The 142,577-nt window shown below is 40.5% G+C and overlaps 9 protein-coding genes, 1 long non-coding RNA gene and 1 other non-coding gene across 15 annotated transcripts; 7 read left to right on the forward strand and 4 right to left on the reverse strand.

Annotated features, from left to right (window-relative positions):
• Window positions 1-14,747: 14,747 nt before the first annotated feature.
• grk5l (G protein-coupled receptor kinase 5 like) lies at window positions 14,748-45,011 on the reverse strand. The gene is made up of 16 exons (XM_026187262.2): window positions 44,469-45,011; window positions 27,592-27,687; window positions 27,352-27,464; window positions 21,608-21,685; window positions 21,225-21,322; window positions 20,984-21,076; window positions 19,286-19,349; window positions 19,052-19,192; window positions 18,785-18,975; window positions 18,589-18,626; window positions 18,308-18,397; window positions 18,017-18,225; window positions 17,794-17,931; window positions 17,384-17,521; window positions 17,148-17,279; window positions 14,748-17,060 (listed from the first exon to the last, which is right to left on the reverse strand). The coding sequence occupies exons 1-16, from the start codon at window positions 44,518-44,520 to the stop codon at window positions 16,977-16,979; spliced, it is 1,755 nt and encodes a 584-aa protein (XP_026043047.1). The 5' UTR covers window positions 44,521-45,011; the 3' UTR covers window positions 14,748-16,976.
• A 1,629-nt stretch (window positions 45,012-46,640) lies between these two features.
• On the reverse strand, window positions 46,641-49,436 carry lsm1 (LSM1, U6 small nuclear RNA associated). The gene is made up of 4 exons (XM_026187597.2): window positions 49,049-49,436; window positions 48,830-48,898; window positions 48,570-48,685; window positions 46,641-47,180 (listed from the first exon to the last, which is right to left on the reverse strand). The coding sequence occupies exons 1-4, from the start codon at window positions 49,092-49,094 to the stop codon at window positions 47,010-47,012; spliced, it is 402 nt and encodes a 133-aa protein (XP_026043382.1). The 5' UTR covers window positions 49,095-49,436; the 3' UTR covers window positions 46,641-47,009.
• Window positions 49,437-49,725: 289 nt separating this feature from the next.
• Window positions 49,726-53,450, forward strand: bag4 (BCL2 associated athanogene 4). The gene is made up of 5 exons (XM_026188236.2): window positions 49,726-50,011; window positions 50,522-50,641; window positions 50,814-51,044; window positions 51,233-51,502; window positions 51,788-53,450. The coding sequence occupies exons 1-5, from the start codon at window positions 49,934-49,936 to the stop codon at window positions 52,241-52,243; spliced, it is 1,155 nt and encodes a 384-aa protein (XP_026044021.1). The 5' UTR covers window positions 49,726-49,933; the 3' UTR covers window positions 52,244-53,450.
• On the reverse strand, window positions 52,842-55,279 carry LOC145432290 (uncharacterized). The gene is made up of 2 exons (XR_013912573.1): window positions 55,189-55,279; window positions 52,842-55,023 (listed from the first exon to the last, which is right to left on the reverse strand). It is a non-coding gene; the product is annotated as an uncharacterized LOC145432290 (long non-coding RNA).
• Window positions 54,101-55,572, forward strand: LOC113033988 (dual specificity protein phosphatase 26-like). Its single transcript, XM_026188240.2, has 3 exons — window positions 54,101-54,326; window positions 54,825-55,036; window positions 55,127-55,572. The coding sequence occupies exons 1-3, from the start codon at window positions 54,130-54,132 to the stop codon at window positions 55,321-55,323; spliced, it is 606 nt and encodes a 201-aa protein (XP_026044025.2). The 5' UTR covers window positions 54,101-54,129; the 3' UTR covers window positions 55,324-55,572.
• A 1,332-nt stretch (window positions 55,573-56,904) lies between these two features.
• On the forward strand, window positions 56,905-61,002 carry LOC113033893 (serine protease inhibitor A3K-like). Its single transcript, XM_026188066.2, has 6 exons — window positions 56,905-57,206; window positions 57,652-58,267; window positions 58,359-58,426; window positions 58,523-58,716; window positions 59,914-60,061; window positions 60,141-61,002. The coding sequence occupies exons 2-6, from the start codon at window positions 57,658-57,660 to the stop codon at window positions 60,333-60,335; spliced, it is 1,215 nt and encodes a 404-aa protein (XP_026043851.2). The 5' UTR covers window positions 56,905-57,206; window positions 57,652-57,657; the 3' UTR covers window positions 60,336-61,002.
• On the forward strand, window positions 60,732-65,698 carry carnmt1 (carnosine N-methyltransferase 1). 2 transcript variants are annotated; one of them, XM_026188065.2, is made up of 9 exons: window positions 60,732-60,873; window positions 61,153-61,294; window positions 61,642-61,837; window positions 63,175-63,344; window positions 63,526-63,666; window positions 63,779-63,957; window positions 64,313-64,426; window positions 64,813-64,916; window positions 65,009-65,698. In XM_026188065.2, the coding sequence occupies exons 2-9, from the start codon at window positions 61,155-61,157 to the stop codon at window positions 65,204-65,206; spliced, it is 1,242 nt and encodes a 413-aa protein (XP_026043850.1). In that variant the 5' UTR covers window positions 60,732-60,873; window positions 61,153-61,154; the 3' UTR covers window positions 65,207-65,698. The 2 variants fall into 2 exon arrangements, with proteins under 2 accessions (XP_026043850.1, XP_026043849.1); XM_026188064.2 differs by having other exon boundaries at window positions 63,178-63,344.
• A 1,126-nt stretch (window positions 65,699-66,824) lies between these two features.
• wu:fa19b12 (uncharacterized) lies at window positions 66,825-68,367 on the forward strand. Its single transcript, XM_026187793.2, has 2 exons — window positions 66,825-67,332; window positions 67,580-68,367. The coding sequence occupies exons 1-2, from the start codon at window positions 66,964-66,966 to the stop codon at window positions 67,739-67,741; spliced, it is 531 nt and encodes a 176-aa protein (XP_026043578.2). The 5' UTR covers window positions 66,825-66,963; the 3' UTR covers window positions 67,742-68,367.
• A 1,456-nt stretch (window positions 68,368-69,823) lies between these two features.
• trpm6 (transient receptor potential cation channel, subfamily M, member 6) lies at window positions 69,824-92,089 on the forward strand. 2 transcript variants are annotated; one of them, XM_026186492.2, is made up of 40 exons: window positions 69,913-70,152; window positions 70,916-70,995; window positions 71,186-71,224; window positions 71,849-72,038; window positions 72,344-72,557; window positions 72,814-72,938; window positions 73,071-73,242; window positions 73,338-73,512; window positions 74,856-74,979; window positions 75,061-75,133; window positions 75,272-75,372; window positions 77,614-77,748; window positions 78,394-78,447; window positions 78,757-78,891; window positions 79,011-79,136; window positions 79,285-79,553; window positions 80,545-80,773; window positions 81,947-82,099; window positions 82,200-82,355; window positions 82,482-82,610; window positions 82,711-82,962; window positions 83,081-83,255; window positions 84,115-84,229; window positions 84,308-84,504; window positions 84,605-84,737; window positions 85,928-86,366; window positions 86,679-87,336; window positions 87,643-87,734; window positions 87,905-88,007; window positions 88,254-88,300; window positions 88,418-88,482; window positions 88,579-88,604; window positions 88,721-88,771; window positions 88,914-88,979; window positions 89,087-89,385; window positions 89,508-89,590; window positions 89,667-89,872; window positions 89,967-90,018; window positions 90,137-90,249; window positions 90,929-92,089. In XM_026186492.2, exons 1-40 carry the CDS (start codon window positions 70,135-70,137, stop codon window positions 91,021-91,023), a joined length of 5,964 nt encoding a protein of 1,987 aa, XP_026042277.1. In that variant the 5' UTR covers window positions 69,913-70,134; the 3' UTR covers window positions 91,024-92,089. The 2 variants fall into 2 exon arrangements, with proteins under 2 accessions (XP_080165153.1, XP_026042277.1); XM_080309027.1 differs by lacking the exons at window positions 89,967-90,018; window positions 90,137-90,249; window positions 90,929-92,089 and having other exon boundaries at window positions 69,824-70,152; window positions 89,087-89,426; window positions 89,667-89,804.
• Window positions 81,406-81,488, forward strand: trnal-cag (transfer RNA leucine (anticodon CAG)). Its single transcript has one exon. It is a non-coding gene; the product is annotated as a tRNA-Leu (tRNA).
• rorb (RAR-related orphan receptor B) lies at window positions 91,398-113,957 on the reverse strand. 3 transcript variants are annotated; one of them, XM_026186497.2, is made up of 10 exons: window positions 113,564-113,957; window positions 99,172-99,257; window positions 98,920-99,061; window positions 98,295-98,726; window positions 97,717-97,838; window positions 97,202-97,334; window positions 96,946-97,053; window positions 96,703-96,813; window positions 96,343-96,455; window positions 91,398-96,099 (listed from the first exon to the last, which is right to left on the reverse strand). In XM_026186497.2, exons 1-10 carry the CDS (start codon window positions 113,568-113,570, stop codon window positions 95,935-95,937), a joined length of 1,419 nt encoding a protein of 472 aa, XP_026042282.1. In that variant the 5' UTR covers window positions 113,571-113,957; the 3' UTR covers window positions 91,398-95,934. The 3 variants fall into 3 exon arrangements, with proteins under 3 accessions (XP_026042282.1, XP_026042281.1, XP_026042280.1); XM_026186496.2 differs by lacking the exon at window positions 113,564-113,957 and adding an exon at window positions 99,843-100,108; XM_026186495.2 differs by lacking the exon at window positions 113,564-113,957 and having other exon boundaries at window positions 99,172-99,294.
• Window positions 113,958-142,577: the final 28,620 nt, after the last annotated feature.

The following is a 142,577-nucleotide window of genomic DNA, read 5'->3' on the forward strand; positions in this document are numbered from 1 at the left end:
TCCGATTACAAGATGAACTGCCAACTGCCATGATCGCCCCAGTGCTCTAGCTTTTGATCCTGGAACAGGGAGTCATTACTAACTGATGAGATGTAATGCAGTTTTAACATTTCGGCTTAATATCCTCAACATTTGTTTGACTTGACACTAGGACAATTTTTTTCTTCCTTTTCTTTAACTTTCATATCATATGGATTGAATACTTCTGCATAAATAAAGGTATATGAGATACATAAAAGGCTATGCGAAAAGATGTTGTGCTCATTACTCAACCTCCAGCATTAAATTTCTGTTCTTGTGAATTCACAATACTGAATAAAATCAGGACCAAAGTGGTGAATAACGTAAATATGTGACATGTACTGGATGTACAGTTATTCCCCTAATAGTCTTGGAAAAAATAAAGTTTTCATAGAACATTGTTTATCATTTTTACTTGTTTTTATTTAGTTTAATCTCTTTATGCTATTTTAACTTGAATTTTGTTCTTCAAAAGTGTCGTATAAATAGGGTTGCCAACTCCCTGAAAAATAAATAAGGGACACCTCGTGGCCAGGGCCGGGCAACCCAGTTCACCCTTCCCAGTGTGGTGAATTTTGTAGCTCTTTTTTTTGTGTGTGAAATTATTTTTTAACCATTTGACTTGAATTTGATTTAAGCAGATGCATATTCTTTGTGATATGACCATATGGGAAACAAATGATCATTTAGCCATTTATTTTTAGCTCAAAATGACAACATTAACACAGTAAAACAGGTCTCTTTCTTAAACAGAAGCCTGTCATGCTTAACTTTTGAGAATATAAGTAAATCTTTCTTTAAAAGAACTCTGTCCTGCTTAACTTAAAATTATATAAATTAATAGAAAGCAATAGAACGAAAAATATTCTTGTAACAGTGCACATATAGTGCATTTAGTACAATTGGCTTCAGTTGAGGTATTATTTCAGCTTTTCTAACGCTAATCAGCTGCTCCTGTTTGTAAACCCGCTTGTTCCCATGATTACGCATCATAACTCATCATCATTATTCATCTATGTATTACTTTTATGTATTAGTCATCTATTTGTTGTAATCATCTATCCTTGCAGTTGTTTATTACACAAAATAAATTATATTATCACACTTCTGGCCACATAGCGCTGATATTCACTGCACATGCCCATATTAACCTTAACCAGAGGGTTTAAAAAAACAAACCAGTGTTTACATACCATATCTGCTTCTGCCGTGGCCTGGTGGACAAAAAATTGGTTAAGGGTTCCCCGAGCTTTCACGCCCCTCGTGTTCTTCATGCGCCCACCACTAGAAGCATGCCTATGGAAAAAGTGCGCCGGCACACAGTGCAGTGCGCTTTAAATGTGTTATCATGCATTTTCCCAGCCAGGTGTTTTCCTTTTCCCATTCCTCCTTATACTTTTGCAGCCTTTTTTTTTCTTCCTTTCTCTGAAGGGAACAAACATTGCTGCTCTAATGCTGGGCTTACACTGAGACGATTTTTGAGTCGTGCGACCGATTTGGTGATCGGACCGATTTTGGCCCTCATCGTGCGTCGTGTAGTATACGTGGGGTAACGAGAAGCGATTAACACCTCACGACCAGCTCCCGATCATCAATCGCTCGTGGGGGTGTCACCACAGCCGCTCACACTGCTCAGCGCAAACACTAAACGCCGTGAAAAAGATGGAGCAGCACAGCTGTGCAGCGTGTGATCTGGACACAAGCGATGGAGGCACAACTTGTAGAACTTTGGAAAGCTCATCCGAGCCTTTTCGATGTGGCATCACAAAATTATCACGACCACAACAACCTGAAAATAGTTGGATTTACACTGCTGCTCAATCACAGCTGCCTGATCAATGTTTTTCATTAGCAATTTAGCAAAGTTGATGGTGGTGGTGTGTCTGTGTGAGTGAAAGACAGAGAGAGAGAGCGACAGATTTTCTGTTATAACCTTCATTTTATGGAGGCACAGTGTGAGCACTCAGGTCGCATCAGAGCATCGGGCGGTATAGTGTGAGACCCTGCATCGTGACCTACCAACTTCTAACCCCTGCGAGTCAATCGTGCAGTTTGAGCAGGAGCTGAATAACGTGACTGAAAAAATCGCACAGTGTCTGCCCAGCTTTAGGTGTACTGTCATCCGAGACTTGCACCGCAGTGTCGGCGTTTGTTCCCCTGTTGGCCATGCTTCTTGTTGTGGTCATCTGTTGTCTTCCGGTATTTTCTCCGCAAGCGACCTTTCCTCGACCAATGAGATGAGCGGTAATCTGAATTGTCATACTCGAATTGTCATAAGTGTGCTGTCAACTCATTGGTCACAAAGCAGGAGAGGGGCTGGGAATTATGTTTTCAAACAAAGCGTTAATTCCATAAACATTTATAGACTACTTTTGATTCTCACTGTATTACGGGACAAAGTGCGTCCCTTATTAGCTCAACACGGGACGTGTACTTTTGTTTCTAAATACAGGACGATTCCGTTTTTTAAGGGACGGTTGGCAACTAGGGTTGCCAACTCCCTGAAAAATAAATAAGGGACACCTCGTGGCCAGGGCCGGGCGACCCAGTTGTCTTCACCCTTCCCAGTGTGGTGAATTTTCTAGCTCTTTTTTTGTGTGTGAAATTATTTTTTTTAACCCTTTGACTTGAATTTGATTTAAGTAGATGTGTATTCTTTGTGATATGAACACATGTGAAACAAATGATCATTTAGCCATTTATTTTTAGCTCAAAATGACAACATTAACACAGTAAAACAGGTCTCTTTCTTAAACAGAAGCCTGTCATGCTTAACTTTTGAGAATATAAGTAAATCTTTCTTTAAAAGAACTCTGTCCTGCTTAACTTAAAATAATAGAAAACAATAGAAAGAAAAATATTCTTGTAACAGTGCACATTTAGTGCATTTAGTACAATTGGCTTCAGCTGAGGTATTATTTCAGCTTTTCTAATGCTAATCAGCTGCTCCCGTTTGTAAACCCGCTTGTTCCCATGATTATGCATCTTAACTCATCATCATTATTCATCTATGTATTACTTTTATGTATTAGTCATCTATTTGTTGTAATCATCTATCCTTGCAGTCGTTTATTACACAAAATAAATTATATTATCACACTTCTGGCCATATAGCGCTGATATTCACTGCACATGCCCATATTAACTTTTTCCAGCCAGGTGTTTTCCTTTTCCCATTCTTCCCTTTCTCTGAGGGGAACAAACATTGCTGCTCTAACGCTGGGCTCACACTGTGCGGTTTTAGGCCCATTTTGAGCCGATTTTTGAGAGATCGGACCGATTTTGGCCTTCATCGTGCGTCGTGTAGTATACGTGGGGTAACGAGAAGTGATTAACACCTCACGACCAGCTCCCGATCATCAATCGCTCGTGAGCCGCTCACACTGCTCGCGCGCAAACACGTAAACGCCGTGAAAAAGACGGAGCAGCACGGCTGTGCAGCGTGTGATCTGGACACAAGCGATGGAGGCACAACTTGTAGAACTTTGGAAAGCTCATCCGAGCCTTTTCGATGTGGCCTCACAAAATTATCACGACCACAACAACCGTGAAAATAGTTGGATCTACATCGCTGCTAAATCACAGCTGCCTGATCAATGTTTTTCATTAGCAATTTAACAAAGTTGATGGTAGTGGTGTGTCTGACTTGTGTCAAGCCAGCCTCCAGTTGATTTTACGTTCCCTGTGTATTCAAAGTATTACGGGAATGGATGTGGAAACCGGATTTCAAAATAAAAGCCAACTTCGAGTGAATTAACAGATATGTTAAGAACATAATAACATATAATTTAGGCTTTTTTTTTATTTTTTTAGAAACTCTAATGTTACATCTACATGACACAGCCTTGTACCCTAATTGTGCCCTGTCACTATCAAGGCCATCTTATTTTGGATTTCAAAGTAAAAGCCCTGTGAATCTTCATTTTTGAACTACTCTTTCAATGAATTCATAATGCTCTTAAAAGCAAAAGTCGTATTTCCAAATACTATTTGAACTTTGTATCAACACTTTCCAACCGCAGTCTTTTTCACAGTAATACCATATCAAATAAATTCTTTCTGATTTTGCTTTTCATAGTAATGGCCCTTTGAAATTGCCGATATTTGACTTAATCTTCTAACGATTCAAAATGCTCTAAAATGAAAAATTCTTGTTTCCACTGGGTAATTCCACTTTAGATCAACAGTATACAACCCCGCAGTGATACCATATCAATATCAAGTCATTCTGATTTTGCTTTCAAAAATAAAAGCCTTTTCAAATTGTCCATAATTGACCTAACTTTCAGTGATTTCAAAATGCTCTTAAATAGAATTTTGCTGTTTCCACAGGGTAATTCCACTTTAGATCAACAGTATACAACCCCACAGTGATACCATATCAATATCAAGTCATTCTGATTTTGCTTTCAAAAATAAAAGCCTTTTCAAATTGTCCATAATTGACCTAACTTTCAGTTATTTCAAAATGCTCTAAAATGAAAAATTCTTGTTTCCACAGGGTAATTCCACCTTAGATCAACAGTATACAACCCCACAGTGACACCATATCAATATCAAGTCATTCTGATTATGCCTTCCAAAATAAAAGACTTTTCAAATTGTCCATAGTTGACCTACCTTTCAGTGATTTCAAAATGCTCTAAAATGGAAAATTCCTGTTTCCACAGGGTAATTCCACTTTAGATCAACAGTATACAACCCCACGGTGATACCATATCAATATCAAGTCATTCTGATTTTGCTTTCAAAAATAAAAGCCTTTTCAAATTGTCCATAATTGACCTAACTTTCAGTGATTTCAAAATGCTCTTAAATAGAATTTTGCTGTTTCCACAGGGTAATTCCACTTTAGATCAACAGTATACAACCCCACGGTGATACCATATCAATATCAAGTCATTCTGATTTTGCTTTTCATAGTAATGGCCCTTTGAAATTGCCGATATTTGACTTAATCTTCTAACGATTCAAAATGCTCTAAAATGAAAAATTCTTGTTTCCACAGGGTAATTCCACCTTAGATCAACAGTATACAACCCCACAGTGATACCATATCAATATCAAGTCATTCTGATTTTGTTTTCAAAAATAAAAGCCTTTTCAAATTGTCCACAATTGACCTAACTTTCAGTGATTTCAAAATGCTCTAAAATGGAAAATTCCTGTTTCCACAGGATAATTCCACTCTGTATTTACAGTATACAGCCCCACAGTGATACCATATCAATATCAAGTCATTCTGATTTCGCTTTCAAAAATAAAAGCCTTTTCAAATTGTCCATAATTGACCTAACTTTCAGTTATTTCAAAATGCTCTAAAATGAAAAATTCTTGTTTCCACAGGGTAATTCCACCTTAGATCAACAGTATACAACCCCACAGTGACACCATATCAATATCAAGTCATTCTAATTATGCCTTCCAAAATAAAAGACTTTTCAAATTGTCCATAATTGACCTAACTTTCAGTGATTTCAAAATGCTCTAAAATGAAAAATTCTTGTTTCCACAGGGTAATTCCACTTTAGATCAATAGTATACAACCTCACAGTGATACCATATCAATATCAAGTCATTCTGATTTTGCTTTCAAAAATAAAAGCCCTTTCAAATTGTCCACAATTGACCTAACTTTCAGTGATTTCAAAATGCTCTAAAATAGAATTTTGCTGTTTCCACAGGGTAATTCCACTTTAGATCAACAGTATACAACCTCACAGTGATACCATATCAATATCAAGTCATTCTGATTTTGCTTTTCATAGTAATGGCCCTTTGAAATTGCCGATATTTGACTTAATCTCCTAACGATTCAAAATGCTCTAAAATGAAAAATTCTTGTTTCCACAGGGTAATTCCACTTTAGATCAACAGTATACAACCCCGCAGTGATACCATATCAATATCAAGTCATTCTGATTTTGCTTTCAAAAATAAAAGCCTTTTCAAATTGTCCATAATTGACCTACCTTTCAGTGATTTCAAAATGCTCTAAAATGAAAAATTCTTGTTTCCACAGGGTAATTCCACCTTAGATCAACAGTATACAACCCCACAGTGACACCATATCAATATCAAGTCATTCTGATTATGCCTTCCAAAATAAAAGACTTTTCAAATTGTCCATAGTTGACCTACCTTTCAGTGATTTCAAAATGCTCTAAAATGGAAAATTCCTGTTTCCACAGGGTAATTCCACTTTAGATCAACAGTATACAACCCCACGGTGATACCATATCAATATCAAGTCATTCTGATTTTGCTTTCAAAAATAAAAGCCTTTTCAAATTGTCCATAATTGACCTAACTTTCAGTGATTTCAAAATGCTCTTAAATAGAATTTTGCTGTTTCCACAGGGTAATTCCACTTTAGATCAACAGTATACAACCCCACGGTGATACCATATCAATATCAAGTCATTCTGATTTTGCTTTTCATAGTAATGGCCCTTTGAAATTGCCAATATTTGACTTAATCTTCTAACGATTCAAAATGCTCTAAAATGAAAAATTCTTGTTTCCACAGGGTAATTCCACCTTAGATCAACAGTATACAACCCCACGGTGATACCATATCAATATCAAGTCATTCTGATTTTGTTTTCAAAAATAAAAGCCCTTTCAAATTGTCCACAATTGACCTAACTTTCAGTGATTTCAAAATGCTCTAAAATGGAAAATTCCTGTTTCCACAGGATAATTCCACTCTGTATTTACAGTATACAGCCCCACAGTGATACCATATCAATATCAAGTCATTCTGATTTTGTTTTCAAAAATAAAAGCCCTTTCAAATTGTCCACAATTGACCTAACTTTCAGTGATTTCAAAATGCTCTAAAATGGAAAATTCCTGTTTCCACAGGATAATTCCACTCTGTATTTACAGTATACAGCCCCACAGTGTTACCATATCAATATCAAGACATTCTGATTTTGCTTTCAAAAATAAAAGCCCTTTCAAATTGTCCATAATTGACCTAACTTTCAGTGATTTCAAAATGCTCTAAAATGAAAAATTCCTGTTTCCACAGGGTAATTCCACTTTAGATCAACAGTATACAACCCCGCAGTGATACCATATCAATATCAAGTCATTCTGATTTTGCTTTCAAAAATAAAAGCCTTTTCAAATTGTCCATAATTGACCTACCTTTCAGTGATTTCAAAATGCTCTAAAATGGAAAATTCCTGTTTCCACAGGATAATTTCACTTTAGGTCAACAGTATACAACCTCACGATGTTACCATATCAATTTCAAGTAATTCTGATTATGCCTTCCAAAATAATGGCCTGTTGAAAATGCCCATAATTTACCTAACTTTCAGTGATTTCGGAATGCTCTAAAAAGGAAATTTTCTGTTTCCACAGAATAATTTCACTTTAAATCAACAGTATACAACCTCACGATGTTACCATGTCAATTTCAAGTCAGTCTGATTTTGCTTTTCAAAATAAAAGCTTTTCAATTTGCCCATATATGACTTACTCTTGGAGCGAATTCAAAATGCTCTAAGATGGAAAATTGCTGTTTCCACAGCATAATTCCACTTTAGATCAATAGTATCCAACCCCACAGTGATACCATATCAATATCAAATCAGTCTGATGTTGCCTTCCAAAATAAAAGACTTTTCAAATTGCCGATATACGACCTACTCTTTTAAAGAATTCAGAACGCTCTAAAAATGAAACTTGCTCTTTCCACAGGATGAATCCATGTTAGATCAAAAGTGTACATCCACACCATGGTACTACTTCAATTTCAAGTCATTCTGATTTTGCCTTCCAAAATAATGGCCTGTTGAAAATGCCAATAACTTACCTAACTTTCAGTGATTTCGGAATGCTCTAAAAAGGAAATTTTCTGTTTCCACAGAATAATTTCACTTTAAATCAACAGTATACAACCCCACAGAGATACGATGTTAAGATCAAGTCACTCTGATTTTGCCTTCCAAAATAAAAGTATTTTCAAATTGCCCATAGACGACCTACTCGTTTAACGATTTCAAAATGCTCTTAAATTGAAAGATGCTGTTTCCACAGGATAATTCCACTTTAGATCAACAGTATCCAACCCGACAGTAAAACCATGTAAATTTTATGTTGGTCTGATTTCGCCTTTCAAATTAATGGCCCGTCGAATTTGTCCATATGTGATATACTCTTTCAATTATTTCAGAATGTTTTAAAAATGAAAATTGCTGTTTCAACACATATTGGGTTTTCATTTTGAAAAGCAAAATCAGACTCAATTGATTATGACAGAATTGAATCATAAAGATGATGTAAAAGGAAGCTGAAATTGCCACTAGGTTGTAATTGATAGTACGTTTATATTTTAAGTCTGTGGAAAGATGTCATGGTTGGTTTGCAAGCTGTTTTGTAATTTCTTTATTTAGAATGACATCTTTCCACAGACTTAAAATATAAACGTACTATCAATTACAACCTAGTGGCAATTTCAGCTTCCTTTTACATCATCTTTATGATTCAATTCTGTCATAATCAATTGAGTCTGATTTTGCTTTTCAAAATGAAAACCCAATATGTGTTGAAACAGCAATTTTCATTTTTAAAACATTCTGAAATAATTGAAAGAGTATATCACATATGGACAAATTCGACGGGCCATTAATTTGAAAGGCGAAATCAGACCAACATAAAATTTACATGGTTTTACTGTCGGGTTGGATACTGTTGATCTAAAGTGGAATTATCCTGTGGAAACAGCATCTTTCAATTTAAGAGCATTTTGAAATCGTTAAACGAGTAGGTCGTCTATGGGCAATTTGAAAATACTTTTATTTTGGAAGGCAAAATCAGAGTGACTTGATCTTAACATCGTATCTCTGTGGGGTTGTATACTGTTGATTTAAAGTGAAATTATTCTGTGGAAACAGAAAATTTCCTTTTTAGAGCATTCCGAAATCACTGAAAGTTAGGTAAGTTATTGGCATTTTCAACAGGCCATTATTTTGGAAGGCAAAATCAGAATGACTTGAAATTGAAGTAGTACCATGGTGTGGATGTACACTTTTGATCTAACATGGATTCATCCTGTGGAAAGAGCAAGTTTCATTTTTAGAGCGTTCTGAATTCTTTAAAAGAGTAGGTCGTATATCGGCAATTTGAAAAGTCTTTTATTTTGGAAGGCAACATCAGACTGATTTGATATTGATATGGTATCACTGTGGGGTTGGATACTATTGATCTAAAGTGGAATTATGCTGTGGAAACAGCAATTTTCCATCTTAGAGCATTTTGAATTCGCTCCAAGAGTAAGTCATATATGGGCAAATTGAAAAGCTTTTATTTTGAAAAGCAAAATCAGACTGACTTGAAATTGACATGGTAACATCGTGAGGTTGTATACTGTTGATTTAAAGTGAAATTATTCTGTGGAAACAGAAAATTTCCTTTTTAGAGCATTCCGAAATCACTGAAAGTTAGGTAAATTATGGGCATTTTCAACAGGCCATTATTTTGGAAGGCATAATCAGAATTACTTGAAATTGATATGGTAACATCGTGAGGTTGTATACTGTTGACCTAAAGTGAAATTATCCTGTGGAAACAGGAATTTTCCATTTTAGAGCATTTTGAAATCACTGAAAGTTAGGTCAATTGTGGACAATTTGAAAGGGCTTTTATTTTTGAAAACAAAATCAGAATGACTTGATATTGATATGGTATCACTGTGGGGCTGTATACTGTTGATCTAAGGTGGAATTACCCTGTGGAAACAGGAATTTTCCATTTTAGAGCATTTTGAAATTGTTCCAGGATCAAGTCAGATATGGGCATTTTGAAAAGTCTTTTATTTTTGAAAGCAAAATCAGAATGACTTGATATTGATGTGGTAACATCGTCCGGTTGTATACTGTTGACCTAAAGTGAAATTATCCTGTGGAAACAGCAATTTTCACTTTTAGAGCATTTTGAAATCTTTAAAAGAGTAGGTCGTATCTTGGCAATTTGAAAAGTCTTTTATTTTGGAAGGCATAATCAGAATGACTTGATATTGATATGGTAACATCGTGAGGTTGTATACTGTTGACCTAAAGTGAAATTATCCTGTGGAAACAGCAAAATTCTTTTTAAGAACATTTTGAAATCGTTAAAAAAGTAGGTCGTATATATGCTCAATTTGAAAGGGCTTTTATTTTGGAAGGCATAATCAGAATGACTTGATATTGATATGGTGTCACTGTGGGGTTGTATACTGTTGATCTAAAGTGGAATTACCCTGTGGAAACAGGAATTTTCCATTTTAGAGCATTTTGAAATCACTGAAAGTTAGGTCAACTATGGACAATTTGAAAAGGCTTTTATTTTTGAAAGCAAAATCAGAATGACTTGAAATTGATATGGTATCACTGTGGGGTTGTATACTGTTGATCTAAGGTGGAATTACCCTGTGGAAACAGGAATTTTTCATTTTAGAGCATTTTGAAATCACTGAAAGTTAGGTCAATTATGGACAATTTGAAAGGGCTTTTATTTTTGAAAGCAAAATCAGAATGTCTTGATATTGATATGGTAACATCGTGAGGTTGTATACTGTTGATCTAAAGTGGAATTACCCTGTGGAAACAGGAATTTTCCATTTTAGAGCATTTTGAAATCACTGAAAGGTAGGTCAATTATGGACAATTTGAAAAGGCTTTTATTTTTGAAAGCAAAATCAGAATGACTTGATATTGATATGGTATCACTGCGGGGTTGTATACTGTTGATCTAAAGTGGAATTACCCTGTGGAAACAAGAATTTTTCATTTTAGAGCATTTTGAATCGTTAGGAGATTAAGTCAAATATCGGCAATTTCAAAGGGCCATTACTATGAAAAGCAAAATCAGAATGACTTGATATTGATATGGTATCACTGTGGGGTTGTATACTGTTGATCTAAAGTGGAATTACCCTGTGGAAACAGCAAAATTCTATTTTAGAGCATTTTGAAATCACTGAAAGTTAGGTCAATTATGGACAATTTGAAAAGGCTTTTATTTTTGAAAGCAAAATCAGAATGACTTGATATTGATATGGTATCACTGTGGGGCTGTATACTGTAAATACAGAGTGGAATTATCCTGTGGAAACAGGAATTTTCCATTTTAGAGCATTTTGAAATCACTGAAAGTTAGGTCAATTGTGGACAATTTGAAAGGGCTTTTATTTTTGAAAACAAAATCAGAATGACTTGATATTGATATGGTATCACTGTGGGGTTGTATACTGTTGATCTAAGGTGGAATTACCCTGTGGAAACAAGAATTTTTCATTTTAGAGCATTTTGAATCGTTAGAAGATTAAGTCAAATATCGGCAATTTCAAAGGGCCATTACTATGAAAAGCAAAATCAGAATGACTTGATATTGATATGGTATCACCGTGGGGTTGTATACTGTTGATCTAAAGTGGAATTACCCTGTGGAAACAGGAATTTTCCATTTTAGAGCATTTTGAAATCACTGAAAGGTAGGTCAACTATGGACAATTTGAAAAGTCTTTTATTTTGGAAGGCATAATCAGAATGACTTGATATTGATATGGTGTCACTGTGGGGTTGTATACTGTTGATCTAAGGTGGAATTACCCTGTGGAAACAAGAATTTTTCATTTTAGAGCATTTTGAAATAACTGAAAGTTAGGTCAATTATGGACAATTTGAAAAGGCTTTTATTTTTGAAAGCAAAATCAGAATGACTTGATATTGATATGGTATCACTGTGGGGTTGTATACTGTTGATCTAAAGTGGAATTATCCTGTGGAAACAGGAATTTTCCATTTTAGAGCATTTTGAAATCACTGAAAGTTAGGTCAATTGTGGACAATTTGAAAGGGCTTTTATTTTTGAAAACAAAATCAGAATGACTTGATATTGATATGGTATCACTGTGGGGTTGTATACTGTTGATCTAAAGTGGAATTACCCTGTGGAAACAGCAAAATTCTATTTAAGAGCATTTTGAAATCACTGAAAGTTAGGTCAATTATGGACAATTTGAAAAGGCTTTTATTTTTGAAAGCAAAATCAGAATGACTTGATATTGATATGGTATCACTGTGAGGTTGTATACTGTTGATCTAAAGTGGAATTACCCTGTGGAAACAGCAAAATTCTATTTAAGAGCATTTTGAAATCACTGAAAGTTAGGTCAATTATGGACAATTTGAAAAGGCTTTTATTTTTGAAAGCAAAATCAGAATGACTTGATATTGATATGGTATCACCGTGGGGTTGTATACTGTTGATCTAAAGTGGAATTATCCTGTGGAAACAGGAATTTTCCATTTTAGAGCATTTTGAAATCACTGAAAGGTAGGTCAACTATGGACAATTTGAAAAGTCTTTTATTTTGGAAGGCATAATCAGAATGACTTGATATTGATATGGTGTCACTGCGGGGTTGTATACTGTTGATCTAAGGTGGAATTACCCTGTGGAAACAGGAATTTTTCATTTTAGAGCATTTTGAAATCACTGAAAGTTAGGTCAATTATGGACAATTTGAAAGGGCTTTTATTTTTGAAAGCAAAATCAGAATGACTTGATATTGATATGGTATCACTGCGGGGTTGTATACTGTTGATCTAAAGTGGAATTACCATGTGGAAACAAGAATTTTTCATTTTAGAGCATTTTGAATCGTTAGAAGATTAAGTCAAATATCGGCAATTTCAAAGGGCCATTACTATGAAAAGCAAAATCAGAAAGAATTTATTTGATATGGTATTACTGTGAAAAAGACTGCGGTTGGAAAGTGTTGATACAAAGTTCAAATAGTATTTGGAAATACGACTTTTGCTTTTAAGAGCATTATGAATTCATTGAAAGAGTAGTTCAAAAATGAAGATTCACAGGGCTTTTACTTTGAAATCCAAAATAAGATGGCCTTGATAGTGACAGGGCACAATTAGGGTACAAGGCTGTGTCATGTAGATGTAACATTAGAGTTTCTAAAAAATAAAAAACAAAAGCCTAAATTATATGTTATTATGTTCTTAACATATCTGTTAATTCACTCGAAGTTGGCTTTTATTTTGAAATCCGGTTTCCACATCCATTCCCGTAATACTTTGAATACACAGGGAACGTAAAATCAACTGGAGGCTGGCTTGACTGCAAGTCTCGAATTGGAGGCTGGCTTGACACCAGTTGTGTCTGTGTGAGTGAAAGACAGAGAGAGCGAGCGACAGATTTTCTGTTATAACCTTCATGTTATGGAGGCACAGTGTGAGCACTCAGGTCGCATCAGAGCATCGGGCGGTATAGTGTGAGAGTACATCGTGACATACGAACTTCTAACCCCTGCGAGTCAATCGTGCAGTTTGAGCAGGAGCTGAATAACGTGACTGAAAAAAATCGCACAGTGTCTGCCCAGCTTTAGGTGTACTGTCGTCCGAGACTTGCACCGCAGAGTCGGCGTTTGTTCCCCTGTTGGCCATGCTTCTTGTTGTGGTCATCTGTTGTCTTCCGGTATTTTCTCCGCAAGCGACCTTTCCTCGACCAATGAGATGAGCGGTAATCTGAATTGTCATACTCGAATTGTCATAAGTGTGCTGTCAGCTCATTGGTCACAAAGCAGGAGAGGGGCTGGGAATTATGTTTTCAAACAAAGTGTTAATTCCATAAACATTTATAGACTACTTTTGATTCTCACTGTATTACGGGACAAAGTGCGTCCCTTATTAGCTCAACACGGGACGTGTACTTTTGTTTCGAAATACAGGACGATTCCGTTTTTTAAGGGACGGTTGGCAACCCTACCGTAGTGTGTAGGGACGGCACCTTGCTCAGGGTTACCTCAGGGTAGCCGTTCAGTGGATTCAAACCCGCGACCACTCTACCTACTGAGATCTCAAGAGAGCTGTGCATAAACAGTTGCCTGCAAACCTCAATGAACTGAAGCAATGCTTTAAAGATTGAGCCAAAATGCCTCCACAGTGGAAAATGGAGGCATCCACAAGGAAATGAAGCTATGATAGAGTGATATTAACACAATGTACGCACCTAAAAACACAAACTCTGGCTATGGATGAGGCCTCATAATGGTTTACAAAATATATTTTTTACACATTTTGCCCCTTCATTTTGTACTCACATTTAAACATCTACATGGCCTATGAGAACTTAGTTACTGCACAATGATTCTCTGCATTTATTTGCCTGTAAAATATTACACTATGGGAATGCAATATTGCTGATCATCTGTTTGTAAAGGAAACATTAAAAACAAACCTCAATCAGGGTTGTCAAGCTCATACAGCTGCTTTTATCTTAAGGGGAGCCAGACCATTGAAACTACACGATGAAAGCATAAAATTACAGTCTTTATTATATTTAATATAAACAGTTTTTGTTAATTTACTGTAGACTCACAAATAGTGGAAGAAAAAACAAGAACTTTCCCAGTATTTGATTGTTTACCTGTTAGTTAATTACTGCACTGGGCAGTCTTAATCAATAACGCACTAAAGCTATAAAAGTTAAAAATCTATGCACTACTTTCCAGAAGTGTCCAGTTGACCAGGTTTGGAGTCTTCGCCTGGCTGATTCTGACCCCTGGCCTTATATTTGACACTGGTGCCCTAAATGACAACATTCTTACAGCATAGTAAAGTTGTACGAATGCAGTATATATCACAAAAAGAAAAAGTCTTTGCAACCAGCACAGAGCAGGCAGGGAAATAAATAGACAAACTGTAGAGTACTCAAACTATAATACAGAGTTTATTGGGACTTGAAGGACACAGTGGGTTTGGCTTTCACATGCACTCAGCACTTTGCTGTATATCACATTTAAGAAGGAAAATTCCCTCATTGATTCACTCCTCTCCATCCTTTTGCTCCTCCTTCCCTTCACTTCCAACAAACCATGTGAGTTTGTGTGTATTGGTGTTGACACGTTCCCCCAGCGAAGCAAACAGAGCATGACAGTCAGAGAATAAACAAAGTGCTGATATTTGTGTGGGCATTGTCTGAGAGCTCATGCTAACAAGGAGGCACTTCAGTCTGATTCAGATTTTTTTTTCATATCAAGTACGCAGAGGGAAAAAAAAAGGCTTGTGTGAGATTGGTAAGGACGATTAAAAAGTATTGCATGGACCAGCTTTCACTACCTCAAACAGGGAAAATACTACATTCTTAAATTAACAAGAGCCTGAACTCTTCCTCCCTTTTAACTGGCGGTGCTGCTGCGAGAAGGCCACTTCTATGCGCGGAGATCCTCTGGTGTCTCCCTCTCCTCCTCCTGGCTCTAGCATGACTGAACTGGACTCCTTAAGGGAAAAAAAAATCAAAAGGCAAACCTTTCACATAGCTGTGTGTCCAACTGTAATCGAAGACACAGGGTATCAAGAGGAAGACCCTTTAGATTTGTGAGGCATTTTTGAAGAGCGAGTTGAGGGTAGGTGTAAGAGGGCTAAAACATAACATAACCTGAACAGCAAATGTCTATGCAGCAGTATCTTTTTACATGGACAAACAAAAAGGCATAGGGAGAACAAGAACACTTTAGTTTTGGATGTAGAAAAACAAACGTCATGTGACAATATCACGACAATAATGTGCCTTAATGATCAGAGGTAAAACATTTTCATTTGGTAACAAAACAGCATGACATTATTTGAAATTGTGCAACTTGGTCAGGCTGAGTGCATGTGTTCCTCTCCACTCTGTGGGGACTGTGCAGAAAATCTGAGCAAAACCGAACAAAACAAAAACAACAAAAAGAAAAAAAAAAGAAAAAGAAAAGAAGTAGAGTTCTGTTTCTGTACAGCATGTTAATTAGTTTGTCAAACTCCACATAATCTCAAATATAAAGTGACACTGTAAACTGAGGGAGGGGGGGACGTCTGCGTGTATATGATGGTAACATCAGTGGAATGAGGTATGCAAAAGCGAAAGGGATACAGCTGTCCATACTTACACTTGTCCATGCAATGAAAACACAACACGAGTCTCACAATTCTGAGGGTGCGCGTCGATCTGATTGTGTATGTACTGTATGCATGTATGTGTGCTTTAAGCGGTATGATATGTCTGCAGGCTCATATTTAGAGAAAGAAAAGTGTCGAAAAGGGATCACGCATTGTGATCCTCCTGTTGTTCCAAACAACGGCTAAAAAAAGCCTAAACAAAAAACCTTCAATAAAACCCCAAAATTCAACAATGACAACAGTATCACAAAACTAAACCGTAATCTTTGGCCTGAGTGTACGGCAAGGCAATGTACATTTATGTGTTGAGGTTGTTGAGGTGATGTGTTCTGAATGTTTAGGAGTGATCTGAGGTATGGCAGGTGAAAAAACATGTTAAAGTTGTGCAGATGGCGACACCTGGGGAGGCGGGGGCGGGTGCTGTCGATAGATGGAGAGATATCGGTACGAGATACAGGCCAGAAAGAAAGTACACGACTGAAAGTGACTGGAAAAAAAGATAATCTTTTCTTCTCTTTTTTGTCTCGAAAAACAAATAAACAAATAAAAAAAAAAAAAAAAAAAAAATTCACCAAGACCCCATCTTCGATTCCCTGTGGTGGTCTTTATTATACAGTGGATCCCCTGAATATTAGCTTGTTTTCTATCCTTTTTTTTTGTATAATTTCATCACTATCAGTGGCTCTGTTCTACAGTCCAACAATCCTGAGGGTAGGTAAGGTTTGTCTAAACATTTCCAAAAGTCTCTGCAACACTGACCATCCTACTTCAAATGCCCAGGACATTAGGGCATGGTCATCCCCCCTCCCCATCCCACCCCTCCCTCCCACCCAATGGACTGGCCATCAAGGCTTTTTAGACCGGCTGTTGCTCAGGCCCCAGCAGTGGACCAGTCAGCAGGAGGGAAGCCCTCGGTAGCTCCTTCCCTTTGCACGGTATATGTGTGTGTGTGTATGTGTTCTGTGTTTGTGTATGTGGGGCGCCCACACAGACACGATGCCACTAGGGGGCAGAGTTGGACATGGAGTCCACAGAGTTTACGCTGGAAGACTGCACACGGCTGTTGGAAATGGACACCTCTGGGTGCTGGAGCAGAAAAAGAGAGATAGATTTGCGTGGGTTAATCGAAATTGGCTTTGCCTGCTTTCCAAATGCGCCTGTCCGTTCACTTACATGCCTCCTGAAGATCCTGTCCAGCAGGCTGCGTCGAGGTGGCTCTGGCGGCTGGTTCCAGTCCAAATCTGGAGATCTCATTCCATGTGGCCCAAACACATTCAAATCTCTGAAACACTCGGTTTCTATCATCTGGATAAGATGAGAATAAGAAGCAGAAAGAGGAAAATGTGTGAGCTTTCCCAGCAAGTTGCGAGAAGCGCACTGAGCGTTTAAAATGCCATGAACGCGCTTACCTCATTCTGCCACGGGATGGAAACGCTGCCTGTAGAGAATTTGGAGTAGAAGTCATTGTCTGTTTGGTCCAAATTGACTCCCTTGACTGTGGAGAACTGCTCTATGTCCAAAACATCCTTACAGTACACTGCCCGAGGCTGAGAGAGGGCAATGACCATGAAAAAGATTGGGTTGAAGGGAAAAACAGAAAACAAGTTTATCTTAATAGATAATTTATCATCATGGAATTTTGGTTGCCGTTTCTGATTTTTTATTTTATTTTTTATGCTGGCTATTTTTGAATATTTCCACTGATATAACAAACTTAAAAAAAATGTCCTTACTGACGCAGGGAGTGTCAGTAAGGATACTTGGTTTTAGCAGTGAGTTTGATTTAAACCTCCAGTGCAGAATAATATCAACAACTCACATCAGGCACAAAGGGAGGCTCCACCATTCCAGCCTCCATCCTCTTGAAGTTGATGTTTTTGAAGAACGAGTGGGCCTTGACGCCTGCTGCTCCATCCGCCTTGCACCCCAGCCTCTGCTTAGGGTCTTTGGTGAGCAGCTGGGTGAAGTAGAAGCAGAGATGAATCACTCAATTGTTCATCATTCATCTCTCGCTATACAAACATCTCTCCATCAAGCCTCACCATTCTACAGATGGCCTTGGTGTCCTCTGTAAACTTGTCGTTGTACTCCTCCTCTTCGTCCTGCACCCTCCTCTCCACTTCCTCCCGTTTCACTCGCTCTTTGCGGGCGCGGAAGGGCGATCGCCCGGCGGTCATCTCGTAAATGAGGCAGCCCAGTCCCCACCAATCAGGACTCATGGCGTACTTTTCGTTATTTATCACCTCCGGAGCTGTAGACCCAAGGGAGAAACTTAATGAAACTTGCACATTTTACCCTTCTCCTTTAAAAATGTTGACTACAGTGCTTCTTACCCATGTAGCCTACTGTCCCCACTCTGCCTCTAATGAGTTCTCCATCAGGCACTTTGATAGCCAGCCCCAAGTCAGAAATGCGAATGTGTCCTGCAACACAGAGTGTTAGTGAGGTGAGGTGAGGTAAGGTAGAACTGCTGATGTTATCCACATGTACCTGACAGGATCTTTGTGCACAACTAGCTGGCTGTAATTTATCATAAGATAAATGTGCAATTTAACATGCAAAATGCTGCATCGCAATATTTACGAATAAGAACTGCTGAAACTTCAAGACTCACCGTTGTCATCTAATAGGATATTCTCAGGTTTCAAATCCCTAAAGATGACACAGCATGCAAGTGTGTTAAAGCATAAAGTATCAGTTCACAACACACATTATTAAACAAAATGTTTTAAAAAACATTAACATTCAAAGGCTTTTCTCTTCTGACTGAATTACACCTTAAAATGCATTTAAGACTGTGTGAGATTTACCTGTAGACGATCGATTCCCTGTGCAAATGCTCGAGACCGCAGCAGATTTGAGCAGCGTAAAACTGGACCCTGTCTTTGTCGAAGCCAGGCGTGCCCATGTTGTAGATGTGAAACTTCAGGTCGCCGCCGTTCATGATGGTCAGCACCAGACACAGGGCGTCTTTGGTCTCATACGCGTACGCTAAGCTCACCTGGTTGAAGACAACAGTCATGCAGAAGCCGCAAGGCATCAACGCTGCACTTTATTCCTCTTAATTTTCTACTTACGACAAATCTACTGTTGACTTTCTCTAAAATCTGCTTCTCGTTGAGAGCCATGGACTCTCCTTTCCTCTTCTTTATCCTCTTCTTCTCAAGCTTCTTGCAGGCGTACATCTTCCCCGTTGCTCGAACCTGGCAGGCACATACCTGTGGATTAAAGACACCGTGTTATCTCACATTTCACTGTGAAATGGCAATACTTTTAATGTCAACATCAAAATTTATCTCCGGGTCTCTCACCTCTCCAAATCCCCCCTTTCCCAGCACTCGGTACTGTCTGAACGTGTCCTTAGTGATTGGTTGCCTGGAAAAACACAGGCACAGCAAAACCCATTAACAGATGTTCATAGTATTGATTAAGACAGGCATTATGTGCAGAACTCAATACCATCCTGAGTCTGTTTCCTGTATAGATGATGGAACCTCTTGTACATAATTTCACTTTCCAGACACGGATACAATCAAGGCTGCTCTGAAAGCCTGCTGTTTACTCCCAACTGCTGTTTATTTACATGCTATCTGCATAAAATATTATACTGTTTAGAATGAGGTGTAATTCTATCCAAGTCATTTCTTATCTGGAAAATTTACCTTCTTAACTTTTTAAATTATGGTTGCTGGGGCTGTCATGACATCTGACTTTCATTTCATGATTATCACAGAAAGTTCTAGATACAATATTATTGCAATATCATTGTATTCAATTCATGTCTCATTTTATTCATTGTGAAATGACTTTAAAGAAAAAAAATAACAACCCCAAAACCCAAAAGGTTGGGATTGTGTGCAAAATGTAAATAAAAACAGAATGCCACCACTTGGAATTTGGATAAAGCCATATTTTATTCACAACAGAACACAGAAAACCTATTTGATGGTTAAAATGGAGAAAAAAATGGAGCTCGTTTTCAATTTTACTGCAGCAACACGTCATTTTGCAACTAATTAGGTGATGTGGCAACAGGCCAGTAATATGATTGGGTATAAAAAGAGCATCAGTTTCTCAGTAAGTATATATAGGCAGAGGTTTGTTTTTTTTGACGATGCTGTTCCCTCATCAGACAATATTCCTCTCTAAAAAGTCCAGCAGCTGCTCTCCTCAACTCCTGAACGTTACAGGCTGTTGTTAAAAGAAGAGGGGGTGCTACACAGTGGTGAACACGGCCCTGTGCCAACTACATCAACATCAAAAGGAGCCAATAATTTTTCAGTTACATTCAGTTAGAGTTTTTCATTATTTGATATAATTTCTGTGTTCTATTGTCAATAAATTATGGATGGGATTTGCTAATAATTTAGTTTTATTTAGATTTTACACAGGATCCCAACTTTTTCCGAATGGTTGCTGCAAAAATACAAAGTCCATGAGGGGTGATGACACAGTTATTTCCCAGACTATCAAATGTCCATTACTAACATAATAGTGATATTTCGTTTGCAAATATCACAGTTATAGTCAATACAGACTTTGCATAATGCGGACTTTACTTATGTTGGGTTTTTCCTTATTTACCTGTCGCTGGAGTCTATGTTTGTCTCTTTTTAGGTTGTTTCTTTGACTCACTGAATCTTTACCACAACGTGATCTGGAGAACAGACAGCGGCTAATTTTTGTTTTAAAACTGTCAAACTCCACGCCAAAAATAATCAGACAAAAGAAGCACTGAATGAATGTGAGCTTATTTACCGTTATACACATCAACTTTTATCTCGACTTTAATTTTAACCTTGCTGTATTTATAGGGCAGTGATCTTTACTAGTCATTTTACAAATAAATGATATGTAATCCATATTATCTTGATTACTGATTATTCCCCACATTCACATCCCTGACTACAACTACTAAATTACATTTTATAAATGTCTGCATTCAGAATTTCAATGTGGTTTTTTTTCACAGATAAGAAATGGATATAAGCAAACAAAACCCAGCCAACCTCTCCAGCATCTTCCACTGTAGAAAGCGGTCAAAGTACATGCTGTTCTGGTAGTCTGCAAACGGAGCTCCACTCAGGTAGTCATGGACAGCCCTGGTGCAGCGCAAAAAAAAAAAAAACAAAACAAAAAAAAAAATCAGTTACCAAAACGCACGTTGTGGGATGAAAATGCAGAGACAAGGCAGAGACAAATTAGAGAGAGTCCTGCAAACAGGTGAGTGTGAATGAATGAGGAACTCACTTGCGGCAGTTGCTGAAGATCTCCTTACATGGACTCAGCTCGAGGTTCTCTCTGCACTGGTCTGCAAAAACCTCCGCTATGTCTACACGCTGAGGTGACTACATCAACACATGTAAACAGTAGCACACATACAGGAATGCGTCACTCTTTATTACACACACTACAAATTAAAGAGATAACATAAACGCCTGATCTAATTGACGATGAAGTAACAATACATTGACTTTTTAATGCGTACACTTGATTACTAAACCCATGCGGGCATCTTGGCGAACTTTAATTCTGCCGTCTGCTTGTCTGCTTACAAAGTTTTCTTTTGAAGCAAAGTGTGAAAAAAAAGAAGGCTCGAAAATTTTTAAAATGCATCAAATGAGGAAACTTACATTTTCTGATAGAAAGGCCTTGATGATCTGGCACCCTCTGCTTTTTCTTTTTTCATCAGGTGTTACCTCGTAGTCTTCCTAAACAAGAGAACAACTCAGTGTTGTTAACAAAACTCCTGTTATAGATTTGTGTTACATACTTTTATAGATGTGACAAAAGTATTAACGTGCACTTGATCGTCTGCAGTCAAGTAGTTATTTATCAGTGCCAATTTCAAACAAGGCAACTTATGTAATGAATATTTTCTAGACTATAAACAGTGGCATTTACATCACTTGATCAATTATTGGCTAATTTCAAAGTTCAGATGTAAAAGATGATGTTTAGTTTGTTGTGAAATTGTGAAACATTTCTTTAGACTTCTATAGATCTCAAATCTACAACAACAGACAGTATTTAGTAATGCAATGATTTATTGGATGGGGTGTTGTGAAACTGTCTTTCAATCTGACCTTTTATTAATTACTTCACTGACATTTGTAACAGCTTGATTGTTGACTTTCTGTAGCAGCAAACCATGACTACATGTTTTATTAACCACAAAGTCCCAGTGGACTTGGAAGACACCCACTATTCTTTTGCAGTTGTTGAATAACAGAATTTATTGGAATGAAAATAATAACTTCTCCCTTCCAGTCAAGCCAAGTCAAACCGGTTTTTTATCTCAAGCATCCCAAATCCCCAATTTACATCGACGAGATCTATAATCTGCGCAGGAGATTTGTTTAAAACAAGGAAATAAATTTCCCCTCAAACAAGTGCAGGAGGAAATGATGATAATAGAAAAACTAAACACAACTAAAGTGTTTTATAATCGTTCAACCAGAGAAAGTCAGCTGTGATAAATGACATGTTACTAAAATCCTTTTAAATTACACTGACGATGATTTAGAACTCGGACTAGAAGGCATTCAAACTGGATGCATAACTCCAATAGTGGAAAAAAAAAAAGCCCCCCCAAAAAACCAAATGTCTCTCGAATTTTTCCTGCTTTTTTCCTTTGAAAGACGAAACAGCTGCTGTGCGGTTACAGAAACACACACCTCTCACTCTCTGTATATCTGTGTTTCCCTGTCACTCTCACATAAACATATGCTGCTCTTGGCTCCGTGTTTGCACACATGCAGCTGATGACACTAACAGGTTGGGTCGTTACGCGGCGGACACACTGGACTTCTCGCAGGGGCAGTGACATGAAAAGCTCGCTGACGCATTTGGAAGCCGGCACTTTTAACCTCTCAAAAGCGGGAGGGGGAGGGCAACATGGCATCCATGCGGCATGCTGGCATGGCTGTTTCTATTAGTGGGCTTTTTCCAACATGGCCCTGTGTTGCCTGGCAACCACACAGTAAACACGGTGGGATTCCTTGAGGTCCTGCAGTGTCACAGTGTGTCACACCAGCGTCACCAGCTTTCCACTACAACACACATCAACGTATATATGATATGCACCGCGGAAGCACACATGAGCTCGAAGCTTAAGGAAAAAACTGGCTTTAAAAAACCACAGCATCACAGACACTACAGAATGAAACACGAAGAAGCCAACACTGTACGTAAACATGTAAGATTATGACTAAAAGTCACAGAGAACGAGAGAGAGCGCTGTGACTGCTGCCAAGTGTTGATTAACTGAGGCTTTGTTATCAGAGGTTTCAGAGAAACACACACACAGTAAATGAGCTGTCTGACTCCCACCGCTTGCTGGAGGAGCAGGAAAAGGGGGGAGGGGGGTTCAGCCAAAGGGGAAAGAAGACGCCTCCTTAGCCTTTTGGAAGCAGAGTAGATCCAACACATACAAACACCTTCTCATGATGTAAGAGGAACCATTGGAACCACTTAAGTTGCACACACCGAAAAAACACATGCACAAACACTCCCTCCTCCTTTTGAACCGCTGTGCTCATACTTTCACACGCCTTACACGTTTAAAAAAAACCATACATAAAAGAACAACAATTACTGTAAATTGTAGATTACACTAATTACTGCACACTAGATTACACAATAACACTGTCTAGTAAACCTCATACCAGCAATGGACTGCAATGTTGTTTAATCACTTGTAATACAACCACCTGCCTGGTTGTAAACACCCTCAGACCTGAGTAATTGTCAAATGGGGTTCATAAAGCTGAGTTTGTCACATGGACTGTAGAATTAGCTCCAACACGTGTTTGGCTTGAGTGTAAGTGCTTTCCCCCTACACAGAGTGGGGGTGGCATGGAGGGGGTGATGGTCACTTTTAGGGCTGGGCGGTTAAAAGTGGGCAGAAAAGTGGAGAGACGGGGGTGCGCCGGGACTGGAAGGGGCTGGCGAGGGAAACAATGCGTCCTTTCTGCCCGTCACATGTCCGCTAAGATATTCTGGGCATAGATAGATAAAGACTTAAATGTGTCATGTGGGAGGTATTTTGTCTAGACGTGGACATGGGGTGGTAGGAGGCAAAAAGCTGGATAGATTGGGGATCTGGATGGTTGAATAATCACTACTCCATTTAATTGTGTCCTCTTGCTGTGTGACCCAGCAACACCGGCGTTTTTGCAGCCTGCCCTCTAATCAGAGTGAGTACACTAAAAAAGTTGATGAGTGTGTTTCCAGGACTGCATTTATCCAGCAATAAACACAATTTTTTTTCCTCCAGATACTCGCATCTGAGAACATGCTATCCATTACATAATTGATCACACGCAGGTTACAATAAAAGGGAACTGTACAACTTAACATTTTTAGTCTTTTATTTTAGATGAGCCTTTAATTCCATGCAAAAGAATTAAATAAAGGGTGGCGACCAGAAATAACCATTGATTTTTTGGGCTGAAAGATGAATTCAAAATTATAGGTGATTATTTACTTGTAATGACGATTTGTAAGCACAAATCGTCATTACAAGATGATATAAAGTCGAAGTGCAAACTACTTCTCTCAAAACGTCACCTATAAAGTAGATGTAATATAATGCCTTTGAAATCCTTTCATGTTTAATAGAGATCTTCTAGGAAGAGAGTGGAATCTGACATTTTCCAGCATTCCTGACCATGTCCGGTGATACACAGCATGTGGACAGGGTTGCAGGCAAATAGTCAGGTACACACTGTTAGCCGCATGTCGTTAGCGTGAAAGCTCCACTTCCTGTGAGCGGTTATAAAGAGTTTGCCAAAGTAAACTGCAGGAGGACCACAACAAAATTCTAACAAACCTAAACAGAAACTTACCCAGCTGAGCTTGGACATTTTAAAGAAGCTAACAAAATAAAAATGGCTATCCAGCAATCCAGAGCTCAAAGCTAGCCACAAGCTAGCAGCCTCAGCATGAGCAAAAGATTAAAGAAGTTACTGGGAAGATTATAGAGACAAGTGAAAAAGGGAAAAAGGTCATTCTCCTGTTATTTGGTGAAGTTAAAAACACACAGAATTATATGAGCAACTGACATTGGTTTTGTTGCACCTGCTTTTGTTTGGTAAGGTAAAATATATCAGGTAAAGGTGGATGTACAATAGGGGTGGGGGGAAAAATTGATACTGTGTAGTATCGTGATATTTTGTTTGCTAATAATGTATCGATACAGGGACAGCAGAAATCGATATTTTGTTACAAAAAAAGTTTTTGTGGACTGGAACATGCTCTGACTTCAGAGCATGTTGATCCTTTTTCTGAGCAAGAATCCTGACACTGTCCAAATGTGTTTAACTTTTTTTTTGGCAGCAATAAACATGACAGTTTACTTATTTTAATTTAAGACAAGTTTTATTTTAATTAAGTTTAAAACTTTTTTATTTAATGTAAAATTATATTTTGTTTTAATTTACTTTCAAATTCTTCAGTTGCTGAAGGGGCTGCATAGTTTTCATAAATTGCATAGTTCAGAATAGCTATAATTGTACCAGATGGTTGCATTCAGTTAAGTTGGACTAGACTGTAATACAAACCGTTCAGTTTGTCAACAATAAAACTGAATGAAATGAGAGAAAGACTGAGTGTGAGACTTTGATATTAGATAAAATGAATATTGATAAGGTTTACCTTTATGTACAGAATCTGAATATCGCAACATTTTTTAAAAAATTGCAATAATATCATATCGTGCGTTAAGTATTGTGATAATATCGTATCGTGGGATGTATGGTGATTCCCACCTCTAATGTACAACATCTGATTTTTGTTTATTTGTACATCTGTCCAGTAGCAGAGCACTTTACTTTCAGTTGTTTCAGTTTAAGATGATGCTGCAGCTTACCGTGGATTGGGTTATATTGTAAAGTTCAATGATTTCTTCACACTTTCTTCACAATATTGCAATCCGTGCATTTGTAGTTTATGTTTCTGAAAACTTTGTTTTACCTTTACCCATGAAAAGGATGTGACTGATTAGTTTGTCAAATCTAAAATGATCTGAAATGCAGAGACACTTTTCTTATTCTACTCTAATATGAGCTTCCACAAGACTGACTTTTAAGGGCCGGAGTGGATTATTCAAATGTAATTTCATGAAATAACGTAGCACACTAACATTTCACATTATGCTGTTTATTCAGTTCTGTGCAAATTCACACTTTTGAAAAGTTTAAAACTTGCTGTTTGAGAATCCCTCTAGTAAGCACTCCACTCCTAGAAAACTCAAACACCAAAATCATTATTAACATCCTCTGTAGGTGTCATGATGCGTGCTTCTGCCTGGGAAAAAAACAACCAAACAAAACTTGGATTTAACTAGGCAAATAAGTAAGAGCCCTCCATTGGACAACTACAGTTGCCAATGTGTTTCAGCTGGCTACAGGCTGTTTAACCCTAACTGCTGTAGTGGGTAGCTTCTCATTCCTTAAACAGCCTTGTTGGAAGACATGGTATTCCATGGTCATGGTAAAGACGTTACACTGTCTCAGAAGGGCTAAATTATTGGTCTGCATCTAGCAAAAAAAAAAACAACTAACAACTGTAACTATTAAAACTGTTTTAATAAGTTTCATTAAAACTTGGTGAACCATCATCTCATAGAAAGAAATGTGGTCAAAAAAAAAAAAAAATCATGACAATTTTGGTGAAATAAAATGACAACAAATCAAAAGCAAAAATCACAGCTATTTCTGACTGTAAAAGTAAAAGTATTTCCACTGAACTAAACAACTGTGTAGCCTAAAGAAAACCACTTATGAGTGAGGCTAAACAGACAGAAAGATCGGAGTAACGGAAAAAGGTCACACGGTCTGATGAATGATTCAATGTGATGGGCAAATCACGATGAGATGAACCCATAATGCCTAGTGCCTACCATACTACCCTGTAGGGAGCAGTGTTATGATCTGGGGAAGCACTGCTGCTACACGAGCAAGGTGCTTGTGGGTTCAAACCTGCCAACTAGCTGGAGCCTTTCTGTGTGGAGTTTATCAGTATTAATGCTTAACATTTTAAAAAAGGGTATAAAAAAATATTTCTAGGTGGGATCCTAGTGTTGGAATTCAACTGTATCAATGCAATGACACTGGATGTGTAAGTCAAAGCTTTAAATTGTGTTTCAAAGACACTCTGTGCAGCGGTAAGATGACAAAAACAACAAAAATACACGTCAGACTAAAATCCTGTTGCGATAAGGTTCAGTTACAATCACTGGTTGAAGGTTGGTGTGATCTGTCACAAGGAGTTGATGGTTGACTTTTCTATTCCTTAGTTTAAAAAAAATATATGATATTTTTAATGCAAATATAAAAAAGGGGTCGATGTAAGTCGTGTGTGCGTGCATGTTTACCATCGCATCCAGCAGCTGGATGCATCGCTGGAGTTTCGGTCTGGTCTCGCAGAAAAGACGGAAGAGAAGTCGTCCGATAGGCTGTTTCTCACAGATGCTGAAATATTCCCTGTCTGCAAAAGAAAAACAAACAAACAAACAAAAAAAAAACATAAAATGAACACAGACTTTAAATCGCAGCCTTTCCAACAAACAGTCAAACACACTCTCTTTAGATGAAGGAAGTGCACAAACACGTACCGATGCTGTTTCCCAGTTCAGTACACTGGCTTATATGGGGAAAACGAAGGATCTCCTTCCATTTTTTGCTCCTTCCTTTCCTTTTCCCTCCTCCACCTGTGGTGACAGGTAAAACAAGAGGTAAAAATGTTCAACTGAAAGAAATTAATAAAGTTGTCCACATTTATTTTCGTCAGTGAGGAGAAAATGAAGGCCCAATGGCTAAAAGAGAGGGGGGTTGTGTGTGGGCTCTCCCCTGAATGAAATCATAGTCTCAGTGTGTATATATAATTCATAGATTACGTCTCACTTCCTCCGTAACGCTCTCCTCTCTCCACTGACTTTCTTGCTCACTTTTCATGTGAGTGGCTTCACTGGAAGTGGAACAGTGTGTGTGTGTGTTTAATATGAGTGTGTGTGTTTTTGTGTCCACACAGACAGAAAGCCCATTCTGACCGGCTCAGTTCCCATCAGAACCCAGACTGGATTCCACTGCACTGAATAATCATGCATCAGCTTCCTGCAGCTACGTAACACCATCACGAACAAAAACCACTTAGATCTACATCGCCTACTTAGATTTCTGAAGAAATTTTACTGTGCAGTCATCGACGGAGCTGATTATTTTGCCTCTTAACTTTGACCGCTTTCCCATTATTCATCAAAGCCATGTCTAAATCACCTTTGGCGTTTTCTCACAGTATCCACCAGATGCGATTAAACGCAACTTTTAACCTCGTACTTCTACCACAGCCTGCTTTGCCCTTACACCATGTTCGTCTCAAAGTTATTTTTTTTTATATGTTACGACTGCTCTAATGAAATGACAGGGATTTCCTTTAACCGCTCTGTGCAGTGGAAATTTGCTGCAAGCAGCTCACCCAATGTGAGAGGCATTGAGAGCAATGACAAGCAGACATCTTTAAGTAATAACCCAGGAATGCGAGAGGCCCTACGTCATTGTGGAGGCTCTGAGTGAAAGCTTTTAGCAGTTTTCCCATCAATCCTGCTGCATTACTGTCTCATCCTTTCCTCCTGCTCTGCAGTCTGTTTTGCGTCTCACTGTTGCCTTTGTAATATTATATAATTTACTTGCCAAGAAAATTAAATTGCACTCAACAAGGGGAAGATTAGTCTCAAATTAGCATGTTTTGGTGTGATATTAGACCATAGCTGGGAAACTTTCTTCCCCAGAAAGCCATAAACTGACTAAGATAAAGTAAGCCAACGGTCAAACAAGTGAACCATAGCAGACTTAGTGCTGACTGCTGAATTACGTTACACATGAATGTTGGTATAGACAGAACATGCATACATACATACATCACTGACTAAGGAAATGTTTACTCTATATTTACTATATGTAATATTTAATCTAACAGCAAATACATTATCTTATACATGAATACATTCATTCATGTTTTTGTCACTCTCTCTGCAAGATCATAAAAGTGTGCTACAATGTCTGATACTGAAATATCGTGCACCCAGAATGGATGTTCTGCTCTATATTAGTGCGCAAAAGTCTTAATCCACGCCTCAGTTCTTTTCCATTTTGCTGGGAAAACAGGAAATAGATGCAGTCATCTGCTGAAACATTTGCAAATATATATGGAAACACAGCATATAATTACTGTACCATTCTTCTTTCCCTTAAGATGGATCAACTGAGGGACAACATACATCTCTTGGGTCCTGTATGAGGTCTACTCAAATTTTTCACATGACTTTCAGATACTCTCCACGTAGGCCTGCTACTTTTTCCCCCTCCGCTTGTCTGGTTTCCTCAGGTTTTTAAGGACACTCTGCACAACATGCTGAGATATGAAGTTTTGAGCTCATAGGTTTTTGGGAACCACTTTGTTGGTGGAAAAATTTATGCCTGTCAGACTGTGTAACCTTTCATAACTTTTAACTATTTTTTGTTGTGAAGCTCTTTGTGACATTTATCTTAAAATGTGCTCTATGAATATTTAAAAAACAAAACAAAAACGTATTTACTTAATTTACTTACTTTTCACATATTGAACTAAAGAAATGGGAACAAATTATATGTTTTTGTGACAGGCTGCTGATAACAAAGAGTCTAAAGACTCAATTCCAGATTTGTTCTTTGCTAAATTGTCTGTTGTGTGTATGGACAACAGGTACAATTTTACAGCATGAATGATTCATAGGTCAGTGTTAAGTGGCTTAAGAAAAACGATCAGGCTCAAAGACTGGACTAAAAATGATTAACAAAGCAGCCCATGTTGAAAGAAACACTTTGAAAGACCTTCAGAAAGCCTGGAGAACTATTGCTTAAGACCAGTTTCCAGTTTTTAAAAAATGACAACAAAATATGAAGAAATGAGGGGTGGCTCAAGACTTTTGCATGGTACGGGTTATTTTGCCCACATAGTACAAAAGCCTCATTTTACACACTTATGCTTATTATTCACTTACCAAGTATGACCCTCGTGTGTCATACTTTCAGGATTACATTGCAACAGCCAGCCATAACCATACATTATACAGGCACAAAGGGATTTAATTAGAGATCATTTCCATCATTACAAGCTGACATAACATTTTTGAACAGATGATTTCACAGCAAAGTATACAAAAGTATTTCAATCCACTTCTTACATATTTGAGTCATAAAAAGTTTTACAGGGTTGTACTGACTCTTATTAGAACTGCAGTATTTTTCTTTTTAGGAGGAGGGGTGTTAAAGATAAGGGACCCTACGTCAGCAAAGCTCACATACGGTATTCAGAATGATACTCGTATCACCAAAGACAAACACGAAGCATGAATGTATTAATAACCCGAATAAAAATATCCCCAAAGACAATCATTAACTTCGAGCACCTGCGCCTCATTAACATTACTGTAGACGAAACTATGCTATAAACAGGCGCACTTCCTTATTTGATCGCTTCTGTAAACAGCTCATATGTAAACTTATGCTCCCCACACAAAAATACAGTGTGTTGCTGTGTGCTCCAGTTTTTGAATCTCCTTTAATGAAAACATGACATCTGCCAAAAAGGCAAAAGAATACAGCGAATGAAGAAGGTCATTCCCCATGGGAGGGACGCCATGCTAAAAATGTATGCACTTGTGCTAGTGTGAGGCATTTGTGGATACAAGCGTCCAGCCAAATGGCATAAATTTCCTGTGAAGGGTCAACGCCATGTCAAATAATTGTACCAAACATGGGTGCTCCACCCAGGCATTCAACTTCTACACAATGCTGAGACAACCACAAATAATGCAGTTCCTTCTTTTTCTTTCTGTGTCCTGTTTTCTTTGCCTCTCATTGCTCTCCAAGCCTATTTATTTTTCATTCTTTCTCCCTCCCCGCCTCCCCCCTTTCCTGCTTTTTGGAACTCCTGGCATCATCTTCTGCTCTTCTGCTGTTTCCCTGTGACCCAGTATCTTTTTCCCTTTTCTTCTGACACACTGCTGAAGATTTCCTGTCATCACCACATCACTGTCACCAAGTTTGCTGCCAGCCAATCACTGACCTCATTTGCTGTTTCAAGTCTATCAACCCCCTTTTGTTTTAGGACTTTTTTTTAAGGACGTCTACAGCTCCTTGGCCATAAAAATAGAACAGTGCTATAGATTAGTGGTTTGCCTCCTTTTTGGGCTTTTCTACGTGTGGTCTCTTGTCACGCTGTTCATGTTATTTTTATAACCCCTCGATTTCTCTCATTCATCACTGCAAATAAAGCTGCTCGAAAGCATATTTATAATTCGTCCCACTGTAACATTCGAGGCCCATGTGGTGCAAAGACCAGAACACAGAGCACACCCAAACACTCCCACAAACATGCAAATACAACGAATCAATTATTCCTCATCTGAATGTAACAACAAATAAAGTTCTGTTTAGCCTTAGTGCCCTTTGGCTTCTTTTGTCTGTGGGCTCAAGAAAGCACAGCCTAACAGAGGTTAAAAAAATTGTCTGACACGTTGCTGTTACACGGCTTTACGAAATGTTCTGGCAGGATTTGAGGAAAGTTTACAACAGTATTAGATATACAAAGATGAAAGCAAGTGCTAACTTTTTGAAATCATGTTTTGAAGAAGAGAAAAACATTCACATGTTTCGTTTTACGTCCAGATTTGTAACTCTAGGTTCCTGTTTAACAAAACTTGGCTCTTAAAAGTATGAATATCCTCGTAAATATCCTCCATAAACCATCTTGTTCACGGCTGTCTGTTTATTTCTTTCGCTATTAAAGCGTTCTCACTCTTATGTGGTCTGTCAGTTACACACGAGCTGAAATATGTGCTGTGGCATGGATTTGCTGCACACAGGAACTTGTCCGTCTAATTTGTTCCATGTGGGCAGTGTGGTCGCCACCCTTTATTTATGCTCATGTTTAGGAGCTCTGACATCATCAAGGCATGTCAAGTAAAGCAAAAAGAAGGTCAGAGACAAAACGTCAACCGTCTGGCGTAACACCAGGGGGTTACCCGAACCCCAAACATCTGTGTGTGTGTGTGTGTGTGTCTGTGTGTGTGTGTGTGTGTGTGTGTGTGTGTGTGTGTGTGCACGCACAATGTCACTACTGTGACCTCTCTCTAGTGTTGTCCTCATGCTCAATTTAATCAACTCGTGGCAATCCTGCAGGCCCCATCCATCCACACCTTCGAAAACAACCCTGCTTAGATTTGAGGTTATACGCACAAAGTGCTGACACTCAAAAGAACCCAAGTCATTAACATCTAGTGCCTGACACACACACACACACACGTGCACACACATAATCTCCGAGGTCTCGAACACCTCCACTTACAATCTCACTCCAAACATGAAGCTAGATGTGCTGTGGACAACCAGCTGAAACCACATCCTGACTGTCACACTGTGCATCTGGCATATATGCAATAACATCTGCAACAGAATGTGATGTTAAGAGCACGAGCGTGAGCAGAGCCGAGCGTTCTGAATATGTGCTATTTTCTACACCTACACTGTGTAAAAAAGTGTGCAAGATTTGAGTAGGTTTCAGTGACTCTTCACTCTCATCTCCTGGCTGCACTGACCCTCTTTGTTCACAAACAACTCACTATCCCTTTCTGATTATCTAACTCTCGCTTATTCCCACATCACCTCCTTTGTCTGATCTGTTAAATGTCGGCCTCGCGGTTGAGTCATACTGTGGTGGTCAGCGAGTTACAAATACATTGTGGCCGACCAGCACCAGACTATGATGCAAATGCCTTTGTTCCCCTCGGTCCATCCCTCCCGGCACATCCAACCGTTCGGTGATCGGGATTTATTTGCATGAGAGCTCCAGGTAAGGGCCAATGGTCTTGTGCATGCAAAACACAAGTGGTAAACACCCAGCAAGCATATTATTGAAGGAAGACGGGAGCTTTGCATTTGCAAAACATCCTCTTTGTGCTTCTTCGGGCGCTGTAAAGTGATTCGTAGCAATATATGGGTTTGCTTTATCACGGGAAATGTGATTAAATCGTACTAGATATCTATCTGCTGCAAAGACAGAAGAGGAGCAAAGAGAACAAAAAACATACCTTGGCACACTGCTTTTGTGTGAATGTTGCTCCTATATATGCAGTATAAACAGGAATGTAGACGTAAATAAAGGTTTAAGGTACTACACTGCATACCAGTTTATTAAAAATATAAGCATATATGCATGCGCATGCCTATCAGGTCAAGCCAGCAGCACTGAAAGCAAACCAAAACAAGATGTGAAAGACTCATTATTGAAGCTTTAATCCACATATTAAAAGTGTGTGTGTGTGTGTGTGTGTGTGTGTGTGTGTGTGTGTGTATGCCACAGGAAGGCAGGGGAAACACTGCCCAGACCTGAGCAGCAGGGGTGGACTATAGCAGGAAGACGGTCTTTGTTGGTCTGTTCCACCATGATGTCATGTCGGTACCTCTGTTCTTATTACCATCCTAAATGAGCTCCCGTGTCCACATATATCACAATAATAACAACTGGATGGTCCGCCTGTAACATCTGCTGAAATGCTCGAAGCAAACATTGATGACGTGCACCTTTTTACCTGGCAACACACTCGGCTTCTTTTGGCTGCTGTGAGGGTCACATGTTGAACCGCTTAATGAGGGGTCATAAACTCAAAATCAGTCATAGACAATAAAACAGAGATCTTATCAGCAACAGTATTGGCGTTCTATTCAGCTGTGTCCCAACAACCTAGCGAGCTGTGTGCTGAAAACAACAACCAAATCTAGCTTGACCTAAGGAAGTAGCTGCATTCGACACGCGTTTAAGATTGAGACATAAATTCCAGGTTTAACCTTTTGCCAACAGCTACTTTTGCACAAAGAGTTGAGGGGGAAAAAAACACACACAACACTGCCCATTTCCCCGTCTTTATGTCCTTGTAAACATTACTGCTATTAATAGAGACCAGCCCAAGGGCAGCAGCAATGTGTTAATACAAACTGAGGTGGTCAAACCAGTCCATGACCTCAGAGCTAGGGCGCTGTGGCAGTTGTCACTAGAGAAGCGGCGCCTGTTAAAGTTCATGTGTTCACGAGCAAAACAGCCACGGTGTAGGAAGACACTCAGTGTCAAAACTTGCATGCAAGGACAGAAATCTGACAAGCGCAGCAGAAGGCAGGGTACATATCCTGTCTGGGAACAGTCAGGTGCCACAAGTTTCCTGTTCTATAAATATATAAAGTATGGAATGTGACGGGGGGGAGCACGAAAAAACCCTGAAATTATATAACCCACCGTGCTGTCCGATCAAAGGACCACACACAGCGCAGGGCACGCTGGGTAATACTTGCTGTTTGCTCATCCATAAAGATCCAAGAGGACAGAGCATAGTCCACATGAAGCTAGCCGTAACAGGATGCTCCTGTGCTCTGACGAGGTATTATAGCATCTGTTTACCTCGATAAATGTTTTGGTAGTGTGAACAGTGTCGCGATACAGTCCTACATCTCTACGAGGAATGATTTTTAGTTTATTCAGAGTGAAAATCAGCAGTTAAGTGAGCAAACACTGAGGAAAGTGCTTGAAAGGCACAGAGCCGACTCATCAGTGAGATAGAACTCATGGGGCACCGTGGACTGACATTACTGGGTGGGTGCTTTCTTTCCTTCTGCATGAAACACACAGTCTCTTCATAAAGATATTTGTTCCTTGTCCTGCTCCTGTGATGTCCTGCCACGAAAACATGCCTCGATTGAAAAAAAAAAAAAGAGTCTTTAAAATCTGCTTTGGCCTTAAATGAGCCAAACTCCTTAATGAACTCTTTCAACCTCATTTATAACTCTCTGGAGCTTTACTCAAGATTTATGTTTTTACAAATATACAAATAAATTAGCTGATTTTACTCTAATGCACTCTAAAGAATCCCCGTGTCATAGGTTCCTATAAATAACAATATGTTATGTATAAATACAAAGCCACACCTCATTTCTTAATATTTTGCTGCCATGCAGCCAGATTGTTTTGTATTGTTTTTTAAAGTGGTCTTGAGCAATAGTTCTCCAGGCTTTCATTGGACACTGGATGCCTTTTCACTCCAGTCCTTCTACCTGACCATTTTTGTTTGTTTGTTAAGCCACTGACCTATGAATCATTCAAGCATAATAAAGGCAACTAACTCAAGGGACGAACCAGTGTTGTGTCCTTGTGTCCACACATAACAGACAACTTTGCAAAGAACCAGTTTTAAATTGCAGTCACTTTCTTACTAGCAGCCTATACACACATCATTTGCTCCCATGTCTTTAATTTAATCTGGGAAAAATGCCAAAATACTATTTTGACACCAACAAACTGATTCCTAAAAGGCTACTAGTGGGAAACCTGGCATGGTGTGCCGTGTGTCCTTAAAAATTATAAAGAAACTGGACAAGTCAAGAAAGAAGTGTTAGCACAGATCCATCTGCTGTTCAGAGACATTGATCAGTGAGTCTCTGCAGCCATCCGTAAAACACAGTGGAGGCTCTGTCATGGTTTGGAGTTGCATTTGGAGATTTTGTCAAAATTGATTAGATTACGAATGTAGAACAGTACTGTTAGATTTTGATCTATCATGCACTCCCATCTGGAAAGCATCTGATTGGCAACAGCTTCAGCATGTCAATAATTTCAAACATGCTGCCAATGCAGTAAAAACATGGATCAGTCATGATCGGCCTCCACAGAGCCCGGACCTCAACATCCTCACCGACATCCAAAAACATGTTTTAATAAATCCCTGTGCCTTTTTTTCCCCAATTTTGTTTGGATCCGAAGGCTGGATCAGCACTTTTTTACAGTTGTGTATTTCCTCAAACATAAAAGATCCCTCATTTCTTCTTTATGTTTAGTTGTCCTGACATTAAAGGAAATAAACAGCCTCATTTAACATCATGTAGGTTCTGAGTGTGTTTGCATTGACGTATACAGTCTGGCATTTAGCTCTTCATCCAGCAGGAGATATCAGAGAGAAAGGTTCAGAAGTTACTGTATAGATTATTGGATTAATGCACATCAAAAATTCATCAGCTGTTCCATTAAAGCAATATGGCAGCAGTGCAGAGCGCAGGAAGCACATGGAGACATGATGAAACAGTACTTAAGTAATCACCTGTGTGTCTGAGAGGCTTCTGACTGCATTCCTGGAGTACTTTAATGACAAGCGCTTAAAATTCACATTTTTTCCTCCATCCACTTTCACTCGGCTTACCGAGTCTACTTTTACTTTAGAAAATCATCTCCGGTATTTCCCAGAATTCCACTCGACAACCCCTGGAGAACAGGCGTGAACTTGTTGCATCCAGCTGAGTTACGTATACTGTATGTGTGGGTAGAGGCAGCAATAACAATAGAGATAGTAGGAGCCAGAGAGCTGAATTTTTTTCTACTCAAGAAAAAATGAGTCACACTCCTACTCAAAACACAGCGAGCCTTGTGGCGTGTTGTCGGTGGAGATATGGGTATCTCTGCTTCGTCTTTGCTTTATAATCTCAGTGCAAAACTGCTGTTAGAGAATGAAGAGCCAATAAAGGAACCCCTATCCTTGAATTTACAAAAAACAAACTTAAACAGCAAAAACGTTCCAATAATATTAATTGAAATGGCGTGAACTGTACATGCAGGGTCATATATAATACCCCAAATGTAAATGAAGACATGCCATGCAAGCAGCTCTGCCAGGCTAACAGCGATCTAACTGTGGGTATGTCTGGGAATTTACAGACAAATGAAAATGAAAAAAACAAATGAAAAATTCCTCCTTTAAAATACCTAATGTATCATATTTGACACATGAGGTTTTGTGAGTTGTTGTGACTACATCATCAGTGTGATTTTCACCCCTTGGAAAAACCTGGATAAACTGAGCAATGCATTTTAAAGTAATAAATTACAAAATAATTATATTAATATGCTGGATGTAGCAAATATTGTATAAATTAAGACTCATATATTTATTTATTTATTTAGGACAGTGCATGTTAATGAACATAAATGTAAAAAAAAAAATTACATGAATGTAAACATACCAGATTATAGCCAAGGGCTAATTTCCATCTGTTGTCCTTAAGCATAAAAATAGACATAATAATTCATAAAAATTCATCATTCATTCATAATAAAAACTCCATCACCAAACTTACACATACACACCATTCTGTTCCCAAATAAAACATTAAAACTATACAACTTATACATGATCACACACATATGCAAATGGATATTTAATTACTTTTAAAATATTGTCATATGGTTTAGTTAATACTCAATTTAAACAATTGTCTTGTGGTTCAGGCTTTCAAGGGTTCAAATCTGCACACCTGGAGGGCAACAAAAAGTTTTCGAAAGATTTCAAAGAGCTCAAAAAATCACGATTCCCAGCCTGGCACGGCACTAAAGAATAACTAGAGTCAGCAGGCTCCATCTTATGAGGACCGAGAATTTTTTCAAGCTATCTGTAATATACTTTTAACAACATTAGCAGTGATCTCACTTCCAGAAAACACATGATGAGATTCGTGTGGGGCGATCATGGCTCAAGAGTTGGGAGTTCGCCTCGTAATCGGAAGGTTGCCGGTTCGAGCCCCGGCTTGGACAGTCTCGGTTGTTGTGTCCTTGGGCAAGACACTTCACCCGTTGCCTACTGGTGGTGGTCAGAGGGCCCGGTGGCGCCAGTGTCCGGCAGCCTCGCCTCTGTCAGTGCGCCCCAGGGTGGCTGTGGCTACAATGTAGCTTGCCATCACCAGTGTGTGAATGTGTGTGTGAATGGGTGGATGACTGGATATGTAAAGCGCTTTGGGGTCCTTAGGGACTAGTAAAGCGCTATATAAATACAGGCCATTTACCATTCAATGGGATAGTCGGGCATTGCCAGTGTGGTCCCATCCATGTCGTATTCAAATGAATCACCTTTTGTTAATAACACCATAAACAGTCCTGCATATATATTCTTTTCAGGTCCTCTTTTAAAAAAAAATCTTTTACTTCTTTCCTGTCAGGAGGACCCGATGAGGAAATGAGACGCTGGTTTCCCTCCAATAAGAGTCTCTACTAAATAAAAGCTGACAGTTTTATTCCTCGGTTCCGTCCTTTCAGACAGGTCCTGAGAGAGGAGCACTCCAGGCAAATGTTTTTGTTTATATGAAAACGGGGCAGGAAGTGCGTAACAGAGACTACAGAGTCTGCAATATAGTGCTCATACTCAGATTACCATTAGCTGGCAGGTGCAAACAACAAAGATCAGTGTTGTGCATTTGATAGTGGAGGGTGCAGCTCATTTCACTACATTTTGCAAGTTGTAACGACAGCAGCTGGACTTGCTTAGGTTTGCTGTTCTATGGAACGCTGAAGCACCCGCCCCCGACATCCCTCCAACCTCCTCTCCCACACACACAACCCTCTGTAAATCTCTTGCAAAGACAATAGGCTAACTGTAACTCTCCTAGCAGCAATGACTAATCAGTTCTTATCAGCCAGTAATCTATGTAGAAATAAAATGTCTTCTTAAAAGAACAACTGCAGCAAAAAAACATAAAAAATGTGTAGGGCTGGTTTCAAACGCAATATGCTCCAATCAGAGCTTAGTGCAGGCTGAATCCGGGACTCGGACAAACTTTTGGAGACTTCCAGATATTTAAGACACAGCCATGTTGAGTTAATAATCAAAATAATCAGCGACTGTATATTTAGGGCAATGCAATTTCATACCTGGAATGGTAATTTACACTATATTTTTCTGCTGCTATTATTACTATGCAATATAGTCATTTTTCCTAATATATACAACAGTTTTTTTCTAAAAGCAGTGAATACACACAAATGTCTCTTATATTCTTACGTGTACATATCCTAGATTCCTTTTTTATACCTTTAGATTTATATTGTACAGTCTGACGGTGAGTAAATGCACAGAAATTTCGTTGTGATGTGCACTAAACTGGATGACACTTAAGTGGCTATTCTATTCTTTTCTATTCTATATCTATCTACACACGCTGTAAATGCTTATTTTTGGTTTAGTTAAGACGATTGTTCTAATGTTTCTTTTTGTAGATTCATTGAGTAAATCTAAAAAAAAAGAAGCAATTTTTTGGTGTTTGCCTAAAAATGTCACAAAAGATTAAATAATTATGTAAATAGCTGATAATTGTAAATGGTCTGTTGTGGTCCTAAGGACCCCAAAGCGCTTTACACAATCATCCACCCATTCACACACTCACACACTGGTGATGGCAAGCTACAGTGTAGCCACAGCCACCTTGGGGCGCACTGACAGAGGCGAGGCTGCCGGACACTGACCAGTAGGCAGTTATACTGGCAATTATACGGTAAATTCTAGTGTATTCTAGGGTAATTACCACTGATGATCAGTAGGTAAATACAGTAAATGTACAGCTGAAACACTAAGAAAAAAGAAAAGGTATTACTAACTTTAACTATGATGTATTTGTGACTGTGTTTGCTTTGTAATAAGTCATGTATAATTAGGTACTGTGTAAAAAAGGAGGTCCTCTGACAGACGTCCATTCGAATTACAGTTGTAAATATCCAAATTTTGTCCAACCCAAATTTAACTGTGTACTATCTAGGAATGAAAACAGTACATTCCAATGAACTGCTTTTTTGTTATGTTGTTTTTCATGGTTATACTTCCTTACAAAAACGTTTCAAACATTTACATTTTTGACAAGGGACTTTTTTTATACTTAGGTTGAAAAATAACATCAGCACATCTGGTAACACTCTTCAGGAAGTTTTGTGTTACCGGCAGTAGGTCCCCGGGACTGTTTCGCAATCTACTCAGTAAAGCTGTTTTCACACGTGAAATCTAGAAAATTTGAGGTGAATCATGTTTGTCTACTCACTTATGCACAAGCATGATCTATTTTAACCTGCTTATCAAAGTAGGGTCGTGGGAGGGGGCTGGAGCCTATCCCAGCTGACACTGGGCAAGAGGCACAGTACACCACAATCACACACCAGTCCATCACAGGCCTAACACCGACAAACGACAACACACTCTCTCACATCCACACCTGCAGCCAATTGAGAATGGCCTGTTAACCTAACAAGCGTGTCTCTCAACAGCGGGAGGAAGCCAGAGTACCCGGAGAACCCACACAGGCATATGGGAGAACATGTAAACTCCACACGGAAAGCTCCCAGCTGGCCGACAGTTTCAAACCAGAACCTGTCTTGGAGAGAGGTGACATTGCTAACCACTGCACCCCTATGCTGCCCTCAATGGCTGCCCTCTCACTACTATAATAACCTGTTTTAGTTATGCGAGGAAGCCGTCTCAGCAGAATGACAAGCGCTTACTAGCCGTGTTTAATGTGCGTTTGCATATGTACATACACCTCGTTTGGGTAATGTTTCGAAAAGGTACCAGTAACCTGAAACTGTGCAATTGCTTGCACTATTATCATGTTCATAACCTTTGCAATAAAACATGCCATCGCCTATTTAACCACAACAAAGTAACTCAGTAAAAAGATGACAATCTACCTAGTGACTAAGCTGAAACTGGACTGTAAAAGTTTTCCATGGTATTACTTCGCTGTCTTGTCTCAGATGGTGATAGACTGTCCCCTTTTCTATGCAACCAGCATGAACTTGCACCACAGCATGCATGAGATCACACATGAATTTATTGTAAAAGTCAAGTAATGTCGTGGAAAAACTGGGGCTTGTTTTTACTGCAGTTGGGTCGGTAAAGAAATGAGTTTTTCTTCATATTTCAGCTGTAGTTTCTCTGGGTTTACGTAGTAGCTGTTCCTCAGTTATTACCAATGGTAACTTCATAACAATACAAAACATTTACCAGTTCAATTAAGAGGCTACAGAAAGGAGGCTTACTGAGAATTCAGTTCAGTGATGATTAAATAATAAATCCTCGCCTGCTGTATTTCTATCACTTTTAGTCGTCCACAGCACCTCAGCTGCTTTTATTTTTTATATAACGGAGTTTTACTTATGTAACTACAACATTCAAAAAACGCTGCAGCTCGAATGAGAAAGCCCACAGGCAGCGGAGTGGAATTCTGTCTAGTCGCCCAAACTAAATGCCCGGGCTCTGTTACCACAATTCAAGAAAGGCATCTGGATGCAGCAATGCAGTTTTTCCCCTGCTCTCATTCACTTAAACAACCGATGACGTTCACTCGCCTGGCTTGGAATCTGCGACTGCTGCCAGCAAGAGTTGTGAATGGGGAGGCAGGCAGACAGAGGCTTGTGAACACACACACACACAATAAGCAAAGGGTCTACTGCACCGATGCTGCTCGCGTCACAGTGGCTAAGTTCAGGTTACATTTAAACAAAGGAATTTGCCCCACACCCCTCATCGGCTATCGCACACATAAATCTACAGTATGTTCTGATATTATACCTGCTCGCTCGCTCTGACTGGATGTCAGCTATATGTATAACATTAAAGGCCACAGTGTAACAGATCCCACTGAAACAAAGGGCCCTGTCAGGCCTAAGTGCCTTTGATCTTTTTGATCTGTTGTAAAGCCCCAATTTCCTCAGCTGACAAACTCACACAGACATCACAGCTTTTAAGGCCAGCGCACCAGCGTTTCCCCCTGCTGCTCTGACACAGTAAGCAGTGCTGTCGCTGTCAGATGATACTCAGATGACCATCGAAGTGTTTCATTTCACCGCATACTCATCATCCATAAAGTATCTTCCGCAGAGACCGGAGAGGAGCTCTACAGGAAGATGGAGCTCGGATGGCAGTAGCCCACTCAGTTTGTTATGTAACAATCAATTTGATTAAATAGCTTATGGGCTGCATCAAACTGATAGCGTATTATACCACTGAGCTTTATGTAAGACAGCGGTCACTTAACAAAATGGTCCAATATGGTCAGAGCCCCTCTCTTTAAAAAAAAGAAAAAAAATTCTTCTTGTGGAAATCAAGTTGGGTTTTTTACTGTGATTAAACGGAGCACTCTTTTGATTAGAAATCCTCCATTTCTAAAGTGTTTCCAATCTTCCAGCTAATTACTAATCTCAAAATTATCTCTGAATACTCATAAGCGACGATGAGCTTTCACCAAACTTGGCGGCAAATGCCAGACCAGCACCGTCAGAGCAGCCATCGCTGACACTGAAGAGTCAAAGAGCAACCAGAGGCTGGTACGAGGCCTGTTTTGCCACTCTTGGCCCGGGGATATCAATAGCTTTCTTATTTCTCCTCTTTTCTCCAACTTGCACAGTTTTACTGATCTGGGAGGTGTGAGGATGCTGGCATAAACAAGCCAAAGACTGCAGTGTAAACTGGGCCTTCCTGTTGTCCGTAGCTGGAGAAGTTTAGACAGAGGATGCTTGCCTCTCAGTTCAGGCATGGCTGGAGATATGCTCGCATAAACAAACAGGAAAAAACACTCTTCACTTTGCTCCACTCGCATTCTCTCGGCTGTTGCTAGTGCATGATCTAAAATGAGTCTCTGTGTGTACAGTACAGTGCCTTGCTTAAATGTATGCATGCACAGAAAGCAGCAGCATTAACAGCAGCAGACATGGATGTGCATAGCCTTTGGCACTGCATCACGTAATACAAAACCTCTAATGATTTAGACCATTAGAGGATACAACCAATATTGCAACCTGTGAAATTGTTCAGTGTGTGCACTGCACACTCCAATTCAACTGTTGAATCAGTCCCACACAGCTACATTTATAGAGGCATTGATCAAGCTGCTGAGAAAGTCGTGCTTCAGCTATTAACTCAAAGATCCATCTCATCCAATAATTGTATAAGGCCTTATTCTCTCCTCCACACACACGCGCACACACAGTCAGGGCAGATGCACACCATTGGAGCAGCTGGGACAAGCGAGATCTGTCATGGGTCATTAACTGCTCTTATTAATTCATGAAGCTTGATTCACTCAGCCCAGTCGTGTTCTGCTGCCATAAAACAAACGTCCAGTCCAACCCACGGGCGAAGGCATTCTTCGTGTGGATTTTGACAGCATGTCGCCATCCTGGTTCATTTTATTACTCTATTAGTGCCTATGAAACACTTCCAGCTCTATGTGCAGGAAGCCCATTTATTTTAAAAACGTGCCAACGTTGTAACACGCGTGGAAGGAGCTGCGAGAGAACCAAAGTCTTTTCCTGCGTCATCTTGCAACTCTGCAGAGGCTTTTGCCACATCAAACTATGAGCTTCCCTGCAACCGGACCTGTGTACACTTGCACTTGTACATACACCGAGTCATTTTAAACTGAAGCAAAAGATTTGATGCATTTACAGAAAGACAGAAAACTGTTGCAACCAGTTCCAAAAAACAAAACAAAACAAAAAAGAATAATCATGACAATAAAGTGGGATGAGTGTGAGTGGTGGTTTTTAAACCCTGCTGATTGAAAACAGGTTTGGGATTACTGAGGAGAGTTCAAAGGGCATCCCAAAGGGACCCAGGTACACTCAGGACAAAATGTAATCTGTTTTCATTTTGTTTAAGTTTCTGGACATCACCCAGACTGAATAAGGGAAAAGGATGGCTATTTCTCTCAGGATTTATCTTGCTGTTTAAAGCTGCACAACCAAAAGACTCCCTAATTTTGGCTTATGAGGCGAAACCTAATGAATTTTGTTTTGTAACTTCCCACAGGCCCCAAACCTGAAATAAAAGTGCCCACATGATCCCAACGACCAAAACGGTCAATGCATCACACAGTGCGCGGCGTTTACCTCCAGGCCTTCCTCGTGCCCTCAGCGCAACCCTGTCTTCCTCAGAATGAACTATTAATGACACCGTGCGCCTTCATATTTCAGACCGTGCTGTCGGGCTGCAACTGGCCTTTTCAGACATTTGACTCTTTCTACACAGATAAGCAGAGTCCGTCTCTCCGCAGGGGCCCTTTACACAGATTTCAACACCAGTCACGTCATCGGATCACCTTTCAAATGTCAGACAGCCTAAGCTCATTTTATTCCCCCTCTAGAAAGGAGTTATTCCCCGTGTCAGTGTTTGCTCCAGCATGCATAACGTTGCGAAAGAGCCGCTTTCATATGCACAGACAACGAAAGCGGATGTGGGAGGCAGACCACCCTCCCATCCTCCCTCCCCTGCCGCCCCCGTCCCCCAACATATATATTTTTTTATATATATATTTAATGGGGGGGGGGGGGGGGGGGGGCATACAATCTGTCAAAATGTGCAAGGATTTTGGTTGACTCGAGTCTATCACTGATTACAAGACGAGCAGTTTCGCGGTGTTCCGTTGATGTTGTCTGCACTGTCTGCACAGCACCCCCTCCCGATTTTTTTTCTGTTGCATCTTTAGGATTTACCTGCCGTAATGAGCCACACAGTCTGCAGGCTGCCGTCATCCTTACGATTATTTTTTTTCTGCACAGCTCAAAATATGACAAAAGCAGGCCCGCTTACTATTTGTGTCAACTTACCCTCTCTGGCTTTTAGCAGTACAGTGTTGGCTACTATGTTCTCCAGCTCCATCAAAAAGAAAAAAAAAGAGAAAAAGAAAAAAAATCCTAAACGTAGAGGTTTCTCGGCACACAAACGTCTGCGGCGAATACAGCGTCCTTCAGCTCTGTGCGATGCGTTTCTTTTTCTTCACTCCTGGTGACTGTCCAAGTAAAATTCACTCATATCAAAGTCGTAAAGGATAAAACAGGATGTCATAAATTTGCTTGCAGTGTAAGCTGGGCATGGTTCTTGTTGTGGGCTGGAAGTGCGGCGCTGCATTTCTACTCCAATCCCCCCAAAACCATTCCATGCGTAATTTGGGTAGGAAATCTCCCCGACGCATAAAATAATTATTTCTGGAAGATCCGATGTCTGCAAACCGGGTTCTTTCGGCGGCGGATCCTTAACAAGGGTACACTAGGATACCGCCAGCTTTACCTTACAACAGCAGCAGCAGGGGTTGGCTGAGTGCACGAGAGAGGACATCAGCGGGCCCCCTCCTCCCCTGTTGGTACGTAATCAAAATAGGCTGGGCCTCTCAGTTAAGCGGCGTCACACAGTGAGCCTCTACCAGAAGTTAGGCCACGATGTCTGCAAAATAAAAGCACACTACAACTGCCTGGCTCGCTGGAGGAAGCGACACATTTTATAAAATGCTTTTTGTGAATTCTACATTCACATTTTATTTGGTCCCGCACGTTTCACCTCGAGTAGCCATGAATCTCATACCCAAGAGTTTCTACAACTAGTGAGCTTCTTTCCGCCAAAGTGATTCCATTTCTGTCCCAGTAACGCAAGCACAGGTGCTCCGACTGTAGTGGCAGTAAAGATTAAAAGGGTAAGAGGTAAAGTCGCCCTCTGGTGTTCAATTTTAAACTACATACGAGAACTGGTGTGCATAACGTTATGGATCACTTTCGCGAATCAACAATGCTAAACAAGCATTTCACCTTTGAAAATATATAAATACATAACGACTGAATGCCAGGTGATTGGCCGTTTCGCGAGGAATCCAGTAATTTTGTAAGGTAAGGATTCTCAAAGGATTTATGACAGCAAGGAGCAAATCCACATTTTAGAAGGGCTATCTTTGTAATTAAACTGTAATTCTCTCTAAACATCTCCACAGATGAGCTTCTGGAAAATACACTGCCATTTACTGCTCCAAAATAAACCAAAAAGGCCAATTTTAAATCTCAAATTGGCCTTAAAATAATAAAAAATCCGTCAAAGATTTTAAAGCAATGTCCGACAGGACATATTCAGGAAATATTATTCAAACCGTTAACTTATACAGCTCTGTTCATTTCTTACAAATGACTCGCTTCTTCATATTTAAAAAAAAGTTGTTTACATCATCATAAGCGCGCTGTTGCTGTATTATTGTGTTTTTACAACTTTATGAGTGTTTGCTGGTGAAATGGAGGCAGGAGTGTATAAAGAAAAAAAGATCTAGTGAAGAAATCAGGTCGAGTCAGTCCCAGTGTCCACTGTAGCGTTTGCTTCGAGATTAACGTTACCGACAAACCTTCATGTGGGGTCCTCTGCCCTCCTCCTGAAGACAAGCACTTTACGCTGAAGTTTCACCGGAAACTGCACTTTATATAATAAGACTTGATATGTGGAAACTTTCTTTATGGCTTGCAGGCTGTCAGGCTCTGGGTTCATAGTATAAAATAAAACGAAAGGAAGAAAAATACATTAAACTGCCACCGGAAGTGCTTAATCATGTGGCACGAGGATAACTCGTTTAGGAGCGAGTACAATCCCGCGGCTGCCCCGTTTCACAGAAGCCACGATGGATCAGTCAAAACGATTAACAAGCTTATTGACCGCTGAAGGCAGATAGGATCGATTTCTCAGTGTGCGGACGGGCTCTCATTTATATAAACAGGACGTGGGGCAGCCTGATGCACCGATATGCCGCCTGCCTAAGTGCAATTACCACAATGAATTATGGCATTTCCCCACATAACAAATGCACAAGTGCCCGGTTTGATGTCACATTGCAGCGGCTAACGTGATCTGCTTAGTGGTGTCTGTGGCGCCATCATAAAAGAGGGCAGCGGGCCCTGATTGACCCAAAGTGATGAGCTTCACATCCCTTTAATGCATGACACCCCTCCCACCCAAGTAGAGCTTCCATCATGAAAAATTAAACTCTTTAATGGGGCAAAGCACATAGTCTCCCCCCCCCCCCTCTCAATAGCAGTTCCACATTATTTAAACATTCACCACATGATGAAAGAATACAAAGTGCTATTGATTCTTAATTGTCAACATAGTGATTTCAGAGAAAAAAAAAAAGTTTTTGTTTTTTTATACTTTCTTGACTTGACACCCCCCCCTTACAAACCTCAAATTAAATTGATACAGTACATCACAGTAGCTGGACTCCATATAATGGTATGTTCTCCCCACTTAAAAACAAAAAGTCAGGCTCCCATGCGCTCTCAGGTTCAACTTCAAACTTGTCAGTTCAATGCCAACTGAGAAAGAGGCCCACGGCAACTAGGCTGCTAGTATTCATCTAGGTTGTCAGCTTTGGGTATGGACAGGCCTCGGTCCTTCAGGACCTGCATTTTGACTTTCTCCGTCTCCTGTTTGGCTTGCTGCTGCAGCCGCTGCTCCTCCAAGATCTCTTCAATGGAGACTTGCTGCAGCACCGTGTCACAGGGCTTATCCATGTCCTGCAAAGACAAGAGACCGTGTCACATCTTGCACAGGCCTGAAACACTCAGATAATACTACTGAACACATTTTAATTGGAATTACTGGGTGTTCTGGAACTTTGAATTGTTACTAATAAAATACCTGATCAAAACTTTGATTATTGACAAACAATCTGATTACACTAATGAAGCAAACAAGTGTCTTTATCAAACACAAATAAGGTAGAAGAATAAAGTGAACCTCTGTGCTAATGACTTCTCCAAAAGCCATTTCCTTTTTCCAGTTAAGGAGGACAGGTTGCACACCTGCCACTTCCTAGAACTAAAGGCATGAAACATCTGCAAATCTTCAAGAAGACTGCATGGTTCATGCCAACCATCAATCACAAACTGCTTTCTGATAATAAGCAGCATGAACAGAAATGCTGTTTATTCATGCTTGACAAACATTTTCTTAAAACTATACATAAATTAATGCGTGCAGAAGATGTCGTATGCTGAGACTATGTGCCTTTTTGTGCGTCAATATCATTTCTGATGTGACACAGGATTTGATGTCAGCTTACGGTCATCGTTTGCCAGATGCAAGCTCACCAAAAGGCACCAAGTAGTTAATCACTGCCGTTCCATTTCCATCAGCATTTCAGAACAGAAATAAATTAACAATCAAATGAACCTAATCATCAGGCAAATGTTACAAAAGGCAGCAACATCTTCTAAAGCACTGAAAAGCAGATCAGAGTACAGGTGCTGTCGAGCCTCTGCTATGACTGAAGCAGTTTTACATCATGACATGCTGTACTGTTACAGCATGATGTGGATCCCTTTAACAGCAGAGTACTGCTGTCAAGCATTAGGTAGGAATAACAGCGCAAGAAGAGTTCATGAATCACTTCTGCTCAGTGTACTGGCCTTGAAGGTCCTGTGTCACAGCAGTGACCCTGTAATGCGTCAACTTGGCTGTTGACGTACATCAGACAAGCATGATTAAGGAGAGTCGGATGTTAAGGATGCATCAGCAGCTTGCACTGTTGTCTCTTAGGAAGGAGTTTGAGCCCACCAGTCTTTCTGGCATCTGTTTGTACCAGAAAGACTGGTGAGGGTTCTCTGGCTTCCTATCACAGTCCAAAGATAAGCATGTTAGGTTAATCGGTGATTCTAAATTGGCCCACGAATGGCTGCGCGTCTCTCTGTGAGAAAGGCCAGATCTCAATCTGTGTCAACTGGGATAGGCTCTAGCCCGAGGACCCTTAGCCACCATTTATGTCAACCCCTACTCTCACAACTGTATCAATGCAGTGTGTGAAGGACATAAGGAAATGTAAGTAACAATGTCTACTGAGCCTTACTTTGCATCCTTCTGACCATTTCAAAAACCAAAGTGAAAACGAGATTATGTCTACTTACTATCTCTCCAAGCAGCACCACATTTTCTCCTCTCACGATGAATATTCCTCTGGGGATGTCACCAAACTTTTTTCCCACGTGGATGCGCTCAACTGTCTGGTGAAAAACTAAATTGGCTGGAGGACAAAAGAACCGGGGTAAATAAAGAACAGACCCGATCATGGGAATCATAATGACAGATAAACTGAGCCTGCTGTAACCAATGCAGTGACCCGACTCAGAAAAACAATACTAAAGGTGGATATAATTAAGAGTTTTACCAAACTGATCAATGCTTCTCAGGTAACCAATCAATGTTCTTCCATCTCGGAGCAGCACCAGGTGCTTCTCTGTGGGATACAAACAAGAGGAGCACGTTAAATGGCAGTTTAAACTCGCTGCAGATGATCCAGATTGCGTCGGACACGATGCTGCACATCTTGAAACGATTGTTTCTTTTTAAACCAAATCAGCTCCATCAAATCACTCCTCCAACTTACTATCGATGTCGTCAATGAGGCTTGCCGTCCCTGGTACGTAGTTCATCTTGTGCTGCTGCTGCTTCTTCTTCTTATTATTATTATTATTATTTGAGTCTTATATCTGTATATACCGTCAAGCCATTAATGTTTCAATACATGTTTCTCACAAAATTAGCACAGGAAGCGTCTTTATACACGCCAGGGATGAACTTCCTGTAAGCATTTAACCCTTCGTGTGCTGGCGATTCACTACATTTCTAACACGCAGGAACGGCCCTTTAAAAAAATACATCTTTAAATAAATATAACTTCAGGCATCGGTGGGTTTTGAAGATTAAAATAGCAGTTAATGTTTTTAAAATGTTATTTTTATGACCTTTCCCCCCATTGGCCAATAACATCTACTGGCGCGCATGCGTCGGCAAAGATCGTATTTACACAATATTGGTCACAGAGCCGGAACAATTCAAAACGCCGTACATTATGTAAATACATGTATATTTTTGTTGAAATACGCCCAGAAAATAGACGTTTAACGTCTTAAAATCATATCATAAATTTATAGCTAGTGTAATGATGGTAGACTCTGGCGTTACTTTCTCCGTCCAAACGTTGGTTGTGCCAGAAAAAATCTGACGGAGTGAGACCTCTGTAGGTTTAGCAGCGCCTCGCTATTAAAGGCGCAGCACGGGGGCGCTCACGTCATTCAGTCGTTTCCCGACTTCAACCGAGGGGTCCGCACTTGTATAGGAAAACGACAACATTGCTGCTGGCGTTTCAGACGACCTGACACATCCGATAAGTAACGCGAGGCTCGCTGCAGATTTGTTTCCCCCCCCCACAATGATAGATGACAGGGCGGCTGCTGGTAAGAGCGCTTAGTCCAAGCATCATCATTATCAAATGCAGTCCAATCTGAAACCCGGCTGGCCCTCGACTTGCAACTCCGGAAATAATCACGGGAACTGGAATAACAGTATGGTAAGTAAGTGGACACAGCTCAGACATATTCTCGTGGTATTCACACTCTTTTAGTGTCTTTAAACCTTAAAGAAAAGCGTGAATTTGTGGCCGAGATCATTTTCAGCCAGCTCGCACAAAGCCCTGTCTATGCTAGCTGCGTGGCTAACTGAGCTAACTAGCATTATGTAATAGTAACGGCTAAGGACAGAGTTCAGCTGTTTTCCGGGACTTTTACGTTAATCTTGACGTGACGCCACTGTTAATAAGACTCCACGTGTTTGAAAGAATGAGTCAGTATTTCGTGTCTTTCTTGTGACATGTTGGGCCCTTTTATTTCCGGTTAGTTTTTCTTAAGGATTTTGCATAACTGGTTCCGCAGGCAGATGAATCAATGTCCCTGTTTGCACAGTTATTGTTTGTCCTGGGATTGGTTGTGACGTTGAAGGCGTAGTTTTAAAGTTTTGTGTCATACCAATGTCTATTTGTAAGTACTCTGGTGCCAACCATGCTTTGTGACTGTATTTGCAGGATGCTCCTCAGTATCCAGGCTACCCTCCACACTACTGGTATCCTCAGTCTCATTCCACAGGGCACTATGCAAATACCTATCCCTCTGGATCAGATGTTCAACCACAGTACAATCCACAGGTATGGCTATACAGATGCAGCATAACCAGTACCTCTAACTCTAAGGTTGGGTTAGTGGATTTATGCTTACATTTTCATATTAACATCTATCTTGTCAAAGTTGTTGTATCTCTGATGGATTTATACTTTTTATTTTAAATAACTAGTTCCCCTTCTTGTGTCTTTCACATAGGTAATGCCTGGTGGTTATCCAAACGGCCATGGAGTCTACAGTCCAGCACAGAGTCAGTATTCAACAAGTGGTTTCCACCCATCCAACCCTTTCTACTGTGCTGACCCTCAAAGACCGGCTCCGGGTTCTTATCCTAACCAAGGCTGCCATGCAGAGCAAAGCAGTGGGTCTTCTGGACAGCCTCATTCTCAACACCAGCATCATCACTACCCTGGGCCACACTGCCAAGGGGTTGGTGCATTTAAGCGCACACAGTTTTCAAATATAACAATAGTTTAAATAAAGTCTTACAAATGAGGTATATTATACACTGTAATTTTATTTTTATTTATTTATTTTTTTAATCTAAAAACAGATGCCTTTTTTTAAACGCAAAAGAAACGTTTTCTGAATGTGAGACATTTGTCTTCTGCTCTCAGGGTCCTGGATATCCTCCCGGACCGTACCCTCACTACAATGATAGTGGCCATGCGTTGCCTCCAAATCCCCCATACCCAACTGGCCAGTCACTTCATCCCAGCCAGCAGGCTGACGCATGGGGACACTCTGGTCCATATGTACCCTCACAGCAGCCATGGCCGCCGGGGCAACAGCCTCCACAAAACCATTATGGGAATCCAGTCCGTCCACCACATCCTCCAGCGTGGCCAGGAACTGGAACAGGTGCTCCTCCACCGTACCAGCCCAAGGTAAGCATCTTAAGAGATTTTGTTTTGTTTTTTTGTGAAACACAGATGTGCACACAATGTATTACAATTGTCATGATGAACTGTAAAACTAGAACAGCCATTGCACTTTGTTTTCTGTAATCGCGCATCTATTCTGGGTGGATAGCATCTGTTTTTGGAGGGATTAGATTTTCTAAAAATTAAATACCAAATCTTTGCTAAGGTATATTTATTTGAGTCAGTTTACAGCCTTATATTATCAAACTTTTAAAACACAATATTTTTCAAACTCTTGTGTTACTGTAGGACCAACAGCACCAACGCGCCCCACCGGTGGGACCTAAACCGAAGCCAGCACCATCCCCGAATCCCCCCAGTGGTAATCCTACTGAAATAAGTTCTCCTCCACAAATGTATAAAACTGGGAGAGGTGATCCTAATGCGTCGCAAGCTGAGGCCCCGCCTTCGGTTCCAGCATCAACTCCAAGTCAGGCTGCACCTCAGCCCCTGAGCGATAACCCCAGTCTGGCTAAGGTCCAGCAGGTCATGGCCAGAGTACTGCTGCTTCAGGAAGACGTTGATGAGTTTGTTGGCAAAAAAACAGACAAGAGTTATCGTTGTCTGGAGGAACTGCTTACCAAAGAGCTGCTGGTGCTAGACTCTGTGGAGACTCAGGGACAGGAGAGTGTCCGGCAAGCCCGAAAGGAGGCTGTACAGAGAATCCAGGCCATTCTGGACCAGCTGGAAAAGAAAGCTTTCTGAGCTGGACTTGTTCTGCTTGTGGGTCACTTTGTTTTCATCTTCCTGATCTTCCATAGACATGTTCAGGTTCTTGTCGTCTTTTGCTGACCAGTGTTGTAGGGATTTATTTATTTTTTTTCTCCCCACCACCATGTTACTATAGAACACCTGTGAAAGGTGGCATGGACCAAAGAAAAAGACACAGCAGTTACTGGCACGTGGACTCAAACTTTAAAGCCTAATAATGCTGGTATAAAAGGTATGGTGGTATTAGACGTGAAAGCTCATGGTTATCTGCATCAGCCTCAGTGAGTGACTCTATCAGCTGCAAAAGCAGGAGCGAGTCACTGGAAGATGAACTTGTGTAGTGCCACATTGCAGCTCTCTGTTGTCTCTGAGTCAGGACGCAGATTATCATCACGCTGTCCCTCAGGAATGTGGGTCAGTTTCAGTCTGATCCAAAGTGTATTAGCTCTTGCACTTCTTTAGCAGGCTGTCGTTTCATCTCACGGTCCCTTTGCATGATCAGGAAATTGTGCTTTCACCTAATGGAGTAAATGCATTTTGTCCATAGCCACGTACCTCTCCATGCCTCCGCCTCTGTAGGTGCAGTGATTTCTTTTGTCTTTTCTTTTTTTTTTTTTTTTTTTCTCACTCAGTTTAAGCCCTGCATGCACTGTAATGTCAGATAGGCACTTGATACAATCATGATATCTCAGAGCTCAGAACTGGGCCTTGAGTGTAGCAGATTAGTGAAAATCCCCCAGAAGATTGCTGTTCCCAATTATTTCATCTTTTTTTGATGAAGACCTAGAATCAGACCTACATATGAATGCCATGTGTTTCACTTGACTCACTGATAAAGACTTGATTAAGTATGACTGGACAAGCTGTTCCTTTTCTCCATCTTTGAACATTCAAATATATATATATATAAAACTGAAATCTCTACTTGAACATTTTCAGTCATGTTTTATGCTGAAGGACAAGCTTGGATTAAATGTTTTTCTTTCTGTCCTTTTGATAATGAGGACAAATCTATGTTTATATCAAACTGATTTTTGTGTGCGCATCACTGTCCATTATCGTGTATGTTTTGTTTTGTTTTTCCCTCCTCAGACATTCTTGATGTGTTTTAGCAAAAAGTGCCATATTTAAGAGGATGGGTTTTATATAATTAGGAGAAAAAAAATATAAAAATATCACAAGGTTTGCATGGAAAAGAAAATCATTTTCTGTGTGTTTATTTCCCCTTCTGCTCAAATGCAACTCGCTGTGTAGTTTTAGATGTAATGCATGTTTCCAACATAGGATGGGGAATTTTGCCTGATAAATGGTGAAAAGATCACAAGTGAAATGTGGGAGGGGGGGGCAGAAAAATGATTAAATGTCAGTATATTTTTTAACTCTTGATCAAATTAGTTTTTGCTTTGCCTTTACCGAACACACATGAATATCAGACGGTTTAGGTATCAGTCATACAACATTTCTAAATGTTGTTCTGTTTTAAAAATGAGAAGGCTGCTTATTTTTCTCAAGTAGAAACTGGTGCTTGGAGGTCACACTGCCTTCAGCTGCAGGCCTGCATTGAGCTCTTTAAATAGACAGCTATTTGGACGCAAAAGCATTAATGTCCGCCCATGATGGCTCCAAGTGCAGTCTAATTTAATTCAAGGGTCAAATGGCCTGACAACACACAGGACACCCTCCGGTGTGTGAATCTGAGCCAAACAAGCCTGCTCCACTTGAGTCACTGGTTACAGACGACCAACTGTGGAATAGTCTGTTTGCAGTTTTCTTCATCAGCGAAGCTGTAAAAGGTAGTCTCGGCAAACTCTTCCATAACCTTTTCACCTTTTAAACTTTTTGCCTACCCTTAACAAACCATTACAAAAGATAAAATTGCCATGTCGACAGAAAAAGCAATGTCCTATACATCAAAACTTCCTGTGTGGTGGAATGCAGAGCCGCCTCCGCGGAAATTGGAAATTGACCTGAGTTCACCTGGATTAGCTGTGTTTGAGTTGGAAAAACTCTTGTATACTGGCAAAGCCATAATCAGTCATGCAGATGAAGTGTGGCCTAGGCTGTACATTGGTGACCAGTAAGTAACTCCTCTTTATTTCTTTTGATGAACTCTGACATAATCTAACTGCACCTATTCCTCTAGCGTCAGTATTTACTTATATACAGCAGATTCAAATTGAGATTATGACTCTGAGGAAACTTCCTGACTTCTAAATCTCCAAATGTTTTTCTTGTGTTGAGAGAGTCATCTGATACTTTTAGTAAAAATACTCAAATAAATCAATAAAAGTCCTGGATTCACTCCACATACGTGAAAGAGGAGCTGATCATAAATCTGATTCAAATGCAGAATGAGTAACGTGACACTTGTCCTGCTGCGTTCCACAGTGGGAACTTGCATAAACTACAACAACGCCATGTAAGCGTTTGCACTGATGCCTTGGCATGAAAGCACGTCTCGAATGTTCGAACTCGCATGCTTAAAGTGTTTTTCTAAGGATCAGTTTATCACGATGAAATATTGCATACATGCCGTATAACCTACTGTCTGAATACAGAGTGGTGTGTTTTCCAGACACAGTGCAGAGAACCAGGCTGATTTGTACAAGAATCACATCACTCACATCCTGAACGCAGCTCACAGTAATCGTAAGGGACAACCAGATATCTATGAGGGAATGAAGATCACCTACATGGGCGTAGAGGCTCATGACTCCTGTAACTATGACATGAGTGTCAACTTCCAGGCAGCAGCAGACTTTATCCATAGAGGTCTGAGCAGAGGAGGTAAGAGGAGAAAGTTAAAAATGATATAAATACAGTTCAAAGGCAAATGGATTTGATGTGTGGAATTTAATCTAATATTTCTCTGTGAAGGCAAAGTGCTGGTCCACTGTCATGTAGGAGTGAGCCGCTCTGCCACCCTGGTCCTGGCTTACCTGATGCTGAAGCAGAACCTCACTCTCGTCGAGGCTATTTGTGCTGTGAAAGAGAGCCGTGGTGTGATTCCTAACCGAGGTTTCCTTCGACAGCTCATCAAACTGGACGAGCAGCTCTTTGGCAAACATCGCTGAAACCCGTCTAACAGCATTACTAGTCACCTTTCACGGGTCCAGAAGATTGATCTTTAATGTCAAGATGATGTGTTGCATGAAAGATTTCTTGCGTTTTACTTTGGGGTCTTACAGCATGTGATCCTTTCTTTGGTCTTCATTGTTATGAACGTTAAGATAAAAACATTACATTTGTACATGTTAAATGGACTGATGTTTTACAAGATGTTTAGCAGTCAGCTTAATTTACATAAATATTGTGGAAAAGTTTTGAGCCACCACCGATTTCTTTATATGCCGCTTTCGAGGAACCAAACCTTTTTCGTAATTTTTAAACGTGGTCTTGATCAATAGTTCTGTAGGCTTTCTGAAGCTCTTTCTTTGGACATCGGCCGCTTCTACCTGACCATTTTCAGAGGAATGTGTTGTTGTTGTTTTTTTCTAATGTTGTTAAGCCATTTAACACTGACTCATGGATCACTTCAGTATAAAAAAGGCACCTAACTCAATGAATGGACCAGTGTGAGAACTAAAGGAGAAGTGCCAGGCCAAAAATACAAAAAGCTATCTACAGCAGATGCAGCATCTGAAAGTCATTGTCTGTGGAAAAAGGAACAAATCCTGACCCGATTTATGTTTTGGGCACTTCAGGTGATCCATCTACTATTCGCTGAAGCCTCATCAGAAATGTTCTCATTGGAAGGCTGAGATCTGTTAAGATGCCATTTTTAATTCTTGCCAAATTACTCAAGAGCTGTACTGAATATCAGTGGCAACAAGTCTTATGGAATGAATCCAAACTTGAAATTTTGGGTTCAAATTGTTGCCAGTATGTATGAGGAAGGTCAGGAGAGAGGCACACTAGAGAGCTGAGAAAAACGATGGAGTTGCTGTCATGGTTTGGACATTCATTTAGGACAGTGGTGTTGATGATCTTGTCAAAACCAATGAACACAGAAAAGTGACATCAGATTTTGACCCACTATGTAATATCATCTGGAAAGCATTTGGTTTGTTAATGCTTCATTTTTCAGCATGACAATGATCACAAACACACTTCCGCTACAGTCAGAACTTACCTGGACAGAAAAACACACAATGCAACACTGTCAGTCATGCAGACTCAACGTTATTGAAGCAGTATGGGATCATCTTGACAGAGAACAGAACAAAGAAGGTCTTTCAAGAAGCATGAAGCGCTATTCCTGAAGACTACTTACAGAAAACGCAAGAAAGCAGCCTAAGACAGTTCAGGCTGTGTTGAAGAGTAAAGGTAGTCATACCAAATATTAGCATTCAAGCTTTGTTAAGCTCTGTTTTGCCTTATATAGTGTATTAACATGTATTTTTGCATTTGTTTCAATAACTGTTTTCCCAACAAAATACTAAGAAATAATGGGCACCTCAAGACCTTTGCACAGTAATGTGGCTCCATGGTGGCCAAATATTAAATGTGTTTTTCAGCACTGCACTGAAATTTTAACTCGGCCAATAGCTGTTGCATAAATAAAGGAATTTATTTTTTCAAAAGTGTTTTAGTGTTTCATTGCACAACAGAGAAACATTTCTCTCTGACATCAGTGTTGACAGGGTGATATCAAAGTTCAACTGCTATACTGTACAGCACAGCTGGTGATTAGTGATCACCTATGGCATTTTTTTGTACCCCTGCGTTAACAAACAATGGCTTTTCTGTGCATTTTGTGTGAACTCAGTTTGATGCCATGATTACAGGGGAGTCATTGCACGGAACAAATGCAGAGGTTGAGCAAGTAAGAGGCTGAGACAAAGAGCAAACAAAGTCAAAGTTCGGCCTGATCGTCCTCATAAATAGAAGGTCTCCCTCTGTCCAGCTTCACTCTCTGTGGCTGATAATACATACAGTGAGCTCCAACCAGAAGAAGGTAAGCGATATGTTTTTTTTAATAGCATGTTTAACTGTCCCGCCATCAGATGCACGGTTATCTTTAATATGTAACATCTGTAGACTGTAAGTTGTAACTTTGATTTTAAGCTCTTCTTAATGACGCTGAATATTTGCAGCTAAGTATCATGACGTCTATAAACAGATTTAACCAGCCCATACACAAAACAGCCAATTTGGATTTTAATGTACGTAAGTAAATTCTGATAGGCAACATTAGGGATTAAATCTGGCCCCTCTGCTTCAAATGAGTGAGGAGATAAAGAAACACAGAAATTTGTTGGGAATTTAGCAAAAACTGTTGCAGCATAGCGTGTTGGTCAGAAACTCAGTTCACAGTACGAAAGAGCAAAACTGACTGTTTTCAGGAGCAAATATTGCATAACCCACATGAACAAGCAATCGATTGTGAACTTTTGTCTCAGTTGACCATGATGCATGCAGCCTTGGCTATCTGGATCTTATCAGCAGTGTTCTGCATGGGTAGAGGCCATCACCATTTGGGCCATGCCGATCAAGACCAAGAAACTGACAGCAGCCTCTCACAGGTGTCCACAGCAAACAAAGAGTTTGCCTTCCGTCTGTACAGAAAGTTAGCAGCTCATGCCGACTTTCAAGGCAAAAACATCTTCTTCTCACCAGTCAGTATTTCTACTGCCTTGGCTGCCTTGTCCGTAGGAGCTCGGGGGGAGACCCACCAGCAGCTTTTCAGTGGTCTAGGTTTCAACAGTTCCCAGCTCATGCAAGCAGATGTAGATCAGTCCTTCCGTACGCTCCTGCAAAACGCAAAGAGTGGTGACACCAGTGAGGGGACTGCCGTGTTCGTGGACAACCGCTTTAAGCCGCAACCCGAGTTCCTGGAGGTGTTGAAGCAGTCCTATTTTGCCGAAGGGTTTAATGTTGACTTCACCCAAGCCACGGAGAGTGTCAATACCATCAACAATTATGTGGAGACCAAGACCAATGGGAAGATTGACAAGCTGGTTGAGAGCCTGGATGTAAACACAGTCATGTATCTCATCAGCTACATATACTTTAAAGGTAAGAGGTCAACTGAGATGAGATTTCAAGGTTTAAGTTTGATGTGTCATCTGTAACGTGTGATTTATTTCTGCTTATAACCGCAAAACAGGAAAGTGGGAGACTCCGTTCGATCCTCAGGACACCACAGACGACCATTTCCATGCGGAGAACGTTCAGGTTCAAGCAGCTGATTCAGAACGGAGATTAGTTGGAATAATTATACATCACTGTGCCTAATTCAACCTGTTTTCCGATAAACTGTCACATTTCCAGGTTCCAGTCCAGATGATGAATATGGAAGAGGATGTTGATATTTATGATGACAAGCTCATTAACACAACAGTCCTCCACCTCCCCTTCAACGGCACCCACTCCATGCTGCTGATGTTGCCTGATAATATGGCAACGCTGGAGAACGCCATTAGCCCGGGCCAAGTCAACAAATGGCTGAAATGGAAGAAGCAGAGGTTGGGTAGAATTTCAAATCATGCTTAATTTCTTGGTTTAGACACGTCCATCATATTTACATATACTTAAAATTTTTAAGATTAAACAAAGAAAGCTGGAGTAAAAATGAAATGCAGTTTCTAAATGATGATTTCATTTATGAAGTGGAAAAAACTACCGATTCCCACCCATCCCTATGTGAAAACGTAATTCCCCTCTAAACCTAATAACTGCTTGGGCCACCTTTGGCAGCACAAGGTGCAGTCAGGCGTTTGCAGGGATTCTGGCCCACTCTCAAACACATTGAGGGTTTTTTTTTTTAAAACATGAAATCCTTACTTCAACTTGACCACTCCAAAACCTTTATGTTGTTTTGTTTTTTTGGAGCCAATCAGAGGTGGATTTGAGTTCGTGTGTTTCAGATGATCGTCTGCTGCATAACTCTTCAGGGTGCAAAACATTGTCCCCCAGACTTTTCTGGTAGAGAGCAGAACTCATGGTTCGACCAATTACAGGAAGTCTCCCAGATGCTGAAACAGGAGAGCAGCTTCAGACCATCACACTGCCACCACCATGTTTCATTGTTGCTATGATATTCTTTTCATGGACACGGTCTTAGTTTTATGCCAGACGTAACAGGACTCAAACCTTCCAAAAACTTCAGCTTTGTCATGTCAGTCCACGTACTGAAATACTTGGGGATCATCAAGATTTATTTACTTTTTGGAAAAACTTTGTAACTATTTCCAGACTGATAGGTGTCACTGACTTAGTTTTCCAGCAGTTTCTTTAGATGATGTATTGCTTTTTGAGATCTTTTAGCTTCACTTTGTCAGACTGTTTTTATTTTAGTGATTTCTTGATTCAACAGGTCTGGCAGTAATCGGGCCTGGCTGTGGCTTATGAAATTGTGTTTAATCGTGTGGTTAATCACAGTAAATTCATGTTTTAACAAGGAGGGGCAGTTTATGACACAGGGGCAGGCAGGTTTGGGTAGCTTTTTTTCTGTTAATAAAAGAAATTATCCTTTAATAACTGCATTTTGCATTCACTCAGGTTATCTTTGTTTGATGTTAAAATTTGTTTGATAATCTGAAACAGAAGTGTGACAAACATGCAAAAACTAAGAATTCAAGAAGAGTAAAAATATTTTGTCATACCCTGAATATGCTTGCCGGATGAATATCAATACTATTGATTCCTTTCACAATTTTTAGGAGATACAACATATATGTGCCAAAGTTCTCCATCAAGACTTCCTACAAACTGAACAAAGTGCTGACTGAAATGGGAATGGCAGACATGTTTCGTGATAGTGCAAATCTGACCGGTATTTCAGAGGGGCATAAACTGGCAGTCTCAGAGGTAAGGACAGTGTTATTAAACACACATTTCTCCCTTTTATTCAATCCTCTCACATGTTTCTCACTCCACTGCGCTGTAGGTGGTACACCAAGCCACCCTGGATGTTGATGAGGCTGGAGCCACAGCAGCAGCTGCTACAGGCATCGGTATCATGCTCTTCTCCTACCGGATTGTCCCGGTCTTGAAGTTTAACCGCCCATTTATGGTCATCATCACTGAGCGTAACACAGAAAACATTGTTTTCATGGGAAAGATTATTAACCCAAACATCTGATGGAGGAAATGCTTTGTGTTCTTCCACGGTTGTTGCAGTAAACATAAAATACTCAGAAAAACAAAAACAAAAAACACTCACTTGTCATGTCTCTTCTTTTATGACTGCATGGTTTTAGTATTGTTCTACCTGTTTTTGACAAGTAGAAGATAAAATACAAACAACAGGATTCCCAGCATCAGCTTTTCTCAGGGGTAAACAATAATATAGCATGTTTTCAATCATCTTTATTAATAATGATGCGTTATTGTGTAACATGCATAGATTTTGCACTAACACACTTGGAAACCTCTGGGCCAGGCACATGGAAAACCAAAAAAGGCGTGAGATAAAGATGCATACATCTTAAACTATCAAGTCATGCACTATTGCACTTTATGTCAAAAAAGACTGAAAAGACTAAATAGTCATTTCAATATTTCACATTTAATTTGACTGTGAGTACAAATAGCGTTTATTACATGTTATTACATTAAATACATTTTATTTATTCTCTTGAAAGGTTCATGCCAGCAGGGATTAGGCTCTTACCAACAGAGTAAGTTTTCTGAGTTGAGTTCAGAATGCTTTTACTGAGCTGAGTTGCATTATTGTCTGTATTTATTTTATATTTGTATAATATTGTATTTATTTATTGTATTTATTTAAAATAAATTGTTAATTTATAGATTTTTTTAAAGACAAAGTGTAGTTTAGTCACCTGACGCTACGTGGCAGCACTGCGCATCGTAGAGTCTGCTGCGCTGAAAACCAATCAGAAGAAGAAGAAGTTTGCCTCGCTTTGATTGGATGTGAAGGTTTTTTTTTTTTTTTCAAGATATGGCTGAAACAACAGGACAAGAAGGAGCTAAAGGTGGACCACATTATATAAAAGAAAGAATAAAATACAGCCCGGAGGAGGAGGCCAGGCTGGAAAGGAAACATTTCTGGAGAATAATTGATGCTTTTAGATATTACAGGTATGAAAAGGTTTTTTGAAATAAAGACAGGCCGCGGGTGTTTTGTGTCAATACATGGCAGTGTTAGCAAATAATAGCATAGAGAAGAACACCAAGTCTAAAGAGAAAAAAAAAGGCTTACTGATGTGTTTAAACTGTATTTAAACGTTAAATTGCGACACCTACTTTTGAACCAACTCTGCTCGCTGCATTTGACCTCTTTTGATCAGCCCTTTCTGCCTTTCACACTGCTCACAACACACTTAAATACAGTGAAAGAGAAAAAAAGTGAACCTTGTGCACAGTATGGTTATGGTGATCAGTGTAGCTGGTGAAGCCTGAGTCTCAGCTCTGTGTCTTCCTGCCAGGATCCATGTTCAGGAGCAGGTCAAACGCGCGGAGCGTCAGTTTCAGAGTCTTCCGCAGCACCACCAGAATCTGCTGCCACACGTTTTGTCCAACCTGGACCGGATCGGCCAGTGTGCGGACCACAACCAGGAGGTGCTGCAGGCCATCGTCCACCACAGCCTCCACATGTTTGAGAACATGGAATACGGAGAGAGGGTATGACTTAAATCTGCTGTATGAACTGTAATCACAGATCCAGAGCTGGCTATTTCTAGTGTTTTGTCTTTTTCCTGTGATTAGTAAGGCAAAAGTGAGGACAACTATGAAAGAGATGAAGAATAGAAAGGCAGTTTGAGCTGGATGACTTACCTTGGGTGGTATAGAGATGTCTGCAGGAGAGGGCAGTGCACTTTTTAACTCAATCTTTTGAGTGAGAGGATGCCTGAGGAATGAAGAAGTCTACTGCTTCTGATTTTCAAGAACAAGCTATGCAGAGCTGTAGCAACTACAGAGAGATAAAGCCGATGAGCCAGGATATTGGAAAGAGTTGTTGAAGCTAGGTGTGAAGAGATGTGATGATCTGTGAGCAGCAGTATGTCTTCATGGTGAGAAAGTGCACTATGGGTACGATGTTTACTTTGAGAGTGATTATGGAGAAGGTCAGAAGGAGTTGCACTGTGTCTTTGTGGATCTGGAGAAAGCATATGATAGGGTGCCAAGATGGGAGCTGTGACGAGTAGCAGACAGGTATATGAGCCTGGTGCAGGACATGTATGAGGACAGCAAGACAGTGGTGAGGTTGAGGTAAGAGTTAATGATGGGTTGGAGTTAGGTGTGCCTTTTCTTGTTTGCAGTGATGATGAATAGATGAGGTCAACCAGAAGTTTCCATGAGTTATGATTTATTGCAGACTTCACTGTGATCTGTAGTGAGAGTAGAGAGCAGGAGGAGGAGGAGAGCCTGGAGAGGTGGAGGTATGCTCTGGAGAAAAGAGGAATGAAAGTCAGTAGAAAAGCAAGGCCAACTACATGTGTGTATGAGAGGGAGTTACCTGGAAAGGTGAATCTGAAAGGAGTGGAGGTAGTGAAGGTGGATGCGTTTAAATACCTGGGGTCAACCATCCAAAGCACTGAAAAGTGCAAAAGATACATGGGGAAGAGAGTGCAGGCGGGGTGGAGTGGGTGGAGATGAGGGTCAGGGGTGATTTGTGAACAGTGTCACCCAGTCCTCACCCAGTGTGGTCTGTAGAACAGCAGCTTGAGTGAAAAGGAAGGCTTACAAGATGGTAGTGAGTCCTGCTGTTATGTATGGTTTGAGCACGGTGGCACTGACAAAAAGACAGGAGGCCAAGCTGGAGATGTTAAGATTTTCATTGAGTGTGACCAGAATGGATAGGATTCATGGATGTAGTGAAGGAGACCATGCAGATGGTTGGTGTGACAGAGGAGGATGCTTGGAAGGGGATGAGATGGAGGCACATGATCTTCTGTAGTGACCCCTAAAGGGAGCAGATGAAAAAAGACTGTGACTTAATGATGTCTCCATTCTTTTAGCAGGAGGATCCAAGGAAGATTCGTCCATCCTCTACATTTGACATGGACAAACTTAAGTCCACCATAAAACAGTTTGTGAGAGACTGGAGTGAGTCAGGCCAGGCTGAGAGGGACTCCTGCTATAAGCCCATCATCCAAGAGATCCAAAGACTTTTCCCAAGTGATCAATAGTAAGGAGCTTACATGGTAAATTGGACACACACATGCATGCCAATAAAGAGAAAGTCAGTGTTGCTGAATATGTGCATTCAGCTTTTTGCATGCTATAGTTTCAACATCTTGGTGTGATTATGTGACTTACACAGTTTTTTTCTATGTGATATGTGCATTTTGTGCATTTTATTATATCAGTGATGTGTCTAAGGTGAGCGTGCTGGTTCCGGGTGCTGGGCTTGGCCGTCTAGCCTGGGAGATAGCTCGGCTGGGTTACATGTGCCAGGGAAACGAATGGAGCTTCTTCATGCTCTTCTCCTCAAACTTTGTTCTCAATAGGTAAAACTTACACAGAAATGCACAGGCTGAACAGACACCTTAACTAATATTTTCTTTTGCATCTGTAATCGCTACTCTTACTCTCCTTGTCAATCTTCGCTGCTCTATTCAGGTGTGAAAAGGTGAATGCTCTGACACTCTACCCCTGGATCCACCAGTTTAGCAACAACAAGCGATCCTCTGACCAAACACGACCAATCAGATTCCCTGATGTCAACCCTCAGAGCTTGTCACTAAATGCAGACTTCTCCATGGTAGCAGGGGACTTTGTGGAGGTCTACAATGAGCCAGGTAAATAAAATGTATCTTTAACCTATGAGATATTTCTAAAAAGGGGACCAAACTTTACTCATGTTGGTCGAAAGTATACATTTTTACATCTACAAAAAGCACAATATAATTGACTCAAACTTTTCAATGTGGATGTACTATAAAATATGCTCACTGGTCACTTCATTAGGTACATTTTGCTTCTGCTGGTTTGGATTCCCTTTGCCTTCATAACTGCTTTAGTTCTTGATGGCACAGATTTAACAAGGTGCTGGAAACGATGAATACATCTCACTCATGTCCACCTTAGTAATATTAGTAATAAAAAAAATGCATAAGTATTAATAAAGATTATTATATTTTGTGTTTCTGGCAGAGTCCTGGGACTGTGTGGCTACCTGCTTCTTCATCGACACGGCTCATAATGTGTTGGAGTATGTGGAAACTATCTGGAAGATTCTTAAGCCTGGTGGAGTGTGGATCAACTTGGGTGAGTGTCCGTATTCAAACTATTAATAACTACTGCAGGTCCTCATTAAGCTAAGCTAGTTATAGTTGCTGCATCTTATCATCCCCCCATTAAGGCCTTATTAGATCTTCTTCACTCACTCTGTAATATCTTTTTATAGGGCTGGATTTTGTTCACATTAGTAATTATTTATGTTGACTTTTTTTTTTTGGTTTGTTTAGAAAAAATGAGCCATAATAATAAATAGAGGGGATCTTTATATTTCTTTTTTTTTTCTTTTTCAGTTTTAAAACAAAATTGTTTTGATTGAATAGAAAGGAAACACGAGTCTTACTTTCACATGGATGAGATTTTCTCCTCTTAAGTCGGTGAACTTAACAGTGTAAACATTCTTTAATATTTTCAAGGTCCACTGCTGTATCACTTTGAGAACATGGCCAACGAGCTCTCAGTTGAGCTTAGCTACGAAGACATTAGGACAGCGATGGTCAGATTTGGCTTCCACATCGAGGTAACCTGAAGACCTAAATATTACCGCTTCAGCCATACGCTTGTCCGAAACCTTGCTCGAGAAGTAAAATCAAATTAAACTTCCTCCCGCAGGTGGAGAAGGAGTCAATGCAGACCACCTACACAGAGAACGACCGGTCGATGCTGAGATACGTTTACGACTGTGCCTACTTTGTTGTGCGGAAGCCTGCAGAGCTGCAGTACTTTAATGGTCAAAACGAAGACCAGCTACAAAACTCTCCACCGGCTGCTAAGTCGCCACGCCGAGAGGGTCCCGACAGCCCGACGTGACAAGATGTCCATTTGATAAAACCAAGTGAAAGCATAAGAGCACAATCCTTGGCTGAAATATGACAACAAAGGAAAAGGAACATTTTCCTTTTGGCCAGATATATTTTTAAAAATGTCTGCCCGAATCCACAAGACCTTGAAGTGGCTCAAAATGGGGAATGTAATATGAAGTAAGGTGATGTGATATGAAGTAAAGTGATCTGTACCATCTGAACAAAAGTCAAAATACTGGGTCTGAGATGAATCACTTACCATTGGCTGCTACTTTGTGTTTGTGGTTTGTGTGTCAGCTGCTGGCCACGAAGACCATCATTTTGTTTTTAGGCTCCGTGTGTGCATGTGATAGGAGAATGTGATAGAAGAATGTGATGTGAATGCCTGCTTTTCCTTTTTTTTCTCTTTTATGTGCCAATAACTACATCTAATATTTTTTTTATATTGTTTGTTTTGGACTGTCATCACACTTTGAAATAAAGCCGCACATTTTAAAAATGTGATTCTTCAGTTTTACTTAAACACATTTTCAAATACATTAACACCAACATAACAGAAAAGACGACAACAGGTCGACGATATCTAGAATCTCTATATACAAGTATCATCTTGTGAATGTTGCCAATAAAAACAAAGGTAGTAGAATTTGAAGAATCATTTTTTTTTTAATGAAAGTTTGACCTTATTTGAGGTCAAACATAGTTTTAAATAGCTCTATATAGCACTATTATAACCTTCAGATCAATCTATTGACCTTAAAGGAGAGGTCAGAGGTCAAATGTGACATTCTATTTATAATCTTTATAAAGTGTCCCAAAAAGTTGATTCTGTTTATCTCGATGTAGCATTTTCAGTGTGAGAAAGGTTTTTGTTATTAATCCAAGTGACTTCTTTAGTTCAGCTGACTGCAGGTTTCCCCAACCTTTAAACAGTACATCTCTATAATGACTGAAATTAGCACCAATGACTAACAATATGGTGCATGCTTTCTATATGTCGACAACACACATGACACTTGTCATGTAAAAGGCTTTTCTGTCAGTTTTCGACCAATAATACATTGAGCTAACAGGCAAAAAATTAACCAAAAGCAGTTTTAAAAGGGTGAGTTTTGAGTTGTTTTTTTAAAAAACAGCTACTGAGTCCGCAGTTCTTAATGTTTGGGGGAGAGAGTTCCACAGTCTAGGGGCCACAGCTCTATCACCCTTAGTCCTCCTCTTAGTATTTTTTAAAGCAAGTAAGCCCTGATCAGATGACCTCAAAGACCTGCTAGGGACATAGGGCTGTAGCAGATCAGGTAGGCTGGTGCCAGTCCGTGCACAGCTCTGTAGGTCAAGACCAGGATCTTAAAATTGACTCTAAATTTAACAGGAAGCCAGTGTAACTGAGATAACAACGGTGTCACATGTGAGTACTTGGAGGATTTTGTCAAAAGCCTAGCTTTCCTCATCCAGTGTGGTCTGTGTTTTTGTGTCAGTGCACATATTTTCCTGAACCCTGATGTACACAAACCAATGAGTATCAGGCAGTGTTGTAAATTGCAGGAAGTAGATGAGAGTTAAGTGATTGGAGACTGGGTGCTCTGGGCGGGGCTAGAAAGCAATGCTCTATTCTGATTGGTTCTTTGCAATAATTCTACTACCGGTGCTCATCATTTCGAGATCGTGCATCACTAAACACGCTCCTGCGCACTTTCGGTGTTATCCAGCAATTACAGGGATTTCAGGTTTTCTGTGCACATCGGTGGCGTACCGGCAGACTGCATGGCAAAGAGGCGCGCCGAGGACACTCTGCTGCACAACTCTCCCTCCAAGAGGTGTTTCCGCTCCCTTTGCGCTGTTGACATACAGGCGGAGAGCATGGCTCCGTCCGGGGGCGTGAGCCCGCCGTCCCTCCTGGCTTTGCTGGGGACCCGCTGCAGAAAGAGGCCGCAATATTTCGATGAAGAAGAGACCGCTTCTTATCGCAAGACTTCACACTACGATGCCAGGAAGCGTGCAGTAAATGTTTCGGCGGTGCAGACGTCTGGAAGTTTCCAAGACCGTCGCAGCTCTTCAGTCACGAGCTCCCAGAAACGACCACGAGAGGGCAGCGAGGAGCCAGATACCGCTGTTCCCAAATCTAATGATAAAGTAAGTTATTGAGAATATAACAGAAGTCGGGGATGTTCACTGCAGTTTTAGCGACCATGCAATACAACTGAATTTGGTGTGATTACAGTGAGTGTCCACTAGATGTCACCATTTACACATTCTAGACTTGTTTTTACTGTACTCTGTATAGACCAGTGAAAAGGGGACTGATTGGTCAGCAGGTAACAAAATGTTGCCACGTTGTTGCGTTTGTACGTTACATTTCTATCTGTCTGTTCCCTTTCAGGCTGATGAGGACGCAAACACTGAAGACTGCACTTACAACTCCTTCCAGTATTGGAGGGTGCCTTTACCTGAGCTTGACCTTTCACTGCTAGAAGATGCAAGCGCCCACTCAAAAACAAAAGACAAGTCAAAAGCATCTTCTTCTGACGCCATGGAGACTTGAAGATGATTGGTAGTACAGCGAGGCCTATTGAAAGCTGCCTCTTCCCGTTTAAAGCATGGGAACATGATGAGGACAATGTGATGTTCTTCAGCAAATAGAGGCATCAAGAACAGGTTACTTGAAATGCATCAAGGTGAGATGCGATAACCGAAACCTGCCAAGGCTGCCCCTGTAGAGCAATACAGGCTTTATTTATTTTATTTTTTCCCCCTTAAGTGGAAAACAGTCTAATGCAAGATTTCACAGACCTAAGTGGAACTTTTTTCAAACCTTTTATAGATCCAGCAGATTTGTGTGACCAGCATTTAGACAGCCTGATAACAGCAGTGACTGATCTCCCATGTTCAATGCTGAGTCCTTACTTTGCAAACCTACAGTTGAGTAGGATTATATAAATATGTGTCTAACTAATTAGAGATCTAATTAAAGATGTATGCTTGGTCTGCAGATAATAGTTGCCTTTCAGAACAAATTTGGTCCAGTTGTGTAGGGTTGCACTTTTTAAATTGTGTGACTGAATTGTTGGTTGTACATTTTGTACACATCTGATTGCCAGTTAGAGCTGGTTGTTACATGCCTTTGTATTCATTGACAATAAAAATATATATTTGTGACTTTTCTTTTAATTTTTTGGTTTTATTTATGGTTTTATCAACGATAATGCTGACCACCCTCTACACCACATACTTGACAGGAAGCGGAGATCCATCTGTAACACATTCATACCACATGTATTCACATTTTATTAGGTCTGAAGTATTGTGGCCAAAATGATAATCATGATTATTTGTCACGATTATTCAAAGAGTGACAAAAAATCTTTTATTGCACTGTAACAAAAAAAAATAAAAATGCTTTCACATCTGTTAAGGTTTTTGTGTTAACATTCAGCTGATCCTCAGCTCTCTTTGCATACCATTTCTGTTTGGTAAACATCAGTTGTGCAGGGAACAGCTGTGGTTGGCGTATCCAGGCAGGTGGTCAGATGCTGCATTATAAAGCACTTTGGTTTTAAATTTAAAACAGTGGACTGGGCATCGGATAATTGTGCAGCCATAGGCTGATGTATTCACAATTACAAGAACTGAGCTGAAAATCAGCTGCAATGGCTCTGATGCAGTGATGAATCTTCAGTTGACTGCTCCCTCAAGAGGCCACCACAGTGAAACATCTGCTTCTATCTGACCCCATCAAGAGCATCCTCTTCTGTCACACCAACCCTGCACGTGCTCCTTCACTAAGTCCATGGATCTTTTTCATGGTCTTCTTATGTCTTGCTGCTCCTTTTTCTACATCCTTTGTCCAATGGAGTGAAAAATCAAAATTTGAAATTTTCCGTAGAAATTGCCATGAGAATGCAAAGAGGAGGGCAGGAGAGAGGTGTAAAACATGACCGAGGCTGTGTCATGTTTTGAGCTGCAGTTTAGCCAATGGTGTTGTGGAGGTTGTCAAAACTAATGCAAGTATGAAAGCACAACAGATTTTGATTCACCACATATCACCATTTGGAAAGCATCTGATTGGCAGTGGGTTTATTCTTGCATGATGATAATCTCAAACACATGTCAGTACGGTATAAATATACCTGAAAAGAAACCCACACTGGAACACTATCTTTCGTGGATTGGCCTCCTTAGACCCCAGACCTCAACAATACTGAAGCAGTGTGGGATCCTGGTGATAGAGAACAGATCAAAAGGCAGAAACACCTAAAGACCAACTTTGAATGTGCTTCAAGAACCCTGAAGAACTCTTTCTGAAGACTACTTGAAGAAATTACAAGAAAGTTTGCCTAAGAGAGTTTGACTTTGTGTGTTTGGACGTTTCAATAAAACTGAACCTGCACCTATTTCTAAATTTCCTAGCTAAATATAAATATTAGAGGGGTAGCTCAAGATTTATCTATCTGACAGACATCTGCCATATATTATTATTGTTATTATTAATATTAATATTATTATTGCAATGGAAAACTTGCTCTTCTGTCCTGCCCAAGTGTACAACCCTGTTTATTTTACTGCCACTGCAGGTGTTTTGAGCCTCACTGCGCTGTGTGAAACTTTGCTTGAGCCAGAGCTGACGACACTTTAGTAAGATTTTTGACTCACCAGTGTCCACTTTCACCAGTCACCACATTCCTTCATGAGAAAGAGGGGGAGAAACCCTTATTGCCTCAACCAATAAGGGTGTCTCCACTCCTTAAGTTTTCACCTCCTTGACAACTTAAGGAGGTGAAAAACTCCTAACCGAGCTGGAGGGAGGAGGCCATGAACTCCCCAAGGCTTCCTGGAAACCTGCCCTTTGGACCAGCGACTGATTAAAGGGCGCTCAGTCCTTGTCGGGAGAGTAATGATGAAGCGGAGTGTCTTTGCTAGCCTCGAACATGTTTATAAATGAAGTTTGCAGTCATGGTAAGATATATGCTAATATTATATATAAATATATATATATATGTACTAAGTAGGTCAGCTTATTTCCAACAAGTGTACTTTTTACGAAATGTGAACTTGAACTCATGAGAAATTTGAGCAATATTTCTCTGTTACCGGTTTGCTAACAGTGATATTAGCAGCGCTTAGCGGTGATTTTAAGTTAGATAAAACGGTTAATAGTAATAAACTTTTAATGAACTAGTGTAGTAACATAACACGGGTGTTCATTGTGCATACAACGTGTTAAACTGTTGGTCCTGCTGCTGCACAATGGGCGGTTTTATTTAGTGCATATAAAACTGTAACAGTTGTAACTGTTTACTTCGCTAACCGTGTAGACTAATCAGAGGAAGAGGATGTATAGGTCTGTGTATGTGCTCATGTTTCCTGAAAGCAGTTCTCTCCCTGCAGTGAGGCCATTGTTAAATATTCCTGGGAAACATGAAGGAAAGATTACTGTGAAGGGGAACGAGGGGCTGAGTGCTGCAGCTCAGGGTTTTGGTGTTTGCATTTCAGCTTTCTGTGATGGGGAGGGATCTACACTTACTACACTGTTTGCTCAGCATGTGATCGACACTAAAATGAGCTTCACTGAGAAGGTCACTGATAAACGCGCTTTTTATTTCAGGACTAATGTGCTTCCACTTCCTAGAATACGAGTCAATAAAGAAGACAATATAGTGCTTAACAGCTCCAGTATCTGTGTGCTGTAAGTAAATATTTTCTGCTTTTCTTTTTTTAGTCCAGAAAGTGTTGGATTGAGGAAACCTTCTTCAGGAGAGAGTGTGTGAAGTTCATCCCTTCCTCTTGGGATCAGCACAGGTAAACTGGGATCTGATTGCACTGATTAGCTTTTATGATTCTGAGAAGAAACACACAGATTGTAGTATAACATTAACTGCAGCTATTTGAAATAAAATTTTTCTGAGAGCAGAACTATTTGGCATGTAGCCCTTACTTCCAGGAATAGCAGCCATGTGGATATTTTGATAACGCTTCCTGTCTCTTTCAGATGTATTCCAGTATGCCACGTTTGCCAAAATTTGATAAGGTATCACTGATGAATATTGTGCTGAAGATGCTGTCCTACCAAACTCTTTCTTATTTTCTTACTACATACTTCTGTATTGTTTTCTCCACCCTCATTCTTTCAGCATTTCATCATGTCCTTTTCTGCCTTTTTTCTCCTACATTTGCACTGCACCGTTATGGGGAAATGGCAGGAAATGTGTGATTTTCATGGTCTGTTAAATGATAACAACAGCCAGACATAGAAATGTGTACTCAAGGGCAAAGGGAGGTGGAGAGGAAGTGTGGGATTTAGAAAATAAATGGAAGAATCACTGAAGGCTGGTTTAAAAAGTCCAGGTGGATTTCTTTCATCTTTTAGGGCTTGTCATGCGCCTGCATATTATTATTGCTTATTAACAACCCTGCCTCTATTTTGAGGAGCTAACATGTAGTTAAGTGTCACTGATAATTTTGTTACTGTTTTTTGGGCTCTTCCCTATTATCTAAAAGCAGACTATCAGAAATAGCTACTTAATTTAATTTATTTAAAATCAACAACATTATGCTAAAGTGTTGTAAAAGTATGATTGAAGTTAATCATTCTAAAAAATTACCTTACGATGCTTCTTCCTATGCATCTATGCAATGTCGTTCTATTTGCTAGATGTTGCTGCGGCCACCTGATAGGGGAACACTCTTGGCAAGACTCCCTTCCTCCATTGTCCCTCTGTCCTGGTCCTGGACAGGATGTGGAAGAGGAGTGGTCCATGGAGCGCCACACCAGGGCCAGTCCCACAAATGCCTATGGCACCGTAGACTTTGAAGATACTGCCACACGTGTCTGTCGAGCCAAGGTCTGTGAGTTTACCAGCTCTGTGCGTGTCTCTAGGCCAAAGGAACATTTTTTCAAAAGTAAAATGGTAAATGTACACACGCTCAAGAGACTGCTTCAAATATAGAAGCAAATGCTTGCACTCTGTTAATAAGAGCTAGATTTTGATGGTTGCGTAAAGTTTTCTTTGCTATGATGTAAGCAGGCTTGGTCGCGATGCATGAAAGCAGAGATGCTATCTAATGTAGTGACAAAACAATCGGCTCAGCAGCACCTCAGAAAAGTACAAAGAGCTTCTCAGTTGGAAACACTTTCATGTTTTTCCAGTATGTTCGTGTTGCTGTCGACTCCAAGCCAGAAGCATTACTCCAGCTGATGTTGAGGGAATGGCAGATGGAAAGACCCAAGCTACTGCTGAGTGTCCACGGAGGCTCTGAAAATTTTACCTTGCCACCTAAAGTCAACCAGGCCTTTAGCAAAGGGCTGATCACTGCTGCCCTCAGCACAGGGGCATGGATTTTCACCGATGGCATTAATACAGGTAAGTTTTACAATTTTTTGTGGAGTATTATTTTCTGCCTATCTCCAGTTAGTGACTGGCAGCAATCTCATTACTTACATCTGAAAAAAAACTACGTTGATCTGTGTTCTGTTTCAAGAAGGTTCAGTTTTGGTTAGTTTCTGTTAGGTTTCATTTCTGTATGGCGTGCTGTTGTAAAAGTACCCCTTGAATTTTAGTGCTTTTGTTCTTATTGTGTATTTGCTGTGCATTCGGCTACTATTTGCATGCCCTCCAGGTGTGTCTAAATATGTAGGTGATGCAGTTAAATCCTTTGGAAGCCATGACCTGAGGAAGAGAAACACAGTTGGCATCACACCCTGGGGAGTGATTGACAACAACATGGACCTTATAGGCAGAGATGTCAGTACTGAAACTGTGTTTTTTTCACGTTACTTCATTCCTCACCACATTTTTTTGATATATGCAGAGTACCATATCCCACTGCGCTGCTTTTCTTTGTCTTTGACTGACACTGATTCAACATCGCTTCAGGTTTTCAGGCCTTACCAGCCTCTGGGAAACCCTTTGAGCAAGAGAGCCTGTCTCAATGGTTTCCACTCCCACTTCCTGTTGGTGGATGATGGAACGCTGGGCAAGCATGGCTGTCAGCAAGGCCTCAGGAGGAAGCTGGAGAAGCACATACAACTACAGAAGATACATCCCCGTGGGTGTTTTTGCGCAAAAACTAACAAAAGAAACAAAATAGGAAGCACACAGATTTGACTGAAGTCTTAACATCATCTCTTCTCTTTTTTGCAGGACTGAACCAAGGAGTGCCTGTGGTGTGTGTGGTGGTGGAGGGAGGTCCTTCTGTGGTGTCTACAGTGTTGGACTACGTCAGCACTGTGCCCCCTGTGCCAGTGTTTGTGTTTGAGGGATCAGGCAGGGCTGCTGACCTACTCGCCTTCTTACACAAGCAGACTGCTGTTGACAGGTACAGTACGTAGGCTGTTATAGGCCTGTAGTGGATGCATAGCAGGGTCTTTTTGAGCCAGCTGGTTTAATAAGCAAGCATAATTTATACTTACGGCAAAGTGCAAGTTATAACACCTTCTTCATGAGTATTGGGGCATATTTTAAGGTGAAAAAGAGAAAAATGGACAAAGGGAGAATCTCCCCTTTACCGTTATATCATTAGAGTGAATAACTGTAAACAGATTTAGCACTTTTTTACTCAATTTGAGCACTCCAAAGTACTTTCCTTACAACAAGCCTCATTCACACTCCAGTAGATGGATCGCAGAGTTCAGTATCTTGCTCAAGGATACTTCAGTGTGAAGGCTAGGGGAGTCAGGGATTGAACCACTGACCTTCCAATTAGCAGATACCTCACACCACTGCCGAGCCGCATATGCCAACTATTTGAAAAGGCAGTTAGACCCCAGCCACATTCTTTGTTTTTTCCTCATCTCAGATGAACCCAAACACACAGTTACTAATATGATCCTGTCCTGCTAACTACATTTGAGTGACGTTTATATTTTAGGAAGGGTTACCCAATAGGTGTATATAAAAACTTGAAGATGATGATGCAATTAATTGATTGTAAAATGAGATAGAAAGTAGAAACTAGACAGCAGTGTCCTCTTAGTGCAAAAAAGCAAAAGGCTGCTCTGGTAAGCCCATAAATTAGTTTGTTAGACTCTTATTTTGACTCATTTAACATTTACCAAAAAGACACAGGATTACAAATATTAAATTGTTTCAAATGTACATTATCCTTCCATACATGTACTTATCCTTTCGCCAATTCAGTCTCATGGGGAGCGGAAGCCTAGCTATCATAGGGCGAGAGGTGGGGTACACCCTGGACAGGTCGCCAGTCTGATGCAGGACTAACATAGAGGAACAGGCAACCATTTGCCCTCATATTCACACCTGTGCGAAATTTAGAATCACCAATTGACACAACTCCACTAATTGCATGTCTTTAGCCTATGGGAGGAAGCCGGAGAACCTGCGCAACCATGGTGAGAACATGACTCCACCTTCTGCGACCTTCTCAGGACCTTCTTGTTGTGAAGCAAAAGCGCTAACATTGTGTTGCCTGGGGGTACACGTTGAACAGCATATTGCAGGCCTAGCACAGAGAGACAGACAACAATTTGCGATCACATTCACACCTACTGCCAATTTAGGTGGATGACCTAACAAGCTTTGGACTGTAGGAGGAAGCCAGAGCACCATGCAGGGAGAACATGCAATTCCACACGGAAAGGGTCGAGCCGGCCCAAATGTACACTGATTGTGTTTTTATGTTTGTTTGTTTGTTTTCAGACCGTTGGAAGCTGACATTAAAGAGAACTTCCTCACCACGATTGGAGATGCGTTTGGAATGGAGAGGACTGAAGCCACTGACCTCTATACTCTCCTGCTGCAGTGTATGGATCATAGACAGTCTGTGAGTAAAGCAGCCTCTGAGGCATGTGTGTGTTGTGACTGAGGACACTGACTACTAAATCAGCGTTTCTTTGAACAACAGATAACCATCTTTGACTCAGAGTCAGATGACCAGATGGCACCAGATGCTGCCATTTTGACCGCTACTCTCAAGGGTACTTGTTTCCTTCTTAATTATCAAACATTTTCTCTCAAGTGACTTTGATTCATTAACGTGGGACTGGAGCGTTTCTCTTAGTAAGTCAGAAAATCTGAGTTATGTTATATGTTTTGTTGCTCTGAATCAAAAACAGGCACAAAGGCCAGTCCATCAGAGCAGCTGAGTATGACTCTGGCGTGGGACAGGGCTGACATTGCACAGAAAGACGTCCTTGTATATGGACAGCATTGGCAGGTGAGAAAGTCAAAAACAAAGGGAGTTGTTAAGAGATATATTCTAAAACACTTCTTCAGCTGAGAATCAGAGAGGAGAAACACACAGTTTTACTTGTTGCTTAGCAAGGGCAGCTCTGAGCTCTCGCACGAGAGTGAGGGCTCAGGGACTCGCAGCTCTGAGACTGCCCTGGTCTTTATTTATACATCAGTGGGTGTTTGTTCCTTACATTGGAATATGGAGGTGTATGTGTGTGTGCGTGTGTGTGTCAGAGTGTGACCCCATAAATGACTTCCCTAAACCTGCTGGTCTGGAAATCCAACAGTTCATCTACAGTGGGGCAAAAAAGTATTTAGTCAGCCACCGATCGTGCAAGTTCCCCCACCTAAAATGATGACAGAGGTCAGTAATTTGCACCAGAGGTACACTTCAACTGTGAGAGACAGAATGTGAAAAAAAAAATCCATGAATCCACATGGTAGGATTTGTAAAGAATTTATTCGTAAATCAGGGTGGAAAATAAGTATTTGGTCAATAACAAAAATACAACTCAATACTTTGTAACATAACCTTTGTTGGCAATAACAGAGGTCAAACGTTTACTATAGGTCTTTACCAGGTTTGCACACACAGTAGCTGGTATTTTGGCCCATTCCTCCATGCAGATCTTCTGGAGAGCAGTGATGTTTTGGGGCTGTCGCCGAGCAACACGGACTTTCAACTCCCGCCACAGATTTTCTATGGGGTTGAGGTCTGGAGACTGGCTAGGCCACTCCAGGACTTTCAAATGCTTCTTACGGAGCCACTCCTTTGTTGCCCGGGCGGTGTGTTTTGGATCATTGTCATGTTGGAAGACCCAGCCTCGTTTCATCTTCAAAGTTCTCACTGATGGGAGGAGGTTTTGGCTCAAAATCTCACGATACATGGCCCCATTCATTCTGTCCTTAACACGGATCAGTCGTCCTGTCCCCTTGGCAGAAAAACAGCCCCATAGCATGATGTTTCCACCCCCATGCTTCACAGTAGGTATGGTGTTCTTGGGATGCAACTCAGTATTCGTCTTCCTCCAAACACGACGAGTTGAGTTTATACCAAAAAGTTCTACTTTGGTTTCATCTGACCACATGACATTCTCCCAATCCTCTGCTGTATCATCCATGTGCTCTCTGGCAAACTTCAGACGGGCCTGGACATGCACTGGCTTCAGCAGCGGAACACGTCTGGCACTGCGGGATTTGATTCCCTGCCGTTGTAGTGTGTTACTGATGGTGACCTTTGTTACTTTGGTCCCAGCTCTCTGCAGGTCATTCACCAGGTCCCCCCGTGTGGTTCTGGGATCTTTGCTCACCGTTCTCATGATCATTTTGACCCCACGGGATGAGATCTTGCGTGGAGCCCCAGATCGAGGGAGATTATCAGTGGTCTTGTATGTCTTCCATTTTCTGATGATTGCTCCCACAGTTGATTTTTTCACACCAAGCTGCTTGCCTATTGTAGATTCACTCTTCCCAGTCTGGTGCAGGTCTACAATACTTTTCCTGGTGTCCTTCGAAAGCTCTTTGGTCTTGGCCATGGCGGAGTTTGGAATCTGACTGTTTGAGGCTGTGGACAGGTGTCTTTTATACAGATGATGAGTTCAAACAGGTGCCATTCATACAGGTAACGAGTGGGGGACAGAAAAGCTTCTTACAGAAGACGTTACAGGTCTGTGAGAGCCAGAGATTTTCCTTGTTTGAGGTGACCAAATACTTATTTTCCACCCTAATTTACGAATAAATTCTTTACAAATCCTACCATGTGGATTCATGGATTTTTTTTTCACATTCTGTCTCTCACAGTTGAAGTGTACCTCTGGTGCAAATTACTGACCTCTGTCATCATTTTAAGTGGGGGAACTTGCACAATCGGTGGCTGACTAAATACTTTTTTGCCCCACTGTATATGTAAAAAAGGCACTTAGACTAAAACTGACATAGCTACTTTTATCCTACCGTAAAAAAATAAAAGAAGGTACGACCTTTCCCATGCTCCCAGGATGTGGGTGTGAATGCCAGAGCACTCTGGAATGCACACAAAGCCTTTGCAGACTATTAAGGATCGCACATCCTATCACTACCATATGTAAACTTATATTATTAAAAGATTATACTGACTACTAAGTACAATTTTCTATTGACAGGAGTCATTAATGCAAAACTGTAGTGCAATTGTTTTCCATTAAAGCAAAAAAGGAGATATGTAAATTATTTTTTACTTGTGTAGGTGGGCTCCTTGGAGCAAGCCATGCTGGATGCTCTGGTGATGGACCGTGTCAGTTTTGTCAAAACGCTGATTGATAACGGCATGACTATGAGCCGCTTCCTCACAGTCGATCGCCTTGAAGAGCTCTACAACATGGTTACTATAATATCTTAATATATCTGCTTTAAATATTTAAGACACTTACTTTTTCTTATTTGTTATTCATCATTTTATTAATCAAGGAGAACAGTACAATTAATTCTGTGAAATATATTTTTCAGAAAATAACATTTACTCACTGGAGTACTTTTGATTATCTTGGGGTATTTCCTCTTGCGTTTGGCTTTCACTTTGCTGTGCAAACATACAAAATCCGTTTATGCTTGTTTCTCTTGAATTTCTCTCACAATTCCCAAAGCTGCTTTGATCCAAATCTCAGTCACTGTAAGTGTTTTTGCACCAGGATCTCTTGTGTTTTATGGTCAGTTGCATCCAAAATATTTTCCCAGTAGTTGGTTTAGGATGCTTCTAAAATCACAGAGCTCTTTGCCATACATTCACCCTCAGCTTTCTCTATGTTGTCTTTATATTTGTGTATAAAAGCCTTTTCACTTATTCATAACGCTGGGATAAGTAGTTCCTTAAAGAAACAATTTGATATTTGTGGAGCTGTGATTGCATGTGCATTATGCAGCCGTTAAAAGTAACTAGTAAATTTGGTTTGCTTTGATTTTGCGCTTTGCATTTTCTCTTAACTGTCATTTTCTTTTTTCATATAATTATACAAAATCCTCCCTGCAGGCACAAGGGCCAACAGCCCGCTTCTTGCACCACCTCGTTGAAGATGCAAAACAGGTGAGTTTTGATATTGAGAGTAGCTGTAGGTGCAAATCTAGCTTCCCTTTCCCTCCCGAAAAAAAGCATTGTCAGCATATGTTGCTCCAAGACCTGTTCAGCATTAAAGAGGCCTTTACAGATGTGCAAGTTTCCCATGTGCACTAATGTTCCTCCATAGAATTGCAAATGCCAGCTTTGGAACTGTGCACTGACAGCAACCTGGGTGGTCCCTCACCTTTTCTGTGTTATAAATACACAGAAAAGCAGCCACATTTACATGTGCACAGTATATGTTTATTTATCGTGTTTGTATGTGTTTGTGGGGAGACATCCCTTCCTGCAGGTTATCGTCTTTCGATCATTGACATGGGCTTGGTGATAGAATATCTCATAGGAGGAGCATACCGCAGCACCTACACACGCAAACAATTCAGAGCTGCGTACAGCCGATTGCATGAAAAAGTGAGCAATGATTGTATTCTTTTTCTTTGCCCGCTGCACCCTGATAAAAGCCATTTAAAAATCCTTTGGTTTAATGACTTTTACAGTTTTCATACAAATGCCTGTTTTGATGCCTGTAGAATGGTAGACGAGACAGTTCAGCCACCTTTTCTAAACTCAGACATGGACTGATGCCAAGCTCTACAAGGAACAGGAGCCTCCAGGACCTGCATTTCTTTAGGACCGCCCAGCCTTACAAACGCAAGGTTGGTTTAGAGTTATTTTTTTAAGATTTAGATTAACAGTTTCTAATTTTTCTATCTGTTTTATGACAAAAAATCTCACATTCCCATCTATTGTTTTTTCATTTCCTTGTCCCTTATTTTTTTTCATACATCTAACTTTTTCTTCTAGGAGCAAGATGTGTCACCCAGTACCAGTGGGGATGTGTCTAGTCCAGGCCTTGATGATGCTCCACTGCTGGTTCCTTTCAACTTCAACGACTTGTTTGTGTGGGCAGTCCTTCAGCAAAGGCAGCAAATGGCACTGTTCCTGTGGCAACATGGAGAAGAAGCGCTGGCACGTGCAACGGTGGCCTGCAAGCTTTACCGCTCCATGGCCTTTGAAGCACGTCAAAGCAGCCTGGATGATAACATTATAGAACGATTCAAGACGTATTCACTGTGAGTGTCAATTAACTGTATGACTTATTTTAAACAAGCAGTGATCCATTGCTTATTAATAGCAGTGATACACTCTGAAAAAGTGGCACATAATGGAATACCTTTTGAATTCCCATCTAAGCTCTGGTTTTGTCTCTTTTGCTGAAATATGTGATGTCATCGTGTTAAGATTTAAGTAGCTCTCTAAGCCTGTGTTGTGAGTCTAGCAAGGGATTTAAAATGTCTCCAACTTAGTTGAAATAAATCACTCGAGTATAAGACAGTGGCACCAATTTTAAATGAATGCTAATTTATCCAGGACTGACTGCCCAAGCAAATTCAAGGGTATACTGCATGATGCAAAAATAAATCTCCAACAACTCAAAATGTCATCACAGTGACTGCAGGTAACTCTGGTGTCAAAGTTCCTGCGTCTGCAGTCGGATAGATTTTGACATATTTGACCTGCATTTAAGGTGTTGTCTAAGAAGAACATTAGGCAGAACTACAGTTTCCCAGTGAACACAGAGACAGAAGCAACATGTTTGACATAATGTGCTCTGGACATACAAATCAAAGATGGAGTTATTTTTAGGAGAAGAATTTCTTGCGGTCTTTGAAGCGTGGTGGAAAGGTTATGCTTTGGGGACTGCCTCGGTCTCACAGCAACTGGGCAGCTTGCAGTCATTGATTCAGCTATGAAGGATATGTTAAGGATAAGGTGTGTCTGAAACTTTAGTTTAATTTGAAGCTGACCTTGAATGGAACAGCCTAGGCAATATCCAGACTGGAGTCTCATTGAAATGTTCTTGGAAGATTTGAAATGCAAGAAACCTCTAAACCTTTTATAGCTGTGAAGCACCATTACCATGCAGTACACTTTTTTTCCCCTCGGGACTTCATGTTACTTTGTATATGTGAAGATATGGGTGCAATTTTTTTTTGTTCTTTCATATTTTTATAATTATCACAGAGTTGACATGCACATATCTCTTCTGTCTTTGTGTGTCAGTGAGTTTGGTAAGCTGGCGGTGGATGTGTTAGATTGTGCGTTTCGTCAGAACGAGCAGATGGCCATGAAGCTGTTGACTTATGAGATGGAGGCATGGAGCCACTTCACCTGTCTGCAGATGGCTGTCTCCTCATGTCACAGACCATTCGTCTCACACTCCTGCACCCAGACTCTCCTCACTGATCTCTGGACCGGTCCACTTAACATGAGAAAAAACTCATTCTTGAAGGTAAACCTTGCAGATAAACCAGATAAAATTCATATTTCAGTGTCATTTAATTGCATCACTGCAAAAAGAAAAATAAAGATAGAAGGGTACAGGGTAGGGGTGGGCGATATAGCTTCAAAATTATACAAAAATATTTCAGCAGAATTATAGAAAAAAATAGTGAATATGTCTTATCAGCAATTGCAGCTCACAGGATGCAGCATTTTTAGTCCATGAAGGGCATGTTCCATCTTTCTTTTCCTATTACCTGCTATCATTGAAGACTGACTAGCTAATTCAAAGTTTGAATCTCTTGCTACAAGCTGGTAGCAGCAGCAGTATTATAATGTCATAGTGCTGACACAGCATTGTATATAATGACACAGCACAAGTCAAATGTAAGCACAAAACTATTCGAAATTAAGTAGTGCTTATAGCACAACTGCTTAACACTTAAGTTTAACAAAAAAGTAACTTAACCTGTTAACTTGACAGGAGCCTGCACAGTATTGTTGTAAGATTCCACAAAAGCAATTAAATGTGACTGTCTCTGCAAAAGCTTGCCATTATTTCTAATATATTTATTGCAATGTTTCAGTCCTGTTGACCTTCATCAGGTCCCAGATTCTAATTTAGAATCCATTAATCAGGAAGTCAGGATGGCCGAGCGGTCTAAGGCGCTGCGTTCAGGTCGCAGTCTCCCCTGGAGGTGTGGATTTGAATCCCACTTCTGACATTGTCTGTTTGCATAATTTCCTTAGGGATTGTTAAAGTATTCTGGATTAAACATATTAGCAATAAATGAGGTAGGGTGCTGCAGTTAACTGTTGTCGATTTTGAATTAGCATTTTGTCACATAATGAAGTTCTGTCTGGGATTTGATATCTAGGGTCAAACTTAAAGCCATGTTTTTCCACTCTAAAACCACATCGGTAATTTTCATTCATTGTTACATCTTCCTGTCATGTAGAGTGTAGCTAGGGAGCGCTTCAGCCATTATTTGCTGTTTTCTTTTGGTTCACACATCACCAGCTGCTTTCATCACCCCCATTAAAGCCTGGTTGTGCTAAACGATTGTGTTTTTACCTCAAGTGTTGTTTTATTTTTTTCATATTTTGCAAAGCAGTATGTTTTGTTGGAGGATGTTTAAGTAGTCAGACACGCTCTCCTTTTTTTTTTTTTTTTTTTTTTTAGATCATTTTGAGCCTTCTTTTGCCTCCTGCCATCCTACTTCTGGAGTTTAAAAGCAAAGCTGAAATGTGTCACGTACCACAGACACACGAGGCAATGCTGTTTGGACTCGACTCAGTCAAGCCAGCACCAGGCACCAAGGGCTCTGATCACATGGTACAGTAGGAGTGCAGTACTTTCAAATTTCAACTGGCTAATATTTTACAGTATTTCATAGTATTTCACCTCACTTGTATGGTTTACTCTACCCATGCAGGGTAGTCGTGATGCAGAGCAAGGACTCTCTTTCCAAGACAAACGTGTTGGTCCTGTGTCAGAAACCATGTCCTCTATAACTGTGCGCTGTGTTTCCTGGATCACAACACTCTATGATTTCTACACAGCTCCTGTTGTCAAGTTTTGGTTTCACACGGTAGGTTTTTTATGTTAGTTAACACACGATAAAACATTTCTCTTTCTCAAAGTGCATCATGCAAATGATTATTATACATTGTTCTCATCCTTCTGTCTGAATGTCTTTTCTCTGATTCAACTGTAGATGTCCTACTTGGCCTTTCTGATGTTATTCTCCTATGTTGTCCTGGTGAAGATGGAGGATCAACCCAGTGTTCAGGAGTGGCTGGTTATAGCATACATCTTGTCAACTGCAGCAGAGAAAACCAGAGAGGTCAGAGGTTCAGTTCTTAGCAGAATATATTAAAAAGTGTTACAGGAGAATATAAAATCACAAGTCAGTAGTAATGTAAGTTTCTATCTTTTGTAATTAGATATTAATGTCTGAGGCAACAAAACTGAGCCAGAAGCTGAAGATTTGGTTCTCAGAATACTGGAACATATCAGATTTCATCGCCATCCTGCTTTTCGTGGCCGGACTGGCAATGCGTTGGCACTCTGATCCCTACCGGACAGCAGGGCGCCTCACATACTGCCTGGACATAATCTTCTGGTTTATCAGGGTGATGGATCTGCTGGCCGTTAATCAGCATGCTGGCCCTTACCTCACCATGATCACTAAGATGGTGTGTACAGACTGCACAGCACTCACTGGAAACATAAAAAGTTGAGAAGTGTGTGTGTGTGTTATTTATTTATTTATTTATTTATTTTTTAGTAACCTCTCACTCTCTCTGTGCCCAGACCAGAAACATGTTTTACATTGTGGTGATGATGGCAATAGTGCTGCTGACCTACGGAGTATCCAGGAAGGCTGTCCTGTCACCAGACGAGGAGCCATCATGGAGCCTGGCTCGAGACATAGTCTTCCAGCCCTACTGGATGATCTATGGAGAGGTCTATGCATCAGAGATAGACCGTTAGTGGCCCAATAACACTAGATACTTATTAACCAAAGGGTTTTTTTTTAAGCAGTAGAATTTAACCTTTATGATTTTTGCATTGCCCTGAGTTCTTGGAAATACTGACTCGAAGATTGCTGCAAGGCTAATTCGTCACTTATCCTATTCCACTTGAATTAAGGTCATTCAAACAGTCTTACCTCACAAGGTGAGCTTTGCTTGACTCACCTTTGTATTGCAGTGCTTGTTATTGACTGCAGCTGAAAGGAGTTCTTTGTTTCAGAATTTAGACAACTTCACTTATTACAGGGGCTGATTCTTCGTGCATAAAAAATATGCTGCAAATAACAAAATCACTTAAAATGTAATTGGTATAAATGACTAAGGGAGTTACAATACATGTAGGTCCTTTTGCTGCTTTTAGTTGAAGGTGTAACTTAGATTGTTCAAAAAATAAAGTTTGGACACTTCCAAAGAGCTATGTCTGTGTCTTCTATAAGAAGAGCAGCAAACAAATCAGTGCAAGGTCTGTCACACTTTACCCTGTAAACAGTGCCAATTCTCTTACTTTAAGATTTTTTTAATGTACTCTGCTCCAGCGTGGATTTAGGCAATCTCGGTTGCTTCTGATGTCTCAGACCAACTGAGTGATGTTAAAATCTGAGCTCTGTGTCACCTGTACCATATGTTGGAAGACTCTGTGCCCTTTTCTTGTCCCTGTAGAGTTTTATATGAATCTGGTTCTAATTTAGCATTCATGATGCAGAAGGAGATTCATACCAAGTCTCTGACAGTTTTTGTATGATGAATAAGAATAAAAAAACAAACAAACTATTGCACTGTGTGTAAGATCTGCGTATTTTTGTGTGTCAACAGCATGTCAGGAAGATGATTCATGTCCTCCTGCATCCTTTCTTGCACCATTTCTCCAGGCTGTGTATATGTTTGTCCAGTATATCATCATGGTCAACATCCTCATCGCATTTTTCAAGTAAGCATATTGAAAAATCTTAGTTTATAGTAATTGTTTGAGGGGCTACCCTTCAATAAACCAAACTCTTGTTAACAGCAACGTCTACTTTGACATGGCATCAACATCCAACAAGCTGTGGAAGTACAACCGGTACCGCTACATTATGACCTATCAAGTGAGACCGTGGCTGCCACCGCCCCTAAACCTCCTCAGTCACATGGACCTGGGTTTGAGAGCTATTTACAAGAAATTTAGTGGCGACGCTGAGCGGGAAGAGAGAGCCTCTGGACTTAGTAAGTACCACAGCATATTTTCTGGAAAGGAAGAAAATGGTGATAGTTTAGCAGCTATCTCTACACTTGTCACTTCTTCCATCTCACTTGTTTTTACTAGAGCTCTATCTGGGCCACGAGGATCGCAAGAAGCTGCATGAGTTTGAGGAGAGATGTGTGCAGGCCTATTTTCACGAGAAGAGTGAATGCCCGCTCAGCAGTCAAAAGAACAGGATCAAAGTCACAGCTGAGAGGTAGGACTGCAAACAAGGGGCTTCTCATTTCTTTTGTTTTGTTCGATTATTTAAGATGAGCTACCAGCGCTTGTGTGTTTCTGCTGGATCTGTGTCTCGCTCTCCAACCTGCCATATCACTATGGCTGGAAACTTTGTAGCCTTGTAAATTTGTCTTGTTTGGGAGCCATGCACAGGATCATTGCTTTGATGTAGAGTTCCTTTTGTGTCCGATGCAAGAGCCAATAGATTATTTCTTCTATAACACGAACAATTGCTCTGTCTGTCATCACATTGTTAAGTTTAATATTGATAAGTTTGATAAGTATAATAAATAATGAGGTATACATACTGTGCCAAGATGAAAGCAGTTAACTCATGTAACTAGATTTAAATGAAGTATTAGAGGCGCATTAAGATAAAAGATTATTGTTCATTTTCACAATAAAGCCAAACTTTTGAGATTAAACTTATTATTATTTTGAGAATATGTGGAGATTAAAGTCGTCATTTTAAGTCAAACAACTGCGATGGCTGCTGTACCCATTGCAAACATTGCAAATTGCCTTGTGTAGAAGAGTTACTGAAATACCTTGATCAGTTTTCATATCATGTCTTGTGATACAACATAAACCCTCTTTACTGCACAAGGGTGTAACCATTGATTTTCTTGCATCTGTCATTGCCAGCTGTTTCACTTTTGCATAAATCGGGGGTTAAAATCTGGTTTTTCCTTCTGACCAGATGCAGCTTTCTGCGTTAAAACTGCATTTCTGTGCTTATCACCACACCGTGTTTATGTATTTAAAAATAAATAATTTCCTTGTTACTAAAACCAACTCTGAAGTATGATTTCACTAACTCATCTACACAAGACATTATGTAGAGGGTTTAGCAGCCGTAGCAGTTGTTTGACTTGAAACGATAACTTTAATCTCCGTGTTTCAAAGTACTTTTTTAATGTGCCTCCAATGCTCCTTCTTACAAACAAGTAAGTAGGTAGATTCTTAAATGTTTATTTACTTTGTCTCACATACCAGCTTATATATAGCTTGTGCTTGTATTGTGATCCTACTAACACAGGCTTCCTTTGCTTTTTGTGAATTTACAGCTGAACATGTGGCTGTGTTTAGTGTACAAAAAGCATTTAACGTCAGTAAATAAATCGTAAAAACGTCATTCACCATTTTTGCTCATATTTGTTCCATCAGAACAGAAGAGATGTGCATGATGGTGGGGGAGGTTTCAGAGAAGGTCAACTTCATTCAGGATAGCCTGTCAGACTTAGACTCTCAGCTCGGTCATCTCCAGGACCTCTCTGCTCTGGCTGTGGACACCCTCACTCTTCTTTCTGCATCCAACAACCTACATCAGGAGGAGACACGCCTGGCTCAGTGTCGGCTCATTACAGCATCCCAGCACGCCATCCCTCACAGCTGGACCCTTCCACACAGAAGTGGAGCAGACGGTGATGCGGCTAATATACAACGATTGGTGGCCAAGCCGTATAAAAGTACCCCGCCTTCATTGCTAAAGGGCTACACCTTAGCAGGAAATAGACGGGAATCACAGGAGTGCCATGTAGGAGTTAGGGGAAGCAGGGGAGGAAGATATGGACACACAGAAGAACCAGAAGAAAGGGCAAGAGAGGTGCTTACTGTTGTCTTCTAGTAATGTTGTTTCACAAGAAGGAAAGAGAATGCACTACTCCCTCACACTAAATACAATGTTTTGATCCTTAAACGTTTGTCATGTTAGACTCTTTGAAAGGAGAGGTAGTTGTTGCAAACCTGAACATGGCCTTTAGGGGGAGACAAGCTAAAAGAGATCCATAAAGTATCCATAAAGTCCTTATTTTAATGTGATGTAATCTCTTCACAGCTTTATGACATTAAAAGTAAATAACCACTGACTTAAAGAATTTAAAATACTTTGATAATCACTTATTTTTTTTTCCCATAGGATCATCCATGTGAGAATCAGCAGGGAGCTTCTGACCCAGGGTCTTGTGCGTCCCTCTCCCACTTTAACAGTGGAGGATTTTCTTCGGTCAGAGATCAGACACCCTGTGAGTCCTGTGAACCATCCCAGTGTGGGTCTCCTCTTTCTCCCAGAGGCTTGGAGTCACTCCATTTTAAATTCTGGACTTGTGAGCCATATTTGTTTACCAGTCAGGAAGAAACATCCATGGAAGAGGAGGATGAAGTAGAGGAAGAAGGAGAAGAGAAAGAGGAGGAAAAGACACAGGAAGAACCACCTAACATAGACGTGCACCGAGCCTCCAGCAGTGCTTTTCTGTTCGACCCAGAAGACATCTCAGAGGGTTTGACAAATCCTGCCTTTTCTTGTGATGATAGTCAGCCAACTTCTCGGTCCAGAAATTCCAACCAGTGGAGAAAACCCATAAAATCCCCAAGGTGGGCATGTTTGTCGAGGGACCGTCCGTATGGCTACTGCAGATCTTTGTCATCCAGCATGGAGAATATGACTTTCGCTGGAGCACCCCTCAGCCCAACCAGGGGATCCTTTCCTTCTCTCAATGAATCAATGAACAATGAGAGTTTGCTTGGTAGGAGGGGTTTAAAGAACAATACATCACTAAGATGCAGCAGGAGCCAAGGTATGATAACGCATGGGTTTGAAAATCAAGTTAATCTTTGGACGCTGATGGTTTAAAGCAATGAGTTTGCATGAAGAGCTTTGTGATATGTAGCACATGCAAATCTTAACAATTTTGCAAGTCAGAACCAACAATGTCATAAAAGAACTTTAAGGGTCATTCAGGTCATAAGCAGTCATTTTCTCTGTATCTTGCCCCTGATGAAAATGATCAAAAGGAAATTTTGAAAATCTGTGTGTACCTTGTCTATTTTTTTATCATGCATTTACACACAATAACAGATAATGTACGTCTGTGTTTCTGCAGAGTGGTCCAAATCATCTGACTTTACTCAGGTCTTGGACAGCAAAGGCAAAAACAAAAAGACCGTGAAGATACGAGAGAGCAATCTAGATTTGGTAATATGAAAAAAGTTGTGCTCCTCATAGCAGAGGATCAGTCAGGTGCAAAACATGGCACAAAGTCATAAAACTAAATCCCTGCTATCTTTGTGAATGGGTTTTTCATTTTCGTTTGGTGGTTCTTTACAGAGAAGCTTTTCCATCTCTTTATTTGTTTTGGAAAATAGAGAGCCATGCATTCCCAGTTGTCTGATGTCAGCTGGGGAAGGCGCCGGAGGTTGATAGGAGAACCCACAAGTCGGTCGGCTTCAACCAGCCTCAGTCAGCTCAGTAAGACCTGCATTTAGATAGAGTACATGTTGTATTTGTACCCAGAGCTTTCAGAGAGCATCTGCTAGTATGCATCACTCTGCTTCCTCTGTATGTATGTACAGTAGAACGAGAAGAACGACAAGGGTTGTTTTTTCATATTAAAAGAAACAAAGTTTGATATGTGTATGTGCGATGTTTAAATTATCAACCACTTGAAGTTTCTTATGTTTTACTTAAAAACTGTTAATATCAATATTTTTTCAGATTTTGAACAACTGGATTTGCTGCAGAAACAGGTCTTTTCGCATCAGGTAAAGATGTGGTAAAGTGTGGTAACAATATTTTGTAATTTGTGGTAACATTAGCGATAGTAATGCTAAAATAATTAGTGTAAAATATGTCAGTGTTCTTGCTTTGATTACTGGTAGGATGTATGGAGCCCCACGCACTCAGCTTGGAACAGCTGGGCCAGGTCCATGAGTCGCAGGTCTTCGTAAGTCTCCTTTCTTTTTTAGCCTTCCAGATTTACCCTGAATTTATCGAAACCTTTTACTTAAACGTAACAATGTTTTCTTGATGCCTGTTGCAGAATACAGAGTGGCATTTCAGCTGAAGGTATTTCTGGACGTACAGATTGAATACATTTTCTGTAACATGTGGTCATGTAGTGTCTGTTATAGTGAGATGTATTTGTTTTGTTTTTTAATGCCCTGTAATCTTACCTGCTGCAGCCAAGAACTCCTCATTCCAGTCCACTGACAGTTTGTATCCACACTACTCAGGTATTTACACGATCTGCAGAAAATTATCTAAATTAAATAATAGATCCTGAAAGGATCATCTATTGTGCATCTATTGTTTTTGTGATTTCTCGTACATTAGCTCATCTGTAGTTTTGCCTGTATCGTGCCTGTGTGTTAACAGCTGTGGAGAGAAACAATTTGATGAGACTGGCTCAGACCATCCCTTTCACTCCTGTCTCAATCATGGGTAACTTGCTTGTTTGATTTAGGATTTATTTATTTTTTCATTACTGTTGTTTTACCCCCAAAATCCATTTCTGTGCACTTAATCAAGTTTTTGAACATTCTCTGTAGGAGGTGAAGAGGTGAGCGTTTACTCTCTGGAGGAAGTAGCCTCTGATGCTGACCCTGAATCCAGCTCAGTCTCTTCCTGGTCATCACGAGGCCTGTCTGCAATCCTGCAGCCCCTCTTGAGCGAAGAAGGCTCTTTGGATGGGGGCCTCCGGCAGGGCCGCCGGGTTCTCTGTACATGGGCAGAACAGGATGTGCTCAGACCCGGGCTGGTATACGTGGTGAAAGGTTTCAGACCAGAGGTGGTTCGTGTCTGTAAGAAGTACTTCCATGGTAGCACAGCACTGCAGCTTTGTTTAAGGGTAAATCTTTCAAGTAATCAAGGATTCGTCTACATTTGCTGGTTAGCAAATCTTTTACTTTTCACAGTTTTGAATTGAGTTTCAAGTACTTCTAACACTATGATCAATTTTTGTTTGTGAAGGAGATACAGCAGCAGAGAGCGGCCCAGAAGATGATGCAAGTGTTTAACCAAGTCAAACCTGATGATTTGCACCACTCACCAAGGTCACTATTTTATCTTTCCTATGTGTGTGTGTTAGGTGTGTCCGTGCATTTAATAACTGCCCCTTCTATCCACCAGATTTCTTGACGTATCACTGGTCCTCTGGCATTCTAATGGTCAGTGGCTGACGATTGAAAGGAATATGTCTGGTGACTTCATGAAATACAACAACAACACGGGAGAAGAGATCACCCCCTGCTGTTCACTGGAAGAAATGCTTCTAGCCTTTTCCCACTGGACCTACGAGTACTCACGCAGAGAGCTGCTGGTGCTCGACATACAAGGCAGATACTTTTACTTTACTTTGCATGTTTGTAGTTGCACATGTGAGATGTTGAGTCTTTTTTTTAAAATCTGTTCCCTTATTCCTTTTGACAGGAGTGGGAGAGGAGCTGACTGATCCGACAGTCATTATGGCAGAGGACCAGAGGTGCAGTAACCATTTCTGCTATGCGTATAAGTGATATTTATATTCTCTGATTTTAGAAATTCACATTTTATCCCATATGTACTGATGAAAGTCTGCACTCTGACTGACTCTGTTGCAGTGTTAGCAGGGGTGAGATGCTTTTTGGACCTGATAATCTTGGAGACGCTGGCATCAATGGTTTCCTGCAGAAACACTCTTGCAGCGCCTGGTGCCACAGACTAGGTCTAAAAGGTCAGAAACATACAAAACCTTGTCTACTGTTTTTTTTCTGATCCAGTGTGTGACATGTGGATTAGCATTTCATTGTATGTACCTGTTTTTGCACATGTGTGCATACATGCCTTTGTATGTCACCTCGGTGTCGTCACTCAGGAGGCCAGCTTGGCTCAGAGAGAAATCCCCAGCAACTTCAAATAAAGACGGCACACACGAACAGCCAGCTAATTAAGCTGCGAGTGTTCGTTTATTTCTATAACAACAGTAGTGTTTGAGGCATGAGGGAGGGCCCGTCTTTGTGCTGAGCGGCCTTTGATTATGTATTAATCATGTCTTTGTGCTGGCGATGTGCTGCTGAGACATTAGCTTTGATTAGCTATTAATTAACGTCTCTGGGTAGACATGATACCGGCATCTAGAGGATAACTGCGCGGAAAGAAACTGTGCTCACAAACAAACAAGCCCAGCAAACAAACACGCAAACACTCAGACACAGTTGTTTTGATATTTCAAAGGTACGTTGTGTTTCCTCTTCCTCTTCTTGTGTCCTCTCCAAGATTTCACCAACAAATCAAACCAAATTATTTATGCTGGATGCGTGGATTTCCTCCCAGGCCTGTCAGTATTCTCTTTCTTGTGGTAATGACTGTGTTATTGGAGCGACATGTCGCTAACTGATGTTTCTGTTGTTCAGATTTAAGAAACCATCCGGACAGCTGCGAGAACAGCACTGATGCGGAGCCAACGTCGGGGACAGAAGAGCAAGAAGACGATGAAACCAGGAAGTGACCTTTGACTCAGGAAGTAGGGAAAAGAAAGCATGGGAACTTTTATAGGTGTCTCTCGTAAACACAAGTTCTGCCTCTTCACAAAAGATCCTTGATAATACCAAAGATTTTGCACTAAGGATGTTTATAGATTTTCAGGGTTAATGAAGGAAAAGCGGTAATCAGAAAACTTTATATAAAAAGATAAAAATATAACTTGTTATTTAACTGTATGTGATAATTCGTGATAGAAAAAACTGTAAAATAAAATGCAGTTTTTGTACTATTTTTAGTTCAGTATATAACTAATAGCTGTATTTTCTCAGGAGACATTATGGATTAATCTGATATATAATATTATGATTTGTATGTGAGTTAGAAAAATGAAGCAGAATCTCACCCATAAAATTTCTTTTTATTTTTTTTCTTCCCACAACAAAATGTCTACAAAAGCGATAAAATATAGAATTTAACAAAAAAAAATCACTTCAGACCTTCACATTGTATATACATCTCAAAGGAGAACTCACTAAGGCCCCTGCATGGCTCTGAACTTCGACCCAGTCTGATCCATCGTTTATGGGCGTGACTCACTTTATTGCAGATGCATGCTTTTACACACACAGTCACTCTTTCGTTCTCGTCTGAAAATGAAGCGTTGGACAGTAGAGCTCGTGGATTTATGGCAGAGTCAGAGTTCAGAGTCAAGCAGAGTCCTCACCAAATGAAAAAGCATAAAATGTAAAAACGGTTCATCAGCGTAATCACATACAGGTTTTTCCTCAGAGTTCCCCTTTTTTGATTGGTTTCTCAAGTAAACTCACACCGTAAAGCATCTACGCCCCACTCTGCCAATCCTTCCACTCCTCACTAGCTATGGCACTTTGAAAACAAACAAATGTCTCTTTTTTTTTGTATTTTTTCTGTTTTTGTCCTTGTTGTTGTTGTTTTGTTAGTCCTGTGTAAAAGAGGTTCTGTAGCCTAAGTACCTTTTAGGTTTTGGTTACAGATTGCTACATTTTGTTTTATTTGCTCTTGCTGGGATGCAAAGACATTCTAAACAATAAATTAACAAATTTTCAACACTACTCCAATTGCACAAATGTGTAATGCATCAAGAAAGTTTACAAAGCATTGGTAGAGCAGAACGTCATCTCACATCTCGTTTTCTTCCTCACACGCACACATTCACGCGCACACAGCTTTTTCTCAGGAAAGGGAGAAGAAGGTTTGGATTGTGTTCGACTAAGTGTAGGAAACATTTCAAACTCAGCATGTTTTAAAAAATTGTCTGCGCAATTTGTCCGAGTCACGTCGAAGAGCCGACGACTGCTCGTTTGTGCGCTCCGTGATGTCATTCTGTGTTGATGGAGTGGTAAAGGCGCATGATGCGTTCAGCCCCTCACACTGAACAAACTACTCCATAACATTCAGAATCGATTATTCTCCCACAGCAGGTTCAAGGGTTATCCGATTCAGTAAGGCCAGTTCAGAAAGGGCCGTTCAACGCACACATTCAGAGGTTGAGAACAAAAAACTCCCCAAAACATTTCAAATCCAGCAACAAATTAAAATTGGTCACGTATAAATTAGAGCATTTATTTAAAAATCCTTTCAGTATGTGAAAAAATTGCTTTGAACCGACTAAATTGATGTGGAATTTGCCCACAACCCATTCCCCACCCTGCCAAAAAAAACCAAAACAAAAGAAAAAATCCTCTCCCACGAAACCCACATTATCATGAGAAGAGAAAACACAATAAGCCCCAAATGTTTCATTGCTCTGAAACATCATGCAAATAGAACAGAACAACAATAGGCTAATAGTAATAGAAGAATAGTAGTCATAATAAGAACAATAATAATAGTAAATAGTAATAAAATAAAAAATAATCTTACAATGCAAACATGACAGTAGTAAATGCCTCCACTTCTTATTGCTACAGTATCTTACTTACAGTGTTGCGTTGCCACTCGTTCTTGCCGGCACATCCCCACCCCACCTCCCCTTACAGCCCCATCCCAGCCCTCTGATTCACAGTCTAACAAGGGATAATAAAAACGTCACACACAAAAACTTCATAGTCAGAGTTGGAATTCACTGTCCCTGCGGTGTTGTGATGGCGCTTGTGTCACAGCTTACTACTGGACTTCCCTCACTGTCCCAAAAGCAGCAAAAAGAATCAGTAAACATGAGCGTACAGTGGTGAAAAGAGCACACTGATATACAAGTTGTTGTTTTTTTAGTGCTATGTTATTATGATTTTTGCTATATAATCTGGAGTCTAAAGATATTTGGACAGTGAATTCATGCTCTGTACACACACATACACACAGACATACATCTGTCAAAGCCTTGTCTGGGCAGATTTCATTTCTGGCATACACTGGTGGCGTATGCCTTTTTTTTTAATCCTAAAAAGTTATTCTTTTATAATTAATCTTTTTTTTTGTAAATTTGCAAAAATATTAAACCCTCTTAATGCAAAATCTGAAAAAGAGCTGCTCCCTGAGAGATGCTTTGTAGTGCATCAAGCCTTAATGAGCAAGTGATTGTCTTTTAAAGAGTCACTGGCCTATGATCTGTGGTCGGGTCAGGGGTCGGAGGAAAGATGCTGGACTTTTGGGGAACCTTTACATAGATGCAGCGTGGAACAGATCAGTATAAGCTGATTTTCTAACGTTAACATTGGTACTTGCTCCCTCATTGTTGTTCTCCACGTGGGGAAAAAAAAGATGGAAGGATAATAAATGTTAGGCATACCAGCGGGCTTAAGGGGTACATAACTTTGATGGAAAGTCAAAGATTTGGCCGCTGTGCATTTGCAAAAATCAGAAAAGCTTAATGTTTTAAAATTGCCTAAATAACACTAGATCAGAGTCCATTATTCATAGCATTCAAAACTGAGGTAAAAGTGCGATTTTTAGTCGCTAGTCAGTCCAACATGTCTTCAGGTAATGAAAGTATCATCATCATGCGCTAATGTTCTGTCAAGTGTCTCTTTTTTGGGCTCATTTTGAAAGAGAGCTCTTTAGCCGCGCTGCTGAGATTTCACAGCACTTATAACTTTACAGGAGAGATTCACAGAGCATCTTCTAGTTCTAGTGTGTAGAAACCACTGAAACATGTCTACGCAATGAGATTTCAAATTATTCCTTCACCAGAAAAGACCAATTACAACATGCCTGGATAAATACCCAGTGGAGCCAATGTGATTTTTAAAAAGTGGCCAACAAACAACAAAACATAGAAACTAAGACAAAATGTAAGTGCTAAAAATTATGGAATGACTACATAAAAAGCAAAAATTGATTGTCTATCACACTTTCCTTTTTTCAAATTGTTAATGCCATATTGCAGCTTTAAATGGTATTCTATTCTGGACTAATTTATAACTCTAAGTCAATGCTCTCTTTACTGAAAACACTGCAGAGTCTGTGGTGGTGGAATGAGTACCGCCGATGGAAATGACTGTTAGGCATAACCATTAAGTGAAATATAGTGCATTTTAGTTAAAACGGCTACCTTGATCTGAACAACTGAAAGCATGAAGAGGAGGAAAGGAATAAGATCAGAAAGGCAGTGTGAAAATTATTGCTCTTTAGACAAAGGGTCCTACATATTCACAGCCCACAGGGTCTTTGTCACCCATGGACTGTAATGATTGTGCAAATAGTGATTGTAGGGATGAGGCATACAGCACTCATACATGTTTGAGTGACTGGAAATTTGTGAATCCAATTCAGGTTTGTTTCATTTTTCGTTGCCTTTATTTTGGTGGACAGCTATACACGCCTTCACCGTGATTTCTATCCACTTATATCTGCCAGAATTTTACGGACAGGTCCTAATACATGAGAGATAAAGGTCTGGGTGCATGGGGAATTTGGGAAGAGATTTGGGGTTCATTGCAAGGTCCTAGTCTCTGATTAGCTGTGTGTGGCTGATTGTTCGAAAGCAGTCCAGCTTTTATTGGACGTAATTATTGCAGCGAGAAATAAACGATTGATAAGATGGCAAATCTGCCAGATTCTTTTTCTTGCAAAATAGAATATTTCTGTATATATCTCCAGCTTGAAAAGTAGCAGTAGCCATTATTATTTTTTTAAATCCTTCATATGCTCTCTTTACATTACTATAGGTTCAGAAGGATGTAGTACCTTCTTTACATATGAACAAAATCCAGACAAGGCTTCTATATATCAACAAACCCAAATTGAATCCCGGTTTTTAGCCAGTGTTGTTTTACAAGTCTCAACTTTACAAATTCTGTACACAAGAAACTATCAAATAAAATAAAAACACGTAGACACGGTATAGTCAGCCACAGTGGACTGCTGTATATTTAAATTAAGACTAACTTATTTTAACAGAACAAGAAGTAATACTGGAATCCGCTCTCCACTAGAAGAATATCTACAATAGCTTCTCTAAATCCACAGTTCCCTCCCCCATCCAGCTTCACCATCTTCACATGGAAAATAATTCAAATGATTTTTTCAAAGTTAAATCATTTTAACTTACCAATTTCTTTTTCTTTTTTTTTGTTTAAAGATTGACAGCTTAAAATTGTTCCTAGATATTTTAAAGTCTGTACATTACTGGTCAGTCAGTTCAGTTCAGGAGAAAGGTGGAAGCCCCGCTCAGGTTGTGGCCTGGGGCATGTTTCATTTGTATATACATTCTTCAGACTGTATCGGTGAACAGAATGGGATAAGTGCTGGACATTCCTAGTATTGTTGTCGGGAACTCTAAGCTGCTAGCAGATGACTCCTCACCCACCAGCTTGAAATGTGCCTGGGGGGGCTCGGAAATATGTGGTTGCCACGATGATGACGTAGTCGACATAGCTGCTTTCGTCTCGTTGGATGCGGCTGTCTTACTTTCTTGGTCCTCTGCTGGCGTCATTTGTTGCATGTGGACCACAGGCAGTCACTTGGGCATGGCCATGGCAGAGTTTGGGTCTGGGTTGAAGAGTTCTTTGTAGAGTGGAGGAAACAGGACATTGACTGTTTCTGGGTGGAGTTGCTGGAAGGCCTGAAGCTCTTCAGTGTGGAGTGTGCACAGGGCTGACAACGTTGGGATTCGGCTGATCAGCTGCCGGACAAGAGAGAGAGATGATCAAGGATGAGGAAATTTAAGTGCAGATGAGGACAAGGCTATAAGTCAGTCTTTGTTCTGCTACTTCTGTTGTGTTTTTTCCCATTGAATCACCCATCCTTCCTACCAAAGGAGATCCTGTCTTCATGTTTGATTTCCCTTTTGGTCTTAGCCTATAGATTCATGCATTTTAGGCTTCTATGCCGTTCTAAGTTCTCTCACCATAAGTTCCAGCCCTACCTTGGCCAGTGCATCTTCATCCATGTGGTTCTTCTGCATAATGTGCTGCAGAGAAAAGTAGATCTTCTCCTGGAGCTTTTGAACTTTCCGAGGCTCCATCAGCCACGGTCGATCTGAAAGAAGAATAGACTTTTTTAATGCCGACAGAGTTGATTGAAGGGCAAAATGTAAAATTGATACGGCTGTGAGGCCACTGTATAAAATGTTACGTGGTGAGGACTGATTATGCTGCTTGATACAGAATAATGTAAAGAGAGTCACTACCTTATTTTTAAAGTGTTTTTAATTCAAGTCCATGCACATTGCGTCCTGCATTATTATAATATTATAATATATTATTATAAGCAGATTCACACTGACCTGTGGAAATTAGTACAGCTGCTGAGAACAGTGCAATCTCCTCCTCTGTTAGCTGCAGTGAGCACATACTCTTCGCAAAGTCAAACACTGCACTCACTAAGTCATCACAACCTTGGAGGGACGCACAGGGAACGGCAGACAGTAAGAAAAAAAATGAAATTATCTCTCACTTCTTTTTTTAATAATATTTGGCTGTACTCCTCGTTCATACCAAGACAAAATGTTTAGCTAGTAATATCTTACCTAGGGCTTTGAACATCTGCATGCCTCCATACTTCCCTTCAAAGAGTACTGTGTTGTTGAGAGGGTTGAATGCCCTGCACATCCGCACCAAGACTACCTCCAAACAACCTGGAGAGAGAGAGTGATAAATTTGAAGTTGATATACTCACTAAAAGCCAACCAGAGTAAGAAGCCACAGGATATTTACTGTCTGCTGACTGACAGTTTGACCTCTGCTTACATAAAGAGATAGGCCTGAACTGCTCACGTGGCTCACCTGACTTTAGAAGAAGGATCTGGTCATTCTGGCACAGCTCCATAAACCCTGAGATGCGCTTGGCGAACTCCACCACGTACTGGATCGCATGGGTGATCTGGATGGCACACTGCTGCCACAGCACGTCACGGGGCTAGAACCAAAGACCCAGGTTATGTTTGTGTACTTTTGTACCTAGTTATTTCATGTGAGGAAATAAAATAAACGACATTTTTATTTCTATGACTGACATGCTCTGTGATTTCAAATGTGTTTCATTTCTATTACTAGTAAAAGAAACCCCACTAACTCAGTAAACTGAGTTTGAATGAAACTTCAAAGCATTACGGCATTTAAAACTATATATGTGTGTGTGTGTGTGTTCTTAATCCTTTTCAGTACTTTAGAAGTAGCTGTTAATTAAATTAATGTAACTAGAAAGGAAAAAAGACCCAAATATAGGGAGAGTATAAGATATAAGGTACTTTGTAATTGTAAATGTCATGTTTCGATGGCGCCATAAAGTCAAACCTCACCTTGCTCTGGTACATCTTGACCTCTTCATAGGAATGTGTCTGCCAGGCTAGCTGCTGCAGCTCATCTGTTGTGTACTGACATGTCTCCAAGTGGGACTTGATGATATTTTGAGCAATACGGTCTGGAAAAGAAGATTATTCATTCATGTCGATTATTCACGTATTCTTTCCCTACACAGTGTTACTATATATATAGCATATAGGAGTATATGGAGTGTGTTAGTTTAGGTACAAGCAGACCTGCACATTAATCTGAAGCATTGTGCACATTGGGTGGCAAGTACTATGGGCAATCTATCGTCCTTTTATATTGCTGTACATTTTCTGCTTGATTTTATATTCTCTAGAATCAGCCTGAAGTGCTTAATCTTAAATAAATCTTAACTTGTGCTAGCAGCCTTAGCTGTGCATACGGTAGTATGACACCTTGTCAGCTGTAAATTTAAGCCTGTCTGATCTCCTGTGTGGCTCTCAGATTAGGACCCTGACTCACGCTGCTGAAAGGACTACTTTGTGAGCAGACATGCAGATTTCCACGTGGCTAAGTCAGGTAGCTTTGAATGATTTTGCTTTCTTACCCAGCTCTCCCATGCTGACATTATTGGGCCCAAGCTGACTCTCCTGGTAGCCTCCATAGCTGAACAGGTTGGGTACTGGCGTCAGGTCGTACACTGGCTCCTGCTTAATGTGCTTCATGCCCGACATGTCCAAACCTGACTGGTCTGGAGACGGCTGGGTGGAATCCATCCCATAGTAACCCCCGGGGACTCCTGCTCCATTACCATGGCCACCTTTGGGTAGCTCAATGACGTGACCATTGGCATAGGTGCCCCCAATTTCATGGTTAAGGGTGGAAAGTCCGTTGGTTAGGCTGGATGAGTAAACGCGTGCCAGAGCTTCTGCTTCGCCTGTCTGCTGTTGCCGCTGCTCCTGCAGCCGTGCCTGGTGCTTCTGCACCTCTGCATACAGACTGTCACGCTGCTTCTTGGACATGCGGCCAAACTTGACCGCTTTATGGGGACAAAAAATAAAATGAAGGATGAAAAGAAATTGCTCCACTAGCTCAGACTGTATCAGATAAGATTGCATATGATCCTATTTTTGGCTGTTCTGCACAGAGAGGGTTGCACATGTATTTGTTTGCATATATTTGCCTGCACACTCATGCACCATAGATATAAATATGTATTTCCTGGACCTCACCATCTCTGGACATTCCTAGGGCAAGACATTTCTGCAGGCGGCAGTGTTGGCAACGGTTGCGGTTTGTTCTGTCGATGAGGCAGTTCCTCTGGCGGGGGCAGGAGTAGGAGGCGTTGTTCTGCTGACTACGTCTGAAGAAACCCTGGTTACATGTCAGCAGAGAATACAGGCTTCAGGTACCCATCAAGCATAGACTATATGATGTTTCTGAGCAAATGAATCAGACTTTGATTCAGCCACATAGAGTCTCACCTTACATCCCTCACATGTAATGACGCCATAGTGGATTCCTGATGATTTGTCTCCGCAGATTTTGCATGGTATAACTTCGATTTGGGCTGTAAGAAAAAAAGCGAGAACAAGAAAGACTTGCATTACTAATCAGATGGATACGGCCTAGTTTGGAGTTTTGTGAACACCTTGTTGAGTCATCTCACAGATGTCAGACCTCGGCTGGTGGTCTAATTTGATGGTAAATGTACATAACCCAGTTGGGTGTACGACCTCATTGAGATAACAGTGTGCCTGCATACTGCATTTGTGTCACGTTAACTTCAAATTCACAAGGGCACAGTGACATTTGGGCAATTATTATGTGCTTCTAGGAGTTTTCTAATGAATGGGACACCAAGGACTGCATACACACGGTTACACGCACAAAGTAACAAGATTGTGCATGTGTATTCTTTGTGTTACGCTTAAAGGACAGACCCCTGCGGGTTAGAAAGGTTGCCCATAATGAGAAAACACCAAAGGGTCACACATACTCTTCAACCTTTATCTTTTCTCTCTTTCAAACACACACTCACACGCATATGCAAACACATTTGGTCCACCAACTCAAATGCTGTTAGTGTTTAGCAGCCCTTAATCTACATGTGCACTAACTGAACTACGTTTTGTTCATTTTAGGTTTTACTCACTGTGTATAGGCAGCTCCATGTACAGTCACAACCAAAGGCACTGAATATAAACAACAAAAACTATTTCAACACACACGAGCACCTGTCATGGGTGCCTTTGAACTTAGCGTCCATACTGTATGGAAAGTGAAAGCTGCAGTTCCTGTTAAGAGATATGACATAGGTGTAGAGGTAGGCAGGTATGCTGCTGAGATGGCACAGTCTCTATAAAGAGATTAGACAGCCTATCTAATCCTAAATTATTTCCCGACGAGCTCCTTCCCCTCCTCTGCTGAGCGCTGGCTTAGCCACAGCTGAAATAGCCATTCACATGTAATCTCCTTGCATACTGTGGGAAATTCTGTACATTTTAGGAATCTCCTGAGAAGTTCAGATATAACGTATGTTCGTGTTTGTAAATTTGATTCCTCTCGTGCGTGCCACCAAACCTTTCGTACAACATCGATGGATGTATGTCTAAAGTATCTGTGTGCACACTGAAGAGCTTACAAGTTTTGGATTTGTGTAGTATTAATTTTGTATTTCATTGATCTTGTGTAGGTGCTTTGGTTTGGCAGAGTTGATTGTGGGTATGTGTGTATATATATATATATATATATATATATATATATATATATATATATATATATATATATATATATATATATATATATATATATATATATATATATATATATAAAAAACAAACAAACAAACAAAACACCCCCTGCGGGCGGTTTATCCTTCAAGCTCGGGTCCTCTACCAGAGGCCTGGGAGCTTGAGGGTCCTGCGCAGTATCTTAGCTGTTCCCAGGACTGCGCTCTTCTGGACAGAGATCTCCGATGTTATTCCCGGGATCTGCTGGAGCCACTCGCCTAGTTTGGGAGTCATATATATATATATATATATATATGTATATATGTATATGTATATATATATATATATGTGTATATATATGTATGTGTATGTGTATATATATATATGCTAAGTGTCTGGCAGAATGAGTTTGCAGTATACATAATTGGATAATCTCTTGTCAGGATCAATGGAAGCAGTTTTCTGTCTAGCAACTGCGCAGGTACAATCACTTCAATGTAATCCCCCTGCCCTTCAGTGTTACTTCTTGTACGGGGCGACCGTGGCTCAGGGGGTTCGATCCCCGGGCTCTCTGTCCTGGTCGTTGTGTCCTTGGGCAAGACACTTTACCCTACCGCCTACTGGTGTTGGATGGTGCAATATGACAGCCTCGCTTCTGTCAGTCTACCCCAGGGCAGTGTGTGAATGAATAGTGGTATTGTAAAGCGCTTTGGGTGCCTTGAAAAGCGCTACATAAATCCAATCCATTATTATTATCTGTTTCAGGAGCACTAAAAAAAAAAGAAGCTTTCAAATGTTTTAAAAATTTCCAGAAAGTGAAATGTTACTCTATGCTTTCTCTCAGTTTTAGGTGTGGAAAGCTTTGGAAAACAGAGCCAGGATTAAACACTGACATCTGCTATAAAAAAAAGCAAAAATAACCCAAACATATTTGCATATTCAAAGTAATTTTTTTAACAGGGCATAGGAGTAGATCTACCCAGGTAATTGATTTTTTTCTCTTTAATTAGAATGAAACAGCATCTTTATATATGTATAAATAAATATCTAAATTTATATATTCATTTTTGCCTATCCGCCCCCTGGTGGCCACTGAGAGACATGAAACGTTTTTTACATGCTGCCATGATCCTGGACTATGTACTCTGATTCAAGATGTATTGTTACACATATCTCCATAGTTATAACTGATGATGTAAAAGGGCCTTTAATCCCCTTATCTATCTCTAGTAACTCCTGATCCGTCTCAGGGGACCACCCATGACAGCCCTAGCAACAAAATGACACACTGTTTGAATGTGTGCTTAAGGTATCACAGGTATACTCTGAGTTCTGGTGCAGCCCAAGCTGTGACCCATTTCCACCAATTCTCGGCCAGCTCTCCAAACTGGGTCACAGAAAGGCACTGGACTGGGATGACACACAGACTACATACACAGAGCTGTCAATGAACGCGGCCTGTGCACCCCTATTTTTAGTCTGTAAAACAGGTCAGTTGCACCCAGGACATGGCCGGTATCAACAGACCACATTTTGCGTATAACCAGAAGACAGTACAACAGTGCATCAGCCATGCTTCTAATTATTCTTTGCTCTCGCAATCCTCTTATTCTTTCTGGTTGGCACTGTTAGTCCCATACTTTTAGTCAAACTCTTTGATCAAAATGTTAATCGTGAAGCAAGTTAATCTCCGTGGGTTTAGACAATCTGAATGCGTTCAGCCCACACCTGCTGCTGTCTGATGTGGATATACGGCGTTATTATTTCTGTTGATTTCTCAGAACAAGTGCTTTACATTTTTTCCTCGTCCTCTACACCGATTACATTATATCTTGACTGAATTCCTTTTACCCCATGGGAGATTGTATTTGTATTTGTCTTTGTATCAAATCATTATGCCCAAAAGAGCATGGGCGTGTGGGCATGTGCATTGTTTCTGTGTGTGTTTCAGGGATGGTTTGAGTGAGCATTTCACTTATAAAAAAAGACTCAGAAAGATAAAGTATGTGCACATGTCTGTGTGTGTTTGGTAAATTGTGTGTGTGTGTGTGTGTGTGTGTGTATGTGTGGGTGTATGCATTGTTTACTGTGTCTATGTGTGTGTGTGTGTTGTGCTCATTGCCAATGGGGACTGTCAGGTAGGATATAGGGAGACGGTCATGACAGCATAGCTGTTGCCAGGGTGACCACCCACTCTCTGCACTCGTCTGGCTGTCACCGCGATGATGTGCTAAGCTGTCACAATCTTAAAGGAAATGATGTCATTGGTGTTTGGAGCCAACTCGGTGTATCATCACCGTTCGTCCTGTCGCCCTCCCTAAGCGGAGGTTTTTTGAATTGTTCACTTAAGGACTCCCACTTCCACATCCAGTCAACAATACAGACTATACTGTAGCTGCAGCAGTGGATTATACATGTAGCAGAATTAAAGACGCGTTTATCTGTTGGCTGTTTAGAAAAAGCTGCGTTCTTATTGTTTTCAAAGTTGGAATGTATGATAATACTTCTTGGGCGTTGGATTTCATGATTTTCCATTACAGAAGCAAACTTAAACCTTAAAAGAAGCGGTGGAAATAAATTTCTAAAGATGAAAGCTTAACATGAACAAGTCTATTGCAGTTCTTCCACTAGCCACTCTTAGAGGACCAGCCACTCATTTCTGTTTTTGGAAATTGTTTTGCTCCTAGCCACATGCCTTTCTTGAGGGTGGGTGGGACTTTTTTCCAACCGGAGCTGACCCAGTGAGTGACAAGGTCCTCAGCCAGCCGGAGCACGAGCGTTATCCTGAGGTTATTATGTAAGAACGGGACTGCAGTGCTGGCGATTCCTCAGCTAAGAGGAGGATCAGGCCTGCACAATCTCTTGAGGGAGAAAAAGATGGAGCGAACCAACTAGAGATGAATTTCGCTTAAGAATCTGGGAAGGCAAAGATAGTTGCTGTAATGTGAGTCACGCACGTGTGTGAGTGTGTGTTGCTGAGGGTTGTACTGCACCAGCACGTGTGTTGTGATAATTGATTTTTAATGAAGTGAGGATCTCCTGTGAATTTCCTGGGCTGGCCCTTTCCCTAAATAGAGTCCTAATTATCCATATTGCACTACAGGAAAAAAAAAGCAGCAGCCTTGCACCAATATCTTAGCAATACTTATTTCTAAAGCACATAAGTAGCTCACACACAGGGCTTGCTGAGAGTTAATGCACACGTAGATGCACAGAGAATGAAGCAGCTATCTGAAAGGAGCTTGTTTATATTGACAATGTAACAGCAAAGTGAGGCCACTAGGTGTTGCTAGACAAGTCTGAGTTGCATGTATGTGTGTGCAAGTATGGGTGTGTGTTTCCAAAAGGGCAGAATGGACATGCATGTTTCATTCATTTAGCCTGCAGGATGGGTCTACAAGAGAAATGTATTGAAGCAGCACACAATATCACGCAGTTTACAGCGACACAGTGCACACCAGAGACTGGTGTTCACTTTCCTGCCGTAACTTTTGCCAGTGTAAGCCACTTCAGAAATGCAAACATGACTCCTACTGTAGTCCCAGGGGTTGATTTGTTGGGGATGAATGTGGGTGGTATCTCCACTTCATTAAAAAATATGCATAGCTTCTTCCCAGTTAACGTGATATCTTCTGGGAAAATGAAGGAGATCAGCACTTTACCCCCCACCAACACCCCTCCTTGTTAAATCTGAACAGCTCCGGCGCTGGTCTTAGATGTCTATATACTGTGAATTATGCTATCACTTTTCACCATCCACTCCGCTTCAGTCTGTTTGACTTTTTCATTCGTGTGTTCCTCCTCGCTGTAAGTGGCTGTGTGACTGGGAAATCATTTCAGTTTCTGTATTTCATGATCTATTTCCATCTCTCAGTGAAACTCTGTCTCCCTGTCTCACAGAACTTAGAGGAACAAGCGGAGGTTTTTCTCCTCTCTCTCCTTCTCTGCCAATGATGAAAAACACTGAGGAAACTTTTTGGTGGCGTGATCACTGAGCGGATTAATGCACACAGCTGGGAATAGTTTATAGCAGTGCTTCTTGGGTTATCTCCCCTGTGTTTCCTGTCATGTTTCCACATCATACTGTCCCATTAAAATCAATGAAACACTGCCACGGCATATGGTTTCAAACGGACCTCTGCGCTCGTGTGTGCTGTCACACTTTCCCTCTTTCCTGTTTTACTGTCTGAAACATTAAAATACACACATATATATATATGTGTGTATATATATATATATATATATGTGTGTGTGTGTATATATATATGTGTGTGTATATATATATGTGTGTGTGTGTATATATATATATATATATATATATATATATATATATATATATATATATATATATATGAAGGACTGATTGACTTTCTGCTCCGTTTTTCAGCCTTCAGTACTTACCACAAATTAATTTTTTAGGAGCCCTGTGGCCCGGCTAGATGCACACATTCCTCCTTAGTCGTCGCTGTCTGTATTGTCTATTCTCTCCTTAATCCTGACCTTCGAAGTTTAACAATGCTTAGTGCTGTTTTCTCTGGCTTCTGTTTGTTTCTTTGGGACAAAACATATTTAAGGTTCAATACCCAGCTGGGTCTGCTTTTTCTATTCATTTTAAAATAATGTTTATATCTTAGGTGAAGTTTCACTGATTTCGAGTCAGCTCTGGTGCTTGTAACACTAATTTAGGAACAACTTGCAAAAATCAGAACTGAAACAATTATCCAGCTTCAGCCTTCTAGATGCAAACTGACCTCAGACCTGGCCTGAAGTAATAAAGATAATGCTGACATGAAACAGCCTCATTAAAATACTGTAAGTTGGCACAGCCGTGCACCGGTCCCTTCTTTTCCACAGTCTGCTGTGCATTGAGTTTTGGTGATAGATATTGTCGCCAAACATGTCTTTGTCCATTTTGTAGTACTTACAGTCATACTGTTGCTGCAAAAGCATACATTAAATACCCCCGCCTCTGCTTTTCCCATTGGTATATCGTCATCAACCCCCTTCCTGATGTAATACATAGACACACGCATAAAAGTGTCAGAAAAAACAGTGCCGCTCTCGCCCTCCCCCCATGCTATATGTCAGAGGGCATGAGCTTGTCCAGCTTGCCGTGCGGCCCCAAAGCACTCTGGGTAATTGCTCAGATAGCAGGTCTGGGATCAGCTGCAGTTTGCTCATAGAATATTGTGCCGTGGTGTGATTGGACGCTGCGGAGAGGGAACAGAAGGGGGCCACTGGCTGTAATCCAGAGCATCGATTCACATGCACAGGCATGAACACACACACACACACATGCACCCCAACATGCTCCCAGAGACACATTCAGACAGACAGAGACGCACATTGAGACATGCTTGAAAGAACACATTACTGCATACCACTTTCAAAAAAAGCAGACTTTACAGTATGATTTTTATGGTCACACTGCTCCCATCCTAAATCCAATACACGCACAGACATGCACGCACATGCACACACACATAGTCTCCCATCCAGTGCAGCATGTGTCCTCAAATAGATAAGAAGGAGACAGAGGTGTGGGAAAAGAATCCACGGGGTAAACTGAACCCCTCTCATGGTCACTGTACACAGGCGTGCACACTCCAACCACCCGGGTGACCTATGAGGCCCTGATAGCCTCTGACCTTTCCTTAAAGACTCAGAAATCAGAGTGGAAGGAACAAGTCCAAGTGTGAGAGGCCTGCATCTGGTCATTACCATTCTAAAATCAGGCAGTGATAATATATGCATACACACAGGAAAACACAAGCAAAAAGACTCTTTAGAGTTCAGCCTCTCTCTTTTTTCCATTTCATCTCGCACCTTTGCCCTCATGCTAGCAGACACCTATGACGCACACTGAGCTGTGAAACACTGAGCAGTGTTCAAGCTTTGTTTGGGTGAAGCGAGTCGGTGCGAGGAAGAATATGTTTGCACAAACACTGACTAAGAAACCATCGCTTTATTCCTGAGATGAGAAAATAACACTATGTTAGCATCGGCCATTCTTGCTTAACCTCACGCTCCTCCTACTATGGTGTTTCTCTTGAGTCTAATTGTAGATGACAGTGTGTGTGTGTGTGTGTGTGTGTGTGTGTGTGTGTGTGTGTGTGTGTGTGTGTGTGTGTGTGTGTGTGTGTGTGTGTGTGTGTCTGACTGAGGGGGAAGGGAGAGAAAAGGTGGCTATCACAGTGTAAGAGAGAAATGGAAAGAGAGGGACATCCATGGAGAGATGGGCAGAAATTGCTCTCACTTCTTACATAAGGCAGAGAAAAATTTTCCCGCAGTTTTGTCAGAGTCGCATCCTTTCTAGTGATAATCAGTTGACGAGCAGATAAAATCAGGGAAACGGCAGTGTCAAGATGAGAGAAGCTGAATGGACTTTAAAGCATTGACGAGAAGGGGAGCACTTAATGTGACTAGCTAACAATTAGAGTACGGAGAAGAGGATGGAAAACCCGTCTGTGGGACTGTTTTAAATTCAGTTAACAAGGCTTACTTCTGCATCTGATACACTTGTACAGCTTTAATACAGCTTTAATAACTGCATACACATATTCGTCCTACTGTTGAGTAGGGGTGAACAGAAGCTAACAGCTTTTATTTAAGCATATGCCTTTAATATAAAGTCTCTGCTATTCTAGAAAATATGATTTTTAACTTTAAATAATCTGACCCTTAAAAGAAGGGTGTACATGGTAAGACGTTCTGCCACAAGCTAAAATAAAAATACCTGACATTATGTAAAGAGAGACGATGTGATTTAAAACTGTTTAACCATTATCTTATTAATAATAATGATCAAACAAAAAATAAATGCTTTCTTAAAGGACCACTCTGGTTTCTGCTCAACATTTCCCAAAGCATTCAACCAAACTGTCCTTTTTTTCAATTTAAATGTTGCAGTGATACCTCCAGCTATTACTTGCTGCTTTTTTTTCTTTCTCTCTTTTTGCATAACACCTTTCAAGACCAGAGAGCCAAAGTGTTGAGTTAGAGATTCTTGCCCTGCTGCTTGTGAGTTCATGAAACCCCTGGTAGTGAAACAGGCTGTCAGCTCGGGTGTGAACACGAGCATATGAACGAGTTCCCTTTGAGTTTACGCGTGTACTAAAAAGGTTTCAATGTACTTGTGTTTCAGTGCTTCTGTTTAAGTGAGTGTGTGAGCATGCACATGTGTGCCTATATGTGTGTGTGTCCTCTCCCAGGGATGGCCGCTAATAGCTCGCCTCGGGCAACAATTTAACTCAGCCTAACAAGGTTCTCCCCAAAGTGGCCCCAGGGGCATCTCTCATAGAGGCAAATTGATCACAAAGACTATCACACAACTCAGCTCGGCTCGACCCAGCCTGCTCTGCTCTTTACCTGCTCTCTTTCTCTCTCTCTCTCTCTTTGTCTCTAGCGGGATGATTTAACAGAATGCGTTATGAACATTAAATCTGAGTTAAGTGAGCAAAAGCAGCAACAGCGGCAGCCGTCTTGGTTTCAGAATTGCATTCTCTTTGTGAATGGCAAGATCCCTCACATCAACAGCAAGTGCTGTGGACACACACACACACATATGTGAGTACTCTCACGCACAGAGTTAAGAGAAGTATCTCATGACTTGGACACAGTAACTGAGAGATAGAGATAGAGAGAGGGAAGAAAGGCAGACCTAATAAGAGTCCCTTCAATGAGATTACAAGCACTAAAACAGGCTAATCTTTGTCATTAAGAAAAGATGCCGCAGTAGGCTAAGTCATATTATAGGCTTATTGCAGCTTTCTGCAGAGAACACCTTCACAGTATAGGGATATAATGTGCCACTTCCTCTGTCATCTTCACATCTTGTCTATAACTTTGGAGAGCCAGAGTCCACTTTTTGTGCAAAACCTCTTAAAAGTAAGGGCCTTGCAGCACTTCCAAGTAATCAGTGCTGTGCATAATCAAATCATATACGTATATGATTATGCGTAGCGTAGAGGGTAAGCTGACACACACCTTTAGTTTATGGACTAATCTGCTTTGAATGTTAGCTGAAGTCTGATAGGTGGTTAGCAAGCGTGGACTTTGGATACCTCTATAACAGGTACTGCATGTTATTCATTGCTTCAGGCAGCTAGAATGTGCAAGTGCTATGAGAACAGGATAGCTTGTATCTGTGTGCATTTGCACCAGTATGCATGCAAGAAAATTTAGTTTTGCACCCTAACTCACCATTTCATACAAGCACACACTAACTTGCTTAGGCAAACGCACACAAACGTCCACACTTGCACTATTATATAACTCTTAAGTCTCTCTCTCTCTCATACTTGCCCTCTTTTTTTCTTATCTCACTCATTCACTTGCTCATAGTCTCCCTTCTCTCATTCTGTTTGTCTCGCCTTTCGTTTTCTGTGTATTCGCCATATAGATTCTTAGCTCAATTCATGGTCTTTAAGCAGATAGAAAAAAGGAAACCTCCTAAAAACGAAATGAACTGACTCATAAAGTGACTAAACTTGAATAAATGACCAAATCTCTACATTGTTCTAGAGTAGCAGAAATCAGAATTTACTGTAAAAGTGTGTGCGCAATGCTCACTGACTTTGGACTATCAGTTGGTGCACTCGATGTCCCTCTCCCCAGAACCTGATTTGTTATGATATGATAATTCTCACTTTTGATGTGAGCATATTTTTCCTATAAAAGGAACCCCTCCAATGATATCTTTGTCATATTTTACTCGCTTTCTGTGTTTAATAAGCGCAGTCACCCTCTTCCCCCGGTTTTTACTTCAGTGTAAATCAGAGGAAAATGTGAATATTGAATATCATTGTGCGTCCACTGAGACACGCTGCCTTCATGGATGAGTAAAACTGACAAAACAGAAGGAGCTGTCAGAGGACTCTATGACTTCAAGGCAGATTTAGAGTTTAGGAGTGGTTCAGGCAGAAATCCCTCCCGGCTAAGATAAAGTGGAGACACAAACTGAAGCGTGCCGTGTAGCCCACGCTTTGTGTGTGGAAAGATTTAAGAAAGAGGGAGAATTGACTGAGGAGGAAAAACAGTTCGCCTAGGCTCCCCTAGACGGCCGCGGAGGGATAAAACCAACACTGGGTGCATGCTGAGCGCATGCAAAACAAACACAGGCTATGATAGTGGCTCAGTGGGACCGCAGAAGTGCTATCCAGGCAGCACACGCACGCACAAAGCATGGTGGAATGTTTTAAGTAGATGGCTTGAAAAAAAATCTAAAGGTCAGGTAAGACACACTAGGTGAAGAGTAGACGGTGAGTCTTGAATGCAAAATGAGTGTGTAAGTGTGTGTGTCGCAACAACACTCTGGTGCCGGTACCCGTTTCAGTCAGTGGGGCTGTGTTGAGGGATTAACAGTGTGGCCTGCATGAGCTTGGGGTAATCTCTCCTCTCTTCTTACATAACACTAGACCATTACTCAGCACAAACACACAATAAACAACACAATCAACAACACCGAGCTGGACAACAGACCACACATGCAGTGATAACAGTGCAAAGCAAAGATTCACCCAGACCGGGTGCACAAAAAGAGGTTTCATGGCGACAATGGAAAGCAGTGATTTGGTGTAAATTAAGTTTTGGGCTCAGTTTCTAAATCAGTACGAATAATGGCAACTTATATTTTGCATGTTGTTACTCATAGTTGGTACTGAAAGTGAAACACAGGCACAACTCAGCGCCACTGATCTTTAACCTTTACTTTATCCCCCTTAATGGCACATGATACAAATACTGGCAGTTAAATGTAATCACAGTGTAGCTGTGAACATCTGTGTTTATTATTCTGCATCATTTCTATGTATTCACATGAGTCTTCCTGTGTTGTCATCCATGTGCTTGTACATCGGCCTTCCGCTTGTTTGTGCTCTGGAGAAAAACAACAGTAAACACTGAACACAGACAGCCAACAAGCACTAAATGGTGGAGGTGCTTCTTTAATAGTTTCTACTGTTATAAAAAAAAAAGAAATTATAGGAACAAACATGAAAAAATACAAAAAAAAAAGAAAAGAGAGATGTTTAGACTCCAGTGTAAACTAAAGCCATTTCAGTTGTGTGCCACGGATTTATCTAAACAGACAACTTCCATTGTCTTTGACTAAAAATTGATCCCGGGATGCTTTCGAACTGGACAAATCAATTCGCAAACGAGTCTCTAAAGCAAAGCAGGATGGGACTAATTCTATTGGCATGAGGCCGTCATGCGTAGTACTGCAGCTGTTTGTGTCAGTGTGCGTTTTCAGAGCTTTCGGATTTTTAATGTGTGCACATGCTGCCTTTCAAGGTAACATAAATAATGCCAGAAATGGAAATGACCATTAATTCTTGTAGATTTGAGATAAATATTTTTAATGACCCCCCCCACTCCCACCCACACATTATTCTGGATCTCCTGCCATTATCTTATTACTTTATTGTGCTCTCATACTCTTCCACTTCCTGTCATCCCATCTTATCCCACAGTGTTAGGAGAATGAGAGATGGTGATTGGCGCATACTGCTAACAGAGGAGAAGTGGCCCTGCGAGCCCCTCCTCCACTGTTGCTCCCTCCATCGCTGAACTTGTGGACCTGCCTGACCCGGGTGCATTTGGAAGCTCTTAAGCTTATAACAGTAATAAAAAGGATACACATCCACGGGATAATGTAGACTGTGGGGATCACTGAGTAACACAGGAAGCTACTCACTTGCAGAATACATGTCAGTTCATGCTTGTGTGATGCTGTGTATGTTTCCAAGCACGCATATGCTAATCTCACAGAAGGGCTCTGATCTCTTATTGATTATGGCATTAATAAATGATTTGGTAGGAGGTTGCTGTTGATTAGCTCAGACATTCTTTAGGTTAAACTAATTTCTGCAAAAAATTACTTTAAAAAATCAAACATTCATTTACAATAACTAAAACGATTCATCCAAATAAATAGGGCATAATTACTTAATTATATTTCATTTATTGTCTTATTATAGAGACGTAAAAACTAAAACTGTTGCCACTTAAACACATATATATGGCCACTTGCCACTGTTTCTAATGTCATTTGATGGGTTTTAACGGAACACCTCTTACAGCAGAGCTTCACCACATTGCTGTTGAAAATACAGAGATAATGAGCCTGTTTACAACATCCTACACAGCACTGAGCCAGCTTCGTTTTCAGAGAAGCAGAAAAGGCCTCTTATGATTATATTATATGTTGTTTCTCTGGCTTTTCCAGGCCGGGCGATGGCGTGACATCATCTTCGGTCAGGGCTTCAGGAGCTGTGGCTATTGTTAAATGATAATTACCACGGCTCATGAGGGGCCTCTATTTTTTTAAAACCTTGTGGTTGTGAGCATGTTTCTGTGCAAGGGCAGCCGAGACTCCACACACACAGACGCGCGCACACACAGGTTGGGAGTGGGGGCCACACGGCCCACACTGATTTAATTCTATCTGACAAAACCCTTTGGGGCGTGCAGAGGGAGAGAGGAAGATGGAGAGCGAGGGAGAAAGAGAGAGATAGACATGGTAAAAAAGGGGTGAGAGAGACGCTTCAGGGGCCTCTTCTGCCAACCATGGCTATTAAGTGAAAGCAGGAGCTTTTGGTATACCCCTCCAAAGCCTCCCATGCACGAGAGTAGTCGCAAGGCCCATTAAAATGTGGATAAAATACAAGGTGTGTGACAGAGGAGTTTGCCATGGGATTGCAGAAAGAGAGTAAGAGGAAAAGATGTTTGGCCTCCTGTTTTTTCTTTTTTTTTCTTGCCTAAGGTTTGATGGCCTGGAGCTGAGGCAGCAGATAGCTTTACATCTTTACATGACATGGACACATGAATAGATTGATGTTTGACCTTTTTTCTCTAAGTAATAACTGCAATAAAATAATCCGATTACAGTGTATTGTTGTTTATCGTCATAACTAATAAGCAGGTTAAAATAACGGTAACGCAAGTTTGCTTAATAATTATTCTGACCGAACATGCATACAGTATATGTATATGATAACAATATTGTTCCGTGTAAAGAAACGTAACGAGTATTTTATTTTTAAGCTAAAAGCTATAAGCTATAATTTGACAAATCACAGGCCGTGGATTTCTGTGACATGCCTTTACTTTGAAGGCGACTTTGTACCCTTGGATCAAAATTTTCCAATAATTTCTCACCTCCAATATAGGAACATTCAGGCATCATAAAGGCCACCTCATAAACGAATTAACTTATTTCTGAGGCCAGTAAGAAGCGGTCCGGCCAGTTAAAACAGATTGGCTTATAAATGAGAGTTCAAATCATCCAGCTGAACGAGTGTTGCAACTTTAGCGCAACGTCGAGAGTAAATAAAGCGAATTCCAAAACACTAAGCTGATAATAATAAGGTTAAATATTAAAGCCTTCGCGCTGGACTTTTAATGAACTGCAAATAGTCATGAAGGAGAAACGAAAAACGCGCATTTTCTGCTGTTAACGGAATTTAAACGTCGAGCAAAAGGCTAAGGGCAAAATGACCTGTGCGCGAGTGTCCCTGTGTATCACCGTGCGCGAGACAGGTCTTGCTTATTGCGTGCGCGTGAGCGTCCAGAGGACGGCATTGATAATGAATTTCAACATTCTCAGCGCGGCGCAGAGAGTCGGGAAAATGGGTTAGTGGAGCGCTTGAAAGTGCACATCCCTGAAGCATTCAATAAAGTTTACCATCAGAACATAACGGAATAAAGTTTTTTTTCTCCCTTTTTTCTTCTGCACATGGGCTAATCTAATCCGATCTACCACCCTATCCGCAATTTCCGCCGGTGTGGAGTGGAGCTCAAATGATTAAGCTAAATATAATGCGGCACTTTTAATTTCCAATCCCAGACTCCAGTAAAATTTGCAGGAACGCGCGCCTGTTCCACACACACGCTCCTGAGTCAAAACACACACGGAGAGGGATCCAAATAAACTTTACAGACTACTTAAGGTGGCTGACGAGATTGCAGAGAACCCCAAACACACTGCCTTAAGCTTAACATTGAAAAAAAGAGACAAATTCAGATTTTCGCCAAAACCTCCCAGAATAAACTTTCAAAGCTAAATGAGTGATAAAAGCTCGTCGTGCCGCGTGTGACTGTGTGTTAAGTGGGAGAAAGTGCGAGCACAGTGGGATGGTCTTACCTCGCATCGTGTCGGTGTTGCTGGAGCTGGTGCTGAGGCTCGCTTCCCAAAGCAGCAGTCATGAAGAAACAAACACTTAAAATAAAAGAAGGGGCTACGGGTGGTGGTGGTGGTGAAAGATCCTCGGTTAAAAACAACAACGAAAGGAGTGTAGATGATGTGCGTCGACGTCCACTGGCTGCCCTGAGTGGAAGCGTCTCTGCGCTAAAAGCATCCCAGAGCGGGGCGCAGGGAGGCGGGCTGAGGTCGGTTGGTGCGTCGGTCTGTGCGCTCTGGTTGTGTGGCCGCTTTTCTCATGATATCTGCGCTCTCACCTCTATGGGAGGGTTTCACTATTTTCTGGGGGCTGAGGGAGGGAAGAGCGTATAGGAGAGCTTTACCCGGCGGCCCGGATTGGACTGGAGCACTTTCCGCTCCTCCCACTCTCTCCTTCTCAGCCTGCAGCCTGGAACCTGCACACACAAACACGCGCACACACATGCACAGTCCGAACCCACTCTTAGTGCGAGACACAGGCAGTCTCCGCGAAGTTTTTAACCTCACCTTCCAATTACAACAATCTTATACGACTTAGGCACTTTTCATCTATACACATAAACAGTTAGTCTTTGATCTGGTCTCGTATTTATAGAGATCTAACATTCTGCCCAGCAAGAATAGATCCACTGGTGCTGTTTCGTTTTTACTGATTTAATAAAATCCATAGAAACACACACTAACACACTAACACTTTCTCATTATCGGTTGACTAAAGTAATTACAAGTCAAGGCTTTATAATTCTGCAGAATCTTTCATATGGCTGCAGAGTAGATTTCATGAATAAAGGTTACTTTTGGCGTGCAAAGCAAACGTTTAAAAAAACATTAAATTTGGTTTAAAAAAAGAAGTACAATTTGCTACTAAATGAGAGATATGCATTTGCCTGATAATGACAAACAATAAAGAAACACATGATTGCACTTAAGTTTAAACCAAATTCTCAAAAACAAATTCCTTTAAAAATGTTTAAAAGAATTTCTAAATATGAACACACACACACACACACACACACACACACACACACACACACACACACACACACACACACACACACACACACACACACACACACTGTCCTTATTGAACTATTGAATGGAAGCTTTTCTTTTTCCTTTTTTTAATTTATTGAATTGTTGAAACTTTAACAGTTTTTGCACATGTGCATGGATCACTGCACCCAGCAGGATACTTTGTCACTTCAACCTCTGCAGATGTTCACACTGAATCATAGTGATTGCACTAAATAACACAGCTACGATTCTTATATCAGTTATATTGAAGGTAATTATGTTTAAAACGACGATAAAACATTTTGCTTCTCTCCAGGGTACTCATAGAAAGGTGAAAATAGCTTATACAACAAAAGAAGTGCAGCTCAAATCACAGTAGGCATCTCAGGTGTCTCGGGGATGATTTTCAGGGTGGGGTGCTGTCCTTCCTCAGAGAATCACTGAAATGCTGAACTGGACAATGAAAGAGAAGGTCTGTGTTCTGTGACCATCGCTACACTGTGTGTTGACTAAGCAGGTGTATGCTGCAAGGTATTAAAATGTCCGCGTGTGTGATCAAAATTTCAGCCAGGTTCTCTGAATTTCTAATCATGTTGATAACTGCGTTAACTAATTTTGCAGGATTATTTTTAATATGCAAACTTACAATTTAAGATGTTTTTTTAACCAGCAGGATTTTACTTTGAGGGAAAATTCAAAAGTTCACGACCCAGTCACGACAATCAAAACTTGAGTATCACAATGATGGATTAAATAAATATATCAAGCAGGTGATTGACTGGTTTGTAAAGCCATTGTAGCCAGTGCTTTATACACTTACAAAACACCGGTGTCAGTTGCTTTGTCGTCAGATGGCAAAGCTTTAACACAGTAAAAAGGGTGAAAGAGTGTTAGTAGGACATGAGATAATGCTTCTAAAAACTTGTTATAAAGTCATTTAAGGTAACATATGATCTTTCCTGGTGAATTTCCAACTATGAAGGGATAATTAAGCCATCTGTCTCCTTTTTTATGTTTCAGTGTTTGCCAGCTGATTTACAACCTCAGCACACTCTCAAACTCATAGAGGAAAAACCTGCCCCCCACCCTCCCAAAGCTAATCTTTGACCCTGGACTGACTCATGGTGACCTCTGGTGCTGTGCTTCGTAAAATATTAACAAAATGTGAATAAATGAAATAAAACTTCAAAAAAAAAAACCCCAACAACCCAAAACGACAAGATAATAAAGAAGTGAGTGTCTTTCCACTCAATGCTGAAAAGAGCCACCCTTGTCAGTCACAGTTAGCATCACACTCAGTCATAGGCATCTGCCATCAGAGTGGTTTTCTAAAAGGTAACGCTGTTACTGTCAGTGTGTGCAAGATGGAACGGAGGCAGGTGTGTGTGTGTGTGTGAGAGAGAGAGAGGCACTTTCACCCCTGGTCTCTTTTAGCCTCTTTAGCTCTGGCCCTGGGAGAGACACACAGAGAGAGAAACTGCCCCAAGCACATCTCCACTGACCTACATTTCATCTGTCGCTTTTTTCCATTCTTCTTTTTTTTCCATCTCTTATTTCTCCCGTACCAACAGCTCCATAATTGTGATGTAATGACCAAAGCAAGCATGATAAAATCGCAGACTGGTCAGGGTGAAACACTCTAGAAGACAAGCAGACAGGAGAACGAGATGAGGGCAAGACGAGATAGAGAAAGATAGACGGGGCGGGGGAGAGGAGGGTTCAAAAAACGATTGAGGGGGGTGGGGTGTGTGTTAAGAATACAATAAAGGTTTCTCCCCATTTTGTCAATGCAATAAAATGTGTCTTTATGTGATCTGTGTGCTGTGTGGACTTGAATCCATCTGAGGGCTGGGGACTCCATTAAGAAGGATTACCCCTCATTGCCAACCATTCACTGTCCTCCCAAAGCCACAGAGATAGCAGAAAAATGACTTTAAACATGAACATAAACTACGTCGTCTGCCGGGCGAGAAATTGTGAACAAGAACATAAAGGTTGCATTTGATTAGATATAATGGCTGCTCTGCCCATATGGTGGTAAAGAGGGAGGAAGGGAGCAGACCGGGCCATGCCTAAGGGCCGAACTTGGAGAAAGAAGCACTCTCCTCTGAGATGGGATCTCGGGTCCTTCTGCCATTTATGTTTCGCTGTCTGGTTCTGTTGGCTGCAAGATCCCGTTGCTACATCTCTGTCTGTCTGTTCACCCATCTATGGTCCTCCTGCCTTGAAGGATGTCAGGTCGAACTGCTTGGTTGATTGATTGTGGATCTGTTTTGAGATGATCGTGTCTGTCATTATCCTTTCATACTTGCACCCAGTTGTTTTTATACTTTTAATGTCTCAGCTTGTCACTGCCATCCTTCTCTGCTAGGATTTGTGGTTTTTAGAGATATATTTCAATAGTTATTAGATGGACTACAATGAAATAACCTCAAAGTAAAGCTGGCATTATGCCTCAATCAGTCGTTACAGCAGAGATACCCTCGAAACAAATAGCACTGCCATCAGCCTCAGCTGTGTTTAGTGCTAATTAGCAAATATTAGCTCTGTAATGCCAAGAGTATCATATTTTATACATTAGTTTGAGAGACATCAGTGTGATTTGTTACCCTAACCCACTTATGTATTTTATTTTGTTTCATATATGCCAATTGATATTTAATTTATTTTTTAAATGTATTTGTCAGAAGGTTCAATTAATACTCCAGTTTAAAAAAATGTGAATTTTATGGCAATTATTTCATGGTTCAGGCTGTTGGTGGGCTAACATGGTAAACTAACACAGAACGTCGCTTAAGTTCAGCCTCACGGAGCCCTTAGCAGCAGATTTCATTCCTGTTTGACTTTTTCAATCTGCATCATTAAAGTAACACGCAAATCCTACTTAAGCTTTTTATACGTCCTTCACAAAATGTCACTAAATGCATCGCAGTGGTTAACCATCATCAGAGGATTTTAACACGCTGCCTCCTGTGCTGAGGTGATGTTGTCGGTGTCTATGCACACGCGCAACGACACCAAAACAGAGCACATCATGTGTGAACAAGACACCGGTGGAGAAATACGAGAGAAAACGACCAGCCAGGAAAGAGCTAGAGGTGATATCCTTCATTCTGTTAAGGCTGTTCATTCAGTGCTGCCCTTGAATCGACCACTAGGAAGTTAACTTATATATAATTAGATAAGTTTCCTCTTGAAAATAAGAAATTAGGCCACAGGTCTCTGAGGAATCTCCCTCTCAATCTGACGACATGTTCCACACTGCCTCTTATTTTCCCCTGAAACAAGCAGGTGATTTTTTTTCCCCTGTAAAACTATATATGCATGTGCATGTATGAGCATGTGGGTCTGCAGCTTGAGTGAGTGTGCGCAGCTACACTAGCAGTGCGCTCCTAAGTGTCTTGTTTTATTATAACACATCCTTCTCTGCAGGGACTCACACAGATACACACATCTGCACTATGTGATCATAAATGTATACTGTCATGCGAGGCTGTTTTGCTGGTGCAAAATAAAGAGCTTGTTTGTTTTTTTTCCATTAGCCCATGCACGAAATTGTTTCACACATATTTCCTCAGTGTAATGTGACATTGACACATTGACATGTCAAGTGAGAGCTCGGAGAAAAGAGAAGGAAAGCCAAAGAAAAAGGGAGAGATGAGAGATGGAAGAAGAGGACAGAGAGAGAGGGAGAGATTGAAAATACACTTGAGAAATTTGCCGAGAGATACCACAAGTGACATAGGCAATTTCTGTAGAAAAATTACTTCATCATAATTTCAATCCCAAAAAGAATTGAAAGGAAAGCCCTGAAGGAGGAAGGCCAAGTCACCTTGAGAGGCATTAGGGGAAACGCTTACCCACTGCGCACACAGACACACACACTCCTGTGACACACACTCTGGATACGGTACAGTACAATTTTGAGTCTTCATGCAAATCTGAAACTTTACGCTCACATCGTTCTGTAATGAGTTACTCCACTGTTCAGCCACTTTGCCTGCTTCCCTCTTCTTTTTTTTCTCTTTTTTAATACTAGTGTTATATATCTGTGTTAAGTGTTCAGAGCCTGTGGTATATCAGCGTTAAAAATATACAACCTATTAGTCTGGCTGCTACTATTACGAGCATCATCTAATCAAAGCTTTATATAGAGCCAGTGGTTCAGACAAACAGTTTCATGTCTCTACCTCACAGTGCCAATCATCTGATTTTAATTGGATTTCTCTATTATCTGTTTTTTTTTCCACACAAAGCCATTAAGATATTAAATCTAGTTTTACTTTGAGTCACTCATTTCCCCCTTCTCTCCTCTATCCTTGTTCCTCTTAATATACATATATATTTAAATATATATTTTTTTCGTTAGGCATATCGAATATGCCTCTGTAGCCCGAGGCTCTCTCTCAAAATAATTTAGTCGTCGTTGATTTCTCTGGGAGAGCTTAATAAATGTTGACGTTGAAATGGGGAGGAAATTGCAAACGCGGACTGTGTGAGGCTTTCATGTTCAAGGCTACTTGATAGTTATGTTGATTTTCTGAAGCAGTATGTAATGATACAAACCAGCCGAGGATACAGAAACAGCTTTCCAAATCAGCCTCTCCGGTTAATATTCACAGATGGTTTGTGAAAGACGGGTCGGCCTAAAGAGGAACACTCCCCGACATTAGTCTTTATTGAAGAGGACCAAGTCAAATGTGCGTGTCAGATTTTAGCGAGCGTGTGCAAATTACACCTTCCAGAACAATCAAAGATCACGTCGTGTGTTGTTTCATATGTGTGTGTGTGTGTGACGCTGCATTATAATCAGATTTCATACCCTTTCTCCTGACATGTCATGCTTTAGTGAATTTGAAGCTTTTCTTTTTCTACCTTGCTCTCATGAGACATCACTGGATTGATTTACAGTAATCCCACTCATCAAAACAAACAGATGTATCTTTTATAACCACCTCATTTTAAACCTTTCCAACTCCTACTCCTTGACCTCTGAACCCTTTCCTGTCTATAGGTGTCCAATCCACGGGGGGCTCTTCCAGAAGACCAATAACGGAGCCCAGAGGGACGCCATCCAGAGATCCTCTTACTGTCTGTCGCACAGGGGCAGCACTAAGCATAATATAATCTGAAGGGGAGGGGGAATGATTATGTGTGTGTGTGTGTGTATGTGCGCGATGATGTGGTTGGGGTGGGAGTGGGTCTGGCCGGCATGTTTTTAACCCCTCCCTTGCCCACATCCCCATCCCCTCCTGTTAATCTGGAGTCTAGCATGTGGATTAGTGGATACTCTGCAGCACCACTGTTTGACAGAACGCACCGTGTCCCACAGGGTATATACGATTACGTCTTTAAGCAGTTTACATTCACGGCTCTGTGAGAATATTGGAGTTAGCACATTGGCTAATGACATCCTATGCAATCTGAGTGCTGGCACAAGCTTCGGGACTGCGGCCTGATGCGTGTGGACGCATTTTGCCGTGTTGTGTTTCAGTGTGGAAAAACAGAAACCGACAATGTGTCTGAGTAAGATCATGAACGTTCACAACAGTAGTTGTGATTTTCACCCTTTCCCTTTTTTTCCCCCCTAGTAGCAATAAAGGCCAGATAACTCCCTGCCACCACACCCTACCCCCTACCAACATACACGAGTACACACACGCAGCTTCATCATGTTAATACAGTTGTCACCTTTAGCGTTGGGTGGATGATTTGACATCTCTCTTTGTTTGGGCTGAGGTAAAATGAGTCTGTTAGTCTTTTAATCCGCCAGGATTAAGAAACAACAACAATCCCCCATGGAGTGCATCCTGTGTGTGTGCGTTTATGTGTGTGTGACAGGGAGAGTACAGTACAGTGGGCTTCCATGCCTGAATGTTCATCTCTGAATTTTGAATTCTTCATTTAAGATAAAAAAACAAATCATATTTGTAAATATTATTTTAAATGGTTTAATGTAGCGGCACAGTATGGTGATGACGGTGATGATGCTGATGATGAGTAGGAGGAGGAGAAGAATGGATGTTGAGGGAGGGGTAAAGGGTAGAAGAGTGTAGGGATTAGTTGATATTTCCCTGGCATTACGCACGCTTTGGCGAACATCTACTTAAGTCCTGCCTTATGCGCCGCTGTCTGGAACACACACACAAAAAGCCCTCTGTCCCATTCACACACACAAAGACTATTAGTACAGTCCAGCTCATCCTCTCAATGCGCAGAAGAAAAGAGAGAAAAACATGTTAAGTCTTTGTCCTCTTCTGTCTGGGCCTATTCAGTCTCTCATTCTGGGAGGAAGAGTAATGGGAAAAAGAGAAAGAAAAAAATTGGAAGGACATAGATGATGAGTTGTCCATTGAGCTTCATGGTTGAGATGGTAAACACTGAGTTACTTCAGAATGGCTTTACTGAATCTCGATGTGTACATGTGTACTGTAACAAAAGGACGACTGCTGCAGCTCAAATGACAGGATTGTGTATATCAAATCACTGATGCTACTGGAAACTTTGAGAGCTTTAACAATAGAACTGTAAGTCATACATGTACACCGCGCTGCAATTTAATAACACGTTAATTGAGTTTAAGGTGCAATGGCAAATTTTTGAAAAATGTTATTTGGATTCTAAAGACTAGGAGTCATATTGAAGATGGGCTGGGACAATATCCCAGTGCAAGTTTTGTATCTTTTCAGTGCTGATATCATGGTGATGGTTTAATGTGGTTGGTGTCCATCTCTTGGGATTTTTTCAGTGCTCTCTCCTCTGTTTCTTTTGCTTTACATGCTGTACTTAGCCGTCGCTCTCTCTTTGCTTTAGTGGCTGCCACTTCCAATCTCTCCTCTCCTCCTATCTCTTCTCCCTTTTAACTCATTCTGAATTATCCATAGACGCATCGCTCCCTCGCTCTTCCTCTTTCCCCCCTCTCCATCCCCCTTTTTCCTGTCTGCATCTTTGCTTGCTCGCTGTCTCGCGTGCTCCTCATTCCACCCCCCCTCTCTTCTGAATTTGCTCTCTCACTTTATTGCACCCTTTCACTTTCTACATCCTCTCTCCTTGTCTCCCATCATCCCTCTCCCTCTCTCTCTCTACTCCCCTGCACTTCGCCTCTCTCCCTCTCTCTCTCTCTCTCTCTCCCCGTTTCCCTATGTCTCTCACTTTGTGTAACTGTAGGATATAGGTCAGCAGGGCGGCTTGGCTGACTCGTGTCTAGACTCAGCCTCAGTCTTGGGGGCATGCAGTCACACAGCGGAGCACATTGACCAGCATAATCACCGCAGCACGCTGGAGCTCCATTGACTGCCTCACTGTGGAATGTGTGCTTCCATATCCGTGGAAAAGCACACGGAAACACAAACGCAGGGAAAAAGCTGAGGGGCAAAGTTCTTACAGAGAAGCTTCGTAGCACGCCGGGCATTACTAAAGACATTAATGCCATCTGTGAAGTAGAAGAAGAAGAAAAAAAGCAGAGTGGTAGAAATGTCATTGTAAATGCCATTAGCTGGGAGTTGATATTTACGACAGGGCAAACATGACCACGGGGCGCTCCTTTAAATTGATCTAAAATTTTCAGCTGTGCATAGATGCAAATGTAGTGCTGATGAAAGAGCGTGTTAATGTGGTGTTCTGTGACGTTCTCCTTTGTTGAGTTGGCTTGGTGTTAAATCTCCAAAATAATGAATGGAAATAAAATTGGTTACGGTGTGCGTATGGCTATCTGAGTGTCTATGTGAGAGGAAAACACTGCAACTATGTCGGTGTTAGATTGTTTTAAAAAGCAGAAGGGGGTTGTGGGGGAGGCAGCTGTACAGCAGTGGATGCTGCAGGGTGAAACATGCAGCATCCGGGGAAGGGCATGTGTATTACTCATGTTGTAGGTGAGTAAAGCTGTTTACACAGCCACAGCGTTGGGACCTGCCTCTCTTTTGGGATAAAAAGCGAGCCCTCATAATTTAAACTGTTAAATGTAACAGTGAACGTCTGATTTAAAGGTTACATCTAGAATTAATGGGTAAGGGTTTGGAAAGCAGTAGTTATGCTCGCGCTTAGGAAACGTCTCCGGGGAGTGCATTTAAGTCCGTGTCCTCTGAAGTGGTGGAAACACGACTGCATGTGTGTTTGTTAGGGCAGTGATTCATTAAGCTGAGTCTATGTTCCACCCCTCCTCCTCCTCATCCTGCTCTTCCTCTCGCTCAGTCTGTGGTCCAGATGTGACCCCCCCCCCCCACCTCCCACCCTTTCTCCCTGGATACCGATTCAGTCCCTCCATCCAGCCCTGCCAGCCCTCTGTTTCCCGATGCCAGACCAATGGGGGCGATGGGTGCAGTGGTGGTACAAGCGACACGACTCCACTGAAACACGTTATCCCTCCTCTTCTCAGTTTTTCTTGTAACTTGTAATTTCTTGCTGATTCTCATAATTTTACTTGTGATTGTTTTTCAGTCTGCTTGGTAACAATCGTGTCCATCCTCTGCCACGCTGAAATATTGATAGATGAATGGGATTAAAGGTGCGTGTGTGGGCTGTGCTTGTGCATTGTCAGCATTCATGAGTGTTTGGAGAAACTTAGAGTGGGAGAAAAAGCGAACCTTCACATGGCTTTTTAGAAGACATCTCCAGTCTGTGAAGTAGCTTCATGTTCACCTTACTCCCAGCCCATAAATAATGTTATGCCTCTTGTCTGCGCTGTCTGCCTCCTTTCGGCTCGACCTCACGAGCGCAGCTTTTTGTTTTCTCTCAATCCTGTTTTTCTTTTGTCTCTCATTTAAAAACTTATTAAGTTGCTCGGCGAGTCAATCACAGCCTCTTTCTCCATAATCCCCCTCCCAGCCCCTGTCTGTCATTCTGTCTTTCTTCCTTTATCTCTCAACTCTCGTGGGTTAAAAGCACGAAAGAGCTTTCGTTTTTCACTAATGAGAAAACCTGCTGGCAACGTCAACTCTTGCCTAACATGACAAATACTGGGAGACAGACATGTATACAGTTGCACACGCACGCACACAAACACACTAAAAAAGGGTCATGTACGACAAGATGACACACAAATTGGTTTCTTTCATAAGTGTCATCTTGATAATGATTCACTGTATCCGCTAATTACAGGTCTTTATAACATGTAGACATCCTCGCTTCAAGATTCTGACATCATTTAGCTTTGGATTTACACACATTTTGTCACACAATGTAAACACGTGCATGAATGCACACATCTATATGCATGGCTGCTTGTGCATTTGCCATCGACACATGGGCAGATGATATATATATATATATATATATATATATATATATATATATATATATATATATATATATATATATATATATATATATATATATATATATATATATATATATATATATATATATATATATATACACAAACTCATAAACTCATAAACATTTTCTCTACACACCTAACACAGATCTCATCCTATCACTCTGCAATGATCTTCCACCACCTCACTGCTAAAAAAATATCAAAAATGAAGGACCGACTGTCCGGCGACTTTGCCTTTTCTCTCGTTCCTCTTTCTCGGAGTCTTTTTCAGTACCTCTTGGTGCCAAAACCAATTTCACCCTCTTTCTGTCTGAGAGGGTCGAGATAGGCTGAAATCAATGGACGTGCGACTGGAAATCTCATTATAGGGCATTATGTGGGAGACATGTTGTTGTGATTACTCTGCAATATTACCTTTGCAGGCACATGTAAGAATAGCGGGCTGAAGGACACCAGGGTTAGATCCTTCTCAGCGCAATGTACTCAATCACCTGCATCGTCTTGATACGAGATCAAACAACTTGACTTTCAGAGTATAATATGGGATGCTTTTTCCCCTCTTTTGGAAACTTGAGTGTTAATGTGTGTGTCTACTACAAGGTTTACCAAAAGGTCACCGATGTCTTCCTGATTCGTTTGCTTTCCTTGCTGAGACCCTCAGCAAGCCTTAAAGCAACGCTACATATTAAACTGAACTTTAGTCATTTCTTGCTTACCTCATGCATTATAGTGATAGACAGTAAGGATCACTACATTTTTATTTACACACACTCAGGAGCAATTAAACTGCTCGGTAACTATTCAATGATAATAATAATGATGCGACATTGTGGAAAATTAATTTATTACATTTTTTTTGCTAAGAGCTGAATAAGAGGATAGATACCATTTATATATTCATGGGGCGATAGTCTGTTAGATTAACTTAACACTGCAAACATGGGGTCTAATGCTCTGCCCAAGGTCATACATTCACGTTATCAGCCAGTGTTGGACCTCAACCTACAAAAACCCACCTGTGTGGTATTCCCAGTTGTTTTCTCCAGCACTGTGATCATCTCTAAATAAAAACATGTCAGACTAGCAGACTCGTGTCTAGCTGCGGGATGGTTTATAGGTATGTGCATTTTTATGTACACTGATATAACACTATAGCTCTGCGTATCCTCTGCTTCCCCTTCCATTTTTCCATTTCTGTCTTCTCTCTATCGCTGATGTTGCCTGAAGCAATGCTGTCACTTTCCATCATGTTGTGTTCTAGTAGGTAAAAGTGATGCTACATGGGTGTGTTGTGTGTTGCTATGTATGTTTATTTTTTTCCCAGCTGGGCACAATTATATTATTATCATTTTTAATTTGTTGTTTTGAATTCAACACTGCTAGTGTTCACTTATAGTGAAGTGAAAATGAAAGGTGTCCAAGATATGCTGTTTTTTTTTCTTCTTTTAAAGAGATTGAGTTGTCAGCTATAGAAGACAAAGTGATAATACATGATCCGGACTATGTTTTACTTTCTATAAAAGCGCATTGATTTCTTCACGCTCAGCCCTCACGAGAAAACAACAGCTGTAGACAATCCATAAAGATTGATTCATGAACGAGCCATAAATCCCAGCTTTCCACCTTTATCATGTAGAAGATAGACTTTTGGTAACTAATAAGAAAGAAAACACCAGTTGTGCTTTGTAGTGAAACAAAATGCTGCATGTCAGCTATTTATTTATGCAGCCAAACTCAATAATAACACATACTGATGCTGTGCGAAACATTATTAAGTACAATTTCAATTCCAGACTACAAAAATACAAGTAGAAGAACATAATCTTAAAGAAGTATGCTGAAGAGGTTAGAACACAAAATCTAGCTATTAACATCATCAGCGTTATTCATCTGTAGTAACCTTTGAGATGGTTGGGTACAGTTTTTACTACTGTACATAGTAGTAAAAACTTTAGCCAACATAGAATGCAGTTATTTGTAAATCTTACAAAAACATATTTTAATCACAATAACACATTAAAAAACAGATTAAAAGCTTAAAATGAAACATTTTATTATTTCAGAAAAAAAAAGTTTCCTCATTTTGTATATGATGGTAGCAGCATGTCTTAGAAAAGCTGTGATGGGGCAACTAAAGGCTAGAAAAATGAGTGGAACTAAAACAGCTGGAGGAACAACTAAATATAGATTAATTGGCAACTAATCAGTATTATGATTTGGCACAAAAAGAACTATGTAGAGGCAGGAAAGAATTGGGAGTCTCACCAGTCTGCAAAAATCAGTTTTGGAATAATGTTACCGCATGTAAAAATATGACTTTGATTATCTCATCATCTATAGTACATATGATAAAACGATTCAGAGAATCAGAAGAGGAAATCTCTGTGTAAGGACAAAAATCAGACATGATTCTATCATGGGAATCACTGCATGGGCTGAAGAATATTTCCAGAAATCACTGTCTGTGAACACAGTTGACTGTAGCATCCACAAATTCAGAAACTTGATCCAGAAACATTGCCATCTCGTCTGAGCCAGAGCTCCTTTATAATATACTGAGACAAACTGGAAAACTTCATGGACATCTCCTCTTCCAGACTGACATCTCATTGTCTGATGAGTCTCGATTTCTGCTGCATTAAGGGTCAAAACTTGAAGTCAACAACATGAAAACATCCATTCTGCCTTGTATCAAAAGTTTAAACTGGTTTCTTGAATGTGACAACGAGTTCAGTGTATTAATATGGTCACCAAACCTGAACCCAATAGAGGACCTTTGGGATGTGGTGGAAAGGGAAAGTCACATCATGGACAAATCTATGTTAAAATCGTGGATTGAAGCTGTTATGTCAATATGGACCAGAATCTCTGAGCAAAATTTCCAGCACTCCAACTCACAAAACTCAAAAAGCTACTAGTAAAACTACATATTATTGGTCAGATAATTGCTGTGGCTAACATCCATCCATCCATCCAGTATGATTTAACAGAGTGTGCAGTAAGGGCCATTTTTCCCAGCCTTTCTGCTCTCTCATTCGGGGTTGTATGAAACATTAAAGCCAAACTCAGACCATCTATATTTTATACAGCATTTTGCAAACAACAGATGAATTAATTATATCGTGAAAGTGGGCATAACCTCTGCATCAGCGTATCACCATGGCCTATTTCTCTGCTTTTCTGAATGGGGAGTGAGGTTGGTGATGGCTGATGTTTGTGGCGGCCAACCACATATGTGAATATGCGAGTGTAGCTGTGTTGTGTACGTACGCGTGTGTCACTTCATCCCAGTCGAGCTGTACGTACGTGTGTGTTCATTTACAGCAGGGTTAGGTGTGCACTCTTGAAGGATTAATGAAAGCTCCGCTGTGCCCCTTCTGTGAAAAACAGCAACACTGATACACTCGCCTGCTCACCATCTCCTCTGTCCCTGACCATTATCACTTCCATAAAGACTTGCTTATATAATATGTCCAACCATTAATGGAAAATAACACTCGGCTCCAACAAAGGACAGAAATGTAATTACTGGTCTGAATAGCAGTGCTGCTCCTTATTCTTACCCAGAGAGAGGGGAAAGAGAGAGACAGACAGAGAGGGACAGAAAAGCAAGGGAAGGCGTGAGAGACCTGACAAGCATTTAGTGAAAGAGAAAATTATGAAGGGACAAGAAGAGTGTGGGTAAAAAGAACAAAGGCGGGAGGAAAGGTTATTGTGGGGAAAGGGCCATTATTAGTTCTTTTGTTGCTCTTCTCTAAATTTCCGTGCCATGTTGATTTGCTGTTGCAGTGTGCCGAGCAGATCTCGCTCTGACTTTTTTGACCTTGATGGCTTCGGGGCAGTAGGCCAATGAGTTGCTTACTGTTCCCCAGCATGAAAGACAAAAAACACATTGTTTGTCAGAGGCTTTGAAAAAGACCAAAAATGATGAATGATTATGTAACCTCTGTCTGGAACCTCCGTGGAACACGTTTGGGCTATAGGTTAAGTTTACAGAAGGGCTGTGCTCATGTTAAACTTATGGTGACAGTTGCCAAAGCCAAATGTTTAATTGGCTGACATAAGTGAAGAAATTTGCTCCGTGAAAAACAATTCAGTGCCTAATGTTTATCCTTTTATATGACTCCCCATATCCTGTCTATGTTGCATAATATTTGACTTGCATAAATGTATTTCTTTGCTCATCATAAAGTTGTGTTCTCGGGTATCCCGCTCGTTCATGTGACGAGAATACTATCAGGTCAAGACATATCAGGTGTCTTTGTCCTTAATCATGACAGAAGCATGAAACATGCCAAAGACTCTTGAGGGTAAAGACAGACAGCGACTACACGTGTGCTCACATTTGTGCCAACAGGCATGTGGCAAAGACAAAAGCCACTGAAACACTCAGTTACATCTCAAAGCAAGATGGACTGACAGCATTTTCAAGATGGACTTTCCTGCAAGAGAGCAGGTGTGTTTTTGTGTGTGTGTGTTCATGTGTTTGCCTTTGTTTATGTACTTACGCATAGAAATTTACTTGCTTCTGTGTGTCCTTTTGGTTCCAAGTCTGTCTGCCTGTGTTTATTTTTGGCCATGCATCTGAATACTTATTATGTTGAACAACAGTTTGCATGGCTGCATTATGAATCATCTGTGTGTCACAAATCACCCCCTGAACACAACTAACCTTCATGGTTCAACTTCTGGGTGAGTTCACGTGTTAGTCAGTGCGCAGATGTGGGTTGCCAACTTGTACGGACCCCCCGTGCATGTATTTTTATGCTGGGGGGAGATCTTTCGCAGTGGTCTCTGTATATAGACTTTTGGAGAAAAATTAACTGCTGGTTTGCTCTCTGCTCTGTTTGTATGTTTACAATACTGGGGTGAATTTCTGCATGTAGAGGTGAGATAGATAGATAGATAGATAGATAGATAGATAGATAGATAGATAGATAGATAGATAGATAGATAGTTAGTTAGTTAGTAGGGGTGCAACGATACACAAAATTCACGGTTCGATTCGATACTTTGGTGTTACGGTTCGATATTTTTTCGATACAAAAATATGTTCATGCCTTTTTAATTTGTCATTTATTAAAATTATAAATATATATTTTAATATAATATATTTTAGTACAGTTTTTAAATTTAATGTTGCTAAAACAACAAAATAATAATAATAAAAAAAATCTATCTGATTGAGGAATTACTCATCTTTGGAAAAGAGAGTCTATTACAGAGGAATGGCTCTTTCCAAAATAAAAGCTATACTATACGCTTCTTCTGGGCTATATTCTCAGCAGCATATTAAACATATCAGGTCCCCATAAGGAGAACCATGTGCTATCGGCTGTCTAAATGACTCGGGTAAAGTTTGTAGCATGCGTGCTTGTTGTTTTTGTCTGCTTCCACTTGTCTTTGCACTAGGATGATGTCGGCGTAAATGTGTAGTCATATTTGTTGTGTTCCCACTAGTGCTGTCAGCGTTAATCTCGTTAAAATAACATTAACGCCATAACGCGGCAAATCTCCGTTAACGAGTTACCGCAGATCGTCCCGTGCGTGGGGCTAGACGGTGTCAACATGTTAACAAGCTAACTGCGCTAACACACTAGTTCCCACTAATTGAGCATTGCGTGGCACATCGGACATACTGTTTTACTTTTGTCCATGACGCGCTTAACTTCAGGGTCATGCTTCACATGAAAACCAAGATAGTTGCAAACGCCAGATCTGAATGAGGGTGGGGGAGGTTCAATTTCGGGTAGCATTGAGGCAGTTGCCATGTTGCAACGAGCTTAGCTTCTGTCTTGCTAGCTTGCGCTGCGCTCAGTGGATCTGCACTTGACAGTGCAACCTAGGCGGAGTAGTCGAACGCAGATCTGCTGTGCGCTCAACACAGACAGCATCGTCAGAAGAAAAGTTAATAAAATAAATAAATAATTTTGTATTGTTCGATACATATGCGTACCAAACCGAAAGCACTGTATCGAACGGTTCAATATCGATACGAGTATTGTTGCACCCCTAATAGATAGATAGATAGATAGTAGGGCTGCCACGATTAAATGGTAATGGTAAATGGTAAATGGCCTGTATTTGTATAGTGCTTTTCTAGTCCCTAAGGACCCCAAAGCGCTTTACACAACCTGTCATCCACCCATTCACACACACATTCACACACTGGTGATGGCAAGCTACAATGTAGCCACAGCCACCCTGGGGCGCATTGACAGAGGCGATTAGTCGACTAGTCACGATTACGTCGACTATTAAAATCGTTGACAATGAATTTAATAGTCGACTCGTCGTTTGAAGCTTTGTAAGATCCCAAAAGACGCAGGAATGAGTAGTAGTATTTAAGAGTGTAATAACGGACTGAAACAGAAGATGGCAGCACTGCATGTACAAGGATGCCAGCTGCCGTTAAACCTCGAAGAAGAAGAAGCAGTGTCCCAGAATTCGTAGCGCGGCCCTACTCAGTTGTCAACAATGGCGGCAGCTAGTTAGTTTTTATATTACACATATTATTCTTTCTGGGTCACAAAATAAAGGTTTAACATATTTTCAGGCAAGAATGTAGCTGTGTAAACTTCAAATATCTGCTCAGTTTATCAAGACACCACATATTTTCAAAAGTGCTCCGACGTTTTGTGGGTAACAGACGTCTCACCAACTCGATAGTTAGCCAGGGTTCAAGGCTCACTAGAGCCGGTGAGAACACCGGACTCCCGGCAAATCGTTTTCAAACCCACCGCCGTCTTTCGCTACTCAGGTTAAACATGTAATATAAGTCACTTAGATAACTTAAAAATGTTACTGTTTGGCTTTTTTTTAGTATTTTATTTATTCCTGAGTAAATCGGTTTGGCTGAGATTAAAGTTATAGTTTTTACACAGCTGAATAAATGTCAAGCAGACAACTGATTATCAGAAGTGTGAGATGCGTGAGAATATACTCCGGTGTCCTGTTATAATTTAGATAGCAAGGAACAGACGGCTGAGTTTATTAAAATCCACCGAAACAATCTGCAAATGTCATTAAAATTTAATAAACTATCCTCTTGTCTTTATTTTTAGTTAGCACATACCTTAAACACTTAAAGCTGTAAGCTAATGATAGTTATATAAGAGCAGATGCTGCTGGTGCAATAAGCTGTAGGTTTTACATCCAATGGATGCATGATCTGATTAGTCGACTAATTGCAAAAATAATCGGTGACTAGTCGACTATCAAAATAATCGTTTGTGGCAGCCCTAATAGATAGATAGATAGATAGATAGATAGATGAGAAGTAAACAAACAGCACATTATTTTATGTTAGTGTCACTTTTACATTCAATTATGTCAACAAAATATTTTCATTTCTCTCTACAGACCCATTGTCCTCCCATTTCCTCATCACTTACTGGGAAGACGAAATGCTGACGATTAAAAATGTAAGCCTCTTTTCTTGAATAATTTATCAGTGAGTGGCATATGTTAAATATGTGTTGAAAGCATACATTAGATTTGTTTTGTATACAAATCAGCTCCAGGCATGCACCCTTAGGGGGGAGATTGTAGCCTGAGAGATTTGGCATATACTGATGGTTGTATTATTTAGATGTGCATAGATTTCTATTCCTATTCCTGCTGTTGCTTTTGTTAACTGCGTCTGATTATACCACCCATTATTTCAAGTGATGGATGGAAAGGAATTTAATATGCGAGGAGTGAAGCTTATTGAGATGTGCACATGATGGAAAAGATGTTTTTTTTTTTTGTCTACACAAACTGCTGGTTTCATATTGTATTACAAAACAAAACAAACAAATAATAAAACAAATATGGTTAGTGCTCTGCCTGCATTCACACTAAGTAGTACATGTTTACAAGTAGTCATGTCTCAGTTAGACTGTATACAGGGTGAGATAAGGCCAGAGGTGATGTGTTGAATGTCAGAGATCATTCAAGCTGAGAGCTGACATACATCATGACTATCATTTACACATCTGCAAAAGGAAAAATCTACTGTTGAAATGTTACATGTTCAAAGAAATGACTCCAAGACAAGTGGCTTAAAAGACTTTTAATAGGTTTAAAACAATACAAACATATACTCATCGCCTGCTTTGTTAGTTACACTGTGTTAGTACACTTGAGAACTTCCTTATAATGCTTAAAGGCACAGATTAAAAAAGGTGCTGAACAAGCACAAGGTGCTCAGAGTCCTTAATGACATGACAGCATCACACAGTCGCTGCAGATTTTTTGGCAGTACATCCATGATGTCTTTCGCTGCAATCCAAAGGTCTTCTATTTTACTGAGCCTGTGTTCATTATAGCCTCAATTTCCTGTTCTTTGCTACAGGAGTGACGCCTGGCATGCGCTTCTGCTGCTGTAGCCCCCTGCCGTGTTTGACATAGCATTCAGAGATGCTCCTCTGCATACCTTTGATATAACAAGTAGTTATGTGACTTAATTTTGTCATCCTATCAGCTTCAACCACCCTTTCTATTCTGCTCTGACTTCTGGCATCAACATGGCATTTTCTCCCAGAGAACTACCGCTAATACGAATTTGTGTCTTTTTCAGACCATCCTTTCTAGAGATGGTTGTGTGAGAAACTCCCAGCAAATCAGCAGTTTCTGAAACACTCAGATCAGCCTGTCCGGCACAAGCAACCATGCCACGTTCAAAGTCACTACAGGGAGTGCAGAATTATTAGGCAAATGAGTATTTTGTCCACATCATCCTCTTCATGCATGTTGTCCTACTCCAAGCTGTATAGGCTCGAAAGCCTACTACCAATTAAGCATATTAGGTGATGTGCATCTCTGTAATGAGAAGGGGTGTGGTCTAATGACATCAACACCCTATATCAGGTGTGCATAATTATTAGGCAACGTCCTTTCCTTTGGCAAAATGGGTCAAAAGAAGAACAATAAAGCGTTTCATTCAAAATAGTCAACAGGGTCGCAAGAAGCGTGTGGAAAAACCAAGGCGCAAAATAACTGCCCATGAACTGAGAAAAGTCAAGCGTGCAGCTGCCAAGATGCCACTTGTCACCAGTTTGACCATATTTCAGACTGATGACTGATGAAATGAGAGTGAGTCTTGATGGGCCAGATGGATGGGCCCGTGGCCGGATTGGTAAAGGGCAGAGAGCTCCAGTCCGACTCAGACGCCAGCAAGGTGGAGGTGGAGTACTGGTTTGGGCTGGTATCATCAAAGATGAGCTTGTGGGGCCTTTTCGGGTTGAGGATGGAGTCAAGGCAAAGCAAGGCAAGGCAAGTTTATTTGTATAGCACAATTCAACAACAAGGTGATTCAAAGTGCTTTACAGAGACATTAGAAACAAAAACAAATAAAAAGCATGATTTAAAATTGATTAAAACAAGCAAACAAACAAACTAACTAATTAACAAACAAACAAACAAACAAAACAGTATATAAAATCAAAACAGATAAAATCAGAACAGTGGATAAAATCAGTAGTTAAATGTAAGTTTTGAAATTTAAGCTTAAAAGTGTGGATTTGGTGCTTTATTCAAATGCAGCTGAGAATAGGTGAGTCTTCAACCTGGATTTAAATAAACTGAGTGTTTCAGCTGATCTGAGGCTTTCTGGGAGTTTGTTCCAGATATAAGGAGCATAAAAGCTGAATGCAGCTTCTCCTCAAGCTCAACTCCCAGTCCTACTGCCAGTTCCTGGAAGACACCTTCTTCAAGCAGTGGTACAGGAAGAAGTCTGCATCCTTCAAGAAAAACATGATTTTCATGCAGGACAATGCTCCATCACACGCATCCAAGTACTCCACAGCGTGGCTAGCAAGAAAGGGTATAAAAGAAGAAAAACTAATGACATGGCCACCTTGTTCACCTGATCTGAACCCCATTGAGAACCTGTGGTCCATCATCAAATGTGAGATTTACAAGGAGGGAAAACAGTACACCTCTCTGAACAGTGTCTGGGAGGCTGTGGTTGCTGCTGCACGCAATGTTGATGGTGAACAGATCAAAACACTGACAGAATCCATGGATGGCAGGCTTTTGAGTGTCCTTGCAAAGAAAGGTGGCTATATTGGTCGCTGATTTGTTTTTGTTTTGTTTTTGAATGTCAGAAATGTATATTTGTGAATGTGGAGATGTTATATTGGTTTCACTGGTAAAAATAAATAATTGAAATGGGTATATATTTGTTTTTTGTTGAGTTGCCTAATAATTATGCACAGTAATAGTCACCTGCACACACAGATATCCCCCTAAAATAGCTAAAACTAAAAACAAACTAAAAACTACTTCCAAAAACATTCAGCTTTGATATTAATGAGTTTTTGGGTTCATTGAGAACATGGTTGTTGTTCAATAATAACATTATTCCTCAAAAATACAACTTGCCTAATAATTCTGCACTCCCTGTAGTATCACCGTTCTTCCCCATTCTGATGCTCAGTTTGAACTTTAGCGGGTCATCTTGATCACGTCAACAAGCCTAAATGCACTGAGTTGCTGCTTTGTAATTAGCTGATTGAGTTGTGTTAATGAGCTGATGAATTGGTCTTTGAGTGTACATACATAAGATTCAAAAAGAAAAACCTTTTCACATTTTTAATGCCAAACGTTGGCCAGAGACACGTAGTGCAATAAGGTATTCAAGACCTGGCTGTTGTCATTACCACATCACAATGAAAAAGTTAATTATTTTGAGTAAAAGTGGAAACAAAGCGAGTCGGAGCGAAAGTGACAGAATTAAGAGTTATGGGGCAGGGAGAGAGAAGAATGAGAGGCAGAGGGTGGTGGGTGGGGGGGCTGAAGCATCTTACGCTAACACAGATCATGATCATCGTGTTGGCAGGATCTAAAAGATTAGACACATCAATAGTTTATGAATCTCCACAGAGTTGTGCTCAATTCCCTCTTCTATAAATTACTAAATAAGGGCATTTACATCACAGCAGCACTGCAAACTTTTTCCTTTTTTCCGCTCTTTCTTTTTATCTTTTTCTAGATGAAACTTGAACACAGTCCATTTGACCCTCATGAACTGAGTAATAAGAGAGACAGAAAGAGGGGGGGGGGGGGGGGGAAATACTCCAAAAGTTGTTATTACTGCAGTGAATCACAAAAGAGGGATGTAGAGGACAAGAGAGAAAGAATGAAAGGGAAAAAAAGATGCAGTAAAGATGCGAGCACCTAAAAGACTGACATAATTAATAGATGTAGCCCGCCGATACACATGAATTATGCAACTTTTATATTCAAGAAAATTACAAACACAACCCATTGGGAGAGAATGGAGAGGAATCATTATCTGCAGACTTGAACCTTTGTAAAATGCACTAAATTTTTAATTATTAATCCACATAAACAAATAACACATGAATAAAGAACACAATAAAAAGCCACCCAATCCACAGGAGTTGTGCGAACTTTCTCTGTAACTTTCTGCGCGTGTGGAGAAGTAGATAGTGGAAAGAGGAAGCGAAGGGGAGAATTGGGAGGAAGCGAGTAAAATGATGTGATAATGAGAAAATTTAATTGGCCCAAGCGGATTGCTCAGCTTGTTTTGTATCACCTTCAAACCAGTTACTGAGCTACATATTCAAGTTAAGAACTTACAGTGAAAGTACATATCAAGACAGCAGCACATTGGAGATTTTTGAATGTGAACTACAAGAGGAAAAGATGTTCATTTTTACAAAGAAAATGATCAAATTAACACAAATCAAATCACATTCAGGAGGTAAACTGTTGTCCTGCGTCACGTGTTGTTATAGCAAGCAAATAAAAGTGCAGCTGTTACACAGGAGCACACGGACCCAGGCCATGCTACAACTGAAAACAAAAACTGCTCAGAAAAAACACCGAATGTGCTGGTAATTTTCTGCCATTACATGTTTTTTGTTTAAGTGTGTGTTTGTTTTTACAGATGGTAAATGGTAAAATTCTATGTATGATTAAAAAAAACCCAATTTAAAAATAATTAAAATTCCTTCATTTTAAAACTGTACATTGTATTTTTGCAGATTTTATTTTCTGTCTGGATGTGTGTCTATTATTATCATTTAAATATAAGATAACAAATTTTAAAGTATTTAATGTGCTTCATTTTCCTTTACCAAGATTAACGCTGCAAATCTGTTCAGCTGTAACTAAGTAAATAACCATTAGATACTGTACAGTAGCTGCGCTACACTGTACAATAGCTACTGATACCTACTAATGATTTTGTCATAGGAGCAGTAGCGTGTCTGAAGCTAACTATCACAAGGTTTTAGCTATCTGTCCAATTATCCATTCCCATGTATGCAAAGTGCTGGCCTTAGATAGATAAAAAGGTCACCTACTGAGAAGCCAGCTCCAGCCACATGTGTCGGCATCTAAATGTCACACTAAGCAGAGCCCTTGACTTTAAGCCTTGAAAATGTTTAAATGAATAAGTTGTAAAAATATGCACTCCCTGGAGAATTATTACAGAAGCTCTTTTCTGTACTTGGCTGCAAGGATGCTTATTTCTGCTGGTTTTGGGCATCCAGAGTCTTTCGGCTGACTGACATATTTGGGTGCGACCGTTAAAAGAACTGCAGTTTTTGTCAGTCCAGCAATTTTTTCCAAATACTGATGGATAGACATCAGGTACTTACAGAAGTAGTTGTGGGATCCCATCTGAGACTTACCAGTCCTGGAGAACCTTACTAGAGTGTGGTGTGGCAGCTTTGCCCTTCCTGTCTTTTATTCGCCTCTGGGAACTTTACACTCCTCCCTACCTTGGAAGGAGTACTGGGGGATGGATGTCTCCATCTCTGGGTGCAGAACAGGATAGAAGATGCAGGGTTTTTTTTTCCAAGCCAAACCAGTCAGAAGATTCATTTCATGGATAAACCAGCTGTGAAACTCCTGATAAAGCAAACTGTTTTAAATCACGTCATCATGGATTGTAATTTTAATTCATTCAAGCTGCGTTTTAAGCTCAATTAAAAAGAATTGTCCAGTCCGAAGACCCACGTATAGCATGCTCATGAAAACAGGACAGTGAATATGTCAGACTGGCTTAGGGGTGGTGTGGGTGAAGAGAGGGGAGGACAGGAGGACACCCTACGGAAACCACACAGTGATGCCCTGCAGTTGCTATGACTGGAAATGAGCAAGAAATTCAACACACACACACACACACACACACACACACACACACACACACACACACACACACACACACACACACACACACACACATTCTTGCACACACACATGCAAAGGCCATGGTCACCTTCAACAAAAAGCAGCATACGTTTCACACCAAAAATATCAGTCTGAAATGCTCACACCAGCCGCCAATCAAATGCAGAGCTCTGAAATCTCTGTTTGGTGCCCTCCACCTGCTCACCAGCTACTCTACACAACTTCCACTGTCTCTTTTATTTCATATTTATTCTTATTTGATCAAGCTTGACTACATCCATCTTCATCCAAAAACACTGGTTTCCTGGTGTTATTGGTGAATAACACCATGTGATTGGTCAATAACACCAGGAGAGTGTCCTGTCCTGAGTGTAAACATTTATTCGCAGATAAAGCCAAGCCTGCATGACTGGAGTCTACAGTGAATAAAAATATCTGACATTAGGCACATATTATATGCATTCAAACCATCTCTCGCCATCTAACATGTGCAAAAACCATGATGCATTCGATCCCATTCTGTCCTGTAGAGGATCTTCTTCCATACCTCCTTCTGTTTCTATCCATAAACCATGAAAATGTGTGTTTATTTCTTTCCCCCCCACCAAAAACTGTCCAGGATTCAGTCAGCATGGCAGAGCAGAAGTGGCGTCTCCAGCTTTTTGTCTCTGTGGAGAGCAGGGGTTGTGTGGTTCCTAATTGCTGTGTGCCAAAGAGACCAAAAGAACCAATCAAAAAGGCCAATCTCTAAAGACTAGCCAAAGCTAATTTGTTAGCAACACACCTCCATTTAACTCTTCTTTTTCTTGGTCTCCTGATCCCAGTCTAGGGTTCATTTCTGTGCCACTGTGGTCATGACCTCTTCCTCCCTTTCTCTCTCTTCTTCTGTGGCTTCACTGGGAGTTCATCTTTGATGCCTCTCTGGTCGTGACCTGGCTCTGAATGATACGATGATGAGAGCGGTGACAAGAAGAAAAAAGAAAAGCCCTCTCCCTCTGCTTATAAAATTCTGTGTGTTTCTGTATCTTCAGTCACTATCTCGTCCCTGCACGCTGCGCGCTCCTGTGTGTGTTTCTGCATGTGTGTCTGAGCGTATGTGTGTGTTTGTGTATGTGTGTGTGAGGGACACACCTCAGGGAGCGTGAGAGCGGAGCAGCTGTGGTCAGAAAGAGAACACACACGTTAGCTTTGGGTTTCATCGTTGGCTTGTTCAGCGGGGAATCTGGCAGTCTGCTGAGAAGCTGGGAGTAAATGTGTGTATCGGTGATCACATGTCTTGCGAGGTTGTGTGTCCTGTCCTGTTACACGCCTGCTACCTTTTGCTTTGTCACTATCTGCAAGCTCTCTGTCTCGCTGCTCTTCTCTCTCTGAGGATCTACAACTTCAAAAGGCAGCTTTAAAAAGTGTCTGTTTCACACAGTCAACAAAAGCATTGCTGAGAAAACACACACGCACACACACATGGATGGACGCACAGTTTTTTCTGAGAACACACCTAGCATACTATCTCAGCAGGACTCAAAGGCCCCAGAGAATAAAGAAACAATCACTCTTTTATATTATAGTGATACTGGCATTTACAGCTGCCAAAGCACGACTTCCTTGAGGCAAGGTAAAGGGGAGGAAGTAAAGAAGGAGAGCGTTTTCTTGTGAAAAACTTTATTGTGAGTTGGCGTCTGCGCAGCCAGAAACAGATAAGCCCGTAGGTTTGGCTCAATTGTTCGAGTGAATCCACACGCAAGCTCACGAGCAAGAAGCAGCATGTTTTTCAGGGGGTCTCTTTGATAGCTGCATTAGCTCAAAGTGAGGAAGCCATGCAAATACAGTTGCAGGTCTGAGTGATGCAAGCTCAGAGCAACACTCCAAACTCCTCGTAAGCAGGTCACAGTTACACGCAGACAGCAACTAACAGAGGTGATCTGTGGCATGAAACCTCTGATGATGACAGTATTTACTGGTCCCAAAGTTTATATGTGTAAAGGAGAGGAATGGAGATCTGAGCAAAATTGTTTTGTTTTCTAGCGTAACTCAGGAAATGCTATGCCAGTACACAAAAATACCTGAATATATTTTCATCTAAAACATACAATCTGAATGCTTTACATAAAAAAATTCAAAACTGCTCACAAAAAAGGCCATTTGTACAAGTTGTGCATACGCTCCTGTAGTTACGTTTTAAAGCTAAACAATGACTATCAGCTGGGTGTGTGTATGCAGAACGTGCAGAACTAAAATCACTGTAACACCACAACCAGTTGGTTCTGATGCCTAAACTTACCAACACAATTGAAAATGAAGGTAACAAGTGAGACAAGTTAGAAATGATTTAAGATAAATTGGAAATTTGCAAAGTATCCTGTTTTCAGGCAAAATTTTAAAAATGCATGATTTAAAAAGAAAAAAATCAGACTGTCATTTAAGAAAAGACAGTCTGGATGAAAAAAAAATCTCTGCTGCCCATTAAAACAATTTCTTTGTTGCAGTTCATTTAGCTTATCCAAATCTGGTGGCCAGAAATGACACCAACATAAATATTACCAGTTACATTAGTCTAAATATTTATATCTGTCCAAGCGAGGATTTATATCGCATTCGCAGCATTTTTTACAGTGCAGTGAGTACTTGTTGTTCAGACTGCTGTGATCCTGGATGGACGGATGGTCTGGACTGTTTGAGATTTGTGGAAAAATCTTTAAAGCAGCACTAAGTGCTGTTAAACGTCCCTGTCTGTTGTTTAAAAAGGCCCATCTCTACAGGAGTGCAAAAGCATGCATTGCACATCTCACTTCACTTTAATATTTTGAATTCTTAGATAAAAACAGAAAAACAGATACGTGTAGGTGAAGTGAGCCAAAAACCTCTACTCTATTTCAAAAGGAAATGTCTTGCTCACCTCTACCAATTAGATGATGATTTAAGCTAATAGGTAGGGGTGAGCCGTACAAGCTAGGCAACACAAATATATAATTATAGCTAATTATGTATAAATACTCATGCGTTCATGTTGCAGCTCACCCTGTAAATTCAGGGAACAGCTAGAATCTCGTTTAGCTCTGGATAGAAAAACGTGTACCTTCCTCTTGTGCTGAAGAGCAGACTGTGAGGATATGAATAAAGTGAGGCACTGATAAAAACCTGCCTTTAAAGGAGAGCTACAGTATCCAGGAGATTTTATTACCATGGTTTGACATACAGTTACAGTTAGGGACAGAAATTTTGGTGACGCCACAAATTAAAATGAAACAATCAAGTGCAAACTGTCAGCTTTAATTGCTGCTTTAATTTAACTGCAATAGCTGCTGAGCAATTGCATCAATTTTTAAATCCATCCATTTAAAAAATACTGCTGTGTATTCGTTTTGCAAAAAAATGGATGCTTAGTTATTTGACACGAATTTGAGATATGAATATCGGAACAACAACAACAAAAACCCCTCATCAAAGCACAAAGTAGATAATTGGTACCAGTACTGCTTGTGGTAATAGTGTTTCTTTTAATGCCTGGAATCAGAGAGCTTGATCTGACAGCAATAGAGTAGCCTAATGATCCTTTTAAAGGATGATTTGAAGTTGAATCTATTTTAATCTGTTGTCACCTTGGGAGACTAACGCACTGGTTCTGTGTGAACTAATTGGATTTCCAAATGTATACTGAAAAAAGTTTAATTAGATATTCATCACGTGGGAAACTACAATGCAATCATAAACGTAAGTTTCCTCACTGCAGGTACAATTCCTGTTGCACATTAGTCTCCCTGTCCTGTGCAGAAAATCATTTGTTTCATGTCGCTCCACCTTCTTGTATAGGTCAATAACCTTAGCAGACAACTAAGACTATGACCATGACAATGTTTGGAAACACACTGGATTCATTTTCCATTTTGCTCTGTTCAACTTACCTCACAGTTTGAAAGTGAATACAACCATCACAGAAACGGAGAATCCAGCCTAAGACGTGTTTTACTGCCCATCATTGTCACTTGTTCTCCTCTTTCTAACCCCTGAAGGGAGATCTCCATTGTTTAAGCTCTCAGTAGCAAAAGTGTCCCCATTGAGGTCAGCAGGGGTCAAGACTGACAACACTGACTTTAGCTGCTGGTTGTTTCCCCTTAAGCTCTGTTGAGTTTGGTATAAGCTATATCACTCATAGGGAGAGGCAAAACAGTTCGACCTGTTCTCATTCCCAGGGCATCAAATGCTGTCGTTTTGTAAAAGCCGCTGTCCTTTGGCGTAGGTGCAGTGACGCACCGGGTTTGCGGTAACAGCGAGATGGCTCTCGCTCCTAACTTGTCACTTTGCACTTCAGTTAAACGCACACAGCAAGTATCCTTTTTCAGCTTGCAGGATTAATGCTGAGATGGGGCCGCTTTTATTCACGCTGTACACGGCGTTTTACTAGATTTCTAAAAACGGGGTTCTAGTCTGCCGTGTTTGTCGTTGAATAGTATGGCAATTTTTGCTTACAGAGTTTGTTTTTAACTTTTTTACATTTTTCATAATTCAATCCAACTTTATGTATTATGTGTTTTATTTAGTTTATATTTTTTGCTATTTTGTGTTATCTATTGTTCTTTACTTATTTACTGTACAACACTTTGGCCCTGTGCTGGCTATTTTAAAGTGCTTTATAAATAAAGTTGGATTGGATTCTAATAAATTCAAAAAGCTGCAGTGCTTTTACTCTCATTTGCTCATTAGCTGGCAACCTTTACTGTCTGGAACAAATGCGCAGTAATGAGGGGAAGACAGAGAGAAGCATCGTCACAGTTTTGCCTGGACTGCATGAAGAGCAGGGAACACAGTGCACTTTTGAATAGCTGTTACACTGAAATTTAAGCCTAGGTAAACACTTTATTGTTGAATACAGTAACTTCAGCTCACTTTATTTCACATCACAGAGGCTGTAGCTTAATTTAGGGTAATATTGTTTGTAGAGCTGGGCGATATGAGATTTTTTCATATCACGATATGTTTTTTTCATTTCAGGCGATAACGATATCTATCACGATATAAGCCAAATAACTATATTTGTAAGATTTAAATGTGCCGTTGCTCACAAGTAAAATGTGAAATAATCAGCAGCTTGTTTTTATTTAAATATTTATTTCCCATAATAAGTTCAACAGGGTAGATGTACTTAAGGAACATGAGACTTTTTCAGATAAATAAAGGCAAATATTGCAAACTACACAAAAGGCAGCCGCTAAAGCGTTTAAGTTTCAAAATAGAACAAACGAAACAGACTAAATTGTCAATTCCACTTAGAAACAAAATATTAATTCTAAAAATAAATCTTAGTTTGTGTTACAGAAGAACAGACAAAACTGACTAACTTTTGTCAATATCAAATAAACTGAGAATTAAAAGGAAATTCTCAATCTCTCCTTGTTGTATAGCTGAGCTTTTCAAACAGTTTTAACAGTTACTTTAGTCTGACAAAAGCCGAATGACGAATTAGCGCTTCCAGTCAGAGACTGAGGCTACGTCCACACGTACACGGGTATTTTTGAAAACGGAGATTTTCCGTTTTCGTTTTAAAAA

Source organism: Astatotilapia calliptera, chromosome 12 (genome assembly GCF_964374335.1).
Source record: "Astatotilapia calliptera chromosome 12, fAstCal68.1, whole genome shotgun sequence".
In the NCBI taxonomy this organism is placed as follows: domain Eukaryota; kingdom Metazoa; phylum Chordata; class Actinopteri; order Cichliformes; family Cichlidae; genus Astatotilapia; species Astatotilapia calliptera.

Bases quoted from the DNA above. Each gene is read 5' to 3' on its own strand.
- wu:fa19b12 (XM_026187793.2), top strand. From the start codon at position 66,964: ATGGCAAAGAGGCGCGCCGAGGACACTCTGCTGCACAACTCTCCCTCC. The intron at 67,333-67,579 runs GTAAGTTATTGA...GTTCCCTTTCAG, and splicing joins TTCCCAAATCTAATGATAAA to GCTGATGAGGACGCAAACAC.
- grk5l (XM_026187262.2), bottom strand. From the start codon at position 44,520: ATGGAGCTGGAGAACATAGTAGCCAACACTGTACTGCTAAAAGCCAGA. The intron at 21,323-21,607 runs GTAAGTTTCCTC...GTGTTGATGTAG, and splicing joins AGGCCTTTCTATCAGAAAAT to TCACCTCAGCGTGTAGACAT. The intron at 17,522-17,793 runs GTGAGTTGTTGA...GCCCTCTCTCAG, and splicing joins AGCCTCCCTTTGTGCCTGAT to CCTCGGGCAGTGTACTGTAA.
- LOC113033988 (XM_026188240.2), top strand. From the start codon at position 54,130: ATGTCGACAGAAAAAGCAATGTCCTATACATCAAAACTTCCTGTGTGG. The intron at 54,327-54,824 runs GTAAGTAACTCC...TGTGTTTTCCAG, and splicing joins AGGCTGTACATTGGTGACCA to ACACAGTGCAGAGAACCAGG. The intron at 55,037-55,126 runs GTAAGAGGAGAA...TTCTCTGTGAAG, and splicing joins TAGAGGTCTGAGCAGAGGAG to GCAAAGTGCTGGTCCACTGT.
- LOC113033893 (XM_026188066.2), top strand. From the start codon at position 57,658: ATGATGCATGCAGCCTTGGCTATCTGGATCTTATCAGCAGTGTTCTGC. The intron at 58,717-59,913 runs GTTGGGTAGAAT...CACAATTTTTAG, and splicing joins CTGAAATGGAAGAAGCAGAG to GAGATACAACATATATGTGC. The intron at 60,062-60,140 runs GTAAGGACAGTG...ACTGCGCTGTAG, and splicing joins ATAAACTGGCAGTCTCAGAG to GTGGTACACCAAGCCACCCT.
- trpm6 (XM_026186492.2), top strand. The intron at 82,611-82,710 runs GTCAGAGGTTCA...TTTTGTAATTAG, and splicing joins CAGCAGAGAAAACCAGAGAG to ATATTAATGTCTGAGGCAAC. The intron at 88,483-88,578 runs GTAAGTCTCCTT...TGCCTGTTGCAG, and splicing joins TCCATGAGTCGCAGGTCTTC to AATACAGAGTGGCATTTCAG.
- rorb (XM_026186495.2), bottom strand. From the start codon at position 99,294: ATGCAAGTCTTTCTTGTTCTCGCTTTTTTTCTTACAGCCCAAATCGAA. The intron at 97,839-98,294 runs GTAAGAAAGCAA...CTTCTTTTCCAG, and splicing joins TGTCAGCATGGGAGAGCTGG to ACCGTATTGCTCAAAATATC. The intron at 96,814-96,945 runs GTAAGATATTAC...CGTCCCTCCAAG, and splicing joins GCAGATGTTCAAAGCCCTAG to GTTGTGATGACTTAGTGAGT.
- carnmt1 (XM_026188065.2), top strand. From the start codon at position 61,155: ATGGCTGAAACAACAGGACAAGAAGGAGCTAAAGGTGGACCACATTAT. The intron at 61,838-63,174 runs GTATGACTTAAA...CCATTCTTTTAG, and splicing joins ACATGGAATACGGAGAGAGG to CAGGAGGATCCAAGGAAGAT. The intron at 64,917-65,008 runs GTAACCTGAAGA...TTCCTCCCGCAG, and splicing joins GATTTGGCTTCCACATCGAG to GTGGAGAAGGAGTCAATGCA.
- bag4 (XM_026188236.2), top strand. From the start codon at position 49,934: ATGCAGTCCAATCTGAAACCCGGCTGGCCCTCGACTTGCAACTCCGGA. The intron at 50,012-50,521 runs GTAAGTAAGTGG...CTGTATTTGCAG, and splicing joins GGAACTGGAATAACAGTATG to GATGCTCCTCAGTATCCAGG. The intron at 50,642-50,813 runs GTATGGCTATAC...TCTTTCACATAG, and splicing joins AACCACAGTACAATCCACAG to GTAATGCCTGGTGGTTATCC.
- lsm1 (XM_026187597.2), bottom strand. From the start codon at position 49,094: ATGAACTACGTACCAGGGACGGCAAGCCTCATTGACGACATCGATA. The intron at 48,686-48,829 runs GTAAAACTCTTA...TTTGTCCTCCAG, and splicing joins GAGAAGCATTGATCAGTTTG to CCAATTTAGTTTTTCACCAG. The intron at 47,181-48,569 runs GTAAGTAGACAT...TTGTCTTTGCAG, and splicing joins TGGTGCTGCTTGGAGAGATA to GACATGGATAAGCCCTGTGA.